Source organism: Meles meles, chromosome 2 (genome assembly GCF_922984935.1).
Source record: "Meles meles chromosome 2, mMelMel3.1 paternal haplotype, whole genome shotgun sequence".
NCBI lineage: Eukaryota > Metazoa > Chordata > Mammalia > Carnivora > Mustelidae > Meles > Meles meles.
In genome coordinates, this window is record NC_060067.1 from 193,013,962 (window position 1) to 193,158,140 (window position 144,179).

Here is a 144,179-nt window from a genome sequence, read left to right on the forward strand (position 1 = left end):
GCCTCTCTCTCCCTCTCCCTCTGCCCCTCCCCATACTTGCACATGTGCACCCTCTCTTAAATAAATAAATCTTAAAAAAATTGGAAGAGAACTTCTTACACATCATAGGAGACATGTATAGATATATTAAGCAAAAACATAAGAACAATCCCAAATTCCATCAAAAGGACAACAGGTGAATAACTGTTATAGTCACATAAACAGATATTAGATAGCAGACAAAACAATGAACAAAGTAATATGCAGTTAATTGGGAAGTTAAGTCTTAAAAGACTATATACAGGTGGGGCACCTGGGTGGCTCAGTGGGTTAAGCACCTGCCTTTGGCCAAGGTCACGATCCCAGGGTCCTGGGATTGAGCCCTACCTGGATCAGGCTCCCTGATCAGCAAAGAGCCTGCTTCTCCCTCTCCCTCTGCCTGCCGCTCTGCCTATGGTGCTCTTTCTCTATCTCTCTGTCAGATAAATAAGATCTTTTTTTAAAATATGAAAATCTCTGTAGTATTTTCTCCCTTTTCCATGCAGTACACATCTCCTCCCCTTCCTTCTAAGAATTGCCCTTCCTCCAACTCCCTAAAAAAAGTCTGACTCCCCTCCTAGGAGCTGCCATTTTCTCAGGCCACAGTTAATTGTTTCCCATTCAGAGTTTTTTTCCTAGAATTTTGGACTCAGGCTCCAAGTATCTTATTGACCTCTCTCTATGGCTGGAGATGGAAGATGTGAAATTTGTTAAATTTGGTGGCCACACATTTTGCTTTGATGAGTAGGGAAACGAATATAGCCAGTAAGAAGAGAAAGAAGCAAGAGTGGAGGGACACACACAAAGATAAGCAGAATAGAGAGAAAGCATTCTGTGTTGTTGTTTCCTTACACAAATGAAGCATACCATACATTTTTTTATTCTTCTTCTTTTTTTTTTTTTTTTTTTTTTTTTTGCTTAACAATACATCTTGGTGATCTTTCCATTTTATTTCTTATGAAGGTACTGGGTTCTTTCAATAGCTGCCCGATATGTAATAGAATGTTCCACAGGTCAGGTACCTATTTCTAGCCAATAAGTAGGCTGTTCTGAATCTCTTGTTGATACATAGAATGCCGTAACAAGTATCCTTGTATAAATATGTATTTTGTGTAGAAGAGAGTCTTAAAAAGGGACTCATCACTCTCATTTGCTCAAACTCTCTAGTACATCCAGGATAAAATTCATGCTTCTTAAAAGGGCAGATGCTGCTAACTCCATTTCTCGCTCCTGACCTATTCTTGAGCAAGACAAATTGCTGGAAGCTTCTAGCACATATGTCATGCTTTTTTGTTCCTCTGTGCCTTTCTTTGCTCTTTTTTTTAAAAAAAAGATTTTATTTATTTATTTGTGAAAGAGATAGAGAGAGAACATAAGCAAGGGGAGCATCAGGCAGACGGAGAGGCAGGCTCCCCGCTGAGCAAGGATCCGGATGCGGGACTGGATCCTAGGACCTTGGGATCATGACCTGAGCCAGAGGCACACATTTAACCAACTGACTGAGCCACCCAGCTGTCCCGTCTTTCTTTGCTCTTGCGACACCTGGAATGCACGCACGCTCTGACTCTCTCTGCTTAGTTCATTCCTATTCATTCTCTAGCCCTCTCTTCAGGTGTCCGTCCCTCCAGGGAGGTGCTCTGCACCACCTTCATCACTGCATGTGCCTCTTTGCATCTGATTTATTTATGAATAAGCCTGTGTTGGCTGCTGGATGATGAATTCCTCCAGGTCAGGAGCCTTATTGTTTTTAGATCTGAGGTGCTGAGCCCCGTGTCTGGAACACAGTGTGTTTTCCATTACAATGGAATGAACGAAGGTCTACACTCACACATTTATCAAGCTCCTACACCCTCACCCATGTGCATGTTCACTCCTCTTGAACAGTAATGGATCCGGGTTTCTTTTTCTCTAATCAATTGTAACAATACCACAAACACAGAGACATGCACACATGCACACACCACAGTCTACAGATTAATGCATTGCTTTGTTTTTATATTTTCTTCTGGTTGTCTAGTTAATTGCCTTAGCTAAAGTTTTCATTCCTGAAGACAATAATAATGGTACTAAAAGCTGTCATTTATGGTGTCTCCTACCTGTTCCAAGACCTGGAATAAATGATCCATCAGATCATCTCCAGGCCTTGTGGTTCTGAAGAGTAGGCACTATTATTTCCATTTCACAAATACCAAATCCAAGAGGTTAATACCACACCTAGAATCACACACTCAAATAACAACAACAACTACAACAACAACGAAAAACCCAATCCCACAACTGCATCTATGAGAACGGAAAGCCCATTCTCTTTTCCTAAGTAGGCTCCCTCCCAGTGTTTTAAATCCATAATAGGGGTTATTGACTCAGGCTCCCTGGAGTAGGAGTAAGACTCACAAATTTAAGCCTACTTGGGAATTGCAAATACACTTTCGTTTATTGCCACTACAACCAAAGAAGGAGATTTTACTTAAATATTAAGGTTTGGGGGTAGAAGCATAAATAAAAATGGTTAATGAATATTCTAATTGTTCTTCTGACCCCTCTTTCATTAACCTGCACTAAATTTTTAGCTGGATCATGTTCCCCAAGTGCTCTCATTACACTTTACATATGTTTCTTTGAATTTCAATGCTAAGCTAATTTCCAACAACAATTACCTATGGTTATATGTTACCCCGAGGGAATGTCTAATATTCAATATCAGCAAGACACACACAAAGTCACCCCTGGGATTGTTTGGACTTTTCTTTTCACAATTGAGATCTACAAAATTGCAGTGATACATTAAACTGCACCCATCTCAAAAGGGATTTTGAAAATATGTACTTCCAAGAAGTATACTTTGAGGGGTATAGCATAATTTCTTTTTTTAATTTAATTTTTTCAGTGTTCCAAGAATCATTGTTTATGCACCATTTCAATGGTTAAGCACACTGCCTTGAGAGGCAAGCAAATGTTTCATCTGGTAAGTTCTGTGATCTTGAGCAAAATGCTTAGCTTCTCTGAGTCTCAATTTTCTCTTCTAGGTCAATATGAGGGGTTTTCTTTGATTGTTAATATAAGGGCAACTTCTCAGATTCAGAAATGGCTGCTTTTTGCTATTTGAAATTTTAATTAATAGTTAATTTATGATACATATTTGAAAACCCAACTTTCCTTAGTCCTTGAATTTAACTTATCATAATCTTATCATAATTTTATATCTAAATACAGAAAATTTCAACAATCACTTTTAAGATGGCTTTTGATTAATGTTTAGTCAACTCAAGTTGAACAGACAAAACTTTTTCAAATAATCAGTACCATTTAAAATGTAATAAAACAACTTAAACTCTATTTATAAATTTAATATATTTTTTAAGATTTTATTTACTTATTTATTTGACAGACAGAGATCACAAGTAGGCAGAGAGGCTACTCTCTCTGCCACCCAGGTGCCCCTATAAATTTAATATATTTTGAGTCTTCTTTTTAATTCTTTCCAATGTCTGCCTTTCTAGCCAAAATCTTTCTAAGAACTCAATTCTTGTAAATTTGATAAATGAAATATAGTGAATTTCAAGTTATCATAAACATTGTAAACAATAAATACACAAAGATTTCAGTTTTCTTAAACCTAACGTGAATGTAATAGTACTATGGATTTTATTTATTTCCTCCCCTTCAAATTCAACTTTCAACCTTCCTGGAGTTAAAAGATTCCTGAGCAAGAATCCTAGACAAATTGTAGTAACCATCCTAAGAGAACTGAGGTTACTATCCTGAGCAAGTAAAAGATTGATGACTAGAAATCCAAGACCAGGTAAAGAAATCTGATGGTTTTGTATATCCAGGAAAGCTCTCCCCAACAAACACATGAATTCATTTCTATGGTTGCAATACTGAAGGATTCAACTCTATTCTCCAAGTATAGTTGGTTTTAGTCTACTCTTCAAGCAGGTTGGTCTTCTGAGGGCAAGGTACACCATCATCTAATTATTTCATCTACACTCACTTATCTGGTTTGAGTCTAACTTCTTTCAACATTTCAACAGTCTTTACAATAATCTCTTTACCATCTCCTCGAATTCTGCTCTCATATTTGTTTTTTTTTTTTTTTTTATCCTAGCCATCCTGTTTGACAGGGCATGAGTCCTTTAGCTAGATGCTACATATCCCCTATACTTCTATCTGGTTCTTTAGCCACAAAACCAAAGTCATGCTAATATCAATCTGATCATTTCAGCACCTCTTCCATAAAGCTATTGTGAAGACTAAATCAGCTCAATGAATGCTAAAAGACTTAGCACATTGCCCAGAGCATAGTGGGCACTTAACAAGCTATTATTATTTTGGGGTGTTTCACTACAAAGACTTTTATCCAGTTGTTGAATTTTAGTTAAAATAACATATAATGGGTATAATGCTAAGTGAAATAAGTCAGTCAGAGAAAGATAAACACCATATGATTTCACTCGTATGTGGAATTTAAGAAACAAAACACACAAGCAAAGGGAAAAACATAAGAGACTGAGAGACAAATCAAGAAATAGACTCTTAACTATGGAGAACAAACTGATGGTTACCAGAGGGGAGGGCGACTGGGGGATGGGTGAGATAGGTGATGGGGATTAAGGAGAGCACTTGTGATAAACACTGGGTGTTGAATCACTAAATTGTACACCTGGAACTAACATAACACTGTATGTTAACTAACTGGAATTAAAATAAAAAACTTAATTAAAAAACATAATAAAATGACATATAATTGTAGTTGAAAAAGTCATATATGATATCATATCATCCATTTCCTGCCAAAGTCTCACTAAAGCAGTAGTAAAAAGATGTTTAAAACAGCATAAGCCTATGTGCACAGAATTTTTTAAAGGTAGAAGAGATAATAGTTCATGAATCAAGAAAACCAACTGATTAATCTATCAAGAGGTAAGACACAAGACTGTTGATTTGGAGTGTCAGCTACAATGCAAGGAATGGGTACCTTCTTGAAATAGATTAATAAAACTTTAGACACAAATATTGAGAGCCTTCCTTAGATTTCTTACTCTCTCCTACGTTCTCTGGGGAAAGCAACCGACTCAAAAATAGGCCTAAAGATTCTGACATCTGAGCTTGATAACACTGACTCACAAGCACCGAACTTCCAATCAGCTTCCAGTGCTGAATGGGGAGCCAAGGAGTCCCACACATTCAAAGAAGGCCTCTAATATGAAATTCAAACACTAACATGGCAGGAAAAAAAAATTGGGGACATAAAAGTGAAAAAAACAAAGCAAAACAAAACCACAAACCTAGGAACCTGTACTCCATCAAAATAAAGGAATAAATCAGTGACCTAGAAGCAATGGGATCAGGGTAAAAGAGAAGCCAACAGAAAACACATGAAGGAAATCCCTAAGATGATGGCGAAAGTAGTCCAACACAACAGCTAGGCAGCAGGCTTGGAGGGCAGCCAGTTGAGATTCAAGCAGATCAAATTTCTCCAGAGAGGTTTTTTCCCAAAAACAAAAAACAAAAATTGATGAAACATCAAATGTTCTGAACATATGGTGAGGAGATTTACACAACTGGGATACAGAGTTGGGGCAAGTATTTAGAAGATAAAATACTTGTCATTTCAGGGAAGGTGGGAGGCTCTACAGAAGAAAAAGTTCTGATAGAGATACTGTAAAACACAGCTATGAAAGCCAGGTGATATTCTCATTAGAACCCAAGACACCTTAAGAACTAGAGGCATGGGTGGATTCTTAAAGGCAGTGTGAGATATGGGTAGATATGAGAATGACTGGTTTAAAGTTAGGCCTCCAGATCCATTCACCTACCTTGTGTATTCAGGTAACATTTCCTTCCCTAGCCCAGCATGTGATGAAGATGCATCCTTCTGAGTAACTGGTCCAGAGAGACTCTGAACTTGGGGTCATCAAGACAGCTGATAGGAAGAATAAGGAAAAGGGCAAGATATAGGGTCAGCCCAAAGTCCCTATACTGAATTGTGAGACACTCAACCCCAAGTCCCTCCACCACCCACCTCCCTGCATCAGTTCCCAGATGCTGGAAACCAGGTCTGTATCCACACCAGGTAGGAGATTAGGTATCTTCTTCTCTGAACCAACACATCTGAGAGGAAATACACAGAGATATTGACAAGTCTACAGTCCCTTAAGAAATGGGCAGAGATGCATGAGAGTAGAGCCACTAGTCGACAAGCCACACCAACACAGTGTTTCTATGCTTCATTCTAACTGTGAATCAACAGCTAAGACCAAGCAGACATTGATAAAATCTCTTACCTGAAAGAGACCAAAATAGTTAAACTAGAAAAATAAAACTTGGAATAAAAGAGGCAATTTTATTTTATTTTTATTTTTTTAAAAGATTTTATTTATTTATTTGATAGACACACAGCAAGAGAGGGAACACAAGCAAGGAGAGTAAGAGAGGGAGAAGCAGACCTCCTGCTGAGAAGGGTGCCCGAAGCAGGGCTTGATCCCAGGACCTTGGGATCATGATTTGAGCCTAAGCCAGATGCTTAACAACTGAGCCACCCAGTTACCCCTAAAAGAGGCAATTTTAAAAGAAAAAAAAAAAAAGCAGAATAAAATTTCAAAGGAATTTTTAAAAAGTCCTAAGCTGTCCTTAAAAAAATAAGATATTTCATCCATTGAAAAGGAAAAAAATAGAGGTGTCTGGGTGGCATTTGACTGGTTCAGGTCATGATCTCAGGGTCCTGGGATTGAGCCCCACAGTGGGCTCTCTGCTAAGTAAGGAGTCTGCTTCTCCCTCTAGTTCTCCCCTCCTCCCACTTGTGCTCTCTCTCTTTCTCTCAAATAAATAAATAAAATCTTTTTTTAAAAAGAAAAAAAACTGTAAAATTATTTTTTAATATTAAAAATAACACAGCAAAATTTAGAAAAAGAAAGAAAGAGAAGGTTTGGAAGATAAAGTTGATGAAAACTCTCTGCAAGTAGATCAAAAGACCAAGAGATATAAAAGCAGGGAAAGGAAAAGAGAAAAACTGGTCCAGCAACCAAATACAGAATGTGTTACAGAAAGAACAGAAAAAAGAGAGAGAGAAAGAAAAGTATAAAGAAAATAATAAAAGAAGAAGTCGAGACCTGAAAGATACAGGTTTCCAGATAAAACTGCCCATGGAAACAGTTCAATGAGGCATTTCATGATGAAAATTCAGAAATTTGCAGATAATGATCCTAAAACCTTCAAAACAGGAAAAATAAAAAATAGGTCTTGGCATAGAATGGGGCTTTTCCATAGTAATATTTCTAGCAACGCTAGGGAGCAAAGAAGACATTTCTTCAAAATTCAGAGATACTGATTTCTAAATTAGAATTCTATAGTCAGCCAAGCTATCAGCCAACATTTTCAAATATGCAAGGACTTAAAAATTTTACCTCCCATGCTCTGTTTCTCAGGCAGCTACTGAGGCTGTGTCACACCAAAACAAGAGAATGCACTGAAAGAAAGGAAGACAAAAAAACGGAGGCAGAAGATTCGGTGTGGGAAGAGATGAACTGAAGTCCTTGGCTGTCAGCTGTGCACTGGACAAGCAACATTCTAGAGCAGAACAATAGAGAGGGCTCCAGAAGGAAAGGAACCAATAGGATTCTTGATACATTTCATGTGTAGAAAATACTAAGACTGAGCAGGTTTTTGCAATTCTGATAATGAGGTCATAAGATCCTATGAAAATCTGGGCTCTTGCTTTTCATTTACTGATCTTTCTATATTTCTATCACTAACCAATAAAAAGGTGTCAAAGGAAGTAATTGGGGTTCGGTAATAAACAAAGGTTATATAGTTAAAATGATGTGAGTGAGCATACATATTTGTTCAACCAACAAAAACTGATGGATAGACCTGTGTCATGAAGACATAAGGAGGGATGAATGTAAGAGCAGGGAGAACTGCCAGGACAGAGGGAAATAAGAGAACTTGGTTTCCTCCTTCCATAAAAACAACCAGGATTTGACTTCTGGTTAGGGTGTAGAAGTTGTAAGAGATCTAACAATAAAATAAATTGGATAAGTTCCAAAGCCACAGTTTTATTGAACACATTTGAAGACAGACTATATGGAAACCCAAATGAACTAAAATCCAGAAAGTAATGAGACCTTTACAGGAATGAAGAGACTTATGCTTGCTTTCATTCCTGGTAGAGCATCGGGAGACATAATCCACCATAAACAAAAGGAGGAAAGAGCCAGCTGAACTGGTAACAATGAGTGGTCATAAGTGGACTGCCATAATAGATTAGAAACTTGAAGATTCCCCAGTGGAAGGTCAGGCGGGAGCTCTGAGAGAAACCACCTCCAAGGCTTGTGAGTATTTCCTAAGGGTAAGGCAGCAGCTGCCAAAAGCTGGGGATAGGGAAACCAACTTTTTTTTTTTTTTAAGATTTTATTTATTTATTTCACAGAGAGAGAGGGATCACAAGTAGGCAGAGAGGCAGACAGAGAGAGAGGGAGAAGCAGGCTCCCTGTTGAGCAGAGAGCCCGATGAGGGTCCTGATCCCAGGACCCCTAGATCATGACCTGAGCCAAAGGCAGAGGCTCAACCCATTGAGCCACCCAGGCACCCCGAGAAACCAACTTTAAGTATAAAGACTCACAAAAGCCAATAGTAAAAGGCTGAAAAGAGATATGCTCCTCATCCCAGTTGAAAGAATCTGAAGTGGATATATTAATATCCGATGCAACAGAATTCAAAGCAAATAATTATTACCCAGGGATTAAAAAAATCATATTATATTGAGTCAGGAGTGAATCTGTCAAGATAATATACCACTCCTAAATGTTTATATGCGTCATAACAGAGCTTCAGTGCACATGAACCAAAACTAACACAACTTTGACTTAAAGGGGGAGCAGACCAACCCATAACTACAATCAGAGATTTTAACAGCTGCCTCTCATAAAGTGATAGAATATGTCAACAGAAAATCAGGAAGGATAGAAAAAAGCTGAACAGAAACATCAACCAACTTGACCTAATTGACATTTACAAAACAATCTACTCAATAGTAGAATATGCATTATGTTCAAATATACCTGGAACTTTGCCCAATATACACCTTACTTAGGGCCATTAAACATATCTCAATAAATGTAGGAGATTCAAACTATCCGAATCTGTTCTCTAACCACAAAATAATTAAATTAGAAATCAATAATGAAAAATGCCTGGAAAAATCCCCAAATGTTTGGAAACAAAATAACACACTTCAAAATAAACTGTATGCCAAAAACAAATAAGAAAAGGATATTAGGAAGTATTTTGTAATATGATGGAAACCCAATATAAAGAAATTTGTAGGGTGCACCTAAAGCAGTGTTTTTTTTAAATGTATAACTTTAGATGCTTATATTAGAGAAATGCAAACTCAGTGTTTTGAGCTTCCACCATAAGAAAAAAGAATAAAAAGAACAAATTAAGCCCAAAGAAAGGAGAAGAGGGGAAATAATATGCAGAAATCAACGAGATAGAAAATAGACAATAGAGAAAAATCAGCAAAGTAAATAGTTTTGTTTTAAGTTAATACAGTTGATAAACTCATAGCTAGACTAATCAAGAAAAAAAGAGTGAAAAATTAGCAATATCAGGAATGAAAAAGAGGGTATTTAAAGGCTCATAAGTAGATATTAGGAATAATTTTGCACAACTAATTTCAGTAATTAGATTAAAATAACAAATTTCTTGAAAACCACAGCCTTCCAAAGGAATGCTAGAAGAAATAAAAACTATGAAGAATTCTTTGCCTATTAAAACAGACAACCTCTGGACTCAAATGACTTCACTGGTAAATTCTATTAAACATTTACAGAAGAAATAATACCAATCTGATACAAATTATTTCAGAAAGTAGAGGAGACAGGAGAATATTTCCCAATAGTTTACAAGTTCAGTATAATCCTAACACCAGAACCTGGCAAAGTTATTACGTGGGAAGAAAACCAAAGACCAACACTTTATGAATATAGACATAGAAAATTATTTCAGAATATTAATAGCTTGAATCCAGAATATTTTAAAAGAATCATACATCACGGCCCAATGTTAGTTAACACTCTAAAATTAATCAATGTAATTCACCATATCAACAGACTAAAATAGAAAAACCATCTGATCGTCTCAATAGATAGAGGGGAAAAATTGACAAAATTCAATACCCATTTGTGATTAAAACAAACAAACGAACAAACACATCCAGCAAACTAGAAACAGAGGGTAAATTCCCAGCTTGATAAAGGGAATCTACAAAGCCCTACCATTAACATTATATTTCATGATGAAGGAAAGAATATAATTTTGCCCCTTAGAGCAAGAACAAAGAAAAGTCCTTTCAACATCATAGAAAGAGTCCTAACCAGTGAAACAAGCCAGGAATAAGAGGAGAAAACTATAAATACCGGAAAGGAAGAAGTAAATCTGTCTTTATCGTGAATTCAATAGATAGTTCTGAAAATTTAAAGACATCAAAAATACAATATTACTGAAATATACGGATATAAATTCAGGAAAAATTAAGACATGAAGTGATTCAGGAGTGGGGAGTGTTGGGAATAATGCACTGCTTTTAGCTTTATAAGCTTTGTAGCATTTTTTGATTTGTAAAAAACTCTTTCTATTTTGCTTTTATAAAAACACAAATTAAATTAAAAAGAAAAAGAGAAAAAAGCCTCAGTAAGCATTAAGTACATTTACTCAACTCCAACTATTTCTTCAAAGATAATTTCCTTATTTAATAAAGACTTTTCCCCCAACTATTCCCTTCGTAAATTAAAGTGTTGGCTGAGCTTCGCCCTCTTTGAAAACAAAGCTTGTGAAATCCAGAAGTACTTAAAAATGCAAGCACATTTTCATTTATTAATAGACTGCAATCAAGGCTTGAAATGAAAATAAAAATGTAAATTTTAGGCATAATTAATGAGCTTTAAAATTGTTTTTCCCATGACAAGAATTATTTTTGGCTCTTAGCCCAAGGACAAGCCTCTGTGCAGACACAAATAGTTTACGGATAGTACCTATGTACACATACGGTCATATATTTTCCTGGTTATTCAGCCCATCGGCTAAACATTTACCAAAAAGGCAATTTGTGGATATTTATAATTTTGAGATTTGTTTTAAAGGACTTCACCCAACCAGAAAAATTCAACACAGGCTTTACACTTACGCTACCCATCTCGACTTAGACAATCTAGTCTCTCTTTTCTTTTACACACATTAAACGGACAGAGATAGTTCAAGTAAATCTTTCCAAGCATAGGCATTGAGTTCACTCGATCCCAGGCCAGAGGCAGAATCGAGGAAAAGGAAGAAATAAAGCATTTGAATTGAAAGACCCAATAACCGTTGGGCCTACTTGCTCAGTTCCTTTGACTCGTCGACTGCTTACATTATGAACCATGTTGCTGCACTCAGTGTACAAAACCCATGGTCTGTGTGTTTTGCTTTGTATCTATGTAGATGGAAAAATCGTCCCCCAATTATTTCATAATTAACATTTTACACAAGCAGCCAATAGGTGGCAGTTACTCAGTATCTACCCATGTTTCAAGGGAAGCTTCCCATTAACAAGGAGCAGAATTCCCCCCCTCCCCCCAGGGAAGTGTATGTAAAACTCAGGGGCTGTTTCTCAAGAGAAAAAGGCAGAAATGCAAAAAAAAAAAAAAAAGCAGGGTGGACACATTTTGGGAGGCCAGCACCCTCGACAGATTGTTGACTGGTGTCCAGTGGGACCACTGGAAGTGAAAGATGTGTAATGTGAAGTCTAACAAGTGCCCCTGGAGTGGAACTTTGAAAGGTTACATATGATGCCCGTGGGACCCATTTGAAAGCAGAGATTTTCAGCTTAAAGTTCTCCTCCTCGGAGACCACGCAGTCTAAAGCCAGTCCTGTTATTCCGGATCCCTGCACCCTTTCCGGCTCTTTCCTGGCATTCATCACAAACCACAACTATTTGCTCTTTTTGGTTTGTCTCCTTCCCTAGAATATAAGTTCCACGAGGTCAGAGCCATTGTTTATTTCATTCATCACTCCACCTCCAGAGTCTGGTGAAAGGCCCGGCATGTACCAGGCTAAATGCCGCATTCAGAATATGGGATTTATAAAGTCTGGGCTGGAAACTGATTGTTCAGAATGTGTTGTTGTTGCTGTTTGCATTTTATCCAGAGTATAGTCTTACTCTTCAAAGGACACTTTCAGCGAGAGGTCATAAGGAAGCCAATTGTCGTAAAAATGCCATCTCCCATGCCTGGCAGGGAACAGATGCCTACGTTAGTCATTGCTTGTTTGGTAATCTTGTCTGGTATAGTCCAGAAAGCACCCTCTGGACCTGAAATGGTTTGTCTTTCAACACGGAAACTGGAAGTTACAATAGGCAGATGCATATGGCGTGTGATTCATTCACTTGGGCTATTACTTCGCTCAGACATTCATTCATTCATTCAGGCCCATTTACTCATTCATATATTCATGCCGTGTACTTGTTGGCCATACATTAAGCAAGTATTCATAAGTGCCTGGTGCTGCGCTACAATTAAGACATAAATTGTTCAAGAAGAGGAATAGCTGATGGAAACCAGTGGTGAATTAGAATAACTCAGTAGTCCCCCCCTCAGAGAGGCTTAATGGTCCCTCCATTTCTTTTCCAAGACTTAAGGTTTCAGAGTGTTGAGTTTTCCTAAACTGAAACCATATCCCAAAGGAATACTTCATTATCTATCAGGAATTTTTAGGCTTAACACATATTATTGATGCCCCCTGGGCTGCCATTTTCATCAGCCAATGAAGACTGAGGAGGGTCCCAGTTTGAGGCAGCCCTGCCCAAATGGGGCTTTGGGAGCCTTACATGCACACCGACGAGATAAGACTCAGGATAAGTAACATACACTGTCTAAATATTATTTTGAAAGCAATGTTCATCTATATGATAGGGATCTAACTGAAAGGAAACTATCAGTAACTCATTATGAAATTTGCTGAAGCCAGGGACAACCTCAAATGACAGAATATTATCATGGTGAGGATTCCGGGCCAGATAGTAATGTAACTGCCTAATCAGAGGGAAAAATGCATTATCTTTCTAAATGGGAAAACTCAAAGTAGCATGAAGCATCAAAATCATCACCATACACTGCCTCCTTTGGCCACATAGTTAGAAGATCTACAAACACAAGAAGAGAAAGAAGACGGACAGTCTGGGCTAAGGCTCTCCCTCTGGAGTCCAGTTCTCACTTGGGCTGTTAAAGTTACAAGAACTTGAGTTGGTGGTGGTAGTTCATGGCCATGAAGGAAGTTAGGGGAGTTAAATTCTGAGCAAAGCCAAAGACGATTGTGTACAAGCCTATAGTAAGTGAGAAAAGAGTTGAAGATTTTTACTCTGAGACTGAGGAGAGAATGTAGAAAAGATTAAGAATCTTTATATGAATGACAACTATTCAAGATTGGTACCTTCAAATACTTAATGTAAATGCATGTGCCACAAGATCACAAATTCTTCTGTTCAATTTCAGTTCAACAGAAGTAGATGAATGGACACAGGGAGAACCTACAATAGGTCAGTTATGGTGGTTAACCTGGTAGGCATTGTTCCTGCCCTCATGGCACTTACTTCATATCAGAATGGCTTAAACAATAAGGACAAAACTGAATGATGTCAAGGATCATACGTACAATACTGGTGGGAATGGAAAATGGTGCAGCCACTCTTGAAAATGGGTTAGCAGCTTCTCTAAACACTAAGCATGCAATTACCATACATCCCCCCAGTTGCCCTCCTGGACATTCATCCTAGAGCAGTGAAAACTTATGTTTATATGAAAACGTTTGTCCTAATGTTTATAGCATCACTGTACTAGTACAAAACTGGAAATAACCTTGATGTCCTTCCACAGGTTAACAGTTGAACTGTGGTGCAGCCATACCATGGAATACTACTCAGCAATGAAAATGAACCAGCTACTGAAACACATGACAATCAATGAATCTGAATGAATCTTCAGAGAGTGATGCTGTTAGAAAAAGGCGATCCAGAAGGGTTGTATACTGTATAATTCCACTTACATGACATTCCCTTTTTTTTGCATTTTAATTGAAATATATTTGACATATGACATTGTATAAATTTAAGTTGTACAAGATGTGTCACATGTTGATGTGACCCATTTAAATATTGTGGTAGGCTCACCATTGAAGTAGTAGTACCTCTAACACATCATGTAATTATCATTTTTCCTCTTGGTAGAGGGAATGAATCAGGTCTAGTCTCTTAGCAGGTTTGAAAAATGCCATTCAATATTGTTTCTATATTCAGTATGCTATGCGTTAGCTCTCTAGGACTTAGTTTATCTACTAGTTGCAAATTAGGTAACATTTTTGAAATGAAACATTAGAGAGGTGGAGACAGTGGTTGCAGGGATTCAGGAAGGGGCAGGGGCAGGACAGAAGAGCATGTGCCTAGAAAGGGAACCATGAGGGGCCCATAAATGGTAAATAGAAATCTCCTATATCTTGATGGTATATCAAGGTCAATGCTCTGGAATGAAATACTGTGATTGTTTAGCAAGGTGTTACCACTGGGGGAACTGGGAGGAGGTACAAAGATCTCTCTGTATTTCTTCAATCGCATGGCAATTACAATGTTCTCAAAATAAAATTTAACAAAAACAAGACAAAGGAAAGCAAAACTGAACAAAATTAACACTCCCAGACAATGAGGAAATTTTATACGGGCACACGTCAGAGATATTGTGGGTTTGGTTCCAAACCACTGCAATAAAGCAAGCCCAACGAAGTTCTGTGGTTTCACAGTGCATATAAAAGTCACGCTTACACGATACTGTAGCCTCTTAGGTGTGCAATAGCATTATGTGTAAAATGATGATGTATGTATCTTTATTTAAAAATATTCGATGGCTAAAAAATGCCAATCATCATCTGAGCTTTCAGCACCTCGTAATCCTTTTGCTGGTGGAGGGTCCTACCTTGATGTTGACGGCGGCTGACTCATCACCGTGCAGCTGAAGGTGAGGTGGCCGTGGTAATTTCCTAAAATAAGACAACAGTGAAGTCCGCCTCCTTGATTAACTCTTCCTTTCACAAATGATTTCTCTGCAGCATGTGATGCTGTTTAATAGCATTTTCCCCACAGTAGAGCTTCTTCCAAAATTGGAGTCAATCCACTCAAGCCGACTGCCACTTTGTCAACTGAGTTGATGTCATATCCTAAATCCTTTGCTGTCATTTTAACAATCTTCACAGCCTCTTCACCAGGAGCAGATTCCATCTCAAGGAACCACTTTCTTGGCTCAGACACAAAAGCCTCATCCATTTAAGTTTGATCATGAGTTTGTAGCAATTCAGTCCCAACTTCGGGCTCCACTTCTCATTCTGGTTCTCTTGCTGTTTCTACCACATCTGCAGTTACTTCCTCCCCTGAAGTCATGAACCGCCCAAGGTCACCGATGAGGGATGGAATCAACATCTTCCAAGCTCCTGTTCTTGTTGCTGTCTTGACCTCTTCCCATGAATCACAAATATTCTCAATAGCACGTAGAATGATGAATCTTTCCCAGAAGATTCTCAATCTACTTTGCCCAGACCCATGAGAGGAATCACGATGGCAGCTCCGACCTTATAAATTGTGCTCTTTTTTTTCCTGATATCCAAATAGTTTTATTTTAAACATTTACTAAGTTTAAGCTGTCTTAACTTCTGGTACATAGAAATGTGCGTCCATATAATTACATGTACATATGTATATAATACGTATGAACACAATTCACATCTGTAGTAACATTTTGAGCTTTACCTATGAAATTAATTTCAATTTGGGTCAAATATTTCATCTTTTACAGTAAATCTAATCTGTTCATGAGACTCTTGAATCCCTCTGAGAGAGGACCGGGATATGGTAGTGGAAAGGTAAGAACAGCCTCCAGGTGTCTTGAGACAAGAAAAAGGAACCGCATCGTCAGAGTCAGAGTCACAGCCAAACACCAATAAACTCGGCTTGGTGAGTGGAGCCTGGCAGGATTTCAGCTCTCACTCACCGTCTCGTGCCCTTGTGCAGGGCACGACCTGCCTGTGGGCGGCCGTCCTAGAGGGGGGCTGCTCAGTGGTGGCGCAAGCAGAAGGGGTGATCAGGCCACCCTTACACAGCTTTACCCCTTGCTCAAAAAGACTGATTGAATTTGTCCGGCTGAGTCTGGTCAGACGGGGGTGAAGGTCGGCGGGGCGGGGGGGTGGGGGCTGGATGTGTCTGTGAGACAGGTCCACACTCAGTCCCGCACTCTTGACGCTGGCTACGAGGGCTCTCCACTGTATTTCTTAAATAATAAGACCTAAAATTCGAATTAACTGCTTGGTCTACAGGCCATAAAATGGATGCCGTGTTCGCAGGCATGAGAACAACATTACAATAATAACCTCAAAGATCACTGATCACAGGTCACCATGAAAAATACAATCATCATGAAAAAGCTTAATACATTGCAAGAACTAACCAAAATGTGACACAGAGACAGGAAATGAGCCAACACTGTTGGGAAAATAATGCCGATACGCTTGCTTGATGCAGCTTTGCTATAAACCTTTGATTTGGAAAAAATGCTGTGTGGGCAAAGTGTCATGAAACAAGGTATGCCTGTGCTTCCTATAAATATATTTAAAAGAAATCAGCTCTCAATTCAATTTATCTCTTCCTTCAAACTCTAGTGTGCTCAAGCAGATGTGAGAGCTTCAGTTCTACACTGAAGTGAATTGTGACTTAGCATCTGACAGGTTCCTACATCCGCCGGAGAGTGATGGGCTCTGTACCCGGTCCAGGCACTGCCCCTGTGCTCAGGTAGGCTACTGTCCAGATGGACAGGCAGGCTCAGCATCTGCAATTAGAGAAACAGAAGGAGTCCCCTTGTCCTCAGATCCAAGCCCCTTCTCTGCTCCAGCTTCCCCAGACAGCCCTCCCTAGACATCAGAAGTTCATTGACATACCTCCCCCCATTAATAATGCTGACAGCTTGATTTCCACTTGGCCATCAACTTTTTGTGTGTGTGCACTATCCTTAAGGGTGAAGTTCGGCCCTTCCTGCTGCACACTACATCTCCATTAAGAGATACCAAAATTGGAATGGTGGTGTTTCCCAGGATGGGGTTTGGGCTACTGAATTTCCACTAGGAGGCCAGAGCAGTAGCCCATAAGAGTACTTAACACTGTCCGCAGGAGGGGGGCTGTGGGAACCCTCAGAAATGACTGGAAAGTGATCTGGGGCTTCTTAGCCAGCAGAAATGATAAATTTGAGCAGATGTATCCATACTTGTGTTCCTGGAGTTCTCCTAGGAATAAAGGCATGAACTTGTTATCAGAGTGTCCCGAGTTTGTGTTCCTTATGTGAAACAAACATAAATGAGGCTCGGAATCATGCCATGGGATGCTTCCGAGTACCTAGGTCAGCAGGGCCAAGACTCCTTAAGAGCATTCCAAATTTTAGCTTCTGACTCTCCCTTCTCCACCATACACATCTCTATCTGACAAATGGGTTTGCTTCCAGGCCCCAGGTGACACCTGCTTTCACTCTGACGAGCCTGCTAATGACTCTAGGTCACTTGCCTGTGCTTGGGTCTCAGCTAGATTGCTTGGATATTTTCATTTCCACACCCCTTAGCTGGTTTTGGCTTCCCAACCATTGACTCCCAACTGGCACCATCTCAATGAAACCCTTCACTTGGCGCGCCACGGTGAGGTGATTCCTGGAATCTAGGGCCTGTGGTGTTTGTACATGACCTAAGAAACCACAAATGGACTTTTCTGGCAAAATGGCCTCTAAGATTTTTGGACCCTCTTCCAGTCAGCCGAACATTCTAGTTATTTCAGCATCGGTGCATTCTCTGCCCTCCACCAGGAGCTCTCCCTGACCACAGCCTGTCTTGCTTCCTCACTTGACTCTAAAGACCCTACTTCCCAAACTGCAAAGGATCAGACACATTATCACCCTTCTCTACTCCAAATGTCCGCGAACTTTCTGAAAACAATATCCTACCAGCAAAACGATTTTGGTCATACTTCCCCAATAAACTGCTATACTAACCTTCACATTAGAAGAGTATTAAAACTGCACATTTTAAAAAAGGACAAGACGAGCAGAAATCTGAATACATTTTCTCTCACCCAAGTGGATCATTCTTTGTTACACACTTGGGGGGCCATGGTTCTGACCTGCTAAGCCCAGTGGTCCAGTATGTAAGTCTTTTAACAAGGGCAGCTAGCAGGTGCCTCGTGGGTATTTTCCAAAGAAAGACATCTACAGTGCAAAGAGCTCAAGTCCCCCCCTTCAGGATGTTGTGAACCCCACTCTTGCACTGTAAAGTCACCATCCGGATTGGATACTTTTAAGGACACTCTAGGTCTAATTCTCATTATGGTTCAGCATGTTTATTAATGAGGACTTCAGAGTTTAAGGCAACGAAAAACAATATTATGAGAATTATAGAATTTAAGACTTTGGATACAACTTTTTGCCAAAGGGGAGCTTTAACGAGAATGGTGGGTTTGCACAAGCTTCACAGCAAAAGCTAGGACTGGGCCTCTGGATCCTGGGGTCCACTTCACAGATGGGGGTCAGGGGGAAGCAGAGTATGATAGAAGGAAGGGCACTCAAAGGAAGGTTCTGTTCTCAGAGAGCTCAACAATATTAGCTCTCAGCTCATAGCTGCCGCTTAAAGCATGTGAAGCTATTGTTAGGGGTTTTTTAAAAAATATATATTTGGATTTCATACATATTTTCCAGAAGCCCATTACCCAAAAGCAAGGACAGGCTTTGCTATAGTTTTTTAAAATACTAATTTGCTGAGCAGCCACATTGTCATTGCAGTTGAGACTTTCTTTTATTATTTGCATGTTGAATATTTTTTCCTGTGATTCTTTTCGGTCATTTGCATTTCCTGCTTTCTGAATCATCTGTTTATATCTTTTGGAGATATAAGTTGTTGTTGGAGTCTCAGAGTTTTTTCCTTGTCAATTTCTGGTGATTGAGATTTTAGATAATGAGGATATTAAGGAGTGTGTGTGTGTGTGTGTGTGTGTGTGTGTTTTCTTAACCAGTTAACACAGGCTCCTATGAATTTTCAAGCTAAATAGCTATTCTATTTTGGTTGAGGGGGAAAGAAAGTCAAACCAAGATAAGCTTTTAAAGTCAGCTTCATTTCCAGCAGAAAAGGAAAGCGGGATTTGTGCAGTTGCTGAACAAGAGCAATTTTCATTCTCTCTTGGTTTGAATGAGCTTCTTTTTTTTTTTTTCTTTCCCCTCTCATGAAATAAGAACTTCTTCTCTGTGTATTCATCCAGTTGTGGCAGTAATAACAAATTTCTATTGAGAGGCAGCTACGGACCAGAAGCTGACGCACTTGCGACCGCAACGTCAAGGTCAATGTAACAATGTGATCTAGACGGGGCCCCTCAATTCTGTCTAGAAATATTTTCAATCATTTTGATGAAAAGGGGTGACAGTAGCCACGGGATCTTCAGAGCCTCAATGCGACACCACCCGTAAGCTCCATTGTCTCTACTTGATTAAACTGGGCTGGTTCCAAATTCTGCCCCTGTCCACCTGTCTCTGTGGTGGTGAACATGGGCCGGGAGCTGGACTAACTGAATTCCTGAGTGGACTGCGCGAGATTCGATTCCTCTCCTCTGTCTTGCCGGCCGCCGGGTAGGAACCAGAGCCCCGCGCCATGGAGCAGCAGGACAGAGCCTCCCCAGTAAGGAAACTGAGGGGCAGGAGGAAGGAAGAAAATCTGTAACTCCAGACTAGAGAGACTGGGAGAGAACTGGAGGTCCTGAGGCAGCATGCAGAGCCAGGAGAAGGAATTCAGATTTCAGGCCAGATCGCCACGGAACAAAACACCAGAGGACCTAAGGCTGGAGTTCCTCTCAGGCCTTCATGTTTCACTTCAGGAACCAGCCCTGAGAAGTGAAGTGACCTGCTTAAAGTCACGCACAGTGCGTGGGAGAGAGGGGACGTGAACTCAGGTCCCCTAAGAACACTGCGTCGCCACTCAAGTTTCAGGCCATTTTCCCTGAACCATTTCCTTTTCACATTCTTTGTGGGGTTGGAAATAAGCATGTCATGGTTTAGAGCCAGCAAGACCTGTTGAGCACACGGAAGTTTCTGAGTGCGTATTTATTGAGTAAAGCTGGGTTTAACTAAAGGCTTCCAAGCCAAGGTGATCCAGGCCCAATGTCTGGGTTCTTGGGCAAATTACGTGGCCTGTCTGAGTTTCAGTTACCTTTTCTGTAAAGCAGAGATGATAATTGTACCTGAGAAGGCTATTTTGAGGAGTAGGATAATTCACATCAAGTTTCTGGCTCACTAACCGTTGCTCTGCCATTAGCTAGATCTTACAGAAAAAGAAACAAAGGCCAGAAAATTAAGCAATTTGTCACAACATAACTCATTCTCGAAGGTGTAGCCAGGACTAAAACCTGACTCTTTGGATGCTGGGACGGTCCCTCTCATTCATCTCTATTATCTCCTATTCACTAGGACTTATTTTTCCAGGGCCCAAGAAAGCTATCAATTAGAATTTAGGATCTTGGTTATTAAAGAAAAATTCACAATAACCTCAGGTAACTGTAAATGACTGTAACCCAATGTCTGGAGTAAAATAGCACAAGCCTTCAGTTATAGTGAGCCCAGTCAGGTCCGAAAAAGACAAAATCCTGTTGACCAAAGCTGGAAGAGGGCACTTGCAAGGAAGACTGAGGATAAGGATGGAAGAAACCCGAGACCCTGTCTCAGAAGATGTTCCTGTTGCTCCCACTGAGAGCTTTATGGATAAGACAAAGTGCTCCATCTCCCTGCACCGGGGTCCCTGCCCTGTCGGGTCAGGAGAAGGTATTGGCTAAGATCCCACCTGCTGAAAACAAAAGGAAACAAACCTAGGATTCATCGTATAAAGGTCGTAAGTCCAGGCAGTACTCTGCGATACTATTGAGAAAGAGCCCTTGGCTCTGATTTAAATTTAGGGAAAGAAATTTTCTAGCTGATCACTGGAATAGAAAAAGATCTTGAGAAAGTCACCACAATAAGAATGACATAGTTCCCCCTCGGCTTCGCTGTTAACATTATGTCTACGATGGCGTGAATCTGCTGCTAAAACCAAGTGTTTTCTTTGCAAGCGGCTTCATATCCTTCTTGTTCTCTTCTCCAAATTTGTGTTGAGTAGCACTGATTTCCAAAAAGAAAACCACGTTTCTATTGTTAACTGCTGCAATAGAATTTTTGACACATAAAGGGAAGAGTGCCCCCTAGTGGAAGTATGATCCAATCAAACAGCCAGGCCCACCATTAAAAGCTATTGGACAGTGTTCATGTTTAGGAAATGTTTCACAAAGCCCCCTTCCAAAAGTTGTTTGTGCTGCCAACAAAAATGCATATCAGGCTTAAACTTCTAACAAGGAAATGTGCCTTTTTTTTTTTTTTAATGAAAACCGGATTCATAATTTGGGGTTGGAAAAAAGAGAAGACAGAACAAAAAAAGGATCAAGAGTTAGGAACATAGGGGCACCTGGGTGGCTCAGTTGGTTAAGCCTCTGCCTTCGTCTAGGTCATGCTCCCAGGGTCCTGGGATGGAGCTCTGCCCTGGGTTCCCTGCCCAGTGGGGAGCCTGCTTCTCCCTTTCCTTCCTCCCCTCCTCCCACTCATGCTTTCTCTCTCTCATTCTGTCTCTCAAATAAATAGATAAAACCTTCCAAAAAGGAAAGAGTTAGGAACATACGAGAGATCTAGCACGAAAAAAGAGGCAAAGGCCAGAACACAGAGAAAGTAAGAAAGATGACATGAAAACACATATTACCTCTCAGTATTTTTCTTCCTTAATTTTATTGAACTTTATTCTGGACCCAAAATGCTTTAGATGGAGGGATATGTCTTACTTTACAATAATCTCCATGAAAGACTGTTTTACAAGGAGCACCTTGTATTACATTAGATGGACAATGACTCCATTACTAATAATGAAGCAAATGGCTCCAAACCAATGCCTGATCTAACACAGGACAGACATTCTAATTCCCATTCACGTTGCACTTGAAGGCTCTCAAGAGGGAAAAAAAAAAAAAATGCACCTGGTGTCAAATGAGAGCTTTGACAAGTGAGTCAAGGGAAGGCAGTGATGAATGACAGAAATCCAAAGCCTGGATGGCTTCATTCTGAGTGATGTCTGCGTCCAGGAAGACCAGCTTCCCTTCAAGGTGTGGTAGAGTGGCTGGTCTGGTGACTTTTAGGGGCTGATGAATGAAGAGTGTATCCTAATAGTCATGTGTTTATAGTGATGTGTATTAGGAAAAAAAAAAGAAGTGGCATATCAAATCCATGATTTTAAAAATACTAGTTTTAAAATGAAACAGGTGGAAAGGAGATTTGGCAAAAATCCTTGAGTGCTTGAATCATGAAGGTTCAGAAAACACAGCGCCAGTAAGTGGATAGATACCATTCAAGTATTTCTTCTCCCCTCCCTGGAGAGACAACAGACTGTTCCCTTCTCCTGTCTAATCTGTCTGTCTTGCTTCTTTAGTCTGCCCACTCCTGTCCTTACGGGACACATCCCTGCTGCCCTGAGTCAATTACAGTGTAATTGACAGTAGGATCATCCTCCTTCTCCAGGCCTATTCAAGCAGTCGTTCCTCAGTGGAGGTCCAGCTAAGGAGGCATCTCTAGATGGTCCCCACCAGCTATAATGAAGGCATGGACTCCAAACTAGGCATTCTCCCTGGAGCTTCCTGCCTCTCTCCACCAGCATGCCTCCCCCAAGTCCTCGCCCCAAGAGAAGGCCTGGGTGCCAGTGACATGGCCCATGGCCCCCAGCAGTGGAAAAGTTGGGTTCCTGCCCTGTGGACGTGCAGAAAGCAGCTGCTACAATCTCGAAGCCTCTTTTTTTCAGGCAGGATCCCTGAGAAGACTCTGCTGACAGCACCATGGTAGGCAGAGGGGGACTGGGCTGCACTGAGAAATTCCTCAGAACCGCCATGAGAAGGGCCTTTCATCTGAGCCACCTCGGGGCATGCCCCCCCCCACCCCACTCTTCTGCCAACACCCTGACCGTGGGGGCTTGGGCCTGTCCTCCAGGGCTCATTCTAGTTCAGTTAAAAAGCATTCCACATTCTATGAGACAACCTCAGAGTGGATTCTTGTGTCATTTTCCCTTCGAAATGTCATTACGGGAATGCAACTGGATACCGAATCTACAGTATCTCGTAACCAATAAGAGCCCCTTTGTGCCTGGCTGAACTTTTCCACAGTTTATGTTTTGACTGGCCACCATTCTTCCACTCTGGTGCCAGGGCGAGCCTCTGATGAGTCAGCCAATCAAACCCCCCAACACTGAAAAGGTCAGCAACCCACTGGGCAGGAGGAGGAACTAGAGCTTCCTAGTCCTGCATCCTGATCAGAATGGACAAGACCCACGACCAAGGGCAGATTCGCCACTTGAGACCATATAGACACTGGTACTTAACGCCTTCCTTCACTCCTCTTGCACCAGAGCTGGAGGGTGTACACTCAGTGGGATGCTGGTAAATGCTTGAGAATTGGTTCTGGGGGGAAGAGTCCTGGTTTGCAGCCTTTGCCAGTTTCTGCGGTAGAAATATTCCTAATTTCAAGCTACCAACATGATGTCAATGGACTTGCAAAATCCCTGAAAATCTAACGATCAGCTCTTACAAGTCTGTTCAAGCTTGCTGCGGTCCGCCAATGCATGGACCCCTTCTGTGTGTATGTGTGTGTGTGCACGTGCATGCTTGTGCTGGAGAGTTCCTTACTAGCGCCTGACACTGAGTGTTGAGAACAGGGCTACTGCTTCTGGCTGGTGCTAACATCCCTGTCCTATTCCCTCACCTTCTCCTGAATCCTTCCTTTTCTTATTCTCTTCCTTTTTTGAAACTCCTTACACTATCTCTACTTCCTCGGCAGGTTCTCATCTCGAATACACCTTCGGGCCACAGGGAACTGAAATGAGGCACTTCTGTGACGTTATGTCCCTTGTTCTGTGATGGCCGAAATGTGGACAGAGCTGGAAACAAGTGAGTCAGGGACTCCACCATCGCTCCAGGCACAGTTCAACTCTAAAAATTTATCGGAGGCTAACGACCGGAGATCCAGAGCTGGATAAGACACAGTCACTGCCTTCTGAAAACTAATGGACAAATGAGAAAATGGCAAATAACAAATCGGTAACTAATGTTACTCATGGTCCATGGTGAGGTGCTGCCTTTTCTAGATTCTGACTGAAAGGGAACATTGGGGAGGGTCTGTGGTGTGGTGAGCGCTGGGTGTTGTGTAAGACTGATGAATCATAGATCTGTACCCCTGAGAGAAATAATACATTATATGTTAATTTAAAAAAAAGAAAAGAGAAAAAAAACCAAAGTACATCCCAAATTTATTACAGAAAAAAACAACAACACAGGAACAAACTGCCTGCCTCAATATTTTGCTGGTAAAGCCATCACTCAAGGACAGCATCCTCCAAGGAACAGGAGAGGAACAGGGATCTAACCCTTGCTATTTTTATTTTTGGAGACACGAAGAGGCAGACGGCTCTGGAGGAAGTCACGAAAGCACCTCTGAATCAGACGGATTTCACCCACCCTCACAGGCCCGGTGACTTATGCTATCAACTACCCAATCAAAGAGTGCTCCAGGCTTGCTAAATGGGACACGAAATGGCTCCCGCAGCTGAAGCACAGAAAAGGCGAGGACTATTGGTACAAGCCAAGTTGTTCACCCTCTCTAGAGCCCCAGCTTTCTCAGAGCGGGTGGGAGAGGGCCGGAGGGGTCAAAGTCCCCTATCATCTGCTGCCCCAAAGGGCCAAGGCCTTGGCACCAGCAAGAGAGAGAATGAATGGGATGTGCTTTCCTCTCAAGGTCAGAATTGGGCCCAGTGGACTCAATCTGTCCATGAACCAGGGAAACTGATGTCGGCCCTCACCCCTGGCCCACCTCTCTATTCTCTGTTTCCTGTGCCCTCATATCTAATCCCAGATTCTCTTCCCATGTCTTCCTCTAACGCTCTGCCCTAATAACCATATTAGAAACAAGGGGAGTGAGGCTTGACTTCTCAATTCCCAATACCTCCACTAGCCATAGGATCCTTTGGGGGGTACAGGCTGGGCTTCATATGACTTTATTTCCCTTACCATCTAACCCTGTACTTGGAACATTCTATATACTGCATGAAGATCCTTTGAACTGATCCCCTCACAGATGATTAACTCCAGCCCTAAAACCAACCTCCCCCACCCCCACCTCAGCCCCCTTTAAGGATTCCCAGTGTTTACTGCCATGAACTAGGTGTTTGGGCAACTTGAAAATTTTATGATAGGTTTGGTTTTTTTTTCAGTTTTATCGAGGTATAATTGAGAAACTGTAAGATATTTGACAATTTGCAAGAAAACTTGGCAATCATAAGATATTGAAAGCGTACATTGTGGTATTTAATGTACGTAGACATTGTGAAAAGAGGCCCCCCCCACCAAGTTCATTAACACCTACAGCACCTCACATACTTACTTTTTTTCCCCTTCATTTTGGTGAGAATATCTGAGTTCTACTCTTTTAGCAGATTTCAATTATACAGTAGGGATTATCAACTATAGTCTCCAAGTTATACATTAGATCCTCAGACTTCGCTCATCCTACCGTTGAAAGTCTATAATGTTTACCAGTCTCTCCCTATTTCTCCCAATTCCCAGCTCACTCAACCACTTCTGAGTTGGATTTTTTTTTTTAGAGTCTACATATAAGTGATGCCATGCAGTGTTTGTCTTTCACTGTCGGGCTTGTTTCACTTCATGTTATGCCTTCAACATCCTTCCATGTTGTTGCAAATGGCAGGATTTCCTTCCTTCTCAGAGCTGAACAATATTCCTGTGTGAGTGTGTGTGTGTGTGTGTGTGTGTGTGTGTGTGTGTGTGTGTGACTTCTTTTCATCCACTGACAGACTCTTAGGTTGTTTCCATGTCTTGGCTATTGTGTATAATGCTGCAATGAATGTGGGAATGCAGGTATCTCTTCAATATCCTATTTTATCTCCTTTGGATGTAGACCCAGAAGTGGGATCACTGGATCCTGGGGTAGTTCAACTTTTAATATTTTGAGGAGCCTCCATACTGTTTTCCATGGTGGCTGCACTAGTTTGCATTCCCACCAGCAGCGCACAATAGCTCCCTTTTTCCACAACCTCGTACCGCAGACACTTTGGTTGAAGACACCACAGAGAGAATGTCACTATTTTGAGAGGCATCTATTTCATTATTAATTTTTCGATGACCATTAAACTCAACCCCCTCTGCATGAAGTGAAACCTCTTCTGGCACTGTGATCTTCATCTGCTTAGGTGAAACCTAAATCAAGAGTCAGATACTTAACTGACTGAGCCACCCAGTTGCCCCCAAAATAATTTAATTCAAGTGAAGAAAAAAAATAGTTCAGTTTCTAACAACCTTCCTGCCCCTAGTTTGCAACGGCAGCTGCAATTTTGCAGGGGCCTACCTTGGCTGGGGAGAGGAAGGAACATGGTCTTTTCTTGCCCCAGGCCTCCCAAGAATCAGAAACTGGCCCAGCTGACTTTGAACTTCCCCTTTGAACTGAGGGGAAGGGACCACTGGGACCCAGGAGACTGTTATGAGGACTTCAAGTAGAAGGTGACTTTTTGGGAGAGCAGATTGGAGTCTCCCAATGTGACCCTTTAGCTGCAAAGACCAGCTGTGTTTCGAGGGGTAGAATAGGACCCTCTGGCCATGAGGAGAAACTCCCCCTTCAGTCTGCAGCCAACGTGATTTGACAAAAAGGCACGCTAGGTCGATGAAGCTTCTGGATTCTACCACCATCCGCATTACAGAGGTACAAGGGAACTTGGAACAAACTGATACTTAATTTTTCATTCCAAGTTTTTCATTAATAAAAAGAGATAATAACCAGTTGCCCGGTGGTCTCTGAAACGTCTAAGGAAATTGATGTCAGGCTCTCAGGTTACTCAAAGGAAGGCTGAATTACAATCAGAATTATGGACCCTCCAAGAGCCAATGTGGAGACATCGTGTGGGATTGAGCTAATTGCCTATAAATAATAACTGATTAACAGTTCATATTTTAAGTTTTTACTGTGTGCCAGGCACTGCTCTAAGTACTTTACATGAATTATAACATTTTGTCCTCAAAATAACCCTGTGAAGCAGGTACTATGATTCTCTCCATTCTACAGCTAGGAAACCAAGGCACGAAGAGGCCCAGCCATCCCCGAGGTGTGTACCTAGAGAGTGTTAGAGCCAGAATGGAAGCCCTACCACCTGGTTCTACAGCCCATGCTCCGAGCTCTCCACTCCCCTGGCAAAGCAGTCTACAGAATATGCCAATGGATTCACAGCCAATCAAGTTCATAAACTTGCATACCAATGGGCACATGTATATTGACACTGATCATTTTATCTTTCGAATCTGATTTATCCTCCCCTACAGAGCATTCGCAACTATAAGGATTAAAATAACAAGGACAGATTGGGAAACTGACTGAACAATGACCTGCTGTCCTGTACGGGAGATGTAGTCTAAAATTATGTTAAAGAATGTTCCAAACAGTTAGCATGCTGGGCTGAAGGTAGGGCTGGCTTTAAAATAATTCCCCCAGTAAACAATCTGGTGGGAATCCTAATATTTTCTCCTATGCCTCCCTCCTCTGCGTGATCTCAGAAATCATTTCTGCAGTCAACTCTCTAATGACACGTGCTGGAGAAAACAGGTGTATCCTCTTTTGCCCAAGATCTCTGCATCTAGAGGCTCAAACATGCTAGACCTATTCAGAGCCCAGCCAAAGGCTCCAGTGTTCTCATATAATGGAGTAGGAGTATGAAGAGACCTAGGCATGCAATCTGAACACGTGTGAAATATAAGAACCTAGTGAATCACAGAGCGGAATTGCCCTCTTTTTAAAGAGGATAAAACTGAAGCCAGATTGGTGAAGTCATTTACTTTAGATCACACAGCTAGTTAATGCCTTAGTCATTTTTGTTTCCCTGGGAAGTTGAGCATAAGAGGTGATCCGTAAATGTTTAATTAATCGTGTGAGTTTAGAGAGGGCACGAAACTTCTCCGGCCTCAGTTTTATCTGCTACAAGATACGGAAGAGAAGACCTGCAGCATTAGAGTGAGACGAGGTTCGAATAAAAATCATCCTCCCTCCCCCCACAAACCACAACAGCCCTTCCTCCAGATGAAATCAGTAGGAGGAGAGGAAAGAGGCACATTGTCATTCCTCTCCCTTCTCCCTCCTCTGGCTTAAAAGATTTTGAAACAGAGGAGCACAGCGACTTTGCCAAAACCAGAGGTTGACTTAAGCTGGGGTAGGACACCAGAGAGGAAAATCTGTTAAGAGAAGCAGTGGGGTTTTGTTTTTGATGTCTTTCTTTTTTAATCAATTGGATTTTGTTCCTATGACAGGGAGGAAATTAAGTGAGAAATAGTCTTGTTCAATTACAGCACGTTAGAGATCACCTGGGTTGGCCATATCATTTTAGACCCAAGAACCTGAACATAAAGATGAAAACTGCCCCAGTCACACAGCATGTTAGGACCATGTCTCCTGACCCCTGCTCCTATCATTACTTGGCCCCTGTATGCATGGCTTCCAGAAGGGAGGACATTGGCATTGGCCTGCTCTGAGCTGCTGGTACCTAGAGCCACTGTATGTTTAGTCACCTCTGGACAACTGAGAAAGGTCTAGAACAAGGCCCCCTTCCCACCCCTTGCCCATCCTTGCTTTTTTTTTTTTTCAAGAGTTTACCTCGGTGTTCCTGGGGGCCTCCTCATTACAAATCCAACAGCCTTGGCTCTCTCCTCCCTGACTCATAGCAAATGACTTCTTGACCTGTTCATCCTTGTCTAAATGCTCCACCTTGATGTCTGTGATGCTCTACTCTTCCCTTTCTTAGGTCTCTCTGACCAATCTTTCCCTGGAATGCCTTCTCCCGCCCATTTCAGATATGGACAGAGAGTCCAATGGCTTTGGTGATAACCCTGAAGCAGAGGCTCCCTTTACCTGACGTCAAGCTCTGCCCTCTCTTCTGACCTCTGTGAGTTCCATATTAATATACCTCTACAAATCTCACCCCACAATCAACAGTCCAACTGAACATGTGGCCTTCCCATTCCCATCACTCCCTCCCTGACTCCCCATTTCCACATCAGCATCATCTTTCCACAGTGCCTGACCTAGAGACCCCGGGCTCATCTTCACTCCTTCCTCCCCTCTGGCCCCAGCTCCAGTCAGTTCAAAGTCCTTCCTGTGGGTCTCACCTTTGTCATGTGTTTCAATGGATCCCATTCTCTATTCTTGTTGCCACCATTCGATTTCCGGCATTATAGCCATAACCTTCCTGTCGCCAGATATTCTTCCACTCAATCTATTCTGCAGACTATTCTAGAATTGTCTTCCTAAAGCCCAGATATAGTTAGGAACTCCACTGCTCAGTAATCATTAATGGCTCCAGAGTACTGAACAAAGTCAATCCAAATTCCTGAGCCTTGTTATAGTAGTCCGTGTTCTCCAGAGAAACAGAAACAATGGGATGTAGAGAGAGAGACAGAAAGATAAGATTTATATATATTTATATCATATGTATAATAGGATATATATTTACATGTGTGTATATTTATATAAAATACATACATATATATATAGAGAGAGAGAGAGAGATTTATTATAAAAAATTGTTTCACAGGTTTATAGATGTGGGCAAGTCTCAAGGTCTGTAGCATGAGTTGGCAAGTCAGTGACTGAGCAGAGCAGATGATTTCGTTCCAGTCTGAATCTGAAGGCCTGAGAACCAGGAGCACTGGTGATGTAATTCCCACGTAAAGGCCATGAGGCTCAAGAAATGCCAATGTTTATTTCAGTTCAAGTCCAAAGGTAGGAAAAAAGCCAGTGTTCCAGTTCAAGGGCAGTCAGGCTGGACAAGATTCCCTCTAATTTGTGGGAAGGTCAGCTTTTGTGTACCACTCACGAGGCCTTCAACTGTTTGGATAAGGCTCACCCATATTAAGGAGGGCAATCTGCTTTACATAGTCTTCCTATTTAAATGTGAACCCCATCCAAAAATACCCCCACAGAAATAATCCACAATAATGTTTGACCAAATATCTGGGCACCTCATGGCCCAGTCAAGTTGACATATAAAATTAACCATCACACTGATATTATAGACATTTTACAGCATGTCTTCATCAAACTGTGACAAGTTCTAGAACACTCACTGTGTGCTAGGCACTGTGCTAGATGCCTAACACTTTAGAGTTCACCCTCAAACAGCATGGTTTGAACTACACAGTTCCACTTAAACATGCATTTTCTATGTTACAGTACTATAAATGTATTTCTCTTCCTTATGATTTTCCTAATAACATTTTTTCTCTGGCTTACTTTATTATATATATTATACATAATTTATATACATTATATGGATACATATATAATAGAGTATATAATGCATCTATATAATATATACATTATGTATGCATATGTATATAATTATGTCTATGCATACAATTATGTCTATGCATATAATTAAATAATTATAATAATATTTGTAACATGTAATAATGTATAACATATATGTTTTATTATAATTATATATTATTAACCACACTCTGCTCTCTCACTGTGACCCTGAAAGATATTACTATCTTTTCTGTTAAAAATAAGTAAACTGAGGTTCATTAAGTTAGAGACTTGCTCAAGCTCACAGTCCTGGTAAGTGATCAATTTCTTGACGACTTCATGCTGGCTCTTAATAACACCACTTATTCTTGGATGCAAATGAGTCATCCTTTGACAAATCTCACTGTGCAGAGCTCTGTATGGTATCGGGAATGGTTACTGGACTAGAACCACAGAAAATGGTCATTGCCCAGGATTGTTAATTGCAGAGGATTTGCTGGACCCAGAGGTCTTCCCGGAGTATAGAATAGCCTTGCAGAGGCATTATCTGTGTGGAAGGACATGCTGTACTGGGATTTCACCTGAACGTTTAGCCATTACTATAAACTTTGCTTCAGGGAGAGAGTGTACCTTAAGCCATGTTTCTCTGCAGCAGGCATTCCAGAGCAAACCAGAGATTAGGAGAGTTTCTCTTTGGATTCAGAGACAGAGAAGACAGGCTAGGAGCCCACACGTCAATCTGCCCATGCTCCTTCAGTGGGGAGTGCCCGGCTGAGACAGGCAGCCTCTGCTAGTCTTGATCAAATGTGCCCAAAACCCAGGGCCACTGACTGGGAGGACAGACCAGACTCTCCAAGAGTCAAAACCACCCTGAGGCTGCGGCAGCCTCATTTGAGTTCCCATCAGAAGGGCTGGGGAGGGGACTCCCAAAGGCTTCTGGAGCCTCTAATCACATTCTAGATGCCCTTGGGCAAACTGACAGATACCCCATCCATCAAAATTGCTCACCCAGAGAAAATGATCAAGGACAAGCTGCCCACGGTCAGACTATGTGACAGCAAAATGATTCCAGGTGCAAACAGGCTCGGGCCGCACAGGCAGGGTCAGCTCTCAGCACTCACGTGATGAGGCACGGGATGGAGGTGCGAAAGGATTCCCCACCAACACGCACACACACGCACACGCTCTCTCCTTCTGTCATGGTTACCAAGGCAACACAACATGAGTCATCAAATCTCAAGGTGAATTAGCAGAGCAGAAAAAAAGGATTTTTTGTTTGTTTGTTTGTTTAAAGCTTTTTCCTTTCTTTCCTCTTAATAGCTTGGTCTGATGTTAATATCCAAGTACTTCTCTCACCCTCAGAAATCCTAAAATCAGTGTTAGCTTCTTTAATCTAAAAAGCAATGAACATGTCTTGTCGTATTGGGTCGGGGAAAGGGGAGGGGGACCAGGGCTTAGCCATCATGCTACAGTTGGCAGATTTGAAATGATTACTGGAACTCGGAGAGTGGTATCTTAGAATCATATGCCCTCTGCACTGAGGGTCAGCACTACTCTCCCGGAAGCCCACCCTGACAGGTGTCCGGCCTTGGAGAAGCCCACCCCCGCCACTGCATCTGAGCAAGCAGCCTCTTCCCAAGCCCAAAATGGCCCCTCGGGGTGCAGCATGCCTGCAGATTTTCTATTTTGGGCCTGAAAGTGCTGCATAGCTCATTGGCTGTGCATGTAGAACAGCAAGGTCTTTTCAGGACCACATACCGGAGGACTCTAGTAGCAAGAATAGAGAAAATGAGATGGCAAGACATGTGGGCAACGCTCAACACTGGGGGGTAAGTCCACTTCCCTGTTCTGAGCTTAGAACACTGTCCTCTCAGGACATTCTGCCTGGATCTCATAATACTCTGGAGAGGCATCCAGTGATTTGGTTTGCCAAATGAGGAGACCAGCCCCGGCTGCTGGACTTGCCTTCCATAATAAGTAGTAGAAGGTAAGACTATAGTTCAAATTGTGATGAATTCCCAGGCCAACGCAAGGACCAAAGATGCTGTGCTAGGTGCCGGGAAACTCAACCTGTGCCCTCCCTTCCTCCTTAGCTCAAAGATCCCTTGGGCCTTCCCCATGGGTCTTCATTCAGGGCCTGAGTGAGTTTTGGTTGAAGGGGAGGTCCTTGAGCTGGTAAAGTTCAGCCCAAGGTAGCTGTCTGATGGCAAGGCAGAAGAAACACAAACAATTCCACTTCGGTTCACCGGTCCCCACCTACAATGTAAACAGCAGCTTTCAAGACTTTTCATCACAGGCTATTGCGAAAATCCCAATAGGAACCCGGAGAAGTACTCCGTGAACAGGATGATTCCTGGTGTGAAATCTGTAGTCACTAGAGCAGCAAAGTATTATTCCCAGAGTGTTGGGATGAGGAACGGGCTTCATCTTAGGGAATATTTTTGAAATACTATTCATTTTCATAATCTTTTATCTCTAGCTTCCAAATGTATCATAGACCAGCAGCTGGGCCCATGTTGAGCAGAGCTACTTCTCAGGGTACAAGATGAGGGAAGACAAAAACTTTGCTTACATTCATGTCTAAGATATCTACAACCCTTGCTTCCCATCGCATTCCCGGGCAGTCCAGACCAGAGTGGGGGGCTCGGTAATGTTTCTCACCGGCTTCCCCTGCACCATTTACTAGCCCTGCCTTAGATCTCTTTTAGACCCATGGGCACAATAGGAACAGCTCACCCCTTGGGCTGTTCTGTGAAGCTGGACCCAAGCCAGGCTAACATACTTGGCATTACCCACGGGTAATTCACAGGTAGCATCTGGAAGTCATCGAAAGGGATTTTTAGAGATCGTCCCATTGCCCTATTTTAGATGAAGAAAACAAGACTTTGAGAGGTACATTGACTTGCCCAAGGTCACATAATATCCATCCTGGTGGCAAGAGCCTAGAAGTCGAGCTTCCTGCTTTCAAATCCATAGTTACTTAGTTACATAGTTACTCTCTAACTTAGAGAGGTCTGAAGGGGGACAGAAGGGTCCCTCAAATCCCCTTCTGATAGAAACATTGTCTTCTCTACCTGGTTATCATTAACAACAAAAACAAAGATACATTGGGGATGGAAAGGCAATTATTTTAAACCAACAAAACTTTAGTATAAATTAATAGATCTTATCTATTGATTCAATCAACTCCATGAATAGAGGCCTTTGTGAATGGGAGGGCCCAGTGTCCAGCATAGGGACGAAAAAAGAAAGGGCAAAGAACCCTGAAAATAAATGTCACTTATAGCTAACCCCCCAATTTTGAGTGAAGGGAGGGGTCGGAAACATCCAGAACTCATGGCTTGATTGCGTGCTTGGATGCAGCTACTCAGCAGTGAGGACATTTCATGACCAGTTTCCATCTTGCCTGTAGTTGGCCAGTGTGACCTTGGCTGAGCCTCTGGAAGTGTGAGCTGCAGAGCCTCTGGTCTGCTGAAAAGCTCTGTCCCATGCCCACAGAGGGAAATTAGCTGACCTTCGCCTTTTGAAATTACCTTCTGCTGCTCTTGGCTCAGTGCTGTTTCCCCTGCCCTGCCTCCCAGCATCCTGACATTTCCATTCACAGTTGCTCTTACCAGCCTCATTTCCTGCCTCTCTGAAAAGGTCTCTCTGACCACCTCTGAATCAAAAATGAAAACACTAAATTATACTTATCCTAACGTGACAATCTCGACTAATCTGAGCCCCATCATCTGAAGGCTTGAATAGGTGGGGTTTCGTGAGCTGTTATCACATTCAATTTTCCAAAGGGGAATCATTCCATCTTCTGGAACCATTTGCAACTATTTTGCTCTGCAAAAATGCCACAAACTCACCAAGTAATGTCAACAGTACTTTCCTATCCCTGGCCACCCATGTAGAATCATAGCTGAGGTGCTACCACTACATTTTTGAACTTATTGGCAATGCCCTTGACATTGGTGCAACTGGAATAATTCCAGCAAGGAGGCTCCCTGGTTGGGAAACTTGCTTCTCAGTGCGGTAGGTGTGACTTCCTTTCCCTGCCTTTCTCTCCAAACTTCCCAATTCAGATCTCCAAACATGATGTCAGAATGTATACCTGGGACAGATATTCTTAACTTTGAAGCAGACCCTCACCCAAAAGGTTCATTTCGCCTTCCATGACTCATCTCACTTTGGTGGATTCTTATAACTTCCAATCAGTTTTCTCCTCTACATGGAACTTGAAAGAGCCTTTTCTCCTCCTGAAGCTGCCTTTGGGCCGTTTCTGGAACAATCTCTTTCTTTTTCAACTCTGCCCATCAGCATGCTGTTAAGTGTTTCCTCCCCAAACTGCAGTTTGGTTAGAGGCTCCTCTTTGAACACCTCCCTCTCAAAGGCAAAGTGGAAGGAAAGGGACATTTAAACACTCCTGGGGATTTGGAGAGCGGCGAGGAGCCTCCAGTGCTTGGCAGAGCCTATGAGGAAGGGTTGATGAGAGCTCAGTTGGCTCCTGGAGGAAGGCAGGCTGTGGCACTGGGTGCCAGGTTGAGAAGTAATTGTAGTTTACATGCTGGCTAATGACCTGGCATTATAGGTTGCACTCTGCTCCTCAGCATCCGCTTCTAGAAAATTCTCTGGCAGCCAGGGTTTGTAGATACCTGCAAGCTACATCCCAGAAAGAATGACCTGTACTGATAGCAGACCATGCAAATGTAGTTTTATGAATTATCTTTGATTTTTAAAAGCTATCATAAATTCAACTTTTGAGCAAATAGACGGCAACGGAGCATAGAGTACAATGGGCAGGCCTCAGAGTCAGGCTAAACAGGATTCAAATTCTGGCTCAGACACTTAACAAATATTTGTGTGGCCTTGGACAAGTTATTTTAATTCTGTAAAATCTCAATTTCCTCATCAGGAAAATGTGAATAAAAATAAAAAGTATTTTACACAGTTGCATAGATTACTTAAAAGTGAAAAGCAACAACAAAGCTTTATTAACATCAGAAGAGAATTTATTTTGTGCCAGGCTCTCTCAGGCACTTTACATCTAGTCAATCATTTTGTCCTTCTCCTTACCCTATGAGGTTACTATTAATTATTATTAATATTAGCACTCTTATTACTCTCATCTTACAGATGAGGAAACCGAGATGCCAAGAGATGAAGTAACTTAACTTACCCAGTGTTCAGCAATAGCCTTAGACGTGGGTGGTGGAACTGCAGAGACCTGCTGGGCTCCAGGCCTTAGACCCTCCCAGACTTGAGGGGCACTGGGACCAGCAAGGGACATTAGTCTTCATTTCTTTCCACCTCTTAATTTAAAACCCTTGCTGGGGTAGACCAGATGTGCGAGTTGCTCAAAGACTTGTGCCTACAGAGTCATCCCAGAGCCCAGGGCCAGACCCAGATTCAAGAGGGTGTCCCACCACGCAAGTCCAGCCTGCTGACCAGCTAGAAACTCTTTCACACAGCAACATGATTCTAGATGACTCAAATTTGTGTATAGAGATGAGGCCCTGCAGAAATGTTTGGCCAGGACCACACAGCCTTGCACAACCTTGCCAGGTCCCACTCCTAAGAAGCAGTGGGTCTGGGCCAGGAACTGGGGGACATCTGCCTCCAACCCCTGGCTCTGCAGGTACAGGACCGACTCACAGCAAACACACAACACAGTGGAGTTTTTCTTAGATTTGAAATGCCTTGAGGAATTTGAGTTCAAAGGAATCCCCCAGTAAAGCAAATTTGTAGAATAAATGTGGTTTTTGCCTCTGTTCTTAAGTCTTAATTCAAGCTTTATAAAAGGAAGCCCACTTGTAAATAATTAGGGATGAGAGCTGATGACTGAGCCAGAGGTTTTCCTTCCCAGGCTTTCAGGCTTTCAGAGACAGAGGAAAGGCAGGGTGATGAAGAATATGTTTGGTCTTTGCCTGGGTTCCTAATAGAGAACTTCCCTATGAGACAAGTGTCTGTTGTCCACGGCGGGCCTCTGGGACCACCCTGGGCTTACGCTAACGAGATAACTTCTGGTGAGCTCCTAGCTAGTTTCAGGACCACGTCCGGCCATGCCAGAAAGATCCCCTCCCTCCCCGCCCCATGTGATCTGAGCACTGGGACAGGGGGTGGAGGAGAACCCGGAGCCTGACTTCAGTCACAAGACCAGTGACTGGATCAATTGTACCTACATAATAAAAGCCCTGTAAAAATTCTGGACACGATTAACACCATTGCTATTCAACATAGTACTAGAAGTCCTAGCCTCAGCAATCAGACAACAAAAAGAAATTAAAGGCATCCAGATTGGCAAAGAAGAAGTCAAACTATCACTCTTTGCAGACGATATGATACTATATGTGGAAAACCCAAAAGACTCCACTCCAAAACTGCTAGAACTTGTACAGGAATTCAGTAAAGTGTCAGGATATAAAATCAATGCACAGAAATCTGTTGCATTTCTTTACACCAACAATAAGACAGAAGAAAGAGAAATTAAGGAGTCAATCCCATTTACAATTGCACCCAAAACTATAAGATACCTAGGAATAAACCTAACCAAAGAGGCAAAGAATCTATACTCAGAAAACTATAAAGCAGTCATGAAAGAAATTGAGGAAGACACAAAGAAATGGAAAAATGTTCCATGCTCCTGGACTGGAAGAACAAATATTGTGAAAATGTCTATGTTGCCTAAAGCAATCTACACATTTAATGTAATCCCTATCAAAATCCTATCCATTTTTTTCAAAGAAATGGAACAAATAATCCTAAAATTTATATGGAACCAGAAAAGACCTCGAATAGCCAAAGGAATATTGAAAAAAAAAGCCAAAGTTGGTGGCATCCCAATTCCGGACTTCAAGCTCTATTACAAAGCTGTCATCATCAAGACAGTATGGTACTGGCACAAAAACAGACACACAGATCAATGGAACAGAATAGAGAGCCCAGAAATAGACCCTCAACTCTATGGTCAACTAATCTTTGACAAAGCAGGAAAGAATGTCCAATGGAAAAAAGACATCCTCTTCAACAAATGGTGTTGGGAAAATTGGACAGCCACATGCAGAAAAATGAATTTGGACCATTTCCTTACACCACACATGAAAATAGACTCAAAATGGATGAAGGACCTCAGTGCGAGAAAGAAATCCATCAAAATCCTTGAGGAGAACACAGGCAGCAACCTCTTCGACCTCAGCCACAGCAACTTCTTCCTAGGAATATCGCCAAAGGCAAAGGAAGCAAGCGCAAAAATGAACTATTGGGATTTCATCAAGATCAAAAGCTTTTGCACAGCAAAGGAAACAGTTAACAAAACCAAAAGACAACTGACAGAATGGGAGAAGATATTTGCAAAAGACATATCAGATAAAGGGCTAATATCCAAAATCTATAAAGAGCTTAGTAAACTCAATACCCAGAGAACAAATAATCCAATCAAGAAATGGGCAGAGGACATGAGCAGACATTTCTGCAAAGACGACATCCAGATGGCCAACAGACACATGAAAAAAATGCTCCAATCACTCAGCATCAGGGAAATACAAATCAAAACCACAGTGAGATACCACCTCACACCAGTCAGAATGGCTAAAATTAACAAGTCAGGAAATGACAGATGCTGGCGAAGATGCGGAGAAAGGGGAACCCTCGTACACTGTTGGTGGGAATGCAAGCTGGTGCAACCACTCTGGAAAACAGCAGGGAGGTTCCTCAAAAAGTTGAAAATAGAGCTACCCTATGACCCAGCAGTTGCACTACTGGGTATTTACCCTAAAGATACAAACGTAGTGATCCAAAGGGGCACGTGTACCCAAATGTTTATAGCAGCAATGTCCACAATAGCCAAACTCTGGAAAGAACCTAGAGGTCCATCATCAGATGAATGGATAAAAAAGAGGCGGTGTATATATACAATGGAATACTATGCAGCCATCAAAAGAAATGAAATCTTGCCATTTGTGATGATGTGGATGGAGGGTATTATGCTGAACTTCGAAATAAGTCAATCGGAGAAAGACAACTATCATATGATCTTCCTGATATGAGGAAGTGGAGATACAATGTGGGGAGTTTGGGAGGTAGGAAAAGAGTAAATGAAACAAGATGGGATCAGGAGGGAGACAAACCATAAGAGACTCTTAATATCACAAAACAAACTGAGTGTTGCTGGGGGGAGGGGGGTTGGGAGAGGAGGAGTGGGGTTATGGACATTGGGGAGGGTATGTGCTATGGTGAGTGCTGTGAAGTGTGTAAACCTGGCGATTCACAGACCTGTACCTCCAGGGATAAAAATACATTATATGTTTATTAAAAAAAAAAAAAAAGAAAGTACACTTACTAACTGGAATTAAAAAAAAAAATTCTGGACACAAAGGCTCTGCTTTCCCTGATGCTGATCATATGTGGATGTGTCCAGCAGAGGCTGCATCCTGATAGACCTCTGATGCCTCATGTCTGGAAGCCCTCCAGACTTTATCACAGGCATCTCTTCATTTGGCTGGTCTTACTTTGTAGAATCAAACTGTAATTAGACTGGCACTTTCCTGCCAGTGTCATAAGGGACTGAAACTGTAATGGTAATGGAAAGCCCCCAGATTTGTAGCCAGCTGGTCAGACGTGTGGGTGGCAGGAGAACTCTGGAGCTTATGACTGGGGTCTGATGTGAGAGGCGTCCTGTGGGGGACTGTGCCCCAGACTTGGACTTCTGTACTAACTCAGGGAAGCTACACCATGGCAGGGCAGAGAAGAAAAGGGCAATGGGACAGCATGACCTTGTGTTTTGTTTTCAAGGATCCTCTCCCCCATCTTGGCCTTTCCAAGCATTGTTTTTTATCCTCCATTCACCACCACACCCCTGCCCCAGCTCATAGGCCATGTCTGAAACCCAATCAAACAGGTTGGAGGAGGACTCACATCCGATGGGCACAGCATTGCCAAAGCTCACGGGCCCAGGCCAGTAAATGATGTCAGGTCCTACTGCTCTATACTTCTCGAATACATCCCAGGTGAACGCTCCGAGACCGGGAAGGGAGGAGATGCCAAGGGCTTCCGCAAGTCCAACTGGCTGTGGCAGACAAGGTCTGACAGGAGGATCTTTCCGCTGAAAGGTACCTCAAACAAGTCGTATCTGCCTGTCACCACACTTTGAAAAGTGGTAACATCCTGACACTCCAAACTTACTGTTGACTCTTGGATCAACTGAGGGCATTTGAATGAACCTACAATGTAGGAGAGGACACAGGGGGTATCTCAGAAGCCAAGCCATAATGATGCCTCCTAATTCGGGGCTGAGGAGGGAAGAAATATTAAAGAGGGAAAACCTAGTATCTCTATCACCTTCCCTTCTTCCCTCAACACCACCCTCTCTTATCTACTTGCTATTGTAGAGCTCTTCTTAAAAAAAAAAACAAAAAAACAACTATTCTTTTTTCCACATTGTTTTCCAATAAACCAAATACTTCAGAGATCTTTGAATGTTCCTTCAAAGCTCCCTCTGTATCCATGAGTTTCCCAAAATTCATGATGCCAGCAAATGTTACCTGGACCAAAGCAGGTTTTGGTGAGGCCTATAAATTAAGATTTACAATGAACAAAACTTGTTAAAATGTTGCACAGCACCCAATTCAAGCCAAATGGACATGAGCCCAGTGCTCTTGTCGTACAAATATAAGTCTTCTGTGGAAGCAAACATCTATTTTGTCAGAAATTAGGAGGAAAAAGAGAATAATGGGAACAGCTGGAATACACATCAGAGGCATTTCCAAGTATCCATGATGGCCACGGGCAACATCAATTGAATAATGACAAGATCTGGTCTGAGTCCAAATGAGAAGCCACTCAGAGGAGGCAGAAGGTAAAAGGACTATTTAATTTTTATGAACCTGTTGGCTGGTGCTTGAGGTTAATATTTCTTGTCTTCTTTTTTATTTTAATCTTAAATTCAAAATGAAGTCCTATAACTGGTTCTGGACTATAATCCCGGTAAGAGCATGCAGCGTCTCCACATTCTGTCCCCTCCTCCACGCTAGCCTTGTTATGGACAGCATAGCATTTGTTGAACTGTCTTCTGATCCTGTCAAGCTGTTACAAGTTGAATTTTGGAAATGTGCAATAATTTCAGGGATTAAAACAAATCACCCCACTGCTAAATATTAGCTCCCTCTTCCTTGGTGACAGCATGGGGGTGGGTCTCACCAAGGACCAAGAATCCATGTAGACAATAGATCTACAAGAAGCAGTCTTGTTCTTTTCCCCTCTGTCCTCACCATCCTTGGTTTCTCAGTTGAGCTTCTGATCTGGTTGCTAGGTCAGCAGAAGGTGAATGGTTTCCTGCGTGGGTAAGACAGAGTAGTTGCAAAATGTGTCTCTTGCCTCAACACACCAACTGGTGCCCCAGCTGTCAGGGGAACGGAGCATATTGGAGGCTATGATTCAGGAAGGAGCACCAGGTGAATTGCGTTGTCAAGCACAGTTATTAAATGGCTGAGGCTTCTCAGCAGCTCCTTCCCCACCCAGTTTTTTTGCTTGTTTGTTTTCTTTTTCTTCAAAGTGAATCTATTCCATTGGCAGGCACTCAACAGGGGGTTAGCTAGTAGAATCTGAGTCTTAAGCTGAAAGGGGACATTTGGACCAGCCCCTACTCTTTAGAGATGAGGAATCTAATATCCAGAGTATGTAGGGCAGTGTGGAATTTTTCTTTTCTTTTCTTTTTTGAGAAGAGCATGAAGAGGACCCTGATCTCACCAATGAATTAGTACTGACATTTTCCAAGAAAATGGCGGATTGAATCATGACCACGAAGAGTACTTACAGTGTGTGAGAGGGAGAGTTAATCCTGACAATACGCATATGCAGAGAAAATCACAGTGCTGAAATAATTTGGATGAGTTCTCTAATAATGCCAATGAGCTGCTCTTGTCATACAGCAATGCGCCGGGATGGGGACAATATTTGATGACTCCCCCTCTACCTACCCAGAAGCTTATAGTTTTAATTCATCTTGAACCAGGATGATCATTGATTCATTTGACGAAAACACATTAACTGTCTACCGTGTGACAGTCCAAGGAAAAGAGCTTGAGTAAAGCATCATATCTACCTTGAGAAAGTTCCAAACATGCAAACGTTGTTTCTCAATGTGAGGAGCCCAGACAGATGTATTACAGGGAGGTGGTTTCAATTCCAAGGCAATGTGTGGCTGCCACATGTAGTCCAGTTTCTCCTTTCCTGTTTGGTAGGAGCCATTAGTCATCAAAGTCACATAAAATTATTATAAATGGTAGGCATTTATTTTCAGACCCTAAATGATGGGAAGTAGTAGTGAGTCTCAGTCGTGGAACATTTTATGTGTGTAAAGTGCTTTCCTGTCATATTTTATGGCCAGTTGGACGTATTAGCCATGTGTGAGATGGGCTGGGCCAGCTTCTATTTCAGACTCAGGACATGGCAGCGATCACCACACACACCAATATCTTCTTTGCATGCTATTTGTCTTGGGGTGTGGCCAAAAGGTTATCACATTTTTTGATTTCTTGGAATTTGCATCTGCATGTTTCACTCTGGTTCGCCCGGCCTTTTTATAATGGTTCAGACTCAAAACGCAAATTCTGAACTGCCTGGGACACATTTGCAAGAGGCTGCCAAGATGAGCCATGGCAGGCCTGACCCAACCCTCTTAGCCTGCATCATGATCAATAGCCATTAGCATACTTCCACGGGAACTCCATTTCATTTACCCTCATCACTTATCCACCGAGGTCATGGAAATGGTCCCTCTTGTCTCCATCCCCCTCCGTCACTTTCTTCCAGGTAAATGACCTTTGGGGTCCTTGTTTGCCTATCACCACCCACCCTTTTTGCCCAGCTTCCTTGGGCACCATAGTCACAATGGAGCCGCCAGGGACCAGCTCCAGCAAAAAGTGATCAATTCTACCCCCAACCCCCACTTCTGACAATCTACAAATGGAATCTTTGACAGGCAGGTGTAAAGCTCTTGTAAACCAATCTCATTAACTCTTTTGTTTCCTCTTTCCATTCCTTCAGCAAGTATTCCTGAGCACTGCGATCACTCTGGGGGTGACCCAGTGTCAAGGGGGACTGGTCCCTGCCCATGAGAAGCACACATCCTATCAGGGAACCTAGAAAGGTCAATTACCAGTCAAGGTTGATGGTTCCATGAGAGTGTGGGACCTGTGGAGCAGAGGAGATGGATACCTGTCTCAGGTCTAGTGTTTACAGGAGACCTGTGCTTTGGAATTAGATTGGAAATTCTAGTGTATCTTTTGCTGAGACAGAGTTCACGTCTCTCCAAGGAAGGCCAAGGACGTGACCTAGGGAAAAAGACTGGGGAGTGTCTTTACCCTTTAGGCATTAAGGAGGAGAGGGGGAGTCAGGCTTCCTTTTGATTTGCTATGACTCAGACATTAGTCATGGTAATTGATATGAGGCACCTTTGGTTGACCCCTATAGGAGGTCTCTTGATATATGATGGGCAGTTGGGGAAGGTTCAAACCAGAAAAAGTTACCACCCCCCCAAAAGCTTAAAAGGACAGGATGATCTCCTTTAAAAATCACTGCTGACAAACTCCACAGCTAGTCTCAGTGCTACAAAGGGGGTGAGCTCAGGAAAGGGAATCAGGAAACAGCTTTCTGTTCAATTAGGTGTGTTGCCTTAGCCAGTCATTTGACCACTCTGGGCCTCACTGCCTAATTTAACTTACAGGATAAATAGTACCTGCCCTATTCACATAACAAGTCTGTTGGGAGGACAAAATCATATAATAAATATGAAAAATTGAAGATATATAAAAATAAAGCCCATACTTGTGTCCAATGTTGTTTCACTGTTGTTGTTTCTTCTTCTAGGTTAGTGTTCTACTCATCCACTGCTGAGTGTCTGGGGTGTCCCCTCATTTAGCCCACCATCGGTCAGACATTGCCCCCTCACTCACCATCCCACATCCCTTAATCAACAGTTCAAATCATATGGCCATGACTGAGTCATTGCCAGGACTGAACCATGTCATTGCTAATATTATCCAAAGATTTTAATTGCCCCTTCACTTTAAGGTCCATAAACCATATTTCCCAAGTCTATTCTGAGCCCGATGCCAGTTGGAGCATGCCCAAAGAGGAAAGCCTTTGTCTCTGGACACCCAGACCTGGGCTAGCTCCCTGCGCCCAGTAGCATTCTGCCAGCTGAAGCATACCTGTCTTTCTTCCTGAAGATGACTTTCCGATGCTCCCACTGTAGGAGCTTGGGCCTGTTTCGACAATAGTGATGGAAGCCCTCCCCCATTGCTTCCACACTATTGTCTGTCCTTGGGCATGGATATGCATGGAATCTAAACCAACTGCCCCTTTAACATGACAGTATGACTTTGACCGGTGCCCTGACCAGCTGAGCTAACTACCTAGCACTTTGCTAGCTAAGTGCTCAGTAAATTCTTGTCCAAGGAATGATTAGGACTTGTTATGGGCTGAATGGTGTCTCCCTCTCAAATTTATATGTTCAAGTCCTAACCTCCAACACCTCAGAATGTAATTGTATCTGGAGTACAGTCTTTAGACTTAATCAAGCATTTGATATGACTAGTATCCTTACAAGAAGAGAAGATTTGGATACAGGACACAAGTGCATGCACAGAGATAAAATGATGTGAAGACACAGGGAGAAGAGAACTGTCCACAAGCCAAGGAAAGAGGTCTCAGAAGAAACCAACCCTGCTAATACCTTGATCTTGGACTTCCAGCCTTCGGAACTGTGAGAAAATAAATTTCTATTGTGGAAGTCACTCTGGCTGTGGCATTTTGTGATGGTGGCCCCAGCAAACAAATACAAACCTGACTAAGACCATGTAAAAAGAGTAGTCACAGAGAGGCAGTCAGTTGTGGTGTGGAACTCACATGATTTGCCTGCAATGGGGAACGTGTTTTGCGGTGTCCATCCTTCTTTCTTGGACAACCCTATGGGCCCACCGGCAGGCCTCAAAATGAATAACCAACAGTGTGGAACAGAATTTCCTAACAGTAAGGCAGGGAGGGGCTGCTATCTGGGTATTTATGAGACCTTTCTGTGTTACATTATGAGCAGATATTATTTTTCCATTTTACAGAAAGGGGACCTGGGTTCTACAATGGGTCTGCAGTCAATTTAGAATAGAATCACAGCTGCACATTTTCCAACCACAGCACACCCTCGCTGATCTTTGCTCCCTCTCCTTTCTCATTTCTGCTTGCTTTTCAGCAAACCTTAGAGTGTACACCTAACTATACAGCTATTTGGAAAGCAGGGAAGAACTGGAGGGGAAAGCCAATATTTAGCAATAGAAAAAAATTGCAAAACATCTTTGCCGACATAGTGGATGTAAGGCAAAAGCTGAGAGCTCAACTCATTATTCCATACCTCTCCTCGAGGTTCTGAAGCTGGATTAAACAGAAGTAAACTGCAATGAGTACTGAAGAGACTGTCCCCAGGGGTACAGATGACAGAAGGAAGCCTGCATATTGGGCAGATGATCTGAAGAGATGCTCAGACCTCAGAGGAGACAAAGGCTCTGCCCTTTACCAACACACAGGCTTTGTGGGCTTCCAGCCCTCACTCCCCCACAGGAAGCCTGGCACATGTGTCTGCTATCTGCCCTGCTCCTGGTTTCTCTCCTAGTGTGAGGACACCAAACTTCTCCTTCCAGCACCTGCCTGACATGACCCTGACCAGGCTTCTGTCACCAGAGGATCCTGCTTGTTTTCCACTTTGTCCCCCATTCACCAACAAGACATACAGTGCCTGCTTTGTGCATGGCTGTAAACAGCTTAAGCCCCGTTCTACAAGGCTGGAGGTGAGGGAGAATTTCCACAAGGGCTGGCAAGACAGGACCCAGTGGCTTTGCCTTCATCCCTGGAGATCCAGCTTCCTCAGTGACTCCTCTCTGTGATCACTCCTGCCACTCCCAGCCCTCACTTCCCTGATGTGCCCCCTGCTCCTTTCATGTACCCCAGTTCTCACACAACTCCCAGGGCCACCCTGGGTCAGATCCTGGATGCCACTATCCAAAATTTTTCTGAGCTTTCCCAAATGACTCATGTAGCTAATGATATGCTGCCCAGTCTGTCTTCCCTGTTTTCTCTCTGATTTTATCCCCTGCACCTCTCTTCCTTTATTTCTGGTTCCAGCATGCTTTTCTGCCCTTTGAATGCTCCAGGCACGCTCCTGCCTCAGGATGTTTGCACCTGCCCTTCCCTCTGCCTACAATACCTCTCACCAGGTGGTCTCACGACTCACTCCTTCCCCTTCCTCAGGGTTTTCCTCAAATTCACATTCTCGGTGAGGCCCTTCTTGACACCCAGTATTTAAAACTTTACCCCTCACTATCAGCACCCTTAATCCCCTTCTCTACTTTTTCCCATTAGCTCTTGACTATCTGACATGCCAAGTATGTATTTATTCTTTGCCTGCCTTACAAGAAGGTAAACCCAAGGAGGGATGGACAATTTTCCACTCTGTTACAGTGGTACTAGCACCTATAAGAGCATCTGCCATTTGTTGAACAGATGAAGGCACTCCAAGTACAGGTCATTAATTGGAAAACTAATCCATGATGGTAGAGTAAATGTAAGAATGAATTCGATGCTCTTTCCTAAGTGACTCATTTGTACTTTAAGTATTTTAAAGCAATCACAGGTTTGTTGCCCTCCCCCTACTGTGGATAGCTAGTCCTCCAGGACCTGCACTGGGCCCACTCTGATCACCTCCTCCTCTTCCTCAAGTCTCAAGAGGACTGGTTTCCAGAAGGTGGCTGTGGACACAAGAGACTCCCGCGTGGCTTCCCACAGCCTCTACAAGCCGGTGAGCAGGAAATGGGAAACCATTCTCTGTACAACGTGAGAATTTCCACTCGCCTCTCTTGCCCCCAGTAACATATACTCTAGCATACAGTCCTGATCATCTTTGCCGAAAAGGGTTTTGTTTTTTTTGAAAAGTACATTTTGTTTTTTATTAGTTTTGTCAAGGAGAGATCATACTCTTAGCATCCTTGAATCTATACCGTTTCAGGTTACCAAAGAGAAAGTATACTGGAATCCTGTAGTTTTTTCATGTTTAAAAAATATTTATTTATTTATTTATATGTAGAGAGAGAATGAAGGAGGGAGGGAGGAGGAGGGGCAGAGGGAAAGGGAAAGAGCCTTAAGCAGACACTCCGCTCAGCATGAAGCCCCAGAGCTTGATGTGGGGCTCGATCCTGCAACCCTAAGATCAGGACATGAGCCAAAACCAAGAGTCAGTCGCTCAACAGACTGCGCCACCCAAGCACCCCCGGAATCCTATTTGTATAGTTTTCATCTGTCTCTGTAGATATACTTATGTTTTCATATATTTTTATATTTTGTTTAATATATTTATTTATATATACATGTATATATACACACACGTTTATAAAGAAATACACCAATATGCTAATATTTGAGGGTTGTGAAAATAATTTGATTTTTGACTGTATTTTCCACAGTGAGCATATATTACGCATGTGAGAAGAAAAACACCAGTACGTTTTCTTATTTTTTAAAGAAAAAGTACTTGTATTACTAAGGCACATGCTTACTGCTAAAGGTCATGCTTCAGATACAGGAAAACACCAAAATTATCCCCTTGAGGTGTGACTGTTCCTTTTACTTTGTGATTTTAGCTCTGACGTCTGACTAAATAAACCAAATAAAGGCAAACTGAAAGAGCAGTGCTGGGTTCTCATGTTTCTATTTACCGTGAACATAAGCCAAGCCTCAGGCTAATGTGGGTCTGGTGGATCAGTGATGCCCCTTTGCTCCATCGCTCCCTTGAGAAATCCTTTGTGGCGTCAAAGCCACCCCTGGAGTCTTAGAACTCTTATCATACTGGATGCCCTCCCTCGGAGCAGCCACGGTTCCCTTCATTGCTTCCTCTCCTCTCTCCTCTCGAGGGGTATCCGTATTACCGCCCACCTCTCCCTCCACCTCTGAACCCCTGGCCAACATGCTCCCGGCTGCTCTGTAAGCCATATCCCCTTCGTCCCTAAACCAATGGTGGAAATTTTGAGATCAAGACATAACACTTCCTTTTATCCACCACATGCTCCTTCGATGTTTTGCCTTTTGTCTAAAAGGTCTCTGTTTCTCTGTCTTGCGCTCTGTGTTTGTGCACTGGCTTTAAATGTCATTTCAGGGAGCTGATTACAGATGTCACCACGTTCCGGGGCCCACTCTCCAGCAGGTGCCCTGACCTGCCCCTCCCTAATAGCGGTAAGACAGCTTCTTCCTTTTGGGGGCTGTTCCCAGCCTTTTTGGAACACATCTTTCAACCAGTGAAATCTCTGCTCCGTGTGGTTTATAGAACATGCAACAATCTCCCTTCCTTGGCGTTCAGGACCCATGATTATTTGGTTCCTACCCGTCTTTCCAACCTAATCTACATGAAAGCCCTCTATGAGCCCTCTCAGAGCAAAATCTTTCTCTTTGTTGTGTTCTGCGTTTCTATGTTTTTGCCCCACTCAGGAGTCTCCTCCATGATCTGCTCTACTCATTTGAATCCCATCCATCCTTCAAGTCCTCCCTGAGACGTTATTTAGCTTGTGATGCCCTGTGTCCATCCCGGCTCACGGTGACTGTCCCTATTCACCTGGAAGTGCTCACATAATTTAAGGAGATGCATACATAAAAAATAATGACCTCACAATTCTAGATAAGATGAGCACAGATGTCTGACAGTCTGCTTCCTATGCTCCAATAAAATGAAAAAAGGACTATAAAAATAGGAAGAAATTTCTATTGGGACTGGAACCCAGGAATAGATGCTATTTACATGCCAGAAACTATATATGCTTATGATGTCGTTGGTGTATCCATCAGACATAGCGCAGGTACAGAGCCAAACCAAAAAAAGACGGCCTCGCGTCTTTCCCTCACACATCAGAGAGGAGCCTTGGGGGAAGTCAGTGGGGGAGATGTCAGCAGAAACCCTTCCTAGAAAGAGTAAGAGCTGGTAATACTATGAATTTTCATCAGCCGTCTTTTACACGTAAGAAATGAAAGGCGTGTCCGACAGTAAACAGATGGAGAACGTTTACTCACCTTCTTTCTGGGGAAAAAAGAAAAACCAATTTTAGTCAAGGAGAGGATTCTACAACAAAAAAGTAGCCTAGAAGCCGCAGAAGAGACACGAAGATGATCACACTTGGATGAGAGTCATTTTGAGAAACGGAACTGCACTGCCGAAAGGACCTGCTAGCCCTCACACAGCCACCCAGGTTCCGCAGACAATCTGTAAGGAAAGAAGCTCCGAGAGGCTGGCCTTGGGCTCTTCCCCCTGGGGAGTTTTGGTAAGGACACAGGAGCTACCTCTTCCACATACAAACTTCAGCTAATCCCCTGTGTTCAGCCCCCCTTCTCACTCCACCTTCCTATGTATCTGCCCTGTCCTGGCCCCATTCTTGGCACACGGTGCAGGCTGTAGCCTCCCTCGCCTTCCCATACTCCGGGAATTTAGTCCAATTTTATATCCTTGGAATCCCCTTTCCATGATATGAATTGCTGCAGGCTCTAACATTTCTAGGGCTCTACCATCATTTACTGAGGCATCGAAAGTCAAAGTAGATGTGTGTTCTATCTGTTGATCTCACCTGAGAGGCTCTCAAAGTTTTAGTCAACCCTTCCCAAGTCACTTTTTAGATTTCATGAAATTTTAATCAAAGTACAAATGGAGTACTTCAACAAAATAATTTAAAGTTTATTTGGGAGACAATATGGTAGACCAAGCAAGACAATTCTGAAACATAAGAATTATGGGAAAATGGGCTCATAGGCTGGATAGTAGAATCTTGGTTATAAGAAATAAAGCACAATGATTTTTAGTAGACTGGCAGATCAGTGAAACAGCAAAGAACAAACAAAACACAGTCCTAACTATATGCACGAATTTAATTTGTGATTAAAATACTGTTTCAAATCCAGCCGGGGGAAAAAATTAAGGCTGATGATGACAAACTGGGTGAATCATTTGGAATGAAGATAAAACCAGGCTTTACTCTTTGTATGATGCCGTAGAATACATTTCAAATAAACTAAAGAGTTAGCTGTTTAGGAGAGAATGAAAAACAATAACAGAACAAGAGAAATTAAAATTCAGCCAGTCTTGGGTGGGGAAGATATTAATAACACAAAAGAGGAAAAGGAATCCCAAAGGAAAAGAACCAATAACACTGATTACATAAAAGTGGAAATTTTCTAAAACCTTAAAACAAAAGCCTTTAAAAGACATAGATAAATCAGATAAAATATCTGCAATTCACATGACACACAAAGGGATAATAGGATTATTATATATAGACCTTTTAAAATCAATAAGAAAACTATAAGCACCCCCCCCCATGAGAACAAGGGGGTAAAGACACAAATCCACAATTTACAAAAGAAGAAACAGAAATGACTGATTAATAAGAAACTACGTTCAAGTCCTCTACTAAGCAAAGAAACAAAAATTAAAACAAGATATTTATCCACAAAGTCGGCAATTTTAAAACAATAACACCCAGGACTGGTTAGAGATGCAGTAAATAGGGTACCTATGGGTGTGTGTGTGTAAATTCCTACAGCTTTTTTTGAGGAGAAGCAGAAAAGGGGCTCCAACATTGCATGTGCATTTTATAGTCCTTTAATATATTTATATTTTGGGATCCATTAAGCCTACATCTAGGAAATTCCCCTAGGGTAATTTTTAGAGATGTGACCAAATATGTGTGCACAGAGATATAGATACTGAATATTATTTGTAATAGCCAATGGTTTCCATCCACATTAGGTGCAAAAAGGATCTGTTCAATTACTTATTGTGCATTCAAATGATGGAATACCCCATATTAATCAGATAATTTTAAATAATATTTCATGACTTTGGGTCATGTTATCAGTAGAGCAGATGAAAAAGCACATTCAAATGTGTATAATATGATCCTGGCTTTGTAAAAAGAAATTTGAACACATACACGTTAAAAAAAAAAACAACCAACTGTACCAAATGTTAATGGTGATCATCTCTGGGTGGTAGCATATGGGTGATTTAAATTTTCTTCCTTATATTTTTATATATTTTCCAAGTTTCCCATAATAAACATATGTCATCTTTATAAACAGAAAACTTTTTTTTTTAATACAATGATCTTCTGAACCAGATTTCAAATTCCTCAAAGGCATTTTTTTTTTTAAACAAATGCATCATCCACAGAACTGTAATTCCAGTGGTGTTCAGGCCCATGGTGTGATTTCAAATACCATGGATAATGAAGAAATACTTATCTGGCTAACGAGCCTCCTTCTTAGGTTTTTGTTTACCTTTTCAAAAAACATGTGGCATATCTTTATAATATTGGACCATCATCTCTTTTTCATGTGGGCTTGTGATAAATACGGCTGTGGTTCTATGGGCAGCAAAGAGCAAACCTGTCTTCTGGAAGGGTTAATTTCAGGCCCCCTGGCTCCCTGTTCAGCTTTCATCTCAAAGGCCTCCAAGGCTCACCAGCTCAGGAAAAGGATTTTTGTTTTACAGTTGGATATATACACAAAGGCAGAGCCAATGCAAATAAGAAATTCCCGGTCCACAAATAAACATTTCTTAAGCAACCCAGACAATGAAATGGATAAGAGCCTTCTCTCCCAGAACCTTTTTGTAATTACATTTTTATTGACTTTTCAGAGGAAATGAAAGAGGCTACCATATAGCTGATGAAAAGAAAAAGTAATAAACCAAGCCAGAAAAAAGTCTCGAGGAAATGTATATGCAAGGTAAAATAAGGCTAATATGGAAATCCATTATATAATGTTGAAGTTACGTAACTACCTAAACACGCTGGTTTGGCTGCGGAAAGAGCAAGGTGCAGTGCTGGAATAGAGAGCTCATGAGGGCTTGGGTCCCTTTCCAAATTCGTCCATCTTCTGGGTGTTCTAAACGCTCAATTTCAAAAGCAGTTATTAGTACTGAATTCTGAATTACGCATGAAGAAATTGTGAATGGTGGAGAGCGTGTGCATGTGTGTGTTAACAAAATACTTAAGTTGTGTCATGATACACCTTGCAGCCAAGACAATGAATTAATTACTTGGTGAACATACATAAACACATACGTAAGTATTCTCCAAAGGATCAGTACCTCAAGGCCCCTCTGGCACCAAGTGGTCACATACACTGTGTTTTCCATATAACCATTAATGTACTTTGAATTAGTGACTCCAAATGGCTAACCAGAATTATGAGTAGAGGTCAGAGAGCAAGGTGATGGGCCTTCACTTTACATATGTCCTGCACCCTAGTATTTAAGTAGACATACTCCTCACCCCCCCTACACACCTATGCTTTGAGTAATCCCACAGTGTTCTAGATCGGAGAGTATCATACCCCCCAGATACTGGGGTAGAAAAAAGGTTAAGACTTGCTGACACTGAATGGCTAAAATTAACAAGTCAGGAAACAACAGATGTTGGTGAGGACATGGAGAAAGGGGACCCCTCCTACACTGTTGATGGGAATACAAGCTGGTGTAACCACTCTGGAAAACAGCAGGGAAGTTCTTAAAAAGTTGAAAATAGAGCTACCCTATGACCCAGCAATCTCACTACTGGGTATTTACCCTAAAGATACAAACATAGTGATCCAAAGGGGCATGTGCACCCGAATGTTTATAGCAGCAATGTCCACAACAGCCAAACTATGGAAAGAACCTAGATGTCCATCAGCAGATGAATGGATAAAGAAGATGTGGTATATATATACAATGGAATACTATGCAGGCATCAAAAGAAATGAAATCTTGCCATTTGCAATGACGTGGATAAAACTAGAGGGTATTACGCTGAGTGAAATAAGTCAATTAGAGAAAGACAATTATCATATAATCTCCCTGATACGAGGAGTTTGAGAGGCAGAGTAGGGAGTTGGGGGGTTAGGAAGGAAAACATGAAACAAGATGGGATCAGGAGGGAGACAAACCATTAGAGACTCTTAATCTCCCAAAACAAACAGAGTTGCTGGGGTGGGTAGGGAGAGGGTGGTGGGGTTATGGACATTGGGGAGGACATGTGCTATGCTGAGTGCTGTGAAGAGTGTAAGCCTGATGATTCACAGACCTGTACCCCTCGGGCAAATGATATATTATATGTTAATAAAAAATAATTTTGAAAAAAAAGACCTACTGACATTGATAAAAATAGAAAAGGCAAGCTTATCTAATCTTTGCCTAAATTACAACTAATATTTTGATGACAGAACCATGCCACAGCTGATCTTGACAGGAAGAAATAACAAGAGGAGTATTACAAGAAAATATCTAATAGGGATAAAAGTTTAGTCCTGACCCTGGGCCCAAAGGTCAATGGCAGAAACACAGGGGGAGGTATACATCGTTCAGTAGTGGTTCCTGCCGAGGGGGTTCAGGTACTGGGGTGCTAACCAGAAATTCAGTCCTAAGCTCCATACATGGTTTTAACAGAATTTAGAATGAACCTATTGGCACACTCTCTTTTGCCCTGGTCAGAGTGGGAAAGGCAGGCTGTGGGGATCTGGAGGGTTTGAGGATTTCTGAATAATATATACTGAACCATTTTCTGTGATTCCCATGCTGCTGGAGCCAGGTCACCTCCAACCTGCCACGCTCAGCCGGCCTCACCACCCAGAACCCATCTTTTCATTGAGAGGCAGGGAATAGCTGGGGCGCTAACAGACACTCTGCTGCTCTTTGTGACCAAAGGAAGGAGACTGAGTCTTCCTCATTGACTTATGGAGATGTTGTGACTCGAAAAAACGCCATGTGATGGGAGCCATCCTCCACCCCCAGCACACACATGCAGGCCCACAGGTGTCCTAGAGGCACCACAGTGGCTGGAAGAAAACTTGGGCTTTGGATTTTAAGAGCTCCAGCTCTGTGACTTTTGTGAAGCTGACATCATAATACCTCCCTTCCAAGAACTGTTATAGAAATGAGATAACATTTATCCTGCCTACCACATAGTGAGCACTCCACAGTATTTCCCTCCCCCACCCCCAACCCCACACTCCCCCAGGATGGAGGCAGCAGGTATCTAAGACCCTAGCGACTAACACTTTTCCTCTCTATTCATTTTTGGAATAATTTCTCATTTGGGACCCTTGACCTTGAACCTGGGAAAATCTGATTGTCCTTTTTTTTCCAGCTCCTCCCAAATTTAAATAAAGTACCCTCTTTCAATGTCTGAGAACCAATATCATCTCTATAATATAATTCTCTGCCTTAGATTGTAATGACAAGAAGCAAGTAGAACTGATACTTGCTGTGTGCGTTGTGGTTGCTGACATTATTTTAGGCACTTCCCTATGCAGACTCTTATTCAGACTCATGGTACCAGAAATCCATATGAATTTGCCTCAACTACGAAGTTCTCCTTCTTACTTGCAAATCAGACTTCATCCTATGTTAATCTCCAGGAAAGAATTCTTCATTCATTCATGTGTCTACCTGCTCACTTGCTAACTAATTCAACACACGTCCACTGAGTGCCTATCCTTTGCCAGACCTGGGTCAGAGCTGACAATGCAGAGACCGAATCAGGGGTGATCACTGGTCCTCAGTCAGCCAGAGAAGACGTGCCCCTTTACCAGTGCTTGACAGTGGGGTAAGTGCTCTGGTGGGGGGATGGGAGAGGTCACCAGAAAAGGAAGGAGCCTTGAGTTTTTCCCAGAGGTATCAGGGAAAACTGCAATAAAGAGATATGAAGACTAAACCATGAAGGTCAAAGTTGGAGTTAGTCAAGCACATAGGTTTGTTAAAGGGAATTTCAGACTGTCAGGACCTCCTGAGGAAAATCAGGGAGGCATGGACGTGCACAGTAGACACAGGGAACATTCTGTGCCTTTGCAGGAAATGAACAACAGTGGGCTTCCAAATTCATTTCCAAGAATCTGGAATGGCCAACTTCCTCAAGAAATAGTGTGGAAAGTCTATTTATCCTCATAGACTTTCCTGGGTCTTTGAGCAGATTCTGTATATTTGTAGACAAGATATACGTGGGGCAAACACCACATTCTAGCCACTTACATGTGTCATGCACATATACTAGACCATTTGGCCCCACAACAAACCCACTCGCAAGATATCAACCTCTCACTTACAGCTGAATTCCCTCTAGCCACCGAGATCCTAAGGAGTAAATCCAGACCCTTCAATCCTCTTAAGTCCAAGCTCCAGATCCATACTAGAAGCCAGGTGCCTGCCATTTGCCTTTGTACTGTGTTTGAAATGCAGGTTTTTCTGCTTATGTAAGCTGATGCCAAAACAGACAAGCTTCAAGCAAAATACCATTGTGGTTCTGCTCAACAATGCCAAGGTGAAATCAACAACATTCAGTCTGCTCAGATAGAAGAAAAAAAAAAGACTAAAGCAGGATTTTTGTGGGTAGAGGGAAATGTGTAACTTCAATAATTTTCCCCAAAGAGCTAACTTTGGATGACAATTAAATCCTCATTCAAAATAACCCATTTCTTATGCAAATAGAAAATCACCTCCTTTTAGGTTTCTACAAAGCAAACTAGCAATGGAACAGGAACATGAGAGTTCTTTAAAAACAAACAGCAACGGGGCACCTGAGTGGCTCAGTGGGTTAAAGCCTCTGCCTTCCGCTCAGGTCATGGTCCCGGAGTCCTGGGATCGAGCCCCACATCGGGCTCCCTGCTCGGAAGCGAGCCTGCTTCCCTTCCTCTCTCTCTGCCTGCCTCTCTGCCTACTTGTGATCTCTATCTGTCAAATAAATAATAAATAAAATCTTAAAAAAAAAAAAAAAACCAGCAACGAGGGGCGCCTGGGTGGCTCAGTGGGTTAAGCCTCTGCCTTTGGCTCAGGTCATGATCCCAGGGTGTTGGGATCGAGTCCCGCATCAGGCCCTCTGCTCAATGGGGAGCCTGCTTCCCCTCTCTCTTTGCTCTGCCTCTCTGTCTGCTTGTGATCTCTCTCTCTGTCAAATAAATAAATCTTTAAAAAAAAAAAAAAAGGCAATGAAATCGACCTTAAAATCCCCACTTGCGTGGGAAAGCCTGAATTCCTCAGTAGGTTACTGCCAGATGGATGTTTTACCTGTACTTCTCATAGGTATGGATAGAACAGGTACGGCATGTTTATTTAGTATAGAAATACAGGCCACAGGCCATACAGACATCTAGATGGATGATACAGAAGCAGGTAAGACTTACGAAAGTCTATGAGGGACCCAGAAGGTCATATCTTAGGACCTGTCAGGACCATCTCCCTATTCAGCCATAACAAGGTTCAGAGGCTAAGGGCCAGGCTAAGACACTAGGTGTACCAACTTTTAAGGGTAAGTATTGGAGGTGGACCTGACTGATAATGAAGGCCCAATGCGGTATGGAGACCAAGGGGTAGAGAAAAATCCAGCCACACCTCTCAAGAAAACTCTCAGAGGCAGGGTTTTCGAGAAGAAACGGGGTGTTTTATGGAGACAATAGATGGGAAATTGGAGTTTTAACACTTTCATAATCCAAGCTCATCTGGGGTTTTTCCATCCCCATCAGAGCTAAGTAACTTTGGTTTGAACACTACCCTGTGGAACAGGAAAGCCATCCCAAATATTGTGGGGAATTCCTAAGAGGCTCTCGGGTTTCCAGGGCCCCTGTCCCCTGACATCCCGGATAGTCTAGATCAATGCCCCCAGCTTCTCCATCTCTCCCTCTTCCTGGCTATTGAACGTGCACTGGCTACATCAATGGTTTCCTTGTCTTTTAGCTCTCAGTGTAGATGAGTGGGTATATAGCATTTAACAGGTCAACTCACAGGTGACCTTGACCAGCCCATAGACAGGACTTCAGGCTCCGAGGAAAGGTACTGAGAGGAGCTCCTAACTTAGGGTCTCAGACCAAAGCAGAAGCCTAAGTGCAGGTTCAGATTTGAAAACCAAGGCATAGGTGAGGCCCAATTCCTAGGAAGTACTCCCGAGGGGGAATGGAAGGTGCAACTGTCAAACCACAGGAGAGGTCAGAGGTCAGCAACAAAGCCTTGTCCTGTCCAGCCGAACTGTAGGTGACATGGCACTGAGGTCAGTCCCTACTCAAGTAGTTGTGTCCAGGTTGGTCTGAGAACTTGACCTTCTCTCCTCACGGTAACTGGAGAAATGAGTATGGAAAAAGTGAGTGTGGGGCTGACCCATGCCCCTCTTCCATGAAGGCACGAAAATGTTTATGTTTGTGTTATTAAAGAAACTAAATTATGTCATCCAAGACTGTAGAAAGAATGAACCATGACCAAAATATATTTAACATAAATAAGCAGGAAGTGTGTGTATGTGTGTGTGGAGGGGGAAGCTTTGGTATTAATAAACTACCACAAATTTCCTCTGAGTCCCATTTTAATATTACTACCAAATAGAAAAGAAAGAACATAAGGCAAGTGCATCCATTCTCTAGAAAACAGTAATTTGAAGAAAAACTTCCTGTGGCTGTTATTCTCAAGAATAACAGAAATGGATACCTGTAGAGCACCTTACTTTTTCCAAAATACTTTCAGATATATTATCGAGGCAAAATCGAGGACTGGCTAGGTTATGGTGGCTCAGTCAGGACGAAGAGGTAAGAATCCACACCATGAGGAAAACATCCCAGTCTCTAACACCAGAATTGCGGTTTTACCACCGTGGCACAGGCCATCGGCCTCATGGAGAAGGAAAAGCCCCCACGACTGAGCACTCAATTAATCTTGACTTGTCAGTTAGGAAAGAAACAAAGTAGGGCTGCCCCCCACCCCACCTCATGCCATCAAATCCTTTTTGGCCTTTCTCAGTAGTATTACCCACAGTTATGGGAGAAATTCATCCCACATGATAAAGGACTAGAACTGGTAATGTATCACATATGATTAACTTACTGGCTAATGACATTACAATTTACTTATCAAATTACCACACACAAAAAAAAACAGACCTGTATAAATGATCTAATTATTTACCAGCAAATATCAGTCTTCAGAATTAACTAAGCCAAATGAATTGTAGTCATGCACCTAAGTAATGTCCTCGTCTGCTCCATCTTTCCAAATTTAAATTAAATCAGTGATATACTCTTGGTGACTACAGGGAATAAATATGTACTCATTAATCTCTAGCTCAATCACAGAAAATTAAACATAATAATGTTACACAGTTTAAAAATCATCTTTCGCATTGGTCAACTCTCCAAACATCATGGCTGGTGAATAGTCAGATAATGAATGTGGTTAAGTTGCCATAATTTTTATTCCTCTATAATTAATTCAACTCTGTATTAATTAACTGGCAAACAAATAAAAATACTTTCGGTGGGTGAGCAGCAAAGTGATAAAATAATTGTAGATATTTTGAGACACTGCTCAGATAAAGAAGAGCTTGGACCCATCAAGACAATATCTCTTTTGATTTATACTCCTTTATCATGCATGACCTTTGCTGACCCAAGCCTGAACTTCAGGGTAGGTAGACAGTTGGTGAGTCATAGCTTATAACCAACAGGGGTGCTGGAATTAAGGGCTTAGAATTTGCTGAAGCGTGAGTTAGCACAACAGTCTTCTAGGCTGTTCCCAGAAGAAGAATAGTCTCCTGGGAAAAGAGCCTGAGATCCCTCTTTCTTTTTTGATTCAAAATTACCAAGACTGGGGGCTCCTGGGTGGCTCAGCGGGTTAAAGCCTCTGCCTTCGACTCAGGTCACGATCCCAGGGTCCTGGGATCGAGCCCCACATCGGACTCTCTGCTCAGCAGGGAGCCTGCTTCCTTCTCTCTCTCTGCCTGCCTCTCTGCCTGCTTGTGGTCTGTCAAATAAATAAATAAAATCTTAAAAAAAAAAAAAATTACCAAGACTGCCAGACACTGTGGGGTAACCATCACAAAGGCAGAAATTAGGAAAAGGCTGTGTGAAGTGACTTGGTGAGCTGATTTGAACTCTGTTCAGGCAAGATTCACTCCCTACCCTTCACATGGCAAGAGTAACATACTTCCTTTTGGCGTTGCTGTGGGCATGGCCACATGACATGCTTTGGTCAATGGAATGTTAGCTAGCTAGAAATGTGTTTGCCCATTTGGGCTTGCATCTTGCGCTTGTGGGTGAGAAGGCCATGCCCTCGGTAGTTTACTGACTCCAAAAGAATGACAGCCATGTGGAGCAGGCTTGAAACCAACCTAGAGCCTGAGCCCAAGCCCAGAGGAGCCAGCTCACATCAGTCAAAGCACAGTTGGTTTGTAGACTTAAGAGGAATAAGTAAATGCTGGTATTGGATGTCACCAACATTTTGTGGTTGTTAGTTATGCATCGAGAATTGTGTGAAAAATTAACAATTCACCCTGTGGGGGAAAAGGACGCAGTGCATATGAATATGGAGGGCCCAACACTGAAGGAGAATGGGGCTTCTGGTGTCGAAGACCCCCCAGTCCCCCAATCTGTCCCCAGTGGTGAGTCATCATGGAGAGAGGCTTACCACCCCCAGGACTGGCTGAGTGAGTGAAAGGCAATAGCTGCAATCCTAAAGAGGCATAACCCTGGGAGCTCACATGTTTGTGAGGTTCGCCCTTGGCCAGCCATCATACATGACGTTATAGATCTAGAAGCCGCACGGAGACCAGTCAGGGTAGCTGCCAGTGGGGAGAGGGAACAAGCCACATCTCTTCTAAGACTAGGGCAGCAGTACCTTCTAAAGGTGAAACTGAGTTCTGGGCACCAGCAACAAAGTGAGAATAATTAGTACTCATCTTTGGACATGTGCGCAATCTAAGAATTCTAGAATATGCCACGGGAGGGGGTTCTCAGAATGGGGTGGTGCATGATGGGTCTCTTGCTCATCTGGGAGGTTTAGATCTCTTGTTGTTTTGTTTTGAGATGCTACTTGAGAAGGGTATCATTTAGGCTCCACACTGGTGATGTGTGGCTTATCAGTAATCCTAATCAAAAGGGATATGATGGCCTGGGCTCCAAAGGAATCCAGGTAGACCACACATACACACACACACACACACACACACACACACACACACACACACCACAGTCACTAACTGTGGGCTCTTACTCTTCCCCTCATGGAGTCACCTTTTCCAGAACCCACTATTTACCTATTTCTTTCCATTGGGGAAAACCCATTTATGAATTCATATACTCATTAGATTTACTTCCGAGGCACTCTGTGTGTGTGTGTGTGTGTGTGTGTGTGTGTGTGTGTGTGTGTGTGTACACATACACAACCATCAAATACTGGGAGATAGGGTTTCCTTTTGAAAATTAACTATACTGTAATTTAGGGCTTTGAGTTTTAGCTAATCATTAGAATTCTTGTCTTGATGAGGTGGTTCTAATCCAAATATTGTCAGCATGGAGAAAAGAGCTTCTTTGCAAACTTTCCGTTTGAATATGACTTCTAATTCCTGAGAGAACACATTTTTTGAGAAATGGAAATACCTTCTTCACAAAGAATCTACTACCTAAAATTTGCTACAATGAGTTAAAAAAAAAGTGGTGTTTTGTTTTTTTTTTTCATTTCCCTTGGCAAATTTTTTCATTTCCCTTGGCATGGAAATAACTTTTAGTGTCATCAATAATCTATGGGCAGTTGAACCCAAAATATTACTGCTTAGACAAAAAGAAACGAGCTTTGTGGTTTTGTTTCTTTAACACATTCTTTTCTTGACTGGGGGCTACACTGATGCTCTCCAGAGGACAAGAGGCAGTAGAATTGGATATACAGAGAGAGGTGTCTTTAAGGAATTGACTCATGATTATGAGTCTGGCAAGTCTGAAATCTGCAAGGCTGGCCAGCAGGCTGGAGACCTAAGGAAGAATTGATGCTGTAGCTCTAGATCAACAGTAGTCTGGATCTAAATTCCTTCTTTCTCGGGGGACCTCGGTCTTTTTCTCCTTAAATTCTTAACTGCTTGGAAGCTTTCTCAAAGTCTATGGATTTGTCAATCACATCCCCCCCCAACACAAAAAACAGTACCTTCACAATAACATCTAGACTTGTGTTTGACCAAAGACTTGGTACCATGGTTTAGCCAAGTTGACACATAAAATTAACCATCATAGAAGCAAAAGGTAATTTTTTTTTAGATTTTATTTATTTATTTGACAGAGAGATCACAAGTAGGCATAGAGAGAGGCAGAGAGAGAGGAGGAAGCAAGCTCCCCACCGAGCAGAGAGCCCTATGTGGGGCTCGATCCCAGGACCCTGGGAACATGACCCGAGCCGAAGGCAGAGGCTTTAACCCACTGAGCCACCCAAGCGCCCCTCCGAAAGGTAATTTTTGAGAAATAATTGGCAAAAGCTGGGTATAAAATATATCGTAACAAGCAAACTTCCCATATCATGCACATTCTTTTACAGCTGACAATGTATTTTTTAAGCAAAAGTATCTAGCTTTTTGTTGAAATAATCTGATAATCCTATTATCATTATCCCCACACTGGAAATTGTACATATTCTCACATATACAAGTTTGCTTATATTAGCCAATCCATAAATCTCCCATGTTACGAAACCTTGGCTTATAGAAGTCTCACGGCAGTGCAAAAATGAGACCTGTACTTTGATGGCATCAAGAAAAACATTTTTCACAGGATCAGTAAACCACTGGGAAGACAACCAAACCGTTTGACATCTTAGATGTTCCTGAGACAGAAACAGCTCCAACTTGATTCGATCACCTTTTAAATGTGGGAGGGAACGTAATCACCTTAGCATATGGTTAAAAAAAAAAAAAAAGGTACAGTGTTGATTAAGAAGTAGCTATTAGAAACTCTGGCCAACCAAGACAGACTTGATTTAAGTACAACCTAAAAATTCTCCCTCCTTGTAGAAGCAACTCTGCCCAGTTCTGGAGTCTGGCTCCATGCGGATCAGAATCCGAGCCCCACCCTTTGTCTGCTTTCTGACCTTAAGCCAAGACTTCACAGTTTCTGAGTCTCACTTTCTTTGGCAACACTGAGATGATATTGCTTACGGTACAGTGGTCTCGAACAGTTCAATGAGATACTACGTGAAAGTGACTAACGCACTCTGGATGCGTAATAGGGCTTCAATAGACGCTAGCTATCTTTGGGTTCATTGTGTTCTCATAAGATATTAATTGCTTGGAGATAAAACCAAGCGGGAGAGAAAAGTCATTTTCATCTCACCGACCACACTGATAATGCAAAACCAAATAACACGGATGCTATTAATTGGAGATGAGTCACCTAGTCTGCGTCTGTTAGCAACTGGCAATTTCCTCTCGGGAACTCTGCCTGCAGTTGGGACCCACCAGGACCACGTAAGCAGGGCCTTGCTAGTGACCACGTGGCTTACGTGGCAGTTCTGGTGTAGTGAAGGGAAGAAAAGAATCATTTGCTTTTCTATATCCACGTAGACTTTTACAAACAAAATTAAGATATTGAAACCTAAGGTCTTAAAAACAGTGGAATTAATTGCGCCGCTGAAGAGTATATTGAAACAACATAAGCAGAATGAGATTTTTTTTAAGCAAGCACGTAAGAAGGATTTACATATCTCATCAACCCTTACGCTCAGTCTCTTTGTTTTTCCATCTGAGCTGATTCAAATGTGCCTTTCTTGCTCACCTGAACCCTTACGGCATCAAAGGCTTTAAGGATGACTCTGGGATTTCCAGCCAGGTGCCCTCTACCTTTTGGGATCACTGTGTGATCCATCAGCTAATAGAGCGAACCAAAGAGGAGCCATATTCTACTTGTTTTGCTTCTCCGGCTGGCTACCTACCTGTGTTCACATAACAGAAGCAGAGAGAGGAGAAACAGTTGCACAACAACCCTACATTTGGAAATGACACTTTCCAAAGGAGTCAAGAAACTTCCTCCACCAGGATTCTGCTGAGAGCAGTTTTTTTCTGCAGGGACGGAGAACTTGGTGTGGGGGATAGGTTAGCCATAGTTTTATTTCCACAGGATCTGAAGAGCTCCTGGTGGCTGGAAAGCTATAGATGTCCCCAGCATCTGGGACAAGGGACCAAACAGGAAGACACTTCCCCTGCAGGGACTGAAGAGTCAATGAGTCTCAGCCTGGCCCTGAGACACTGGCCCTGGGTCTTAGGGAGGGCCACTGAAGCAAGAGCAAAGCCCAGTGTCCATCAAGGCCTCCTTGAGCCATCTCCTCAGAGGCTTGTGTCAGAAACCTCAGCAGAAAGAAGGGAGGAGGAGAGGAAAAGTGGGAAAAGGCCGGAGGGAGCCCTAACGAGAGAGTGCTTCCCCCACAGGCATTTGGTTTTGTGGTCTAGGGCTCGAGTGTGCCTAGGGGAAGGAGAAGCATTGCCCCCACCTAGCACAGTGTCTGCTGGAGAAACTCTAAAATCAGCTGCAGCCTCAGAAATATCAGGCAAGAGGGGCACCCCCCCTTCCTTCCACCCCCCACCAGCCAGGAGGCCCCAGACTGTGGCACCTCACCCACAGCTCTGAGGCCAGAGAGGGATGCTGGGAGGAACAGAAGGCTGGGGATGGAGAGGGGCCTCCAGGGAAACTGCCATCGCGATCCACGAGGCCCCAAAGCAAACACCAAGACCCTAGCCAGCTAGAATGGGATTCCAGAGATTTTGCTGTTGGGAGCTAAGCTGCACCAATGCCGTGTTCCTGTTCCTTCCACTCAGGTTCCTGGATGGCTGCCCCAGGCGAAGGGCCCTGTGGACAATGAACGGTAACCGTGAGCGTCCAGGACTGGCCTGACCTTGGGAACACGTTAGGAGAGAAAGGGCTGGGCCAGGCAAATGTTTTATTTCAAGAGCCCCTCACTAGGTTATCCCTTGATGGCTGAAGTTGTTGAACCCTGGGCCCCTGACTGCCGTATCCCCACATACAAATAACCCGGAATGTTCCTGATAGGACTGCGGCAAGAAAAACAAATGACCAAACCACTAAGGAGTTGGGACAGTAGACTTTCTGTTTGTCTAAGATTGTCCCTGACCTCACGCCTCGTCCTGTGGTCCTGCACCCCTACTTCCTGGCTCAGCAGACAAGGAAGCCAGTCTGTACAACTGAACAGAAAGGAGGCAGTTGGCAAGACATTCAGTCTGGCCACTGTTACTACAGGGTCTTCCTGCCGCCTGTTCTCCCTCTTCTCCTCCCCGCCCTCCAGCCCCCCCAAAAGCTCAGAGAGTCAATGTCAGGTGCTGGGACATGCACAAGACAAGGCAGCTGGGACAGCTGTCCCTGGCCTCTGGGTAGGCCCCATCCATCTGTTCCCCTGTTTGTCTTGTGAAACAGAAGAGGGGCATCTCCATGGCGGGCAGGCACAGAGCAGGTGGTCAGATATGGGGGGTCAGTGATGTGGGCCCAGGAAGACAGGATCCAGGAAGGGAAAGGGAATGAGAACTAGAGTCTCAGCTCCAGAGGAAAGAGGCTCCCAGCAGGAGCTGGTCCCATCGATGTCACAGTGGGCAGAGATGGCACCCTGGGTTAGCTGATCATGTCCTATCAAAGACGCCGCTGCTCCTCAAGGCTTCAAAGGGAGAAGCTGAGCGAGTCTTACTTTTTTTTTTTTTTAATATTTATTTATTTATTTATTTGACAGACAGAGATCACAAGTAAGCAGAGAGGCAGGCAGAGAGAGAGGGGGAAGCAGGCTCCCTGCTGAGCAGAGAGCCCGATGTGGGGCTCAATCCCAGGACCATGGGATCATGACCTGAGCCGAAGGCAGAGGCTTTAGCTCACTGCACCACCCAGGCGCCCCGCGAGTCTTACTTTTGCGAGAAGGATGGTTGACAAATCCGGCAAGCAAACCGGAGGAATCCGTACAATATCGCTCTCATAAATGTGTTTTCCAGGATCTGCGCTCACTTTTTAAACCACCATCTGCTGATGTATTCCCAGTCCCTAACGTGCCTCCCCTACCCAGCCCACACTACCTAGGGACAAAATGTCTTCTTGCTCAACCATGTCCCCATTAAACCTCCCTCGGTGTCAGCATTGGGAAAGCATCAGATGGCGGTTAGGTCAGGCACATTCCTTTGTTTCGGGCTATAGTCAAACTAGTTTCCCTCCCCCAGGCCGCCCTCACCCTGGTGCTCAGCCCTTGTATTTGCCTTCTCTAGTTGTTTATTTTGTCAGCAGGAAGTATCACCTGTCCATTTGCCTGCTAATGGACTGTATAATCATAACAGCCAACCCACTCTGGCCCCAAGAGAGGAAAGGAAAAGGACTGTTTGTGGCCCAGGCCACACATCCAGGTTGGGGGGCGGGGAGGAGAGGGTGGGGCAGTGGTTGGGCAGGAGGAGGGGCTGTGGTTGCAGTGGAAACAGAGAGAAAATAAGAACATTTCCGATCCACCAGCAATGCACAAAGCACCGTGATGGGTGAGTGGCCCGGATTATGCCATTGAATGGAGGAAGAAACTGGAGCCCAGAGAGGGTAACGGGCTTTCCAGGTTACACAGCCAGTGAGGACAGTGAGCGGCAGAACAGGGATTCGAACCACAGTCTATCAGCTGCCAAAGCCACCAACGCCGGCAGCTGCCTTGTGGTTTAGAGGCTGCCCTTGGAGTGGGCGAGGTACTCCCAGGTGTCCCAGGCACCTGAGCAGACACACATGCTCTCCTACCAACAGGACCGAGTCAAGATCAGTACTCAGGGGTCTGGGGATCAGCATGGCTTGAGGGAACTTGCAGAAGCCGTTCCTGTGATCAGAACAGAGGGTTGGGGCCCAGACAGCAGGCAGGAAGCCAATAGGAAGGAGAGGCCACAGGTGAGCTCTTCCTTTCAAACCCATTGTGGAGAAGGAGCGACTGTTCTGTCTTCCCCACTCAGTGTCCTTCCAACCACTGGAACCTACAGAAACCCCAAGAGCATGGCTGGCTGTGAAAGGGAAGCTTATTAGCATTGTATTTGAGCCCTTGCAATAAAACACAAAACACACAAAAAACAATTCTGAAAATTCATGAGTTCCTATTATTAGGAATATATGTAGGTCTCGATGGTAAGCTCTGCTCCAGTTTGTGGGTCAGCAACTTAACATTTAGAAATTAGGAGCACAGAGTTGGAATGGGGTGGACAGGGGAGTAGGGTCCAGATAAGCAAGGAGGACACCAAGCCCTGAGTGGGCTCGACGGCCTCGGCAGAAACACTCCAGACGGGAAACTCACAGGGAAAGGAAGATGAGAGGGTAGAGGATGAGGCTTGCATAAAGGTTCAAGGAGTGAGGGAAAGAGGGAATGTACGAGAGAGAGGAAGATCTCTTGTCACACTACAGGGGAAGAAATGGGTCTCTTTAGCGATGGGGGGACGGAGGTTCTTGGGCCCACCGATGTGAGTCCTCAGGTAAGGCTGTCTAGTGGGCAGTTAGAGGTTGATTAACATTGAGAATACATTCCGGAACTGAAAGAACTCAAAGGCTCTATTGTTTCTGGTATGTTCCGGGCCATGTGCCACCAGCTGGAGCACAGGTCTGTGAGGAAGCCAAGAGCCCTGGGCCTGTGGGTATGGCTCCATCAGGCCCATTCCCGGGCAGCCCATGTGTGTGTGTGTCCCTGTGGGGGCCGCCAGCGTCATGGTCTCACCCGTTCCCTACTCTGTTCGAAGGTCAGCACCTGTCCTCTAGTCCCAGGGCACGTGAGGCCATCTCCTCTACAAACCTCTGGAGCCGGAGCTCAGTGTCTTCCTGGATGAGCAAGGGAGCGGACTGGTCTACCACTCCTGCATCAGAATTAATTTACTAAGTAGAAGTCAGTCATACAGGGCAAAGAGGGGGGACCCCTTAGACAGCACTTCATAAAAGCCAGCTGCGAAAGACAAGACTATGGGTCTCCCTGACTCCATCCCTGTGCTGGGGGTTCGTGGGGCTGAAGTTTGAGAGGAAGGAAGGTTTAGTTATATTTGTTTTTAAATGGGATTTTTGCCCATTTTGGGTGAGCTTCCCCTTTAAGAAAGTGGCACTAAAAGTCTAAGCTTATGGGGTGCCCGGTTGGCTCAATTAAGTATCTGCCTTCTGCTCAGGTCATGATCTCAGGGTCCTGGGATGGGACCCCTCAGTGGGGAGTCTGCCTCTCCCTCTCCCTCTGCCCTCCCACCCCCATGGCTCATGTACTCTCTCTCTCAAATAAATGAATCTTTAAAGAAAAAATCTAAGCTTAGCAAAACGGACACATTGGACATGACTTACTCCCCTAGGAAAAGATCTTTTATTTTACACCAGCGTTCATGGCAGGGTATCTTTGACTCCGAACGCCACTGGAGAGAGGACTTCTGCACCCCTGCTTTTAAGCTCACTTTGGAATGCAGAATGGGGCATCCTGCTGTCCAAATGCAAAAGAGCAGAACTAGACATCAGCCAAGGTCACCCTGTCCCTGGAGACTTACACAAATTAGCTTCAGTGCCCTAGGCCATGTTCACTGGACAGCCCTACACCCACATCAGTTTCTATTTCCAAGGCTCTTCATCTTAAAGGATCCTTCAGGCTTGTATGGAAACCTTAGCTCCACATGTAATGTATTCCCCACCCAAATGTGGAAGTGTTATGGTTAGAGTATGCTCCTGCTGTGAAAGAAAAAAAAGTCCATTGCTGAGGATTTCTTTTACTCTCCAGTAATAGTCTAACGTGCTTGTTTCCGGCTGGTGGGAGGCTTTCCTCCATGTGATGCTCACAGACTGCTCCCTTTTTCTGGGTTCAGGGAAGTTTTCATCACTTTCCCATCTCACTCTTGGACTTGGAGTGGTAGAAGCTTTCACAGAAGGTTGGTGGATGGTGAAGGGGTTTGGCCACCAATGGTTTTTGAATCTGTCCTACTAAAAATGGCAAAAACCTTCCAATTAAATTTCAGATGGACCTCTTCTCAACAATCCCTTGTCTGTCGAGCCAGCAAGAATTTCTTGCCGGGCAACTTCCATTGCAGGTTTTTCTAATCTCTTCAGCCCCCAAATTCTCGTTAACTTCTTGTGTTCACCTGTCAGGGGTCAGACCCGTGCACGTGCAGCTCGGGGCTGAGCCAGGAGTTCATAGGTCACCTAATGGGATCGCTGCCTGATCTTATGAACTTTGCAGCTCACAGGCACCCCCTTTCTTGATCCACTGGCTAGAGATCCAGGGCTTTAATTACCCCATTCTGTTGTGTTCTTCCTGTGACAGCATCTGCTAACAGTTCTGTGGTACTTGAAGTTCTGTTTTCTTTTCCCCAATCTGCTCGCTGTCACTTTACTTTGCTGTGTCCTCCAGGAACCACTCCAAGCATTTTCTGTAGGGATTTCAGCCTCAGTCAGTGGGAGACACAGAGTGGAGTGTGCTTAATCCCTCTTTACGAGAATCAGAACCCACCGAGGGTTCGTAAGCTGTCAAGAGGCACATAGCTTTCTGGTCCAGAAAGCTCTGTTTGGCTGGAGCAAGGATGGATTGAATGCAGCAATGCTGGGAGCTGGGAGCGCAGGGGGTGATGGGGGAGGGCTGCCCCAGCCAGCTAAGGAGCAGCTGCCATAGACCAGGTGTGAGGCCACCGCAGGTGAGGCGGAAAGGAGAGAGGAAAATTCCAGAGCTACCGGAGGTGGGTTCTACAGAACCTGATGGCCATTTAGATGCAGAGACTCAGGCATATGGTGGTATCTGGAAATGACTCCCCAGGAAGAGAACAGGAAGAGGAACAATTTGCTCTCTGAATGTCAGTCTTTGATCAAATTCATGGGCAGATGCTTCTCTCACAGACCAGAACAGACGGACTTGAAATCTCTCTCCATGTTCCTTCCCAATCCTCCGGGATCATTGGCCTCTGTGTTATCAGCCCTGCCAAGATAGTCTCCATTCTGACAAAATGTATTTGAGCCAGCTTGAAGATCTGGGAAGTTTACTATTGACCTATCTGCCATTTTTAATAAACAAACTCAACACAGATTTTATTTGTATAACAAGCCACCACCTTAAGGTGCAAAGTAGTCACAGAGCTTTCATTCTGTGTATGTTACATCTGTGTATATTACTGACTTTTTAGGATTCGTATTTAAGCATTTTTGCCATTTGGTTCTATGCTTTGTTTGCAAATACTGTTGGGTGACATTTCAAATATATAAATAGAAGAAACTAAGAAAACCTGAGTTTGCCTGGATTGTTTGTTAAAGAAGCTAATAACTGGGATGCTAATGCAACCGCATTTAGTATAATGTTTTCCTGCTTTGTTTTTGCAGATGTAGCTGTGTCTTCATGCATCACATAGACACCACACACAGACACACCACAGAGACAGATTCAGGCCTCCCAAGCTTCCACCTCACCTGCTAATAAATAATTCAAGTCTTTGAGCTCTCGAAAAATTCCGCATCTTATTCCCATTATTTTTCACAGCTAAGAGGTGATTAATCACCCCGACTGTGGAAAATTTGCCTCTTAAACTACAATCACTCTATTTTCCCCTGCTGAGTATGCTTACAAAAAGCTAGGCTCAGAACCCCTTTGGCTTGGTCACAGCACCAAGACAGCTATCTACTCCATGCCACTCATGCAATCTTCCTCTCATTGCAAGCCACGTGCTTAACTTTGGGCAGGAAAAAAAAAAAACTATACACACACACACACACACACACACACGTGTGTGTGTGTATATATATATATGACTAAAACTGGAAAGAAATTACCAAGATAAACAGTACAAAGGACTGAAAATGAAAGCCCTTACATTTGAGACAAAATTGGATTATTTCTTGGAAAGGCTCTCGAGACAGGAATCTGTGGGCAGAAGGAGAAAGAAGTTCCTTTTGTGTAGCTTGTTGCATGTAGGCAGAAGAAATAAAAGAAGGAAAGGCTTTGGCAGTCTCTTGCTAACAAAGTCCTTAACTTGGGCTCCATCTTCTAGGGCTGAGGAGCATCAGAGAGTTTTCTCGTACTCTAGTGACATCACTGTAAGACACTGCCCACCCTCCCTGTTCCCTAGGTGGGCAGTTATGTCTCCTTTCTTGAACCTGGGAGAACGCTGAGTCAGATGGCTTTGTTTGATCAGTTACAAAAGAAGGGTGAGGGGGGGTTTGAAGTGCTTTTTTCGTTCATGCTCAGACACCAGAAAGTCAGACCCACTGCCACTGTGTTGCTTGGCAAAAGATAGCCTTTCATCAGCACAGAAGGACAAGGCTTTGGGTTAAAAAAAAAAAAAAAATCCTATATTGCTCACAGTCTGGGCGATGCTTTTAATCATGTACATTTCTGCCATGTCCCTCCAATTAGAATCTTTTCTGAGAGCTCACTTTCTGGCAGCCACATTTTATTGTTGTGGCTCGCCCACTGATAGAGGCCTGCCGCTGTCTTTGGAATCTGGTGATCCTGAACTGGATTTGTTCTTTGGTCAAAGTTTTGCAAAAGGTGTGGTCAGCACAGCCCTGACTGGAGATTATGGAAATGAGGACCAAGCTGGGGAGTCAGCGGGATTTAAGTGCTTTGGGAAGCACACACAAGGATTTGTTGATTCACCACAGTTGGTCAATCGCAAACATTTTCAAACCCTCCTGGGTGCTGGTGTAAGAGCTAAATATAGGAATAAACTCCACATGTGAGAGAATTCAAAATAGTATCAAACAACAGACTCGGAAATATTTGGAGGAGGCCCTGTCTGCAAATCTCACCAAAAGACAAGGAAAAATCCCCGGGGGACCTTGGATCCGGTTCAAGATTCAGACACCTCGGTGGATGGGTTGCTACAATGAACGTATTCCTCGAGATATGTTAGATGGACCCATTCATCCCTGAGTCCTCGGTAGCTAGTTCGTCTCTGGATTTCTCTTTCATAGCAGTGCTAAAACAATTTTCTAGGAAAAGACATTAAGTAGATATATGGCGGACGGGGGGGGGGGGGTCGGTGATGAGTTTCATGAGAAAGAAATCCGATTTCTCAGGCGAACCTGAGCTCCCGGTGCAATTGCAGCGGGAGGGGGAACCACCGTCACAAAGGGGGGTCAGCCCCCGATGAAGACAGGATTACTAGAGCTGTAAGAACTAACATTTATTGAACACTCGCTGTTTTTCACTCGTCCAAGGCCCCATAGCTGAGAAGCGGCAAAGCCTTCATGCGGACCCAGAGTCTGTGATGGAGAGCCCTGGCTTTTCACTGTCATCCCACCAGCCAGGCCAGTGGGACCCTGGGTTTCCCCGGCTGTGGTGAGAACTAGCCAAGGAGGGCAAAATTTTGTGTTTCGAACCAGGTGCCCACGGCAGCCAAGGCCAACAGCTCTGAGAATTGTCAGAGCAGAGGCTACTGTCCCTTCCAGAAACCAGGGGTGCAGGAGGGAAACATGAACCCAGGCTCCCGGGGCATGAAGTCCGTACTCCCGCACTCCGTTCTGCCAGGGATGAGGCAGGGGGCTGGCCCAGGCAGAGTGCGCCTGCCCTGTGCTCCCCGACCCACCCGCGCTCTCAGGGCGGCTCCGCGGGTATTTACAGCTCCAGGGGCCTGTTGGAAACCAAGGCGGAGGGTTTTTCTTACCCATCCCTCTCCCAGCCCCTTGGAGCAGGTACAAGGTTAGAGATGCTGCGGTTTCCTTCGGAGTCTACGCGGCACGGGGAACCTCAGACAATCTGTGTCCCCTTCTAATGCAGGTGGCCTTTCATGAGGACCGCGGCCAGCCCCAAAGGAATGCTGGCTGGGAAAAACAGAAGAAAATGCAGCTGTAAGGAATTCGGTTAGACAAAAGAAGAAAAGGAAAAAAAAAAAACAAAAAACCCCACTCTTCCCTAGAGTGGTAGTAGGATAGTGTTGTATATTAAAAGGGACAATGTGTGAAGGAAATCTCAAGATATTTTTAGAAAGAGCGGACAGCTTCCTCCTGGGGATGGCTGTCTGGTTGCAAATGCGGTCCGGCTGAGAGGCTTTGGAATAGATTTGAGGAGATCTGTGTCCCTACCAAGCCTAGGTGGCCACCAAATCCATCGGAGGGTCTCTCTGTCCCCCCTCATCGCACCAAATTCCCAGCAATCCCATCACGTTATTATCTACTCTCTTCTAACTGCCTGGAGAAGCCTGGTCTTTTGAGCCGACTATGACTTTACTCCTTCCAACCCGCATCACCACCAATCCCTGCCCTTGCGGCAGAGGTGAGGCTGACCAGCTGGAGCCTAGATGCGATGAGCAAACCGTGCATCTCTTCCAGGGACTGAACTGACAGCTGACTAACTGAGGACACGGGACCCCGCGTTCCTCCTTCGAGGTGTCTACATGTATTACCGACCCTGAGGACACTTGGCCTGTCTGCTCAGTGCCCACATTGGGTCCCGCTTCCGTCATAAAGCAGCAGCTCACTGCGTTGGTCTCTGGCGGATGCCTGCATTTCAAGGAGATTTTGGTGCAAGGCAATGACATGGGGCCAAGTTATTTGGTAAAGCTGCCTCTCACCAGGTGGGGTGGGGGGGGGAGGGGGGAGGGGGGGAGAGGGGAGGGGCTACCAGTAAGACACTTAGCATGCCCAGAAGAGACTACATTATTTATTCAGTATTTGTTCATCAAGTATTCATAGCTTCCAAATGCCTCTTTCTACACTCACCTTCTCCACTTTCTCTAGATTCTCTAGATTCCCGTCACCCAGGGACGAGGAAGCAAATGACACCGACATTTCTTAGCGCCGGGCACTATGTGCTTTATGGACATCACCTTGCACAAGTCTTCCCTAGATTCCGGAAGCGACTTTCTAGATGGTCTTCATCCATACCCCACACGGTTGCCAGAGTGTCCTTCTAACGCATGCTTCCCAACTTGAAAATCTTGATAGCTCCTCATTGCTTTCTGGAAGAACTGAGGTGACTCAGCCCTCCACAGTGTGCTCCGGCCTCCTCAGCATCTTCTTAACCACCTCCTACAGAGATCCCATAGACACTCCTGGCCAACCACTCTGAACTCAGGACGTATTTCCATCCTGAGCCCCTTGGAAATACACTTATTTAAACTGCCTCCCCGTCCTTCCCACTTGACAAATTCCTTTTCGTTTACCAAGATTCTGCTTCAATATCATTTCCTAAACTTCCCAGGTAGAATTAGTTGGGCCTTTTTTCTTCTTATGACACTTTATGTAAATTTCACCAGTAGCACAGCTCACATTGTATTAAAGATTCGCTGTTTGGGGGGAGGGGGAGGTGCTGGGTGGCTCAGTCCGTTAAGCAGCTGCCTTAGGCTCAGGCCATGATCCTGGGGTCCTGGGATTGACCACTGCATTGGGCTTCCTGCCCAGCAGGGTGTCTGCTTCTCCCTATTCCTCTGCTCCTGGTCGGTCTCTCTCCCTCTCTCAAATGAATGAATACAAGATTTTTTTTTTAATTAAAAAAAAAAAAAAGATTCACTGTATGTCACTCAGGGTAGGTGAAATGCTATGACAAACAAGAATTTCCATGGCTCATCACAACAAAAATCTATTTCTTGCGCATGCAATAGTCCAATGAGAATGAGAATGCTCCTCCTGGAGGCTCCCTGCTGAGTAATGACTTAGAGATCCAGGCTGAACCCCTAAGACCTTGGAGTTAGTTCTTCACTCACAACCACATATACAGTTTAAAAAAAAAGAGAGAGAGTGAGAATGGAGGATAGAGTAGGAGAGTTTTAGGGACCCAGCCTAGTCCAATCTCCATCACCACTCCAATACAACAGGATTTCAATCAATCATAGCCATTAGCTGAACTTCTCATAGGACTCTCCATCTACCGTACTGCTGATTTGGGACCTAAAAATATCTTTGAGAAGATTAAGTATCCATTATCTGGTCTATAGTAACACTACAGCCTTCGCAATTTTTAGTGGATCCATTCCTCTGAGAGAGGCCATTATAAGATTTTGGGTATTAGCAAGAATTTTTATATTACGGGCCTGCTAATATGAGACAATGAGCACATGTTCATAGCTTCCATTTTTGTCTCTTAATATGCAGTTACTCACCGCAATCTATGAAATTAAGTAAACAGAGAAATTAAAAGGTAAATCTAGGCTTATCATATTTATCATTAAACATACAGAATGAATCACATTGCCAGCACTTCTAAAACTCTTAAGGGATTTTTTTGACACCTTCTTCAGTTCTGTGTCATACTTGTTGAAAGATAACCTTCTCTAGTGCATACAATGATTGTTTAAAAACAGGGGCACCTTGGTGGCTCAGAGGGTTAAAGCCTCTGCCTTCGGTTCAGGTCATGGTCCCAGGGTCCTGGGATCGAGCCCCGCATCGGGCTCTCTCCTTGGTGGGGAGCCTGCTTCCTCCTCTCTCTCTCTGCCTGCCTCTCTGCCTACTTGTGATCTCTCTGTGTCGAATAAATAGATAAAATCTTTAAAAAAAAATTAAAAAATATATTGTTGAACACTACGTCAAAAACTAATGATTTACTATATGTTGGCTAACTGCACATAATTTAAATTTTTAATTAATTAATTAATTAATTAATTATCGACCAGCATTCTCTCCTCTTCCACGTAAGCCTCAGGATTATTCAAAGAATACAGTTCTTCAGCGTAAATAGGTAAGTTCTCAGCTGATACATAGGACATTTGACATGGTCCCCTAAACCAAGTTCAAAGAGAAGATAGGAACTTTCTATTTTTTTAACTAAATTTGAGAAGTGGACAAATTTTTCCCTAATACAAAACAAAACAAAAACAAAACAAAAATGAGCTGGGGGGCATTGGAGTGAATATATTTTATTTGGCATTTAGAGGTCAATGAATCAAAAGAATAACTCAAGCTTTGATTTCCAAAGCTCTTCTGTCTTTCATTAGCTCTGATGATGGTCCATGGCACTGATGAAGGAAACTAAGGCAGGAAAGGGTTGAATGGTTGGCAGTGATCACACTGTAAATCATAGGTTTCTCCAGGACCTGTTCCTGCCTCCAAGCCCAGGGCACAGTCCAGGAACTGAAGCACAAATCAAGTCCACTGGAGCTACTCTCACACATTTCCATCACTTCTGGCTCGTTCCTCACCTCACTTCCAGTTGAGTTCCCTCCCAACTCCCCACTGATGCACCCTTAGCCAAGCCTGTTCAGTGATCTTTATGTCATTAAATCCAATGGATCTTTTCTGTCCTCACCTTGTGCCATACCTAAGCAGGGTCAGACTCAGAAGCCCACTGCTTTCCTTTTGAAACATTAGCCACCCTCATGGTTCCTCCTCCTCTGGCTACACCTCCTCTATCTCCTTCCCCTGTTACCTTCTCTTTCCAAGCCACCACCAAAGATTTCTATTACTAAAGACACCATCCTAGATCCTCCTCTTTTTTCTTTCTGTATTTTCCTCTTGCCCATGCTCATGGCTTCAATAACCACTTTTTCATAAATAAACTCTGAATTGCGTATTTCCAGCTAATATTATCCTTTGAGTTCTAGGTCTGTACCATATGTCCACTTCTACTTATAAATTTACTTTGAAATTTTAAATACTTCAAATTTACTTTGAGACCTAAGTCCAAATCTTCTTCCCCACATTGGACTTAGTCCTCTTCCAATGTCTACACCAGCAAATAATGCTTCTGTCACTCCAGCTGTGTAATTCAAAAGACCTAGAGTCATTCTTGATGCTTCTCCTTCCCTCACTCTTCACATTTCATCCACTACAAAATCTAGTTCCTTTTACCTCCTAAACATCTCTCAAATACATATACTTCGCTTCTTCTAGAGCCACACATCCCACCATCATGTCCCGACTGGACCACTTCAACACGTATTTAAGTGTTCTCCTTGCACCCACGCTTACCATCTCCCAGCCTGTCCTCCACACTGCAGCCAAAGAGATAGTTTCAAAACGTTAACCTACTGATGACTCCCATCATGTCTTCTCCTTGCCCCATCTGAGTCCTTCAATAGCTTCTAAATGCTCTTAGGAAAAAGATCAAATCCTTATCATCAATAAAAAATCTTTGTGCACCCTATCTCCTACCCATCCCAGAGCCTCATTTCACACCACAGTCCCCCTTGCTCTCTGAATTCCTATTATCCTGGTCTTTCAACTCCTTGACCTTCCCCAGGTCCATCCTACCACAGCATAGACTGACTCCACAAATTCAGGGGGCTCTCTTCTGCTAAATCCCCTCATAGCACCAAATGCTTCTCCCTCATAGGGCCTATCAAAGCAGGAATTTTACATTTTATTATGTGTTCACCTGGCTGATGTCTGTGATTCTCATTAAACTATAAGGTTAATGACAATGAAACCATGTTTATTTTTGTTCATTGTTACATCTTGCAGCACCAATCACTATGCCTGGAACATAATAACACTCAATAAAAATTTGTCCACTGGACAATAAAATTAAATGCATCAATTAAGTTATTAATCAATCTTAGTTTTTCTTGGGTTCCCTCTGGTTTTGATGTCATATTTATATATTAATTATATTAGATGGCCTATTATATGATAGGCAGTTTTTCCTTGTATTTGCACTAAACTCATCCTGCCCAAGATTCAAATTATTTCCTTTTGTGAAAAAAGTTTCAGAACAATTGGGTGAACAAGTCTATGTTCATATTTTTTTTCTTCAAGATGACTGGGGATTCATCCTGGTGTTTAAAAGTAATGACAACACATTTGCCAGAAGGAAGATACCCGAGAAGGTGGCTATGAAGCGGAAATATACCTGAGCGAGGATTCTGGGTTAGGATCAGCAGGTCAGGGCATTAGTGCCAGCTCTGCCTCAATCCAGCAGCTTCACCAGGAGGAAATAATCTCCTTCCCTAGACCGTGGATTGTTCGTCTTGGAAATGAAAGTGTTGTTCTAAACGGAGAACCTTCTGCCTTAGGCATGTGATGTGATTCATGAGAATGACTGTCCATCCAACTGCCAGCCATCTCCCTGTAAAACCAGAATTCTCCCTGTGGGGAGAAGGTCTTTGAGAACCCAAGGTCTTTCCTTCTCCGTGGCTAAGGTTTTCCCGGTAGCTCTTGACCTGTCATGTATAACAAGAATGTCCTGAGAAACTGCACTCAGCCATTATACGGTACATCTTTATCATCCTGCTGGACATTCATCTTCCTATGATCAAGAAGGAGAAGACTGTTGTCTAATCCACCAATATACCATTTCTATAAACAATTTAAGTCAGAAGAGCAGGTGCCATACTCTGGCTCTTCATCGTAAAATGATCCTCGGGATCGTGATTCAAGATTCGTGTCCCAAACCCTCCACTGACTGGCTGTGAGCTTTGCACATGATCACTCAGCTTCCCTGTATTTCAGGATTTAATTTTAAAAATATGCATTTAACTGACTTGCTTCATTGGATGGTCATGAAAACCACATGAGACAGCACATTTGAAAAAATCTGAAAACTTTAAAGTGCAATAAAGGTGGGTTTTTGGATGACCAAAAGATGCCCCAAAGGAACAAAGGCACGTGGTGTCACTATGACATTTATGTAATAGAAATTACACTTCCAGCAGCCAATTGGTGCCAACCTCCTTTAGAACAAGATGTTAACGGCTCAATGCCTGCATTTCCTCCACAGTCCAACTCCACAATGTTCCAAAAGTTCTAGACACTCCAAGTGCTCATTTGAGAATTTCAGGATTATTTAGTGAAGTCACGGTTTACCTTGCAGGGTGATAAAGGATTTAAACTCACATGTCAAGGAAAATGACAGCAACATCAACAGGTAAATATCAATAACCCATGGATAACAATTTGTTAGAGATAATCTCACTCAGAATATTAAGTAGACTGGAAAAAAAAAAAAACAGTATTACCCAAGAAAATCTACTCACTGTTCCAGCTAAGTAGTAACATTTTCAGGACCACCAGAGACTAATTCCTCCAAACCAACTGGCGGGGGGGTGGGAGGTTGAGGAACCAGGTGATGTTCAAAAATAGAATGGAAGCTTTTGCTTCTATGGTCATTCGATTTCCCACAAGGGTGCTAAGATCATTCTATAGGGAAAGGAGAGTCTTTTCCACAAATCATGCTATAGGAAAACTGGATATGCACATGTAAAAGGATGAATTTGGGCCCTTACCTTATACCACATACAAAAATTAACTCAAACTGGAACAAAGAACCCCAACAATGAAACTCTTAGAAGAAAAGCAGAGGGTAAAACCTCAAGATATTGCATTTGGCAGTGATTTCTTGGATAGGGCACCAAAAGCATAGGCAGCAAAAGAGAAAAGAAATTGGATCTGATCAAAACGAAAATCTGTTGTATATCAAAAAACAATATAAAGAGAGTGAAAAGGTAATATATGGAATGGGAGAAAATATTTGCAAATCATATATATAAGGGATTATATCCAGAAATATATTAAGAATACCTGGAGCCCAAAACAACAACAAAAAACCCACAAACAACCCAATTCAAAAATGAGCAAGGGACTAGGATTGACATTTCTCCAAAGAAGATACACAAATGGCCAATAAGCACATGAAAAGATGCTGGCTATAGAGATCACAAGTAGGTAGAGAGGCAGGCAAAGAGAGAGGGGGAAGAAGACACCCCGGTGAGCAGAGAACCCGAGGTGGGGCTCAATCCCACCTCATCATGAGTCATCAGGAAGAAGAAAGTCAAAACCATAGTGAGATAGCACTTGTTACTCATTAGGATGACCATTATTTGTTAAGACAACAACAACAGCAAAAGAAAATTACAAGTGTCGGGGAAGATGCGGAGGAGCTGGGACATTTACACGTTGCTGGTGGGACGGTAAAATGGTGCAGCCACTATGTAAAATACTTTGGCAGCTCCTCGAAAAACTAAAACAGAGAATTACTGTATGGCCCAGCAATTTCACTCATAGGTATCGACCCAAAAAACTGAAAGGAGGGACTCAGACACCTGTGCTCATGGCAGCATCGTCCACAATAGCCAAAAGATGGAAACGATCCAAATGTCCATCAGTGGATGAAAAGATAAACAACATGTAGCATATACCTATAATGGAATGTTATTCAGCCTTAAAAAGGAATGAAATTGGGACTCCTGCTACCAAACAGATGAGCCTCGAAGTCATTAAGCTAAATTAAGTGTCAGATATAAAAGGAGAAATATTATATAAGCCCCTTTGTATGAGGTACATAGAATGCACCACCTCAGAGACAGAAAATAGACTAGACATTACCAGGAGCTGGCAGGAGGAGGGAATGAGAAGTGAAAAGGGTAGTTTCTCTTTGGGATGATAAACGGTTTTGGAGATGGGTACAGGTGATGGCCGACAACGTTGTGAATGTACTTGAGGCTACGGGATCGTATGCTTAAAATGCTTCAAATGGCAAATTTTATGTTATATGTATTTTACCATAACTATAACAGTAGAATGGAGGTCCTGACACAAGGGAAAATTGTTCTCCCTTTGTTACAGAGAGGAGGTATGTTCTATTTATTTAAGGAGCTTAAAACCCAGGAAGGGAAGGTGAAATTGATGGAAAGAAGCCCCTGGCTGAATTGCCCAGTGCCTCCTGAAGCCCCCATTCACACTTGCCAATCTAAGATTTTTGGCAATCAGTCAACTTTCTTTCTCCCCCTTTCAAATACTTTTCATGATGGCAAATAAAGATGTCAAGCCTCAGCACCCTCCTATCCCTGGACAAATGAGATGTCACGCAGTCATTGTTTTGGTCTGCCCAGCAAAGAGCATAGCAGGAAGGCTTTGGATAAGGCTGGAATTCCCCAGCCTGCTCAGACCAAGTACGCTCTTCACGAGTGGGGGATGGGAGACAGCGGGGGACGAGGAGCAAGAATATGAACACGGAGGACTCCAGTAATAGTCATTTCCCTCTGCCTTCCCACAGGAGACACCTTTGAAATACACAGGCTCCAATGTGACAGATGTGAAATCCCTAGAGAAGATAGGACTGGGGAGGTTATGCGTGAGGGAACCGGGGTTCAAGCACCGGGTACGGCTCCTCACTGGGCCATTAGCAAGTTGGTTCACCTCCCTGTGCTTTGCTTTGCTTTTCTTTTTAAAGATTATTTATTTATTTGACAAAGAGAGCGCACAAGCAGGGGGAGCAGCAGGCAGAGGGAGAAGGAGAAGCAGGCTCCGTACTGAGCAAGAAGTCTGAAGCAGGACTCGATCCTAGGATCCCAGGATCATGATCTGAGCCCAAAACAGATTCTCGGCTGACTGAGTCATCCAGGTGCCCCTGTGCATTTCTTTCTTTATGGAAACAGCTTATCCTATGATAGAGCCTAACCTACTAGGTTCTTGTGATGATTTTGAAGTATTAATTGACATCAGCTATTACTGTCAATCAATGTCAGCTATTATGATCAGAGAACATGGTAAAGATCCCAAGCTATAATGAAGAGTCCCAGTATTGAGCAAATAGGAGAAAAGATTGTTGTGGGGATATACTGTGTCTGTGTGAGCGTATATTGTGACTGTGTATGTGATTTGTTTATGACTTTCAGGCACGGTTAGATTAAGAGTTGCCCGAGATCCTTTACCAAGCTGCTTCCTAACTTCTACCTGAAATGCTCCTTCAGAAACACAGCTACTTCACAGGCAGAAGGGCTCGATGATTTTGAAATAGGAGTTGGTGGAGTGTTTTTCTTCTTACCAGCTTTCCTGAGTGACAAAATCACAACTGCACCCAAGCTAGCTGGGCTCAAGTCATAGAAGCTGGAACCTAGCTCTTCCAAGCTCTTCTCTGCCCTCTCGCTCCTCTATGGAAGCTACCCCATGCCACCCTGATTCCAGCTACGCTGGACTCTTCCTTCATAATTCTACATCTCATCCCTGAAGGCGAGAGAGCTTATGCCCTCTTCTTTGGGTTTATGTCCCTTTTTAGGAAGTACGTTCCTGGCAACCATGCCACCTCCCTCTGCTCGGGAGGGCACGTTCCTCTGTGGGTTTCCTTGATCTGAGCAACTGAAACTTCATCCAATAGCTACTATTTCATACTAAGCAAAGAGGTCAGAGGTCTCCTAGCAATACTGGGAAATCTATGGTTCCTAAAGAGTCAGGAAGTCCATAATCAAAGGAAAATGTGACATAAGAGACATCAGTATTCTCTGGAATTGTACAGAAAGTTGATCAGGAAGAAACCAGTGAGAGAGAACAGATAAAAAGAAGGCACAGGTTTATGTAGTAACCCACAAAGCTACACTGTCTCATAGGTTCTTCCATTTATCACCATCCGTCTCAAAGGAAAGAAGAAATCTAAGCCTGAATGCTAACAGTTGTACCAGCAAGGATTCTCACCTTCCAGATCAGGGGCCAGCTCCCATTCTCCGGGGTGGAACAACAGCCACAACGGAGATGTGGCAAGGTTACATTCCAGACTCCTGGAAGAGGAATTATCCAACAATAGGACGATTCCCGACATCTGTGATCATTACCAGGACAGATCCAAGGGACCCACCAGTTTCATGACAAACTTCTGTTTTCAGAGAAAGCCATCATTCTAGGGGACAGAATACTGCAGACCCCAAAGAATGGAGTGCTACACCCTTCACTTACCTAAGTGCACAGTGATCTGTTGTAATTAACAAGAGCTATCTTTCTTTAGGCTTCCTTTCATTCCCCCAGCATGTGTGCTGGGGACCTGGTAGGAAGGAGACAAAGGATGGCTGTGGGGAAAATATTAAGAGGAGGAGGGCAAGCTATCTGAGGAGTTAGTGCTGTAGAAGAGAAACACAGCAGAGAGGAAAAATTGCTGTGGAATGTTTCAATTTGCGTTTCCATTTGCTTGCCCTTCCTTGTCACATAGACTCCCAAGAGTTAGAACCTTAGTCTCCAAACCCTACCAAGAGACTGCTCATCTTCAACCAACGAATGTTATACAGTGGTTTGTAAAAAGGAAAACTGAACATTTTAAAAGATGCCAATGCTTCCCCAGTTAGAATTAAAATACGAAAGGGTATTCTTTGGGAACAAATCAGATCTGAAGTTCATCTGCAAAAATAAGTAAGGATATCATAGAAGAAAATTTTGATAAAATAAAAGCAGTGAAGGAATGCTAGCCCCGTCAGACACTGAAACACATTTTAAAGTTATAATATGTAAACATCCATGGTATCGGCCCTAGAAACTGAGAGGTCAACTAAAGTAAATAAACATACAAGAAGTAAATCTTGCATAAAATACAATCAGTTTAAAAGGTGGTATCGAGGGGCGCCTGGGTGGCTCAGTGGGTTAAAGCCTCTGCCTTCAGCTCAGGTCATGATCCCAGGGTCCTGGGATCGAGCCCCACATCGGGCTCTCTGTTCAGCAGGGAGCCTGCTTCCTCCTCTCTCTCTGCCTGCCTCTCTGCCTACTTGTGATCTCTGTCTGTCAAATAAATAAATTTAGAAAACAAAAAGGTGGTATCGATACTCAGTAGGGAAAGATAAGATGGCTCAAAAACTGGATTTGGCATAATTGCTAAGTTTTCATAAAGAAACTAGGCCAGCTCTTACTAGATATTGCTCTTAAGTCCCCAGCCCTCGACTGTCCCAGCTCTGCCAGAGTTTGTCAACTCCATGTCACCCAGGCTCAGGAACCGTTCATTGCCTTGCTCGCTCCCACTCTGGCCCTCTCATCTGGTCTCTGCCCATGGTATCTATTGCCCGCTACCTTCCTGAGATCACAGTTCTGATGGCATCCTCACATCCCTCCCCCGTGGTTGGCATGACTCACAGTGTGAGCAACACACACCACCCCTCCACACCCATTCACTTCCGGGGCAAAGTACAATCACACGCCCCACAACTCCCACCTCAAGTCCGAATCAGGACGTCTTTGAAGATCTGGAGTTCATAAAAAGGAAGTATTCAGTGGCTGCCAGGGGAGGGAGGGATGACAAGGCAGAGCACAGAGGATTTTTATGGCAGTGAAACTCTTCTGCGTGATGTTATTAAGGTGGATACATATCATCACACCTTTGTCAAAAATCATAAAATGCACGGTTAAAGAACAAATTATTCTAATACTTATTAAAGTGGTAAGGAAAACTTCATCCAGGATTACTGCAACAGCATCAAGACCAGCACAATAGGGGCAAGAGATCAGGCTCAACTCCAAATACAATAAAGGCAGCTGGAGATTTATAACCATTGAGCAGAATGAGGGGTCAGTGGATGGACAATCACTAAGAGGGGGCATCGAGCGTAGGGGGATTCTTGTTAAACTGGATTAACAGGATTTTGTTATTAAGGCAGGACATGGTGATCAGTTATCAGCAGTGGGAGAAGAGGAATTTGCTTGGATATCAAGTGTGGGGTGTTCTTATTAAACTGACTTAACAAGATTCTTCTAAGACTGGGGGGTACAGGCCGGGCGAGGTCAGGGCAAGGGTCAACAGCAAGGCCTGGTCAAGAAATGGGTCCAGAGGAACCTAACTGAAGTATGGTTGAGGACAGTCTTGGTCAGTACAATGCCAGGAATGAACCCTGATGTAAACTATGGACTGGGTGATACTGATGTGAATGTAGGTTCATCAGTGGTAACAAATGTACAGCTGTGGTGTGGGATGTTGAGAGTGGGGAGCGGTGAGGGTAGAGGGGCCAGGAGGAGGAGGGGACGAGAACTTTCTAGACCTTCTTCTGTGAACCTAAAACTGCTCTAACAAATAGTCTATTAAAATTTGTTTTTCGGGGTGCCTGGGTGGCTCAGTGGGTTAAAGCCTCTGACTTCAGCTCAGGTCATGATCCCAGGGTCCTGGGATCGAGCCCCACATTGGGCTCTCTGCTCAGCGGGGAGCCTGCTTCCCTTCCTTTCTCTCTGCCTGCTTCTCTGTCTACTTGTGATCTGTCAAAATAAATAAATTTTTAAAAAAATTTTGTTTTTCTAAGGAAATGGGAAATTGAGTAAGTCCTGACTATGTCACAGATGGCAGGACTAGATCTGGATTCTTCAGGAGGCAAGAAGTTTTCAGCCAGATTACTAGCCATGGTACCCACCCGCCCTGGGAGGTTCAGTCATGTCTCTGTTTAGAGAGAGTGCCCAGTGTTCATGCTGGTCCCCTCTCTCCTATCTCTCTCCACTTCTCTGTTCTTTGTTGTGGACACTGTGGACAGGCTACCCAAGAGCCACTCACAACACCCCCTCACTGCTCTAATAAGAAACTATTAGGGGATTTGGGGAATGCTTTTAAGGCCATAGACTGAGCTGGTATGTCTCCTTTAGTCTTCTGTCTATTTTTCCATTACTCCTGCCTGGGATGTGGATAGTATGTCCAGGGCAGCCATCTTGTAATTATGAGGATGAAAGCCCAAGGCCATAGTAAAGTGAAAAGAGGTTGGGATATTGATGTCATTGTGAACACTAGATTGCTTGTACCCACAAGTTTTTGCCTGAGACAAATCCCTTACTTACTTCAGTCCCTGATAGCTAGGTTTTTGTTACTTCTAGCCAAGCATAATGTCAACTGACAAACTTCCCCACTTCCCAAATAAGCAGAAGGGGCAGATCAGCCATCCTCCTGCATAAACAAATATCCAACTGGGATGCAGGGGACCCTATTTTATAAAAATGATTTTAAGGGGTACCTGAATAGCTCAGTCAGTTGAGCGTCCAATTCTAGATGGCCTCAGGTCATGATCTCAGGGTGATGGGATTGAGCCCCGTGTCCAGCTCCATACTGGGTGTGGGGCTTGCTTAAGATTCTCTCTCTCCCTCTTCTTCTACCCCTCTGCCCTCCTCACACACACTATCTCTCTCAAAAAATAAAATAAAATAAAATAAATAAAAATAATAAAATTTTTTTTAATTAAAAGTAAAAAAAAAAAAGATTTTAAGTGGAAAAGCATTATCTCTCTCCACAGAATTTATCACTCATGATTGCAATGAATTCTGTCCTTTTCTTCTTCCCTAGGATTCTACTTTTATGAATAGAGTGGGAAAAGGTATTAATTGTGATAGGATTCATTATGTGATTTTTAGCCCACCAAAAATCTGTTTTTAAAATATTTAAGACCAGAGAATGTAATCCATTGCATCTGAAGCCACACTGTCAAGTAACCATAGTCTAAACTAGCGGTGATCTGTATGGGCTCTAGAAGTGACTAGCGGTGATCTGTGTGGGCTCTAGAAGTAAGCAGTGGTGATCTGTATGGGCTCTAGAAGTGATTTTTTTAGCATATAAACTGGCTCACGCCTATAGTCAAAAATCTCTTACAGTAAGTGTATTACTTCCTTGCCCGTTGATATCATGCTGGGTCAAATGATTTGCTTTGGCCTGTGGAATGTAGCAGGTATGATGTGAGCAGAGTTCTGAAGCATGCTTGCTGCCCTGGCTCTCCCACTTGTCTTTCTGCTATCTGCCCAAGAAGACGAAACTTGGCAGCTACTGTCTCAGGTTGAAGAGGCAGTCAAAGCAGTCAAGAATCCAATCTGTAGCCTGAAGCAGAGCCTTCGCAACAGATCCACAGGCTCATGAGCCAAAAAATAAAGTGTGTTGTTATATACCACTGAAAATATGTGTGAAATTGTGTGTTATGCAGCATTAGGCAGGAATAGTTGACTAATGCACTTCCAAAAGTTTTCCAGCTCCCTCTGAGTAAAGGGGCAAAGTCATCAGGATCATTTAAAAGAATCCTCATGAGGATTCCTTTACCTCTCTGACTTCATCTTCAACTACTTTCCTCCTTTCTTACTCTGTTCTAGATACACTGGCCTCTCTGTTTCTCCTCTAACATGTTAGGCATGTTTCTGCCTTGGGACTTTGCACTTGTACCTCCTGCCTATAACTCCTTCTCTAAATTCCTAGCTGGCTGATTTGTTAATTCCCCTCAGATCTGTAAGAAATCATTTCAGTGCACTTATCTGTCCATCTGATTTTCAACTGTATTCCCCAGTACTCCCTTACTCCTTCCTTGCTTTTCTTTTCTATATCTGTATGTCCTCTTCCCACTACCTCTCCATTTTGTTCCCTACAGTACTCCCACAGTCCAGGCAGAGCAGGGAATGGTACACAGTAGGCACTTGATAATTACTCATAAATGAACACATGCGATAAACGAATGAAAGAAAATCTCAAAATAAAAATAAGTAGGGAAAATAAAAATGTGTTATTTAAGAAAATAAATACTAGATTTTCATTTTATAAATAAATGAAAATATATAAACATAAACAAAAGAAGAAATCTAGATGGCCAAAGAAAAAAAACATACATTGCCCTCATTTGTAATTAAAGGACTAGGAATTAATATTCTAGAAAGCTATCCTTTCTCCTTTCAAATTAGCAAATGTTTTAAAGAATCATAGTATTTCTGTTGGTGAGAATTACCTTTTACTGGTACAGGTATTCTCATACACTGTAAGTAGAAATATGCAGAGACTAATTTTGGGGAGAAAGCAATCAAATATCTTTAAAGTCCCCATTTGTGGTTCGGTAACTTCCCTTCTAGGAATGTTCCCCAAAGAAGAAATTAGTGCTTGAGGCAAGGAATTACATACCAAAAAGTTCTTTATAGCATTATTAAGAGTGACACAATTTAGAAACAACCTAAGCAATCAACAATGGGAGAAGAGTTCAATGAATCATAGTACGTAGTTTAGTATATGACGTTTGAAAATATTATTTTAATGATATGGGAAATTGCTCACAACATTATGTTAAGTGGAAAAGGCAGAACACAAAATTGCATGCAGAGTATAATCCTCATTATGTAAAAACAAGAATATACACAAGAATATACACAAGAGCCTAGATGGAAAAGAATATATAAAAATGTTACCAGTGGTTATCTCCATGACACAGAATTATGAATTTTTTTCACTTTTTTTGCTTTCCTGAATTTTGAGGACTTTCTGTGATAATCATATATTGCTATTACAAATACATTTCTTTTAACTCAAAAGAAAATGGGATGCAAATTTGGGCCCAACCTCTCTGGTATCAGAAAGTCCACCCACGATATCAGGAAATGACGCTGCAGAATGTCAAAGACTTTCTTGCCCATATTTGAGTTGGAAAACATCTTTGAATCCTAGGTGGCACAAGGGAAGAAGACAGAGAGAGAAGAAGAAATAAAGTCTCTATTGGCTTCCATTTTCACACATTTCATATAGCACTATTTTTTTCCTCTACTAGTTTGTAGTTCCTTCAAGACAGAGACCATACTTTCTCTTTTAGTGTCCCACACGTCCAACCTAGGCTTGATACGCAGCATGGGGAGCACAGGAAACACAGAGCTGAAATGCAGGTGAGCAAATGGAAATGGAAATGGAAATGGAAATGGAAAGAAAGGTTTGAGGGGAGGTAGAATGGAAGCGTGGAACATATGGGAAGATGGGAGATGATGCCAAAGAGAAATGGAAATAGAAGACACAAAGGAAGAAGGGCATAGAATGGAAGGAGAGAACAGTTGAGAGGATGGTGAAGACAAGTGCTGAAGTCACAGTCTGTGAGGACTGAATTCTGGCCCCATCCTCTAGGAAGGTGCTGGGCTACATCCATTTCAGAGCTGATCTAAAAAGGGAAGTTCTCACCCGTTCTACATCAGCCCCAGATGATTCCTGAGTGGGTTCTACATCACCCACTGCAGAAGTCCTTGACCTTGCAGCCAGGTCTGCTCAGCAGCAGGATCACAATCAGCACCGAGTGACTCACCAGCCACTTGATAATTTGGAAAAACACAGAGATGCCAAAGGCTTGCTTTGGGTCACTTGCGGCATCTGAGGTCCATCGTGATCCAGCTCTGGTTAACAGAAATGGGGGGAGTGGATAAGAGACTATAAATAATAAAGCTGGGCATAAGAGGGGAAAAGTAGGTCACCCCAAAGGCGATATCAATTTCTCTATGTGTCTGGTGCAAAGAAGGCACATTTTTACCCAGGAAGGGGGAATGATGTGGAATAAGAAAATATGGCTGTCGGTCAAACAGGCTTGACACATCATTCCCTCCTTCAACACCTCTACACACCAACACTGTCCCCACCCCTCTTCTGTTCACTGGGTGACAGAGCCTGGCCTGTGTGTTTCACAGTTCTCTTTCCTACCTCTCTCCATTAATGTAGACATTTCCTGAGCAAGTAGTCCTGAGCTGAGCTCAATACTCTTCCTCTTCCTTTCTATGGCTTTTCAGGGGATTATGATGACCATGGCATGCTGGATTAGGATTGTAAGCATCTTCTCTCTTTCCTAGGGTATGGGGTAAAGAAGTCATCCCAGAGACTTAAGGGAGCTCCAGGGCAGGGCCCCAATTTCTAAAACTGCTCAAACATTTCAGAAGCTGCCAAAGAACTGGGACAAGGTGAACAATAATGAACAGAGCTCAAATATTCTGGGACACTCCATTAGGTGGGCATGTCCTGACTCCAGGCTGTTGGGAGACTGCTTGGTAAGACATCACCAATGAGGGAGACCTGAAGAAAACATCCAGGTCATGGTTACTACTGAGGATCAGTCCTTATCCTTGATCAGAGGTCCAGAGACACATGTGCCATCATCCTCCATTGGAAATGCTGCCCCACATTCTTAAAAGTATGGTCAATAGTAACAAGAGATACTGTTTCTGCCAAGTGTGGTGTAGGTGTGCCCAGCCTCTCACATAACACAATCCCATATGAGCTCCCTGACTGTGGATGTGGGGGAGTCATTTAACCTGTTTGATACTGGTTTCCTATCTTTCATGGTGAATATGAGAATTTGAGTTGAGTTTATTTAAGGCATCTAGCATGAAATAGAAACTCAGACATGGTGGTCGTTGTTATTAACACACTATTCTAAGTGCCAAAGTTTACAAAGATGGGTAAGATATTTCCTGCCTTTAAAATCTCTAATGCAAACATAGAGACTAAGCTAAATGCACAATAACCATCATATAAGATATGATGATGAGTAAGGTATAAATTTCTGTGCCAATTTGGAAGGAGAATGATCACAACCCCTGGTCATTGGGGTGGGGAGGGAGCCAGCAGGAAAGGCTTTCTGGAAGAGGGAGATTTCTGCAGAGGCAGGTACATGATGTGAGTGGCCAATTGTTCAGGCAGAAGGAGCAGCAGCAGAGACACCAAGGCAAGAAGACAAGGGCCTGTTGAGAAACATCAAGTCATAAAGTTCAAGTATGGGAGGAGAAGAGATGAGATTAGAAGGATGTTCCGGGGCCAGGCTATAGAATGCCCAAATGCCAGGCTAAGGAGTTCATACTTAATTCAGTGGTCAGCAGGGAGTCATTGGAGGCTGTTGAGCAGGAGAGTCACTTTCTTTACAGCTGTGCCAGGCTAAATTAAGCATAAACAGTACTTTATAATTGGAAAGGGGAGTCTCAGAAATAGCTCTTGACTCAGAAACAGGCACAGGGAAAGGTAATGAGAAAACACAGCTCTGATCAAAGCTGGGAGGTTAATTAAATTTCTAATTATTGTGAAAGGCCATTTAAAAACCCTAGTTCACTGGGGATAACTGCTGTGGAAGGGCCTAAAAGAACAATGCTCCTCTTAACCCTTGGACTGGTGCAACAAAGGTGGGCGTTTGCTTTTCTGTGGAAGAGAAATGTTTAAAGTGCTTAGTAAATGGTAGGTAGACATGCACACAAAGTTGTTCTCTATAAGTCCACACCCCCCAAATACCCATGTATCTATGTACAGTGCTTTACAATATCAGGTCAGTAACTTGTTAAAAGGAATCTACACGGTAAATGATGGGTCTTTAATTTGACTTCTCATCCGCAGGGCAGATGCTGAGATAAGTCAACTTGTTCCATATTGCTAAGATTTCCCATTGTTAAAAACCCATTCCTATTACAAAGTGTTCCATAGTTATTCAAATAAGTAGTGATCTACTAACATATCAGCTTGCCATAGACCACTGGAGTTACTAGACAACTCTCCATGGACACCATTGGCAGAACTGGTCCTGAATCTCAATATCACCCAAGTCACCACCGTCTACACAGCATAGTAATCAATACTGAAGTAGAACAGTTCACCATCTCAGGTTTGTACATGATTTTGTGATTTAGAGAATATTTTCACATCTCCTCTCATGGAAGATACATGTATCCCCATAAGCAGTTAAGAACACTAAGGCTCAGAAAGATTAAGAGCACCTGGGGGGTGTCTGGGGGGCTGAGTCAGCTGAGTAATCAACTCCAGATTTCAGTGCAGGTCATGACCTCAGGGTCCTGGGATCAAGCTGAGAGTTGGGCTCAGCACTCAGTATGGAGTCAGTGGGAGATTATCTCCCACACCCTCTCCCTCTGTTCCTCCCTTGCTCATGTTCTCTCTCTTTCACTCTCTCTCTCTCTCTAACATAAAAAATAAATAAAATCTTAAAGAAAAAAAAAGTGCTCCTGGATTTATTCCTGGGCTACAAGGGTGGTTCAATATTTGCAAATCAATCAATGTGATACACCACATTGATTAAAAAAAAAATACAATCTTTTCAATAGATGCAGGAAAAGCATTTAACAAAGTATATCAGCCATTCATGTAAAAACACTCAATGAAGTAGAGTTAAAGGGAACATATCTCAACATAATAAAGGCCATATATGGAAAAGCCACAGCTAATATCATCCTTAATGGGGAAAACTGGAGAGCGGGAGGTCAGGAACAAGACAGGGATGTCCACCATCACCACTTTTATTTAACATAGTATTGGAAGGCCTAGCCACAAGAATTAGACAACACAAAGAAATAATCCAAATGGGCAAGGAGGAAGTCAAATTTTCACTATTTGCAGGTGACATGAAACTCTATATAGAAAACCTGAAACACTCCACCAAAAAATTGCTAGAACTGATTCGTGAATTCAGTAAAATAGCAGGATACAAAATCGACAGAAGTCTGTTGCATTTCTATATACCAATAATGAAGCAGCAGAAAGAGAAATTAAGGAATCAGTGCTATTTACGATTGCACCAAAAATCATAGGATACCTAGGAAAAACCTAACCAAAGACGTAAAAGAGCTGTACTCTGATAACTATAAAACACTGATGAAAGAGACTGAAGATGACACAATGAAGAAAAATATTCCATGCTCGTGGACTGGAAGAAGAAATATTGTTAAAATGTCTATATGACCCAAAACAATCTACACATTTAATGCAATCCCTATCAAAATGCCACCAGAGTAAAATAAACAATCCTAAAATTCGTTTGGAACCACAAAAGACCCTGAATAGCCAAAGCAATCCCGAAAAAGAAAACAAAAACTGGAGACGTCACAACTCCAGACTTCAAGCCATATTACAAAGCTGTAATCATCAAGACACTATGGTACTGGCATAAGACAGACACAGAGATCAGTGGAATAGAGTAGAAAACCCAGAAATAGACCCACAACTCAATGGTCAATTGATCTTTGCCAAAGCAGGAAAGACTGTCCAATGGAAACCACAGTCTTATTGGGAAAACTGGACAGGAACATGCAAAAGAATGAAATTGGACCACTCTATTATACCATACCCAAATAAATTCAAAATGGATGAAAGACATAAATGTGAGACAGGAAATCATTAAAATCCTAGAGGGGAACATAGGCAGCGTTCTGACATTGGCCATAGCAACTTCTTACTAGATATGTCTCCCGAGGCAAGGGAAACAGAAACAAAATTAAACTATTTGGGACTTCATCAAATGAAAGTTTCTGCACGGTGCATGTGGGTGGCTCAGTCAGTTAAGCGGCTGCCTTCAGCTCATGTCATGATCCCAGGATCCTGGGATGGAGCCCCACCTTGGGCTCCCTACTCAGCGAGGAGACTGCTTCTTCCTCTGACTCTTCCCCATCTCACGCTCTCTCTCTCACTCTCTCTCTCTTAAATAAATAATATCTTTACAAAAAAAAAAAGTTTCTGAACAGTGAAGGAAACGATCAACAAAATGACAGAATGGGAGAAGATATTTGCAAATGACATATCTGATAAAGGATTAGTAACCAAAATATGTAAAGAATTTATAAAACTAAACACCCAAAAACCAAATAATCCAGTTAAAAAATGGGCAGAAGACAGGAAAAGACATTTTTCCAAGGAAGACATATAAATGGCCAAAAGACACATGAAAAGATGCTCAACATCACTCATCATCAGGGAAACACAAACCAAACTACAGTGAGATACCACCTCACACTAGTCAGAACAGCTAAAATTAACAAGACAGGAAACAACAGGTATTGGCAAGGATGCAGGGAAAGGGGAACCCTCTTACACTGTTGGTGGGAATGTAAAATGGTACAGCCACTCTGGAAAACAGTATGGAGTTTCCTCAAAAAGTTAAAAATAGAACTACACTGTGACCCATCAATTGCACTAATAGGTACTGACCAAAAGATAAAAAAGTACTGATTCAAAGGGGCATGTGAACCCCAATGTTTATAGCAGTATTATCAACAATAGCAAACTTATGGAAAGAGCCCAGATGTCCACTGATGAATGAATGGATACATAAGATGTGAGAGATATATATAGATAGATACATATATCTATATCTGTATCTATATATAAATTTACAGTGGAATATTACTCAACTATCAAAATGAATGAAATCTTGCCATTTGTGTTGATGTGCATGGAGTTAGAGTATATTATGCTAAGCAAAATAAATCAGTCAGAGAAAGACAAATACTGTAAGATCTCACTCACATGTGGAATTTAAGAAAGCAAAACAAACGAACATAGGGGGAAATAAAGAGAAGCAAACCAAGAAACGGAGTCTTAACTACAGAGAACAAACTGATGGTTCCTGGAAGGGGGGCCTTGGGGGGATGGGTTAAATAAGTGATGGGGATTAAGGAGGGCACTTATATCTAAGTTATATCTAAGTGATGAATCACTAAATTCCACACCTGCAATTAATATTGCACTGTATATAAACTAACTGAAATTTAAATAAAAACAGTTCTCATTACAAAGAAAAACACTCTTTAAAAATCTAAAAAAAGTGAAGAAGAAAGAAAAAATGCACCCAAACATACACTATTAATCAGGAAAGGCTAGAACCTAGGTTTTCTAACCTCCAGTTCAGTGTTCTTGTGGCATGTCAAACCGTGTTCAAGTCTAATTTGTGGTGCTTGTCCTCAGGCAACCTGCTGGCAAGAGAAAATGAGTAAGAGAATAAAGTGAAAATGAATATGAACTGGTCTTGGTGGTCATGGTGAGAGTTTAAAGAAGGGAAGAGCCAGGAAGACTTCTTGGAGTACGTGTATAGTTCTGCTGCTATAACAGACACTCAAATTTCAAAAAGCTTAAACAAGACAGAAGTTATATCTCTCTCCTGTATCTCACTACAAGTATCCCGGGTTGATATGACACAGAGCTCAAATGACAGCTTCATGCTATTGGGAACCAGGACTCCTCTCCTGTGGTTCTGCCTTCTCAGTATACAACCAGCCATTCAGATAGCTCACACCCTGTCCACACCCCCAGCCCGCAGAAAGGAACAGGGAAAGAACATGCCCTTTTCTATAAGAATATGACCCACAAGTTGTGCAAACCTGCTCATGAATGAATTGCTCATTTGCCGAGCCCTGCTACAAGAGAGACTGGGACATGTGGTCTTTGTTCTGGGGAGCCATATTCTCAATTAAATTTCTTTTACTGTAGGGGAGGAGAGAACGAATGTTCGAGAATAATTAGCAGTCTCAGCCGAATGTGGGAGGCTTGCCTGGAACTTCAGGGAAGGGTAGGAGCCAACATGGTGGCACAAGGCCAGCAGTGCAGGTGGAAAAGCCTGAAAAGGCTTCCACGATCAAGATCTGGGAGGTCCCATTCTGGACACAGTGAGGAAATTAGCCTCTCAGGATGGCAAGAGAAGTCAGGGGAAGAAAGTCAGATGTGTTGCCTGGAGCAAGACATAGGACAGAATTTGAAAGTCAAGCTAAGTGGTTTGGATTCAAGCTACTATCATTTCTCAGGGAAATCGTGTTTAAGGACAATTTGCTGGTGAAGACGGCACAGGATGAATTAAGTTGGATAAAGCTGGGAGTTAGAAAGACCCATTAGGAGATTCTTTCAACAACCTGTCCAAACATCGATAAAAACCCTGCCCAAGGTAGAAGTCCTGGCTCAAGAGAAGGAGTAATGTGACGGGTGCATCATGGGAGAGTAATAGGGTTTCTGTTGGGCTGCATGGTGAAGGCTTATGATGCCCCAGAAGCTTCTCTCTTGGGAGCCTGCCTTCCAAACCTGTGTTCTTTAGTGCCCTCCAGATACGCATTCATCCTTTCTGCCTGTGCTGGCAGTGCGTGATGCCGGAACAGCCCTCCACAGCAAGTACCTGTTCAATGGAAGCTTCATGAGATCACAGAGCCTGGCATGTGGGAGATTTTCAATAAATACGTGTTGAGTGAGTGACTGAGTGTGTGAGTGAAAAGGTAACATGTAGGCACAGAACGCACTGGGTACTGCACCCAACAGAGGCCATTAAATTCTTCTGGGAAGAGACAGTGATCACACGTGCAGGATTTTACACAGAAAAGAGACTTAGATGGAATGTTTTCTGCAAACGGTCATAGAAGCAGTGGCAATTTGTGACACTGTAGAGTGAAGTGGGACATTAAAAAATTCTCTTTACCAAATTTTTTCTTCAGGTCAAACCCATAGAAGAAATAGCAGATCCTAACCACGCCCCTTTATATATAATCTCATCTTGGTTTCCTTTCATTTATATGCCCGGATTTTCTGAACTAACTAGATGTGGGTAGTTACAGTTCAGCCATTATTTCTGGCTCTTTCTTCTATATCCCAACTTCCCATTCCATGAATGAATCAAAAGGAGGTTACCTTGACAACATTCACCTCTCTCTAATTAAGCCTTGAGTGCTTCATTGAGATAAAAGCCCACAGAGTCCCCAGATTCAGGACCTCAGACAACACCCAGTCACTGAGAGGCTAAGCGGAGAGGTGTCACTCTAGATAAAAGCCTGAAAAACACCTCCTCCTCATCACCTTCCATCCAGCTCCCGCTGCCAGTCACACGAACAGGTGAGCCCTAAATGCAATCCTGCAAACAGAAACCACATTAAGAGGCTTGTTTGAAATGGGCCCATGAGCTGCTGTTTTCCAGGTAGTGAAGACATTGCGTGATTAGATGACAAACCCATCAAATCCTTTCTGAGTCACTTCACGTGGACTGTATCTTGTTAGAGGAGGCAGAGGGCCATTATTTCAGAAGCCTTTGATGTTCTCTTTGGCCCAAGACAAAAGGCTAGGATTCCCATCTGAGCCACAATACCCACCCCCCCCAGGCTTTGAATCAAGATGATAACTAAAACACCAAAATGAAAAGCCCAAACCAAACCCTGATCTTACATTTCTAATAAATCCAGAAGATAAGCCCAAATAAAATCTGCATATTTACTAAAACAATTAAACCAGAATAAAGCTGGACGAAAATATTCTCTGAATCAAACTCACATTTTATGCCATTCAAATATTCCCAAGATCTGAAAGATGGAGCCAAAGCACAAGCAATGCCAAAATTTCCTAGAGTGGAGGTACCTCTTCCAAGCAGCCCCAAATTTGGGAGTTGATATTTTTAAGATATTATCATCATTATTATGAAGACATTTATTCTGCAGTTAAAATATCGCAAACCCTGACCCATAAGCACTCCTCATGCGTAATTTTGTCTAATCCTCATAACTGCTAGGTTGTCTTATTACCACATATTATAGATGAAGAAATGGTTAGGAGGCCTGTGTAGACGTCTCAAAGTCTATAGCCAGCCAGGGGGAGATTGGAACCAAGATTACAATTTTACTTTCATGTCCAACCTCTTAGGTGAAAGGAAGAGAGAGGCAGATCAAGGAGGAAGAGGAAGAGGAGGAGGGGCCAGGGCAGGGGTGGAGCAGAGAGGAGAAGGAGAAGGAGAAGAAAGGAAGAAAGGGAGGGAGGGAAGGAAAGGAAAAAAAAAGAAAAGAAAAGAAAAAAGGAGAGGAAGGGAGGGAGAGAGGGGGAAATGGGAGTAGGATGGAAATGCAGCCAGACGCCAGTCTTGAAATTAAGTTGCTCATCTTATGAGAAAATGATCTGGCCAATTTAGAAGGAAGAAGGAGGCATCTGGCTCCTTACTGGCACAGGGAGTTTGGAAATGAAGAGAAACCTGGATATCAAAGACAGGCCTTACTGATGCAGGCCTCCTACATTCGCTTGCTTTTTCTCTCTATTCTAGCCCTGATGATCCTACTGGGTTAAGACTCACTAGGAATGCCCTTTGCCTCCCCAAATTCTAAAACAAAATGCATTGAATCCTTACTTTGGAGAGGATTGTGGGAAAGGTATGGAATACCAGGGTTCCTGGGGTAATCTTTGCATTTTGGATAGAAAGTGGCACTTGAGGTAGAGTGGCATATGCCATTTTACTTTCTAGAATCAAACCTCGTGCCAGAATGGCAGTCCTTGACAGTGGTAACAAGCACTTCAAATGTGATATGTCTATTAGAGGATTTTAATTCTCAGTTTAGCTCTGACTTACTTAGAAGGAAAAGACGAGGTGTCTGTGGGCCAATAGGAGGGTGAAGCAGGCAGGGTGGACAGGAGGGTGAATTACGGTAGACCCGTGTGCATCTGCTTCTATGCTTATAATTTGTAAGACTTGTTTTTCCACAAGTGTTTTGCAGAGAGGTCTTACCCTGGGAAGTCCTAGCAGCTGTTAGAGGGTGGTAAACAACAAAAACAGTATCTCAACAGGGAAAGAATAATATCTGAACTCAGAGCAACTCTCATCTGGAAATATGGGAAATGTTCCCTTATAAAACTTAGGGGAAAACCCCTAAAATTTATCTTCTTATGTTCCACCTTTGTACAAAGACAAAGGAAAGAGATTTAATTTTTTTCAAACAGTGTCATTAATGGAATACCCACTGTGTTTGAAAGGACTGAGAGATCTGCGGCTGGAAGAGAGTCTGAGCTTGACTTACAGTAAGTTACAGATTATTCAGGGCACACATGCACACACACACACACACACACACACACACACACAAACCCAAGCTAACTATGAACTCCAGGAAAACCGAAAAATCATGCAGCAAGGGAAAGTAATCACAGTTTACTACACGGCTCGGTTGTGTAGAGCCACTTAATATTCATAAATTAAAAGTGATGACTATCATAGCAATCAAAATTACAATGTAACCATATTGTAAGAATGTGAAGTCCAAGGAGGGATGTAGGTGTGTGTGTGTGTGTGTGTGTGTGTGTGTGTGTGTGTGTGTGTGTCTTGATAACAAATCAGTCTGCAGAGGTAAGAAGCCCAGATGAATTAAGTAGCAATACAAACACATTACGTAAAGACATGGAAATTAAGGGGCACCTTGGTGGCTCAGTCAAGTAAGAGTCTGTCTTTGGCTCAGGTCCTGGGATTGAGCCCCACATGCTTTGCATGCATAGGACTCCCTGCTCAGCAGGGAGCCTGCTTCTCCCTCTCCCTCCGTCCTTTCCATACACACATCCCTTTGTGCTTGCTCTTTCTCCCTCAAATATATAGATAAAATCTTCTTTTTAAAAAATACGAATGTTAATACTCAAAAATTCATTTAAAGTGTCGAAAATGGCTGCCTCTATGCAGAAAAAGGGGAACCTTCCTACACTGTCGGTGGGAATGCAAGCTGATGCAGCCACTCTGGAAAACAGTACGGCAGTTTCTCAAGAAGTTGAAAATAGAGCTACCCTACAACCTAGGAATCACACTACTGGGTATTCAGCCCCAAGATAAACAAGACAAAACCACAGAGGGAGATACTCTTAATCTCAGGAAACAAACTGGGGGTTGCTGGGGGGAGGGGTGGTGGGAGGGATGTGGTGGCTTCAGGATGGACACTGGGGAAGGTATGTGCTATGGTGAGTGCTATGAATTGCGTAAGACTTGATGAATCACAGACCTATACTCCTGAAACAAATAATACATTTTATGTTAATTTAAAAAAAAAAGAAAAGAAAATGGCTGCCTCCGAGGAATGGAATATTTTAGGGACTGATGTATTTCCTACCAAACTGTGGAAGATAATTTGAATTTTTAAACTGTGTGCATGTATAACTTGATGGAGGAAAAAAATGAACTTAAAGAAATAATTCACATACAATGATACTATATGCAACGAAGAGGTCAAAGAATGTGAGCTATCTTATTAACCATGAATGCTGACATCTTTAAAATGGGACCAATAATAAGAGACTCCATTACTCAAAGTACAACAATCTCATGATAAAGCTCTCTAAAAATCTCACATCCTGTGAAGGAACCTTCTCTTAGCCATGCCCCATACGAGGCCCTGAGAACACAGCATAAACAAGCCAGACCCAGCTCTTTGGGTCATGGGGTTCAGCCATGTGGAGAAGATGGAAGAATCCAGAGTTGCCTACTCAGTGCTCTGCTGGGACAAGGACAAGGTGTAATGGGGAAGGGTCCTTGCTCATACTTGGGGTTGGTCAAAGAGAGCTTCCTGGAGAAGTGGTCACTTTGGAGACTAAGCCCAGCAATTATATCCATCCTTTCATCATGGCTTCATGTCAACCTCTCTAGCCAAGCACTGTGATGAAACATAAAAGGAGATCTTTTCGTCTCTCAAAGAATGCGCCCCTCAGTTAAGGAGTTTGCCAAGTCCCAAGGCTAACTGCCCTTACTAGGGATAAACTGGAGATAAGAAGGCCCAGTAAAATCATAGCCAGAGGAAACGCTCGAACAAAAAGACTTTGGATGTGAATGATTCCCTGACATTCAGAAGCACCACCCAAACAAACCAGCCCACTCACCACTGAGCCAAATTATTGGGATCCAGGGACTGGCCACTTCCAGCAGCGTGCTTCCCATGTCCTTCCTTATAAAGAGGTCTATTCATCAAATCCAGTTCATTGGTAAGATACCCCAGACCGCATGGGGTATGAGCTCCAGACCACATACACTAGAGCTAGTTTTCCTATAACCCTGCAAGTCACAGGGACCAGCTTCCAGAGCAAAGGCCATCTGAACTTTGAACAAACAAGTTCCTCAGAAAATCCCAGAAAATCCCCATCAGTGCATGTGCCTGCCGTGTAGTTGGTAGTCACCTACATCCTCCAAAAATAATGATGTGAACCAAAAAGGAAGAGCGACACAAATGACTAGAGATTGTGACCTAATAACTGAGACGTGACATGGTAGATCCGTGATAATATGAACAGCAAAGGGGATCGATATTTTCCCACTTGGTTATAGAAGGTTTGCATGACTAACGTATACCAAAATCTCCTTTTTCTGATTTTTTTCCCCAACAAAATCTCATCCTAAATGTCAGAGAGCTTTTTTTAATCTGTATGCTTGCTTGCTCGCTTGTCTGTTTTTAACCAGAGACCAAAACTGATGGAAATATCTGTTTGATTCAGTCCAGAGGATATTTTGGTATGCAAATTAAATACTTTTCAAAAATATAAAGAACTGGTTCTGGTTCTAACTAGTTCAAAAAGTGGCTTGTTTTATTTTTAAAAATACACATTTGGTTCTTGGTTTTCTAAGTTCAGTTTTTGAAAATGTAATTTGGGAGCTGAGCCCTGGGTTCAGTTTTTTTCTGGTTTTTGGCACCAGGTTTGGTTGGCGTCCTGGCTGTTGACTCCCGTTCACTGGCACTGACAAGGCGGCTTGCTTAGCTTGGTTCCGCAAGTTCTTGGCAACGGGAAGTGGGACAGGTGCTGTGCTCTTAAATGGGCCACGATTAGCCAAGGAGAAGCCCAATCAGGACACATGAAATGCTGGAGCTGGAAGGCGCTCTGAGGCCAGATAGTCCAGTGCCCACATTAGAGGAAACGGGTGCCAGGGAGACTCACCCCAGGTGGCACCATTAAATAGTGCAAAGCGGACACTATGCGTCTGGCTCCCTGATTCCCTTCTCCTTCACTAAGCCATGTAGAAGACCCTTCAGATGGTCATGCTTTAGGGTAATAAAGAAGATTCCAACAGTAACATTTCCAAGTATTGCTTTTCCATCTCAGCCCTTGAACTGATGTTCCAGGGACCAAAGCAAAACATTGGAAAGCTGCCCTCCGGCCCTAAATCCTACCATGCATTCCCTGACTGTAGAAGCATTTCCCAGAGTCCTGTGCGGTGATTCTGGGAAGGGGCGGGTGGGTAGAGGAGCCAGCAAGTATTTAAAAAGACCTAAGCTACTAACATAGGAAAGAGCCTCTAAGTTCTACCCCATCGTCGTTGCCAAGGCAATGCAGGTGGGCCCGGAGCTGGCTCTCAGGCAAGAAATCCCCACCTCCTCTCTCCACACACATTTCTCTGGCTACATGTGGCTTTTTATGACAGCATGACTTTTCCTGTATAAGGCAGCTCATTTTATGCAGATTCCAACTATGTGCAAGCAATTCTGGGGACTGTGGGAGAGCCCGTTGTATGACTTGCCCTGAGTCCCAGCCTCCTCTTAGTGGTGAGATGGCCTCAAGCCATCTGAGGCTTGGGGACCCTGGACACTACAAGGCATGGACTGCAGCCTCTGTAGTCACTGTCATATCCCCGCCTTCCATTGCTCTTTGCCAGATACAGGCCTGACCACTAAGCGTCCACACGGGCTCCCCACCAAAGTCAATGTGAAAGCACAGGGGCGAGAGTCCAAGCCTCTGTTTGAAAAAGCAGAGTGACCACAGTCATAAAGAAAGGGGAAAGTCAGCTATGAGACTCCTGTTCTGCTCTCGGAGGGCCAGGTGGGAGAAAGAAGGGGTTAACCCACATTTTGACTCCGTTTCTGTTTCTTTTTTTCTCCCCAAAGAGTTCCATGATGTATGTCAAATGCCCCTCCCCCACATCCCTGCACAGAAAGACACCTTTTTATTCCTAACACAGCTGCTGGGATTAATGATGACAGCCGGGCCATATGGCCCCACTCACTTGGCTCCATCAGGCAGCATCAAGCTCATATGAAGTGTGTTTACCCCACACTTCTCTGACAGTCTAACTCAGTCACACCAAGAGCCATCCTTCTGTGGACCTGTGCCTCCAACGGGGCTCCCCTGAGAGTAAACACAAGGAGGATAAATCTAGATGTGCTACAGCTCCGAATCTGGGGCTGGTCCCTCTAAAGACCACTGAGGACTAAAATAGTACAGGAGAAAGTTCTGTTCTCAACGTCAGCCTAATGTTATCATCGACCAGACTGCTGATGCCTAATTTGTTACCGATTGTGTCAGCTGATGGCGCCTGAGTCCATGATGTCATTTAATCAGATATAATCTCTAGTGTGAGCCAGAGTGAATGGGTACATGTGCCAGAAAGAGTGAGAGGCAAGCCCAGCCCAAGGGCCGGATAGAGGAACCCAAGCTGGGGAGGGAGAAGCAGGTGAGTGTCAATGCACACCTATCCCAACTTCGTAGCTCTTAGCTCTTTCCCAGCCCCACTCCCAACCTCCCTTCCTGAACCCTCAATACCACCATCAGGTAAATCTGGGAAGCATTTGTTCTTAAGCCAATGCCTCTGAAGAAGCAGGTGCAGGCCTGCGTGTCCTGAAATTAACAGGGTCGTGGCGCTCCGATTTCTGCCACCTGTAGAGTCTCCCAGCCACGTTAAGAAATAGGATGAGCCAAGAGTCCCAGAAAGATCTCAGGAGCTAAAGACTATGAATAAACTTCTGAAGTTTGAGTGTTGAAGTTCTGCTTCAGTATTTGTAGGATGCCCTTTATAAACTGTCCCAATAAAATATGATCCAAGACACAGCAATTTATGTAATAGACATTAGTAAATACAAATGAACTAAATCACTAAATTAAAGGCTTTATTTTTTAGGCAACATGGGGTTAAGTACCGTGTGTGGAGTTTGTGTTCAAGCACACCCAGCTCTGTCTCCACCGGGAAACATCATCGCTCTACCTGAGCTGTGGTGTCTTCTGTCCTAAAGTGGGGATGATATCAGCACATCTCAAGAAACAAGAGGACACCTGAAGCCTGGCACGTCAGAGGGGCTCGATAAGGGTTCGTTCTCTCCGCCTTACCTCCTTTTCCCCCCAAACTGTATATATGTTACACTGGTACACAGACACTTACAGCCCCAGGAGTAGAGCAGAGACCCAAAGCATGGTACAAACCTATTGAGTGCTCTTCACCTTGACTGCTGTGGGTAGGGACGGCCAAGGGAGACTGACATGTTATTATCTTAGAGAAACAAGATGAACGCATACTGAATGGCATCCATTGGACTCCGAGTCATCCACTTACAAATTTTCCAACAAAGGACTAAGTATATTGGATGCATGGAGCTCCCATCTACCTCCTCTTTCAAAAACAACAACAAAAGCGTAACAGTTCTGGATGGAGGGGTAAAACCCATTCTAAATGATTTCATGCATAGTCCTCAACATCCAGTGGGTATTATTTTATACAGACATGAAGATCCGGCTCCAACTGTGAAAATAAGACTCTGCCACTTAGGGGTTAAAACCTGAAGGCTCTGGGCTCATTGCATAAGGACATTTTTAAAAATTTTAAGATGGTTCCATCAGGGAGGGCCAACCACAAAGCTTTGTCTTTGTCTGGGTGGTCTGTGAGAAGAGGGGAGCAAAGGGAAAGGGTTTCTAGCAGGCCCCCACCCGGGACCCCCTTGGACTGACTGCAAATGCAGAAACACACATAAGGAGACCACCGGATGCGGAGCTATTTCCAGTTTGCCCTGTCGGCAGCGCCTGATGCATCAGGCAAATGAATCCCATTCATGAAACTGTAAGTGTTTTCCTCAATCCACTGAGAGACACGGGACTGTTCCTGCTACAGTTCCACTATGGGTTCATCCCAGCTAGCCAAATCATTGTTCCCCCAAAGAACCTTGGAATTCTGTGCTGGGGCAGCGTCAGAATGGCTTCGTTGTTAGGAAAGAATATATCCAGTGTAAGGCAATAGAGGATATATATGAATGCATGAGGCTGTGTGTTTCTGTCCTCCTGCCCTGCCTCTCCCCTCCTCTCCTGCCATCTCCATCAATAGTCAGGAATACAGGAGGCTGCCATGACAGCCCCCCCAAGAGCGTCCAAACTCTGCTCTGTAAACAACCCAAGCTCCCAAGATTTTCCTCACAAGATTTTCCTCACAAGATTTCCTCCCAAGATTTTCCTCCCAAGATTTTCCTCACAAGATTTCCTCCCAAGATTTTCCTCACAAGATTTCCTCACAAGATTACCTCATAAGATTTTCCTCACAAGATTTTCCTCCCCCTTCGAAACCCACCACTGCACCATGTTTGCTGACACTTCTAGCCTGGACACAGTCAGCAGTGGTGGGGCAGCTGCCGTAACTGGGCCATCAATTTAGAAAGCCTATCAGGTTAAAATGTTCTTTAATGAGGCACCACTCTGCAGGGACCATTTCCAGATCACAGTGAGATTAATATGCATATTAGAATGTGTGAGTAATCTTTGCCTACTGTAATAACATTCCATAAGGCTCCAGGCATAAGGAAACATGTATTTTAGTACCGATCAATGGGGAAAAAATCGGGAGTTAAGATTTAGCTCACAAATGAAGAAAATATTTAATTCATCAAGAAATAGGCAAAACACCAAGGCTGTAAATGGTCCATTGCAATGTTCGAAAAGGCATCTGCCATGTTGGAGCGCCGAGAACAGACCTCCTCATAACTCTACCATGAGAGAAGCTACTCTTCCAGACCAAGGAGGAGAGTAGGGGGAGGAATTATACCAGCACCGCATTTTGCACCCCGATTACAAAATTCTAGGCTCATAGAGAAGAATTCAGCCGCAGTCACGGTGGGTAAAAAGGATCAATTTTATACCACAAAAACTGGAAAAGACAAAGGGGGGGGGGAAGCAACAGGGGAAAGAAAAGGTTCACAAATCAGCTTGTCCAGAAGCAAGAATCCAGAGTTTCTTGACCTTTACCAGCATCAGTTCAGCTGAGATAAAGTAAATTTATGGGTGAAACCAGGTCAGTTGTTGCTTGACCAAACCATGACTTCTGTTAGAGTCATTCAGGAGAGAGCAAAACCCACTGCAAACAATCACCTGCCATTGACCAAGGCTGGGACAATATGGAGCCTGGGACGGTCACTGCATATGTGACCTGTGGTTCACCGAGAGCCTGCAGATGTGGCGGCGTAGCTGGGACCGTGCTTCGGGGCTCAAGCTTCAGATGCGTGATAATAAATGGATGAAGACAATAAAGTTTTATAAGTACTACACCTAAGAACATATTTTTAATGGCTCCTGTGAAATGTGCTGGAAGAGGGCCAGAATAATAACATAAATTCCGGCCAACACATCAGACATTTGGTTCATCAAGAAAAGTCACAGAGGCAGGGAATGCGCTGGCGCAACCATCCCAGCTTGTTTCCCATCCACAGCCATGAAGGAAGAATCATGTGAACCCAGCATGTTGCCAAGTACTTGACGTACAAAGATGAGAAGTTTCTTCACTTGCCCACAGTTAACTACTCAAAAAATCCCCCCCAAAAAACCAATGCAAGAAATATAACCTCCCCCCACCCAAAAAAAAAACCAATGCAGGGAATAGGAAGAGGCTGCAAGGGAGAGAGGGGTTGGGAATGGCTGCTATAAAAGATAAAAAACTTCCCAGCAACTAGGAGAGTCAAGGAATCAAACTATGCGCCTGAACACAAAAAACGAAGGTCTAGTTTTCTTTTCCTTCAGCGAGGGAGTTAGGCTTGGGGGCTTATTGGAAATTTTTTTTCTGGTAAAAAGGGGAAGACCCAGCTGCTACCACCCTCACTACCTTCACTCTTTTTGGCCTCGTGTGGAGACACAGGCAGGAGCTGCAGCAGCTGTCTTGCAACCATGAGGGAAAAGCCGAAAGAATCACAGAAATAACCCTGACATCACCTGCTAAACCAAGAGCAGCACCTGCCAGCTCTTGATGTCTTGTTAACTAGAAAAATCAACACCATGTGCTTAAACCATGGTGGTTGGTACAGCCAAATGCATTCCTAACGGATACCTCTTCTAGGGAATCTGTCTCGTGTTGTAACTCCCCAAATCAAACATTTACATTGGACCCTCAGTGAAGTCCAAACTCCCTTGAGTTTATTCGGGATCCTTTCTACTCTGACTTCTCCCTTCCTTTCAGCCTCCTGCTCCCAACCTGAGACCCTCTGCTCTCATCAGCATGTCCCCCTCACCCTTGTTCCAGCTCAAATATCAACTTTTCTTCTCTGGAAACTCCTGTCTCCCTTGGAGTATGGCACAATCCTCTATTCCTCTGTGTCCATCTGTTCTCCCCAACTCTAGAGCTTTCTGAAGGCCAAGACGAGAACTCATGCTTACTTTTCCAGGTCTCCCATGATAGCCAGCATAGTGCTGAGCACATCGGGGGAGAAAATACCAGAATATCCAACAAGAGCAGAGCTTACTTAGCTAGGTCTGCTCGAACCCACTCATTTGATCGGACTGCTGAGACCCAAAGTGGTAAAGGGACTTGCTCAGGGTTACTCGCTGAAGTATTAATAGACCCGGAACGAGAACACCAGGCCCCAGCTCCTCGACGAGCATATTTTCCACTATACCTCATTGTCTAAAAGAAAAGTGCCAATTAGAGGCACAAAAAGGAACAAAGCTGGTGATGACTATAATGAATGATTATGTCTTTTCAGAGGGCATGAAAAAGAGAGCTGAGTAGAGGCTGGTGTGAAGGAGCTGCTTCAGCGTATAATTAACTGCTGGCTTCTTTGTATTGTTCCAAGAATGAACTCAGCAACGTTCTGCGGAACAACCTTGCCTGCAGGACAAGAAAAGCGGGGCCAGTCTCTTCAGAAGGCTGCTCGGGGGCGGGGGTCCCCGCAGGCTCTGAGTCCCCGGCTGCATTTCTCCCTCACATGCACGCACGCTGATGTGACCCAACAGATGATTTCCTGTGGCAGGCAGCTGTCACCGCGGGCCACCACGCTGCACCGGCAGCCCCCCGGGGTTTCCCACATGCCTGGCCCGTCCCGCTGAGAAAGGACCCACGGAGCCTGAGGCGTGCCTCAGCACCGCTCCTCGTTCCAACCAGCTGAGAAATGTGCTCTGAGCTGCTCTGAGGGATGAGGTTCCAGAGACTCTGGAGGCCTGTGATCCCCCTGAATGATCTAACTGGAGGCCAGTGGGGAGACGGAAGCTGTAGGTCTGCAGGCACAGAAGCTTAAGTTGTTGAGAAAGAAGGAGCCCTGGAGATGACCTTGTCCAGTCTCTTTATTCCAAAGATGACGAGCGGGGCCCAGAAGGGGAAAGGGACTGGCCTGTGGTCACACAGCCGGGGAGTGGGGGGCAGCATGCCGGTCGGACGCTCTGTTCCCCAGCTGTTCCCTTCATTCACACACTCTTGGCCACCCCTCCTGGCGCAGGTTCCTAATGCCCACAGTGCTGAAATAGCTTCCAGAGCCCCCCAAAGTTTCTGGTGTTTGCTGGAAAGAAAGGTCAATTCCTGACGAGACGAGGGTTGAGGCCATTTTTTTTCCCTCTCCTATGACTGAATAACTGAGCGTAGGGGTCTCCCTTTCCTGAAACATCATCCAAAAAGCAGTTTCACAGGTGAGTGATGGTTTTGGCAACACTGGCAATGCCTTTGCTCAGAGAGAAGGGGGACAGACACACTGACAGGCAGGTAGAACTACCCCCAAGTTATGCCATTAGTCTCACTATCCGATATGAGGTTTTAAAATCTTCTGAGTTAGAAGAACTACCCAGAACATGGAAGTTGAAAGGGAGGAGGGAACTAAGAACCAGACATATTAGTATCTGTCCAAAGTCAGATAACTACGTAGTGACACACCAGCGACAATATGGAAAGAAAACCTGGACAAGGATGACACACCAGATTAGCAAAAGGCCATGGAACGCTTGTAACAGGCACACATAAATAGAAATGTTTAATTAAAACTTCAAACTGCCACAACCCATCTGGTGTTTCTGTCCTATCATTTCCAGTACCTGGGCTCCTGAGGCCCCACCTCGGGCCAGGGCTGGCTTTGTGTGTGTGTGTGTGTGTGTGTGTGTGTGTGTGTGTGTGGCCAGTGCAGCTGTCTGGGGCCCCGGGCTCGGGGCTTCAGGCTCTAAGGCCACTGGCTTGAAATTCTTCATTTGATCTTTAATTTCTGTTTTGTAACTAAAGTCCCATAAGAGAGCAGAATATGCATGGGGAACTTGGAGCCTCGACTCACACACTGGTCTCACTTTCCACTACCTCCCTGTCTCCCTGGGATGGGTTCTTAGCTGCCTGGGAGCCCTGGTGCCCTGACCCAACCCACCCACTACCCCTCCCTCTCCCCATCCTGCTGCCTTCTGCCTAGGGAGGCAACCAAGTCACTTGGGCTGGGAGACAGGGATGGAAGGCCCTCATTCTGCCACCACTCCCTGCGCCCAGACAGGGTCTAGTCACAAGCGGAGGTGCTAGGAGGTTCAGGGTTGTGTCTCAAGACAAAGCATGGTGGCAGCTGTCCACATCCTGGCAGGTGTGAGCCTCTCATCCACCACCAACCCAGGACCAAACACTTCACAGTGATAGAAGTTGCAATCCCTTTGGGGACATCAGTCCTCAGTGAGTTGGGGCTTGGGGCTGGGGGGAAGAGGAGATCAGTTTCCATGACACTGTGATGTGGTGGCTGGCAGGAAGGGAGCCTGGAAACTGGTGGGTCACACCGCTAAGTAACAGGGTTCCTGGCACTTAGGAGAATTAATTTATACTGACCTTGCAAAGCAGCCCATGTCCAAGGGAGTACGATATTAAATATCAAATAAAAAGCAACATAATAGAGAGACTGGAAAGAGAGGAAAGAGTTTATATTTTAGTTCCTTTAACAGAACTCTTTTACAGTTTTTTTTTTTAACAAGGACCCTGCATTTTCATTTTGCACAGTAAAATTATATAGCTGGCCTTGACTCAGATTTAGCCCAAGAGATGGGACCTATCATGTCCATAAAGGAATTTTTTTAAAAGATTTTATTTATTTATTTGACAGAGAGAAATCACAAGTAGGCAGAGAGGCAGGCAGAGAGAGAGAGGGGGAAGCAGGCTCCCCAAGGAGCAGAGAGCCCAATGTGGGGCTCGATCCCAGGACCCTGGGATCATGACTCGAGCCGAAGGCAGAGGCTTTAACCCACTGAGCCACCCAGGTGCCCCTGTCCATAAAGGAATTTAAGGGTCCAAAGGCTCAGTAGTATAAGATATCAATCCTTGCTTGAATGTACACTCTGGCTCTTGCTCTTTCTGACCTATGCCGGATCCCACTGTGATCGCTAAGTTCCTATCTGGACCATCTTGCCTCACTCTGTGCCTGCGGTCTTCCTCCAGTAACCCCACCCCTAAGGTCTGCTACCAGATCTTCCCAAGGCCACCTGCTTGTCAGAATCTCCAGCACTGCATGCTACTGGAACCTCTCAGGGCTCCTGCCTAGGAGAGGTAAGAGCCAGCACCTGTCACGGTCCCACTCAATGCCAAATCTTCACCTCAGCCAAGTCCTCAATTCCAATTCTGTCTGTCTGAGACAAAACTAGCCCAGCTATGACATGAAAGGTGACAGGTTCTGTTTTATGAAGCAGTTTCTTTGCATGGTTTCTCTGTGTTAATTCTGGGCAGTACAAGGAACGGGTAACAGCTCCACAGAGAGAAAACACCTTGAGTTGGAATCCCTTCATGGGTTGAAGGACAGTTGGAAGATTTGATACTTTGGGAATGGGGTTACCCGAAGGACGGGGGTGAGATTTTTCTCTTGATCACAGAAAGCAAAGCCAAAGCAGATGAACTTCACTTTTAGCCAAGAGGGATTTTAACACAAAGAGAATGTCTAGAACCAGTAATTGGTGGAGTGAGTTACTCGGAATGTATAGAAATGGTCCAGGATGCCTGCAAACAGGCTTGGCTTTGAATTTGCACCCTAGCTGTGTGATCTCGGGCAACCTGGCTTCTTCGAGTAACCACCTGCAAAGTGGGCAGAATAACACATCCCTCACCATTCTGCCTGTGAAACTGTCCAGGATAGGCATTCGGTTATTTTCTCTGGTGTTTCAGGTGCAAACATCCTGGTGTAGGGCAATCTGGCAGCTCTGAGTCAGAATTCCAGATCCGCCACTCACAGAACTACTTTTAGAGAGAGAACACAGAGTCTAGGTCTTGGCACGTAAATATGGGATGACGCTATCTAAAACACGGGGCTGTTTTGAGTATTAAGTGAGAGAGTCTGTATGAAGCATGTGCAATGCTGTCAGCGCCCAACAAATGTTTTCTTCCTTCCAAAGTAACACACACACACACACGCGCGCGCGCGCACAGCACAGCTTTCATCAGTAATAGAAAGGGAAACACTGACTGATCCTTATTCTTTCGTTCTTCTTGTTATTATTGCTTTATTGCTAGATAGATGAAAGCCAAACAGATTTGGGGAAACTCAAGATTATTTTTATTTACTCATAAGCAAGAGGGACTCGAAGGAAACAAGATATCAAGCATAAAAGTCAAAGAGTCGCTTTAACAATGGAAATGTAAACATCGCCCTAGTTGATGTCCTTGGTCATTGTAGTGTCCTTGCCTTCAGAGCATGGCTAAGCTGGGTCTTCAGTGAGGACCATAGCCTCCAAAATGCTGCTGCCCTCGCAAGTGGCAAGTGCCAACGGGCTCCATCTGAACCCCAAAGTAAACATCGCCTCCAGCTTCCTGTTACCAGAGCCTTCCCTTCAGCCTCACTACATCTCTCTCTCTCCTTTCTCTCAGGAGATCAAATGTTGATGCACTATATATATATATATATATATATATATATATATATATTTTTAATAAAGGCTAATTTAAGCTTTAATTTGTACTTTAAAATAAATTCTCCTAGGACATGGACCCACTAGGGAATTATTACAAATAGCTCTTCGTGGCACACATATAATGAACATTTAACTAAAGAAAGAAAATGCACGATTCTTTTTTTTTTCAACTGCTGAGTACCATCAATCCAATCAGTCATTTCTTTTTAACTACATTTGCCATAAAAGCACTTATTTTATGGCACCCATGACATAAGTACGGCTGTTACACCTTATGATTAATAAAGTAATTACCACCAGTTCTAATATTCTCAGCAGAAAAAGGCCGGGCCAGGCTCTAGATATTTCTGTTCCGGTAATAGGTTTTCTAAAGCAACACGGCGCTCACGGAGGGCTGCACGCAGGGACCTGCAGAACACACTCTCTGGTGTACCTCGTGGCGATCGACTGACAAATGACGTCAGTCTGGGTTCGTCATCATACAGAGAATACCGCTGGAGAGGAAAAAAGAATGGAAGGACGCAGGCAGGGGCAATTTACTTTTCATTGTTGATTTAGGTTATAGAACCATTCTTGTCAGTCAATTACCAAAACACAAAATGCTAGGGAAAATACAAAAATTCTAGAAAAGCAGAGCCTTCTACAAAGAGAGATTCTGCAAACAGATAAGAACAAGAACTCTCTTGAAACAAGCATCCCATGGTGGGGTGCCTGGGTGGCTCAGTGGGTTAAAGTCCCTGCCTTTGGCTCAGGTCATGGTCCCAGGGTCCTGGAATCGAGCCCCACATCGGGCTCTCTGCTCTGCAGGGAGCCTGCTTCCTCCTCTCTCTCTGCCTGCGTCTCTGCCTAGCTGTGATTTCTCTCTGTCAAATAAATAAAATATTAAAAAAAAAAAAACAAAAACCAAGCATCCCATGGAGACAACTGGAAAGCACATTCCTTCTTTTTTTTTTTTTTTTAAGATTTATTTATTGGGGCGCCTGGGTTCAGTGGGTTAAGCCTCTGCCTTCAGCTCAGGTCATGATCTCAGGGTCCTGGGATCAAGCCCCGCATTGGGCTCTCTGCTCAGCAGGGAGCCTGCTTCTCCTCCCCCCTCTCTGTCTGCCTCTCTGCCTACTTGTGATCTCTGTCTATCAAATAAATAAATAAAATCTTAAGAAAAAAGATTTGTTTATTCATTTGAGAGAGAGAGAGAGCATGAGAGAGACCAAGATCACAAGCAGAGGGTAGGAATGGAGGGAGAACCAGACTCCCCCCTGAGCAGAGAGCCTGATGTCGACTCAATCCCAGGACCCCGAGATCATGACCTAAGCCGAAGGCAGATGTTTAACCAACTAAGCCACCCAAGTGCCCTAGAAATCACATTCCTAACTTGTGTAGAGTGTCTTTGGAGCCATGCCCAGTGCAGAATGGGGCCCTGGGCTCTGTTATGTCCTTACTTCAAAACTGTGTTTCCTTTAAGCATATTTGAGGACACCTCGGGGGTGCAGGTCCCAGTAAGAGTGGGCTGAGAAGAGGACTACAGTGATCCCAAGAGTCTCAATGTTGGTTCCTCTAGGAAACTTCAGGATGCTGAGCTCAGTCACAAGGGAGCTGCGTGTCAGTCAAGGCCCCTTGTGACTCCAACAAGAACGATTAGAAACTGCAGTGTTGAATGGGCACTACTGAAAAAAACACCCTCTCTGTTTTTAGAGCTTGCCTTGGAAACCTATTCCGGAGATTTGATTCTTGAGACAGGATACAGATTTTCTTACCAGCCTCACTATCATTGACTTCACTGCCCTTTATCATTCATTCATTCATTCATTCAGTGAGCACTTGGGCTTGGTCCTGGGGAGACAATGGTTCTTGTTTAGGGAGCCCATAGTTTATCATGGATACTAGTGTGGGCTCGGGGGTCAGACAAATCTGGATCCAGCTGTCCTTACTTATTAGCAAAGTGGCTTTAGATAAGTTACTTGCCCAAGCTAGGTCTAAATCGGGGAGAATAATTGTACCTAGTTTATAGGGTTTCCATCAGGTCTGAATGAAGGAATCCTGTTAAAGAGCTGAAGACAGGTCTGGCCCATTATGACTGCTCACTAACTAGAAGCTACCACTCCTAGTAAGACAGTGCCACTCACTCAGGACTGTGCAGGCATACACATGGAGCTGTTTCTCTGGTGTTGGGAACAAATCCGTACAGAGCCATCTGAGCTCTCTCCTTGGGGTCTTCCTGGGGCCCAGAGTCATATGTGCAAATAGTGTTCTCAAATCAGAGAAAACCAGCAATTGATGGAGACTGAATAAGGTATCTCATACTGATCATCCCGGGGCTCCATCAACCAAACTGCCCAACCCAGACCCAACGAACCCCATTCATTAAGAACACTGCACTTTTTTTTTCCCAGAACACTGAATGTTTTTTCTTCCTCTCCCTTTCCTGGTCCCTCTCCTGTCCCCTCTCCCTTCCCTTCTTCTCTCCCTCCCCTCTCCTCCCTCTCTCTCTCTCTTCTTCTCTCTCTCTCTCTCTCTCTCCCTCTCTCTCTGTCTCTCTCATTTGGCACACCCTTAGACAGCCTGAATAATCCGTATCTCCCTCAGGGACCAAATCAAAGTGAACCAAGATTTCATTGCTCAAAAGAAATGTGAGTATAGTCCACAGACCCAGGTCCTCAGGGCTGGGAGGAGCCTCAGAAACACTCTCCAGCCCTTTGTTTTCCTGTCTGGAAAGCCTCATTCCCAGAGCGAGCTACCCCAATGCGCAGCTGATGGGCGGAGAGGTGGATGCGAGCCCTGGCCTCTCCTCTCTGGGGCATGGTGACTAGAATGAGAAGCCCCCCGTGTCGCTGCCACATTGGCAACCCCTCCCCTGCTGCTCTTCCTGGCGCTCAGGACCCTCTGTCAGAGTGTTCTAGATGGATTCATTCAACCAACAGCGGAACTGTCAAGGACCAGCACCACTGAAACACTTTTGAATGCAGGGCATCTTGTCTTGGCTTTCTCTGTGACTCTGCCAAACAAACCCCACCTCAACCATGTCTTTAGCCATCTCCAACTCACTAGTTTCCACAATGGTGTCTGCTCACAAGAGGTGTCTGGTTGGTGGCAGTGCCAGAAGACGGGGAACCCAGGGTGGAGGAGGACAGTTGGATTCCAAAGGCCTGTGCTCACTTGTTCTCTTGGCCTGAGCTGGACCTCTGAGGTTGAGAGGCTAAAGCCTAGTCTCAGACCAGCTCCAGCCCGGTGTCCACACAGCCCCGGTGCCCACACAACCACTTAAAGTCCTTAAAGAGGTTCTCAGATGCTGAGTAGATGAGGCTGGCTGTCCCAGCTTAGCCCATAAACTCCTAGACAGACACGTTTGTTCATCACTCAGTTCTCAGTTCTGAAAGGAATCCCCACAGTCACTGAGGGACAGAGGAAAGTTTCCTGAATGAGGGACATGGCGAAATGTTTTTGAATTTTCTCCTGCCAGTTTCCCTGTTTGCACCACCATCACTATTCAAGACACAGAGGACATACTCGTGTCATCCAGAGGAAGACAGAATTTTAACATTCAGCTGGAAATAAGCACACATTTCTCATCTTCAAGTCATTCCCACCCAGCTGGAGCATCTACAGTCCAGCCTGACCTCAGCACTGCTGCACAGAGCCGTCTGGAGTGCGATTCCTAAGAAATTTAAAGGTTTATCCCCACAGTCACTCACTGCCCCCAAACACACACACACATACGCACATACCACACCACACCACACATACGGAACATATTCATTCACACACACCACACACTACATACACCACATACATCACACGCTCATACTATACCACATGTACCACAAACACACACACACACATACCACACACACACACACACACACACACACAACACACTTAGGACAGCCTTTCCCATTCTCCTTTAAGATTCAAGTGAAATGATCACCACCTCTTGGAAGACCTCCCTGCTCCCCCTGCTGCAATGAGTCTCCCCCTCATCGTTGCTCACACGGGACGTCCTCTGTATCTACACTCGCTGCATCTCACTAGAGTTATGCTTTCTGGTTTATAAGATCCCTGAGGCCTGAGACCACCGTCCTCGTGTCTGTATTCCTTGTAGGCCTTGTCCAGAGGCCTGCAGAGTTCTATGCTCAGCAAACATTTGTCAAATTAAAAGCTAAAGACACGGTATCCCAATGAATCCTGAGTACAACCCCACCTCACCAAACGATGCCAATTTTAGATATAAGGGTGTTTAAGTAACAAAGTACCATAGACTTGGTGGCTTAAACAACAGAAACTTATTTGCCCATAATTCGGAGCCTGGACATCTGAGATCAAGGTGCCCACCAGCTGGTTTCTTCCCATGGCCCTCTCTATGGCTTGTAGACGGCCATCTTCTCCCTGTGCCATCATGTGGTCTGCTTTCTGTATTTGTCTGCATCATAATTTCCTCTTCCAGGACACCAGCTATCCCACCCTGATGACCTCATCTCAACTGAATTACCTCTTTAAAGACAGTATCTCCAACATATGTATGGATAGGGTGGAGCTGACTGGCACAATCCCATCCATAACAGGACGTAAACTAGCAGCACCTACGACCTTCGTGATGTATTTCTAAGCACAGCTAATACTACTCACAAGCCACCCCATGTCTACGACATCTTCTTGAGTTCCTCAGGGGAAGACTTCCTGTCCCTTGAGAGAGGTACTCACCTGATCTTAAGAACATGGTTCAACCTCCCAAGCAATTTCCATCTCGCAGAGACTGTAAACTCTATGGTAAATGTGTAGATGACTATGGCTCTCATGCTGAGCCTTCTTTCTGGTTCCATTTTTACTCCTTCCTCCCACCTTTATGTCTTCATTTGCTCCAATATGAATTTATGTCCATTGGCCAAACTTTCTACATCTTGACAAACTACCTATAATCCTTTCTGCAACAAAGAAGAATGTAAATTGTGCTGGTCGACCTATTGTCGGCTGGCACCATCACTTCTCCCTTCTAAGAGCGGCAACCATGCTCCCCAAGATCTTCTCTTCATGATTTTGGGTTAGTTTTCCAATGAGAGGAACTCTCATGAGATTGGGGAGCCATCAATCCTCAGAGAGAGTTACGGCCACATGTGTGGACAGATGAGGGATTCCCCACAGGCTCTGGTAAGTTCACCACTGCAGACTGAGACATTTGGTGGAAATTTCTTAGAGAGTCTCAAGAATGCCAGGCAAGCTTTTGAGAGCTGGCTGCTTTAGAGTTTTTGGCTGAGATCCTCAGGGTCAACCTCTCTGACTTTTGAAGACAGCTATCCCAAACCTTTGGTGCAGCTTCTCTGATCTCCACTCCCCTAAATCTCCCAACTAATGAGTAAGATCCCAATTCAATTTTAAGCCCTTTATCTCCAGCACAAATAGAGTGGTTTCTGTTTTTCTAACCAACTCCTTTCAGCTACCTATAAAAGTAATAGGAATAAGCTATCCTACACTTGTACGTTGCTGGTAGGAATGCAAAATGGTGAAACCACTGTGGAAAGCAGTCTGTCAGTTCCTCAAAAAGTTAAAACACAGAACTGCCATATGATCCTGCAATTCTACTTCCGGATATATACCCAGAAGACATGGAAACAGAGAATCAAACAAACACCATACACCAATGATCACTGTAGCATTATCCACAATAGCCAAAAGATCCATCAACAGACAAACAGATAAACAAAATACTGTCTAAATATACAGCGGAAATTTATGTGGCCATAAAAAGGAATACATTTCTGATACATGTTACAACACCTGTGAGCCTTTAAACCGTTATGATAAGTGAAATAAGCCAGACAAAAAAGGACAAATATTGTCCGATTCCACTTAGATGAAATATCTAGAATAGCCAAATTCATAAAGATAGGAAGTAGCTTAAAGGTTACCGAGAGCTGGGGAGAGGACAAAATGGGGTGTTTTTGTTTAATGGGTACAAAGTTTCTATTTGAGATGATTAAAAAGTTTTGGAAAGAAATTGTGGTAATGATTGCACAACGCTGGGAATGGACTTAACGCCACTGAAGTGTACACATAAAAATGGTTAAAGTGGCAAATTTTATGTTACGTATATTTCACCATGATAATATGTATGTATATATTTTTAAAGTGATCATGGCAGCAGCAGACTTCCAGACCCGGCCTGTGTATAACCAGCCCATTTTATCACTGACAAAGAGACTGAGGACATATACTGTGTGTGGATTACCAAGTCCGTGTTTCTAGAAAAGAAGAGAGAATCCAATTTCAACCAGCTTTGTGGAAAAGGCCAACTGAGACTACACTAATTTAGATTCTTCCATCCTAGGCAAAAAACCCAAGCAAGGCCCAGTCCAAGCCTTCCCTGCCTGACTGACCCAAAAATTCTTTCTTCTCCAACTCACCGAGACCTTGTTCTCTTCAGCACATTCTCTCCTCCCATCCACAGCATCCCCCTCTTTCTAACCAGCATCAAACCCTAGTGCAGCGTGACTGGCTTCCTGAGATATCAGAGAACTATAACCCTTCAAGTCCCTGAGTTTATAGAACTAAAACCCCTTTCATTACTAAAACTCAGCCTCCCTTATAGCCTTTCACCTTTTTCTTCACTGACTATGCTCGCATTTCTAAATCCTGAACCTGGAGGGATCTCCATGGTTTACTAAAGAACACCGTGTGTGTGTGTGTGTGTGTGCACGCACACCCACGTGCGCACGCACGCACACCTGAGCCCACACTGTTCATCATTCTAATTAAAGCAAAGTTACTCTCTCCTGCAAGATATACTCAAGAGAGTAGATTTACTCCATCCCATTGTTCAAGCTCCTGGCCCAACACAACTTGGCTTCAACTCTACAGAGCTTACCCACAGCCAGTCAGGGCATGGAATCACAGCCCTCTACGGGGTAGCTCCCCCAGGTGTATAAGTGACTGCTACCCTTCTGTTTCAGTTTCAGTACAGATTACCATATGTGTTTGCTCCTTTTAAGTTTGCTCCTTTTTTTTTTTAGATTTTTTTTTAAGATTTTATTTATTTATTTGACAGAGAGATATCACAAGTAGGCAGAGAGGCAGGCAGAAAGAGAGGAGGAAGCAGGCTCCCTGCGGAGCAGAGAGCCTGATGCGGGGCTCGATCCCAGGACTCTAGGATCATGACCTGAGCCGAAGGCAGCCACTTAACGACTGAGCCACTCAGGCGCCCCTAAGTTTGCTCCTTTTAATAAATAAACTCTAAACTGAGTTTTAGGTGATTTTATAAAGCTGATGGCCAAGATCCTATTTGCATTTGCGGTAGTATGAAAATCACACTGGGCAGCAGGGGTCTTGGCTTGCTTGAGTTTCTAATGACCTGCTTTATTTCTCTAAGCCTGAGTTTTTCTATGTTAAAAGGGTGGGGGGATGAGGAGGAATAATTGGTGAATTATTACTTTCTTTCCAGTTGTAGGAGCTTTTTTCTTTGATCCAAGCAAATACCAGATTGCCTTGCTGTGTAAGGCCCTCGGTTTGAGCTTCTCCACTGTCTCAAAAAGCACTCTCAAGGCAATAGCTACAGAGAAGGCCCCAGCCTGGAGAGCCCGTGGACAGGTGTCCCGGGCTCAAAGAAGTCAGATGACCTCACCTGAGTCCCTGGCTTGAGGATAGGGTTGCCACAGTTCCTCTCAGAGACCACACTACCTGTTTGGCCAGCTGGCTGACCCACCTTGGATATTTTTAGTTTTAAAAGCACGTAGCCTGTCTTTGTTACGTAATGCCATCATGGGACATCTCCCTATTCTGGATACAGAATTCATGGTTTATAAGAGCCTAATCACAGAATCTTCCACTGAGACATACGCTGGTGAAAACACCACCTCGAGGCATGCTTGCATAACAAGTAGCTAGGCACAGCCCTGCATCAGAGGGGAGACCGTGGGGCCCAGACCTCAGCACAGAGCTCCCGCCTCCTCTTGTCCTCCCACTAACAGTGAGAACTCTGGCCTGGCCAGCTTCTCTGCTCAGTCGCCCTCCATAATTCAGTGTTGTTCAAAATCTTACTTTTCTCCTAGAAGAAGATATATGATCTATTTTCACTTCTCTCTAAGGCCCTTCCCTGGCCTGTATATAGGTTAAGTCATCCATGTTCCTACACTCCCAGCTGCCGGGTGCCTCATTCTGACCCTATTAAAATAGACGGCACTGAGGCTGAGCCCTCCATGGCTGGAGCGGATTTCCATCCACTCTCAGAAAGAGGATATTGTCCAGGGAAGCCGTCCCTGCTTCCACATCTTCAGGATGGTAATTTGCAAGATCGTAGAGACCCATCCTCCCGCCCTCACTGGAGGAGCACTCAGGATGCTCACACTTGAGCCAAGTGCTGCTCAGTCAGGACTGGACACTGGACTGGAGCTCTAGAGTCAGCTCTAGAGTCACCGCACTGCATAACCAGACTGGCCACTCTGGATCCCAACGCCCTCATCTGTAGCACAAGAGATAAGACCAAACTGTCCCCATGGCCCCTGCTTCAGTGAGTGTAGCTCTGGCTGCTGAGACAGATCCAAGGTATCATTGCTTAAACATTGTCTCCCACCCAAAAGCTGAAGTCGGGTATAAGAGCTCTGCTCCATGATGACGCAGGGGCTCAGGTCCCTGCCACCTGTTTTCCTGCTCTGCCATTCCTAGGGGTTTGTCCTTCTCCGCTGGAATGGGGGACAGAGAGAGGAGGTCGCATTCTTTCTCTTTAACGAGGTCACACTTGTGACTGAGAACCTGGACACACAGCCACAGCTCACTGCCAGGTTGGCTGGGAGAACATGGGACCAGCTAGAAATTCTATTACCTAGGAAGAAAGGGAGAATGAAAATGGGGCCACTTAGGAGTGGGGTCCACAGACCCTCCCAGCTGGCTCATTCTGCATCTTAAGAGATCACACAGGAGGGGTGGGGGGCAGGAGATACAAGAATCTCAGCAGAGGCAGACTGTCCAAGGGTCTCCAGGAATAGCAAGTCCAACCACCATGTTCATGTGAGCAAAGTCATTAGGAGTTCAAAGAGAAGGCGTATGATCCTATGTAATGTGGCATACACACAGACAGCTTCCGCTCCCTACCCCACATGCTGCTAAGACGAGAACAAAATGAAGTTTACTAGTTCATTTCAACAAATGTTCATTGACAATTACTATGTACCAGGCACCAGAGATATAAAAATGAATATGACCCATCCATCCTGCCCTCAAGCACCTGCAGGCTAGGGGGGAAATAAAACCCAAACATAGAAGTTCAACATAATGGGATAAGGGCTTCGGTGGGGTGAACGTGTGGAGCCACACACTAATTGAGGAGAGAAAACTAAAAACCTAAGACAACTGCTGAATAACACCAGCAGGAAACAACCAGGCACCGCAGCACGTGGTAAGGACCACTGTGTTCTGTGAGCATTAATCAGGGAGGAAGGAGAAGACCGTAGCATGAATATAAAAGAAAGACTTTATTTGAGGAGGTGAGCCTTAAAAGGGGAGTAAAAATGGAGAGTGGTAAATCCTCATGAAGATGTTTCGTCTGATTTTGAAATGAAAGCACCAAACAGGTTTTTGTGTCGAATAGTGTTGAAAAAAAGACAGACCTTCTTGAGTTTTAATCTCGTGTTGAAAGGCAGGTGAACCTCTTTAAATGTCCATTTACAAGAGTTCATTTCCATTTCATGGTCCATTTATAAGAGTTCTCAGCACTCCTCATAACACATTTTTATAGCCTTGGAACAACTCTGGAAGGACGGGAAGGCAGAAGGGAGAGACAGACAGACAGAAGCTGGAGTTCAGAGTTGGTAGGTCATGAGCGCACCTTCCAAAAGAGGCAGAAGCCCAGACGTAGGCTTCCTGGCCCATACCTGGTGCTTCTTCTGTTGGGTCGGATTACTCTTGAAAAGAAAAAAACAAGATTCAAATTACCCGAGCAGAAGGAAGAGGATTCAGACCGACCACAGGAGACTGGAAGGAGACAGAAGCCAAGAGGAACCAAGGAACAGGGTCATCCAACACGCTGACCTGCCTCAGACGGGTCATCCCCCTAGCCGAGAAGGCTCACTGAAAGCTGGGTCTCAATTATACATGCCTCTTAGAGCCAAATTCAAGACTGGGAATAACCAAAGTCAACACACAAAGAAATTCTCAAGGTGACGGTTATGTGGTCCCTAGAAAGGATTTCTTGGGGAAGTTGTTACATTCCAATGGCGATTTTACAACTTCCCAGTTTTGTTGGGGGACAGAGGGAGGATGAAGTCTGCTGGGCATGAGATGAGACAGGATACAGTTTTAAAGTCTCTTGCAACCTGTGATAATATAACCCCATGGTCGTATTGTTGTGAGGAGGGGTGATCCAACCACTTCTAGGCCGGAGGCTAGCACTTTCTGCCCACAGAAAGAAGCAGTCCAAGGGCCACTTTTTCTTTAATCCACAAGAAAAAGCAGGATGATGGGTGTGTGGGCAGAAATCCAATTTTATAAGGATTTCAACGGATGTAAATTGTTTCCTGGATAAGGGCTAATGACATCTAATAGGCCGGCTCTGGGTACCAGGCAGATGACCTAGCAGCAGTTTCCTATTTCTGTTGGCCCTAATCACAACTTCCATCTGCTATTTTCATCCTCCTCCCATATTATTGGCAATGCAGCCACATTTTCACACTCCTACTTCTCCCAAAGGACGTCAGCCTGCCTATTTTACTTAGGTACACAAAAGCCCAAGCATTCCCTCACTGGACTAATGGGAAATGAACCTGTGCACAGATACACTTCATACCCCGATCGATGGTTCTCGTATACGCACCATCCAGTTCTGTTTGTTCAAAAGCAGAGGAAATGGAGTTGCTTCGAATTGATGAGCTGACAAGTTTCTGAGTAATGGTGAATCACTGCTCGATATTTCACTTAAAGCTGAAATGGTGAGCTGGTTCTTGCTACAGCTCTTTTTGGGTCATAAGAATTCAGCGGGATCACTCACAGCCCTGAGCCCTGAGTCAAATATGGAAAGGTGGACAATGCCAAGGTCAGCGTGCCCATGGAGAGAGGCTGTCACACATCAGAAAGACACTTCAGAGGGCAAAGACAATATCCCGAGTGTTGGTAAAGCAATAGAAGAGTAGGAGTGGGGTCCATGGGTATGGAAAAGAGAAAAATATGCTCGCTTGATCGGGGCAGATCTTAGATGCTACAGAAGAACCCCACCACAAAGACCCAGGGCAGAAACTGTTTTGATTCACCTGGGAGTCTTACTCCTCTTTATCACCATGCTGTCATCACCCCCCAGCCTCGGGACACTATCTCCACCGCCGGCCCTGTGTCTGCCTAGAAACCTCCAACTCATCTCTTAAGAATCTGCAGAATATGACCTTCCTTGAAATTCCTGCCTCAATTCCCCCAGAACTGGTCATCCTGGGTCAGTTTTCACCACAGCCCATTACAAAGGTTTGTTTTTATTCCTGTCACCCTCACCAGAAGGTGATCATCTCAAAATCAAGGACTGGTCCTCATTCATCTTTATACCCCATTGATTGGCATAGTGCTTAATAAATAACTTTCAGATTGGGAGATGTGAAGAAATAGAGGAGGGAACAAGAAAAGGAAGAGAGGGAGGAAAGGAAGAGGAATGGAGGGTTTCACTTTCAACTCAACTAGATGCTTCCTTAAAACAGATGAGACGATGATACAGCCTACATTGTACTAGGAAAGAGAAGAGCAATCACATTTTATATCTGCTTTGCATACTACTGGTAAGACTCTACGTTTTACATTCTTGACTGACAAGGAGAATAAAAAAAAAAAAACTGGTAAGAGACGTAAAAGAACGATTTTTTAAATACGGTGATCTTGTGGTAGATAATATGCTAATCCAACACAGCTGTCAGCCTGCTTTGAGATGCTCCATCTTTGCCCCATCACCTCCAGTGAGTCAGAGTACTTTGATCCCCCAGGAGCAATGGAGACCCCCCCACCCCAAGTCAAAGGCTCCTGAGAGATCCTGTCAGTCTTCCAAACTGCCTACTTCATTGCCATCACGATTGGCTCAGACCTTCCCAGAGAGATGAAGGGAGGCCATCTGGCTCAAAAGCAAGTAACCATGACAGAAACATGTCTAATATCACCACCCCTTCTGTCTAGAAAACTTGTCCTTTCCTGTACAATGAATTTGTGCCTTCTCCCCATATCCAGTAGGAATGAAAGTCCTAAGGAAGGCATGTCCATTCACAAGTCCTGCCGCAAACACAGAGGTGACTCAGCAGGAGCATCTAGAGAAGCCAAGAAGATCCTCAAGAACTTGTATCACTTTGTTGGATAAACATGAAACAGAGCCACAGCTTGAGAGAGATGAAGAGTCACTGACAGACCTTGGGATTCACACAGTTCTAGGAGATCAGATAGGGGAGTTGTCGTGGTTAATTTTGCATCAACTTGGATGGGCCACAAGGTGCCCACATATTTGGTCAAACATTATTCTCGATGTTTCTGTGAGGGTGTTTTGGCTGAAATTAACATCTAAATCATGGACTTTGAGTAAAGCAGATTGCACCCCAAACCTTGGTGGGCCTCAGTCAATCAGTTGAAGGCCTGAAGGGAGAAAAAACAAAACAAAACTGGCTATTTCCCAAGCAGAAGAGAATTTGTTAACAGACTACCTTTGAATTTCATCTTTAACACTAGCTGTCCCTGGTTCCACAGCAGATGGCCTTCAGACTCAAATTGGAACATCAGCTCCCCTGGATCTCCAGCCTGTTGGCTCACCCTAAAATTTTGGACTCACCAGCTCCATAATTGTGTAAGCCAATTCCTTACAATAAATCTCTTTCTATATGTATATAGATTCTATTGGTTCTGTTTCTCTGGAGAGGTCAGACTAACACAAAGGGGAAGTGAGTAGAAGACTCATTACATGTTAATTTACTGAAAGACCAAATTTCCAAATAAATACTGACCAGACAATATACAAAAATAGAACTCTGACCCACAATCTGCAGCAACCAGCCCAGGAAACCAGCCTATTTCCTACAGTAGCCAGCCTAGGAAGCCAGCCCACTCACTATCTGTAAGCCACACTTACCCAAAACGGATGAGGAAGATATCCTGGCACAGGGCATGGGAGCCCAAGTCAGGCAAAGGAGTGGCCCAGGGCAGGGAATCAGAGCCTGGGCAGAGTGAAGACATCCACATGGTAACATGGTAAAACAGGCTTTGTTGGAGCCCAGGCAAAAGGAAGAAGCAACCAAGGCTAAGACATTAGCGCTTAATTGGGGCAAGAGGGCACCCCACAGGGACAGGTGGCAATAGCAGTATAGAAGACCCCCATTACAATGGGAGTTTAGTAAAATCAGAAAATATATTAAGGAAAATGAGAGCCAGATTTCTCATGGCTGGAAAAGGGACTTACAAATATGGAAGAGCAGAAAACTAGAATGAATTCTGTGGTGTTGGGTTGAATTAGAGATAGTAGTATGAATTGGTGATTTTTAAAAATTTGTATGTACATAAATGTAGATACAGAAAAACAATATAAATATCTGCATGTTCATATATATTCACATATATTGTCTGTGCATACTTTTATTCCCTTGCTGTGCCCACTGAGAGGGCCTGGAAGCAGTGACTCACTAAGAGCATCTAGCACTCAGCACCCAGATTTTGATGTTTAAATGCTATTCTTCACTAAAATGGAACATAGCCTCTTGGGGAAAATGGCTGACTCCAAGGATGGGCATAAAGTCATATAGGAGCATCTTCCTCTACAAGAAAGGAAGGAAGGGCTCAAAGAAGGATGGAGACACATCAAAAAGGATCCAGAAATCAGCTTGCAGGAGCTCCTGAGGGAACATGAGACAATCCCATTGAGGAACATCCTATAAAATAAGTCTCAAAGTCATGAAAGTCAAGGAAAGAGTGAGGAACTGTCACAAACTAAAGGAACTAAAGAGATTCGACAACTGATTAACAGCAATTTGGGACTAGATTCTTTGCTACACATAATTGGGACAACTAGAGAAATGTGAGTGGGATCTGGGTATTTGATGGTAGTATTAGATCACTGGTAATCTCCAGGTGTTGTTGACGACACTGTGGGTCTGTAGAGAATATTCTTGTCAGAGATACACACTAAAATATTCAGGGATGATGGAGTATCATGTTGACAGCTTATCCTCAAATGGTTCAGAAGAAAGATCTTTATATTATACACACACACACACACACACACACACACACACACACATTCACACCTACATACACAGTATTGCAATTATGTAGGAGAATGTGGCCTTGTCCTTGGGAGACACATGCTGAAGTATTTAGGGGCAAAATGTCATAATGTCTAAAACTTACTTTCAAATGATTTGGCAGAGAAAGAGAAAATGCATCAAAATGTCAACTTTCTGGTGAATCCGGGTGAAGAGTACTCTGAATTCATTCTTTCAACTATTCTGAAGGCTTGAAAAGTTTCAAAATAAAAAGTCAAGGAGAGAAAAAGTGATAAAAAGTGGCATAAACAATGAAGTTTCTGGAAGTTCTAAATGGGAGGGGAAAAAAAATGAATGAAACCCAGAACTAAAGTTCACGCTTTTAATGATGTTCTTGACATGCTTTATGACATGGAGAACCATGCTGGATTTTTTTCTCTTTCCAAACAAAAGACAGTAATGCCAAAAAAAAGTTTTTCCTTGTGTTATAAAGAGCTTAGCTATATCTAGTTTCCATTAAACCGTCTTCCACTCCCACCAGATGCACCAGGCTGCAGCCTGGACTGCTCCTTTCCCAGCACACAGAAAACTCACTCTTCCCATCCCCTTCTGGGTAAGCATACAGCAGGGAGTCCCTTGGGGTCACCTGTTCTCCCTACAGTGTTCCAAATCCTCCTTATTTGTGGAAAGGGTCACAGAAGCTGTGTGTAAGAGAAGCCCATTCAAGAAACCCATATGAGAACCTTGATGTTCTCCTGTTGAACATAAACAATTTCACAGAATACCAGCATAAGAGAAGGCCATTGTGTAAGCAAGATGAATCAAGACAAAACAGGACCATGCCATAATAATGTCAAAACACAGATAACACATGAACATTGTCTGAGTCAAAACATATCCAACAACCCCTGTCCTGACTACAATGGGACCCTGTCTCCTCAACCTCTTACATTAGCCCTCCATTAATACACCCTCCTTCTAGATAAGGTTTACAAACATACCCAATCGGAATGACCCCACTTCCTGAAAACATCCAATCCAGAGCAAAGCCCCACTTGCTGAACTCTCTTCCAAATCTCCTCACATTAGCCTAAATCCTATGAAAGCTCCTTTCTATCAGCTTCTATTAAGATGGCCTGTGGTTCCCCATTGTGTATATTCTCCTTCACTACAACAAGTAATAAACCTAACCTGTTCGGATACAGGTGAATTCCTGGCGAACTTCGGATGAAGGCATTGACAAGCTAAAGAAAATTTAGTTCCGGAACATTTTTAAAAAACAAATTGATAACTTCCTCCCTTGTTAAATTGATTATTCACATAATTTTATGACCTCTGAAAACAATCTGTGTTACATTAGATTTTTCTCACTGCAGAAGAATTCCCAAGTCTGCCAGCTGATGACTGAGAACTCACAGCCAGATGTAAATTAAATGGGTGGCCAATTTCATAAGCAAGTGATGAATTATTATGTTTGAAAGAAGCCAAAAGTTTGAGTGCCTGGGGCCTATGAAGATTTTAAATACCCCGACAGAATAGGAAATGTGCAAGTTTTGTTTGGACACAGAGGTTCCTGAGTGACAGAGAGTGGCAAATACCACCAGCTCACTGATCAATGAAACAGGCAGCGTCAGACCCATTCCATGACTTCCACACTTTGGTGGAAATCAGTGGGGCCAGGAGAATGATCTGTACCCCCTGCTCCTCCACAGGGAGCTGTTTTCAAAATAGTGACCTGCCAGCCCACAGGGCAGACTGCCTGCTGTTGGCAGTTGAGGGCACCACATAGAAAGGGGGTGACAAAAGCAAAAGGACACATTGCCTCCCCAATCAACGTCATTCCCAAGCTGTTGGCCCCTTGGCCTTGCTGGTGGGATTTCCTAGCCACCCCTCTTCCTTGTGGTGCTTTCCCACTGTTTGACCTCACGGATCCGTGCCCTGGCCTCCGCTCCTCAGCCACACAGACGCGTGGGCTCTTCTCTGACTCTCTACCATCTTGCCTCCCACCTGCCAGGGGGATCCTCTACTTAGCGCAAACCTTCCTTAAATGGCACTGTTTCTTCCGATCCTCATCTCCATCTCTTCTGCCAGATCACACAGAGGAAGCCTGTGGGCCCGAATGCCATGGCAGCCATCTGCAGCAGAGGAATTCTCATGTAAAGAGAAGTCTCTAGAAGAACTTTCTATTTTCATTCAGCAGTCACATTCCCAGGAAAAAAATAAACCTAGAATCAGAGGTTCTGAGACTCTGGAAGTGGAAATTAAACTTGGAAGTGATGGAGTTCAATCTTGCCATTTTTTATATGAGAAAACTCTGATCTGCGTGATTCACCAATTTTCCCGCAAGGCTAAGAAGCCTGATTCTGCCTCCCCACCGCCCCAAGTCTATTGGTTTTATAACCAATAGTGGGAAGGGAAGGAGAAATGTATTTTTCCTTTCCTTGGTCAAACTTTAAAAAATAAATAAATAACTCTGAAATGGTACACAGTCTGTTTTTTTAAAGCCCCCACAAAAGGCAACACAGTATGAATTATATCTTTGTCAGTGCAGGTTATGAAATTACTCTAGAGAGTCATTTCTATAGAGACTGGCTATACAAAGGCTGTAACTCAATGGAACGCAATTCTACTCTGAGCTCACAGAATGTAATTGATGGAAGGAAGCAACATAAATTACCTTAGCATTCTTCATGGAAAATGTCTGTTTCCCACACAATTTCATTTTGCACACAAAACAAACAAAACCAAATTCAATCTCCCAAATGGTGTCTCCACTTGTTTGCTTTCTTTTAAAAAATCATTCTGCCCACGTCACCTACAGCTACGGCTCTTCTGCTGGGCAGATTAAGTCTAGCATGGACCACATGTGACCTCCTTCCCGTGCACCACCCCCTCCCAATTTGCCTCCCTTGTCCTGAAATTCCAGCCCGTCTTTGTTTCAGATGGGGCCATCATGAAAGCCTAAGAATTAAACTCCACCAAGAAAAAAAAACAGCCAATGTGGCTTCGATTTCATTTTCCAGGCCGAACAGCAGATTCCTTTGTCTTTGTAACAACTAACAAGATGGTTAACCAAAATTAAACAAACAAACAAACAGAAAGAAAAATTAAGTTCTTCATGGTGATGAGAAAAATGATAGTGGGTGACAGAGCTCACTGAAAAGGGTACATCATCAAAACATCTCATTTAATCATTGGTTTCTCCAACTCAAACAGAGAGCTGTTATCACGATGTGCACAGACATGAATGCAAGACTTCCTGAGATGACACAGAGCAGAGACAGGATTGTACGGGTTTGTGTAAGAGCTGACCCAACTTTGTGACTGACTCCAGAAAAGAGCAACTCCCAGGCCAGTTACAGTATTCACAGTGACAACGCGACTCTCAGTCAAGCAAGCGTCAACTCTCCCCACGGTTGCAGATTCTGAGCAGGGCCTCTGCTCAGCAACCAAATGGACAGCAAGTTCTGGGAACAAAGAGAGTTCACCTTCTTGGATGCAGGATTCCATGCAGTGGAGAGAGGGTCAGGTCTAGACATCTAGGAAAAGAAGAACGTCAAGGTCTTAGCAAGTGCATTACGGTTGGCTCCACCATCAAGGCAACACTGGGACAGATGAACGGATAAAGAAGGTGTGGTATCTATCTATCTATCTATCTATCTATCTATCTATCATCTATCTATCTATCTATCTATTCATCCATAATGAAATATTATTCAACCATAAGAAAGAAGGGTATTTTCAACAATATGGATGGACCTTGAGGCCAGTACTGTAAGAGACATGAAACAGACAGACAAAGACAAATACCGCATGATATCACTTACACGTAGAATCCAAAAAATCTAACTCATAAGCACACAGAGTATAATGGTGGTTACCAAGGGTGGAAGGTAGAGGGGGAATTGGGAAAATACTGTTAGAGGGTCCAAACTTCCCAGAAGAGGATGAATAAGTCCTGGAGACCTAATGCACAGTAGAGGATTATAGCCAACAACAACACTGTCTTAGAAACTTCAAAGTGGCTAAGAGACTGGATCTTAAGTGTTCTCACCACACAAAAAAAGAAATAATAGCTACATGATGCAGTAGAGGTGTAGAGGTGTTAGCTAACATGACAGTGGTAATCATATGGCAGTATAAAAATGCAACAAAATGACACATTGTACACCTGAAACTTATAAATCAATTACTTCTCAATAAAAAAGAAAAGAAAAAATGAAGATACCAGAATCCAGAGCAGAAATCCACGAGGAGGTTAGGGGCAGCTTACCTCAGACATCAAGCATAGGGGCTGCCCACTGAACATGCCACTTCCAGTCTCCATGACCTCTCATAGGATTTGGGCAGTCGGGGTCCAACAGCAACAAACATAAACTCTATAGGTACAACAATGTCCACTGCCCCTCCTCTGTGAACCTAAAAAACAACGTGTGATGGGGCACCTGGGTGGCTCAGTGGGTTAAAGCCTCTCTCTTTGGCTCAGGTCATGGTCCCAGGGTCCTGGGATCGAGCCCCCACATCGTGCTCTCTGCTCAGCAGGGAGCCTGCTTCCCTCTCTCTCTCTCTGCCTGCCTCTCTGCCTACTTGTGATCTCTGTCTATCAAATAAATAAATAAAATCTTAAAAAAAACAACAACGTGTGATGCAAGAATTATTTCTGAACTGTTCATCTGGACCCCTGACAGCTTTGGTTTGGAAAATGAGATTATTTGTAATCACTGCCAATAGGAAGTGCCCTGTCACAGGAAACTCCCAAGTATTGAGCTTTGCCCGTCTTGACTTTTGTCTTCCACCAACTACAGTTTAAGTGAAGTTTAAGATCAAAAGTATGGTCTCCAGAAGTGTTTCTGAACAATTTCAGGTGATTTGTTAAACTGAAGTTTATAAAATGGATCTAAAATCAAAATATATTTCCGTGGAGGCTGATAAAGGACAGAAAAAGGAGCAGCTCAACCTTGGGAAGGTTGATTCAAGTCTCTTAAGACAATGCTAAAAGCAGCTTGAATCTGCACTGAAATTTTCATCTGAAGGACCCTAAGGGTAGCTGTAAATCTAACTTTATTTCAATTAGTTGGCTTATACTGCATGGATTCATTCTCTTCTGCCGATTCCCAATCCACCTGAAATAAATTCAGTTGTTTTTGTCTCATAGGAAGGTCACATCCACTCAAGTGGACAGAGCCTAAGGCTAATTCTGGAAATGATGTTCTAACGGAACATATCTGCTGAATGATTTTGGTATCTTTAGACTGATAGAGTGTAGCAGTCCCAGGGTAAAATAAATATATCCCCTTAAAAAGCCAATTAGAGTTGTATAATTCTGACAGAGATAGAAATAGAAAGTTCACTCATTATTTCCCATTATTTGTCCAACAAATAACATTCCAGGTAAAGTGCTATGTGTAGAAAGTTCACTATTTTCCACTATTTGTTCAACAAATGTTTACTGAGGGGCTCATATTCCATGTAAAGCACTAGGTGCTGGAATACAAAGGTAAAATTCAGTCCTGCCTTTGAGGAGCTCTTGAGGAGTCTAGTAGGGATAGGGAAGTGGGGAGATCCAAAGCTGAACAATTAATGCACACCATAAAGGCACACTCAGTGGCAGCATTTGGGAGCACGTGACACATTGCCAGAAGGGTCAGGAAGGCTTCACCTTGAAGGGAGGGAAGAAGCTAACTGTGGAAGGCTCAATTCTTCTAAATTAAGAGTAGATGTATTGGGGCACCTGGGTGGCAAACTCGATTAAGCATCTGCCTTCAGCTCAGGTCATGATTCCAGGGTCCTGGATTCGAGTCCTGAATCTCCCTCTCCCTCTGCTCAGCAGGGAGCCTGCTTCTGCCTCTCCCTCTGCTGCTCCACCTGCTTGTGCTCTCTCTCTCTGGCAAATAAATAAATAAAAATCTTTAAAAAAAAAAAAAAAGAGTAGGTGTGTTAAGAAAAAAGAAACTGTCTGCTACCCAAGCCCAGGACAAGCTGAGAACATGCAGCCAGTCAGAACTAAGGATACACCAACAGAACTGATAGGAGATGCACATTCACATGCTGGTCCATTTCATCAGGCTACTCAGATGTATGATGTCCTGTTATTCTGAATTTTCTGATACAGTAAGTCTTCTGTTGATATAATAGCTCTTGGGTGGATTTCGTTCTTTGTGTGAGTGAGTTGTTTTTTGATAACAAACTTGGGCAGATTTCTGCTGGGCTCTCCGGATCTGCGTAGACTCAGTCCTCATTAGAGCAGGTGCTGCCACTGCCCTGTGAGGTAAAAATGAACCAAACTCGACATCCTTGGGACCACAGATTTCTTAAAGACTTCCCATGTGTCATGTAGGACCCTGTAGGCATTTGAAGATACCAAAATTTCAACCCTCCCGCTACTGTGGCTTTTGAGAGACCACCTAGAGCCTGAGGCCACTAAAGAACTCAGTGGGACCCATGATGGCCGGTGAACTCTCATCAGCCTGAGGGTACCAAACACTGCGATTACACTCTCAGATATCATTCATTACCAATATGCTTTCCAAGAACTGAATGAAGACGTGTGTGTGTGCACACGCATAATCAATATGAGTAATTTCCATTTGAGTCTGTTCTTTCATATTTCATTTTTCCAGTCCCTGAGAATCCTAAAAAACCTAGTGTTACATAAACCACCAGGATGCCAAGATGCTAATGCACTCATTGCTTACGCTCACATAACACTTCTCTCTGGGTTTCCTCCCTGGGGCTCCTGCAGTGAGGATTCAGGTGATAAACATTAATATTTTTTTAACAAACAACCTGTTCTGGAGTCATTTTTATCTTCCCAGGTGGTAGGTAGATAGCTTTCATTTTCCACTCCCTTCTGGGAAAATGAAAAAAAATGATGACGTGAGATAGTTCAGCCTCAGGTCTTTGGAATTGCCAGTAGATAAGGGAGTCTTGGCCTTCAGGTGGAGATGATGTGGTTGACCTGGAATGCTCCTCACTCTTCCTTACTCTAAGGAACTGGGCAGTGGTCTTGAACTTCTGAATCTCTCCTCCTCACCAGCCCCTTGGAGGTATGCCTTGTTTTTGAGAAGGACTTCATGCAGATTGCTTTAACTAGGGAATGAGCCAGAGGCCAGGGTAGAGTGGAAAAGGAGTTACTGGGATCCAAGACGATGATGTGAGGGCCTTGTGGACCCCTGGGATAAGAAGAGGTGAGAGACTAATTGAAGGGAAAAAATGAGCCCAAAATAGCGAATCTTGTAAACTTGTGTCGTGCTTCCGACTTTGTCACATCCTGTGCTTCCAAGGTGTGGATCAGACTATAATTTTATCTTAATGTGACACAAATACAGTCGCTGACTCAGTCCTGTATTTTAGCAGGCTCTGTTTTTCTTCCTTTGTAGCCTTTCTAACGGCGCTGCTGCTATCACCTGACTCCCCAGCTCCCAAGGCTGGTGTATGATTCCTAACACCCTCTGCTGACTCCCCAGATGCACAGCCAATGCTTGTACTCTCCCTCTGTGATCCGGCACTGGCAAACACACAAGCCCCTGCAGCTCCGTCCAGTCCAGCATTCAGCAGCTATAGGCCTGAGTCCCAGCTCTGTGACCCTGAGCCAGGTACCTAAATCTCCTTCACCTCATTTTTTTTCAACAATAATGTAGTCTTAACTAAATAGGGTCTTCATAAAGACAAATAAGATCTGCTTTTAAAATCCCTTAGCACAATGCCCTGCATAAAGCAGAAGTTCAAAATACATGAGCTCTCATGAGCTCTCTTTAAAATCATTATTTTACATTAGGTGTTTATGCACCATCTCTAAAAACCATCCTCTCCTGCTCTGACATGGTAATTGTGGCAGAGGCAGTGGTTGGAAGTGAGTTAACTAATCGGCATGTAAGTTAGACCTACAAGAGGTTTCTCAACACACTAAAACAGACCAGAACAGACCCTGAGGCAGAGTCCATGGCAATCAAACTCAAAGCAGTCTCAAAAACTTGAAAAGAATGAAGTTGCCCCGATAGTCTTAGGTAACCAAGCCTGGCCATCAGAAACCATGGGATATTCATTGTCGGTTGAGAAGTCCCAGACTATCAGCCTGTGAAGTCATGTACCTGTAAATGTCACAAAGTTCACTGGCTCCCAACATCCACCTCATCACTGATGAGGTGTCATCAGTGTCTCACCCAGTTTCCCTTCCCAAGCATTCCTGAGACATACCCACTCACCATCAAGAACTCTCTTACGTTCTTCCAAGACTTGCCCCTAAGACTGACTGCTGAGCCCCATGCAGTGACCTCCTCGCTGCAACTCCAGCCTTCAGCTGTGAGTCACTTCTGCTGCTCTCTCTTTAACTCATGGTCCCATGAATAGACAGCACCTTTCCCTTGACTCCCCACAGCAACTTCTGACACCAGATGGGAAATGTGGCCCAGTCTTGACCAAAGGTTTTGGGGCTAAGAGAAGAGGAATAGAATCCTGGCACTTGGGATACAACTGCAACCAGAGGGTGTCAGAACAGCCTTCTTTGGGGTCCCTTCCTGCTGAGTTTCCAGTCTGCTATGGCTTCTAAGAGAGAAATGTGTCCTACCTTTCTGCTCCCTTTGTCACCTACCAAAAAAGTCACATACTCACAGAGGCCTGGACTGACCATGTCCCAAGATAAACAGTACCAAGCAGATGACTGCCTCTTGGTGCAAGAAATCCACATCTGACTGAAACCCAGCTCTCCCTTCAGACAGTGGCTATGACTTGATTCCACATGGGTTAACTTATGGGCCCACGCAGAGGCTGCCAGGAAACAACCATGTCTGTCAAAAGCAAATGAATGCTTTCACCAAAATGGCTAGAAACTTTCAAACCATTTCCCTAGTTTTTACTCATCAAGATTTCAAAATCTTAGAGCCTGGTTTCCCCTGAGACACTGTTAAAATAGGAATGGCTCTATAAATTGAAATTGCTTTTGAAAAAGAAACCGCAAAGGTCCCAGGTCACCAGGGGCCCAGCTTTCATGATTACCCTCCTACGCAGGGTCGTTCGGCCATGCAGACACAACCCTCTACACAGAAGTGCCCTGTTCATTGTTTCTAGCCTTTCCCTCCCTCCCTTCAAGACAGAGCTGTGCTGGCTGGCTCTTTGTGCCCTGCATAATTGCTACTGCCATTCACCCACCACCATTCCCCCCGCCATCAACCTACCATCCACCCCCCCCATTTCTTTTGTTGCTGTTGTTCTCTCCTTGCATCAGCTGTTAGTCAATATAATGTGCCACTAGAATGTTCAGAACACTCAAAAGAAAAGCTTGGATTCTTTGTAAAACTTGGGCTTGTAAAACACTGGGCTTTAAAAAACAATAATAATTGGGATTATCAGTATTTTCCATGAGTTCAAGCCCTTTGTAGGTGTTTCCATTTATGTTTCAATTCTTGGGCAGTCAGCATAGTTTCACACAGAACATACAAAAAACACATATGTTTAGAGGTCTAGCCTATAACCTGATCATGCAACACATGAAGCACCTCTCTCAGGTGGCTCTACAGGGCAGTGCATCCCAAGTTCCGGGTCCAGATATGCTGGCACATCTCCCAGGCCCTCCCTCACACCAGGATCCTGCTGTTCCCTATCAATGGAAGCTAGACTCTCCTAGAAAAGCCCAGAGCTCTGGGAACTAGAGTGGGGCTCAGGGTCCTGGCCAAGAAAGAAGAGAAGAGAGTCGTGGAAGAAAACCAGGATCTGTACAGGAGCAAGAAAATATCAGGAAGCACATGCACATTTGAATGAATTTGTCCAGATCAATTAGAGAATTACTGTTCACAACTTGAGTCAGCCAACTGAATAACCTAGTCGTCTCCCCCTCTTCACCAACATTCAGCAAAGCCTCAGTTATTGCTTCCCAGGGGATCTGGAGATGACAAGCTCCAGCCTCTGCTCCTCCCAGGTCACAGATGATGGGCTCTAGGTAGGCAGAGCTTGCTAAGAGAACACCAGCCTAATCTGCAGAGATCAGGAGGTATCCTCAGTGCCTGAGCACTGAGGAAGTACCAGGCCATGTCTGCTACCAAGAAAAAATGGGTGTATTTCTACCCACACACCAGCTTCCCCAAGCCCAGCTTCCATATAACAACTCCTTCAGCAACAATAAAATTTTGTGAATTAGTTTTGTCACCAAACTAAGGCCACTCTGATCCCCAGGGTCACGGCAGCTGACAACGGCCCCAGGTATGGAATCCAGCATTGACGGGAGAGGTAAGGCATGAATAATCACACACACACACATACACACACACACACACACACAGGATCTGGAGGGGTAGGCCCTTAATGCCTTTTGCTCCACAGCAGGTAAACAGCCCAAGCCAGTTCCTAACTCATAGATCAGAGTGGGAAGCAGTCTCCAGGGAAAGCATGCCCTTCTCTCTCCACAGATGCTGGCATTCTGCTGGGAGCCCTGGGCATGAGATAGCAAGACTAATAAAAGTCTGATTAGCTGGCTAATGGGCAGGGGGGAGCTCAGCCCACAACTAGAAAAACTGAGCAATAGATCAATGTTTTGCCAAAGAGAAGAAGTCTCCTTTGTTCTAAAATAGCACTTGGGTGTTGAGTAAAAAGACAGGCCCTGCGGACCCCTGAAGATGTTTGGCGGGTCGCTTTATGCTTCTAATAGGAGCTGCTGATCTCTGCCTCATTTTAAATTACTACCAAGTGCTGTGTAGGTTCGGGCTTCTTCTTTGAGTAAAAAAAAAAAAAATCAATCTGAAAGGAAAAGCTATTTCTTAGCAACAAAGGAAAAAGAAAGAAGGCAGTTCCTTTAATGTAATCTGAGATAGAATCTGGCTTAGCAGAGCCAGAGCGAAAATAGCTTTTATCTGATCAAGGTGCCTTAGTCACACTTAGAGGAAGTTAAGGAGGCCAGGCCCTGGGATGCTTAAGACCACAGACGGAATCACGGGTGAGAAAGTCCCCTCCTGGCAGAGGGGCGTGAACCAGGGCAACGTGCTTCAGCTGCCCAACATCAGGAAGTACTGGTTATCACAGCCATTTGGACACTGTGTTTTTATTTTTGTTTTGTTTTTTCTTCTTTTTTAAGATTTTTTATTTTTTTTATTCGACAGAGAGCGAGATCACAAGTAGGCAGAGAAACAGGAGGAAGCAGGCTCCTTGCTGAGCAGAGAGCCTGATGCGGGGCTTGATCCCAGGACCCCGAGATCATGACCTGAGCCGAAGGCAGAGGCTTAAGCCACTGAGCCACCCAGGTGCCCCGACACGGTGTATTTTTAATCATACTCTTTTCCCAACTGCAATACAGCTAAAAGGAAAGTGATTGGAGTGGTCTGGGTCACATCAGACACCGGGTAATAACCTGTCCGCTCTGACATTGGCTATTGCACCTGTAAAATGCGGTCCGAACTGGCTGATACTCATAGTTACACCAGCTCCAAGCAGAGAGATTAGGAACCAATTCTAAAGTAGCAAATGTCCAAATAAAATAGAAAGTGAGGAACCAAGGAGGAAGGTAAAAACTATAGGACAGAGCCAGGAGATAAATTGAGCACACCAAACACATGGCTGTAGCGACCTGTGTAGTTGTGTGGGTACATTAGATGGATGGGGTTAGTGTACCACACACACACACACACACACACACAGAGCACAGGCTATGAGGGTCCATGCAACTGTGTGTGTGTGTGCATGTGTGTGTGTGCGTGTATTAAACAAGATCTTCTGGCTGGAGCATCAGTCGTGACCCACAGTAACGTACCTGTAACTCTCACGTCAGTTTTGTCTGCTCGTCCTGGTGCAGAGCTCAACCAAACTTTCTAGTCTCCAGAAAGAATCTACTCACATCCCAACAACAATGTGAGTTAGAGTTTACTGAATATTTTCTAGGGAAGGGAGAAGGGGGTTTATATCACATCTACCAAACACTTCGAACCTCCATTTAGTATTTGCTTTCTCGCCAGCCTTTAGTCAACGGGTCTCTTTTTTTTTTCTTGTAGCTCTCATCCCCAGGGCTCCAGCCTCTTAGCTCCAAAATCTTTCTCTCGGTCTCCCTCTCTCATCCCTTTCTTTCAGCTGCTGCCTGCAAACCCACATAACTCTTTGTCCAGGGATCGGCCAACCAAATCTCCCAGTTCCAGAACCCACTCATGAAAGAAAGGGCTATATGCAGCCAGAACAACAACAAAATTTTATCCTGTCAGATTTCTTAAGAAGGATTTTGGCAGAAAGTTGGAAGAAGCATCTAATAAAGCAACCGGCCCATAGTAAACCCTGTGTTGAGATGGTCATGCATTTCAAAGAGACAGAACAAGACCCAAACGGCATGTCTAGAGCCTTCCTTCCCGATATTGCGTGAAGCCCATGACAACACCATATCTGCCCCTGGATTACTGCTACACAAACATTCAAGACTTTTCCATCTATTCTGGTCCTTTGTACAAAATCAATCCAAAATCCTAAGCATTCTCAATAAGGCCATGCTCGTTTTTAGCCTATTTGGATTCATACCCAGCTATAAAATGCTATAGCATTTTGTCCCCCAAATTCTCAAGAATGGTCACAAAGGTAAATTAATTTGTGCTTAAAATGACCTGACTACCCACCACTCCCCAAGTTATTCATGAATCCGTTGGACTGGAGTCTACACAGTCCATCCATACTTCCGGCCTGTTCAATTTGTCACACTTTTGAAAGCGAAGGCTACAGTCAGTGGCTGTTCCGGGCACCACTGAAAACAGCATCCTCCCCTCTACCTTAGGACTGTGCTTCCCCCAGACACCCCGCCAGCCCCAGGCCCCACCTGTGTTTGGCCAGTAAGGCTGGAACCTCAGACAAGTTCCTCACTGAGCTTGGCAGAGGCCCAGTAGAAAGCAAAGTGTTTTTCTGGGAATCCTGCAAGGTCTGAAAGTTAATCCAAATATCAGTCGGTCTTCAAATTAAGGCAAATTAGAGCAACCTGGGAGATCATCGATGATTTAGTTGGACACTGTAATGTTACTGAAAAGACTCTGGGACAATCGATGAATGAGTCAAGAGCATATGGGTTCCGGGAGCCAGAACAAGGATCGGGTGTGCAGCTCAAGCTCCACTCCACAACCACTACTAGGATCAGGTGTGGCAGGGCAGCCTGAGGACCTGGAAGAGAAGAACTCAGCATCAGGTTGGAGCCAGTAACTAAAAGAAACGTCCTTCTCTGCCAAGACCATTGAATAACAAACCAAATCATTCTCCCAGAAACTTTCTTCTCTGGTCAGATCCTCCAAACTAAGAATTGCCTGTAGCAGGTGAAACCCACAGGGTACTGGGTGGAGAGACAGAGCCTCGTGGAACAACCCTGCCCACTCCGCACCTGGGGAAAGGAATTCACGCACTGCCAGCATCAGAGCGGGAAGGGCCGCTGTGTGTACCAGCATCTCTCGATGGGCTGGCTACACTCCATTCTGGAGACCCTGACCCAAAAGAAAAGGAGAGCAGTCCAGTGCAAAGAGAAAAGGCCTAGGTGGATGGGCCTATGGGATACAACTGAGTTAATCCTTCTGACCCTTAACGTCTTCATTTGTATGTAGAAAAATAAGCACCAACACTTGCATGAGACCTAAAATGTGCCAGACACCATACTTGATTTCACCTATCGACTTATCAAATCCTCAAAACCCTTGGTGCCATGACTATGCCCCTTCTTCTGAGCTTGAGTTGGAGCCCAACAGTCTGTATCCATCTCCACTCTTAACCCGTCTGATCCCATACCGCCTGGATGTCGTGTTGGAAGAAAAGGCTGGGGGACTCAGACAAGGGTGTCAGCTCACAGTCTGGTACATAGCCGACAGGGAAGATAGTCGCTAATGCTGCCGTGCTTACCATCATCCTTTTTCTTGTCCGGTTCGGATCTACCCTCAGAGACTTCCTTGGTTCTCGTGTCAAACCCTGGGAACCACGCCCACAACAGCCAGTCCCATGGGGTCAACCTTGAGACCCACTTCTTTCCCCCTGAGAGTGGGGCCCCTCCCTTCCGTCTGGTCCCAGCTTAGAGAGTAAAGTCTGCAGTGAGTTCTCACCCACGCTGGGGCTCTGAAAGGAACGGAAACATTTCCTCCTAAATCTCTGAAATCCAATAAGAAGATTAAAACGTGACACTGCTTAAGGACCAGCAACGTTGACAGACGGTCGGGGTGACTCAGCCGGCTCATTTTCCTGGACCTGGAGGAAGAACATTTTTTTTTCTTTTTTTCTTTTCTTTTCTTTTTTTTAAATTTTTTGTCCTCCACGCAGGTAGATAATTCACTTCCTTGAAACACGTCATTGGGGTGGAAGAGTTGTTTTGGAATAGAATCATTCTGGACGTCTCGATTTGGCAGCAGTGTTTCTCTGATGCTACTATCATCCCTAATGCAGAATTGTAGGTCATGTTCTTGGCCCAGCCCTCAATGATAAGATAATGAAGAGACAGAAGACTACGCCAGAGAGACCAAGGCTCTGACATTTGCGAGTACGTTACAGGGTTGAATCTGCAAGATGCAATTTTCCACTGAGCTGGGTGCCCCCAAAGGCGCTGTGTCTGGGGTGCCGCTTGGAATTATCTCATGCACTTGAAATAAGATGGGCATGAGCAGACTTGTTCTGCCAATTGTCCTCTGCCATGAAACAAAAAATCATAGCTAAATAACAGAATTGTATGAGGCACGGATGATTGAAACTTACATTTCAAATATGATAGAAAACAAAAGTTCAGGCAAGAGGTAACAATATATAAGCACGAGTGGGTGACAACTCCTATCTCATCCTCAAGAGCAGCCGGTGGGAGTAGATAGAGCATGAACCTCAATGGCGGACCGAATGGAGTGGGAACCCTGGAGTAGACGGATTTTGTCTGGTGACCTGGGGCAAGTCCCTGAATTTCTTCATCTGAGCCTGAGTTTCATCATCGATTAGAAAAAACTCCTTTTCTGAGATTGCCATGAGGCAAGATGACATGTGAAAAGCCCTCCCACAGAGTCAACAATCAATAAGCGTCACTTTCCCTTTCTTTCTTGGTATTCAGAGAGACTCTGGTTTGTTTCTTCGAAATAGGGCACCTCTTGGGCTTTGTTGCTGGTAAAGTCCTGCGCGTACACTTTCTTTCAACTTCAGAGAGTGTTACTGAAGAAAACCTCACTTCTGCCTGCTTCTTGCTCCCAGGGACATCTGAGTGTCCCAGGACACGTTCCTCTCCAAGAGATCATCACAGCCCTTGAGTTGAGGGCTCTCTTTTCTCCTTTTGTGGAAAAAAAGAAAAATTCCAGGGGCGCCTGGGTGGCTCAGTAAGTTAAAGCCTCTACCTTTGGCTCAGGTCATGATCTCAGGGTCCTGGGATCGAGCCCCACATCGGGCTCTGCTCAGCGGGGAGTATGCTTCCCCCTCTCTCTCTCTGTCTGCCTACTTGTGATTTCTGTCTGTCAAATAAATTAACAAAATCTTAAAAAAAAATTCCAAAGAAGAACAGAAATGTCATTTTTAGAGGCATTTTTAGCCTCACAGGTAACCAGAGAAAGAACTGTACTTTCTTCCTTATTTTCCCTTTTCCATCCTCCTTCTTGCCGTCCCTGCCCAGCTCTTCAGTTTCTCTTGACTCTCCTCCTTCAGAGCGAGCCGTGACGGTGCTCCCAGCCAAGGAGTCAGGAGAGAACAGATGTGTATGCATGTGTCCCAGTGTGACTCGCATCACCCTGCCCCCAGCCCCCTGCTGCTGCTGCCTCTTTGGAAGCATTCCTTTCCTCAGAAGATGAGCTACACCACATTTTCCTTGTCTTCTAATCCCTCCTGCTCCCTCCACCCCATGGCTACCCAAAGAACAGTGACTGTTCCCTCATCCCACCCCATCCTGTCTTTCCATCCCCTCATCATTCACTCAGGTGAAGGGGTGGATCTCACAAGCCTGTGAGACAAGAAAGTCAGCAACTATACACCCATTTCACAGGGGAGAGTGTTGAGACTCAAGGAATTTAAATAGCATCACTTGGTAGTTTCAAAGGGGGCCTGCAGTGAGTGGAAGTGTAGCCCCCCAAAAAAGATCTGTCCAAATCCTGCAACCTGTAATGTGAACATTTTTAGGAAAGGATCTCTGCAGATATAATTAAGTTAAGGTTCTCGAGGTAAAATCACCCTGGATTATCTGGGTGGGCCCCAAATCCAGTGACATTGTCTTTGGAAGAGTGAGGCAGACAGAAGTTATGCAGATAGAAGAGAAGTCCATGTGGATAGGGAGCAGAGATGGGATAGGTTTGTTCATAAGTCAAGGGACACCCACAGCCACCAGCGACTGGAAGAGGCAAGGAAAATAATCCCCCCCTCCCCCAGAGACCCTCCAGGAAGTGTGGCTCTGCCACACTTCCTTAATTTCACCTTAATTTCAGAATACTAGCCTCCAGACCTTGAGAGAATACACTTGTGTTGTTGTTGTTATTTTCAAAGATTTTATTTATTTATTTGACAGAGAGAGACACAGAAAGAGAGAGAACACAAGTGGGAGAGTGGGAGAGGGAGAAGCAGGCTTCCTGCTAAGCAAGGATCCTGATGCAGGGCTCAATCCCAGGACCCTGGGATCATGACCTGAGCCAAAGGCAGATGCTGAACAACTGAGCCACCTAGGTACCCCAACATTTCTGTTATTTTAAGCCACCAAGTTTGGAAAAGTTTGTTATAGTAGTCCCTGGACAACCAGTACAAGGTATAACCCAACTCTGATGGTTAATGATCAACTTTACCATCCCAGACCCCAACATAAGGCTCATGGTAACCTTAGAAAGGAGTCCTACAGGATCCAAAGCCTTAGGTCTCAGTCCCATTTGCCCTGCCTTCTCCCCAACCAAACCCAACCAAACCAAACAAACAAGCAAAAAACCCTTGTCCTTTCTGAAAGAGAGCTCCCAACCCCTCCCCACTGGAGGCTGAGCAACAGTTCAAAGGCACCTGAAGGAAATGAAGGATCTGTGTACATATTTGACATCATCAAAACTTTGTGCAAACACTGAGAGAGCTGGAGAGTGTATCTTTGTACAAATAGAGGACTTATTCCTTCCAGGCAATTACTTGCATGAATACACAACCAGTAGGGAGTAATCTCAAGAGCACCCATTCTCCATTTGCTTTTTGAAACTTTTCTATGCATCTAAAAGGACAAAGTATGCTTGCTCTTCCCAAAGCATATGAACCAGGCCTCTCATGCTTCCAGTTCCATCACGTCGCTTCCTTTCTCAGGGTTCCCAGGTGACCCTCAGATCAACTATGACTCCTAAGCAGGAGGCTCAACAGCCATCCTGGATGTCACCTCCCCCTGCTCCGATGGCTCTTAAGTGTGAAAATGTTCTTGCCTCAAGGATCTGTGCTCTGAAAACTACAGAACATTCATGGAAGAAATTGAGGAAGATACAAAGAAATGGAAAAACATTCCATGCTCATGGATTGAGAGGATAAATATTGTTAAAATGTCTATGCTACCTAGAGCCATCTGTATATTTGGTGCAATCCCTATCAAAATACCATCAACTTTTTCACAGAACTGGAACAAATAATCCTAAAATTTGTATGGAACCAGAAAAGACCCTAAGAATAGCCAAAGGAATGTTGAGAAAGAAAACCAAAGCTGGTGGTATCACAGTTCCAGATATCGAGCTCTATTATGAAGCTATAATCATCAAGACAGCATGGTACTGCCACAAAAACAGACACATAGATCAATGGAACAGAATAGAGAACCCAGAAATGGACCTTCAACTCTATGGTCAACTAACAAAGAAGGAAAGAATATTCAAAGGAAAAAAGACAGTCTCTTCAACAAATGGTGTTGGGAAAATTGGACAGCCACATGTAGAAGAATGAAACCGAACCATTTTCTTACACCATACACAAAAATAGACTCAAATGTAAGACAGGAATCCATCAAAATCCTAGAGGAGAACACAGGCAGGAACTTTGATGACCTCGGCTGTGAGCAACTTCCTGCCAGACATATTTCTGAAGGCAAGGGAAACATAGGCAAAAAAGAACTATTAGGACATCATCAAGATAAAAAGCTTTTACACAGCAAAGGAAACAGTCAACAAAACCAAAAGACAACCAACAGAATGGGAGGAGATATTTGCAAATGTCTTATCAGGTAAAGGGCTAGTATCTAAAATCTATAAAGAACTTCTCAAACTTAACACCCAAAGAACAAATAATCAAGTCAAAAAATGGGCAGAAGACATGAACAGACACTTCTCCAAAGAAGACATACAAATGGCCAACAGATACATGAAAAAATGTTCAACATCACTACTTATCAGGGAAATATAAATCAAAATCGCAGTAAGATCCCACCTCACACCAGTCAGAATGGGTATAATTAACAAGCGAGTAACAACAACATGACAGATGTTGGCAAGGTCGTGAAGAAAGAGGAACCCTCTTACACTGCTGGTAGGAATGCAAGCTGGTTACAGCCACTCTGAAAAACAGTATGCATGTTCCTCAAAAAGTTGAAAATAGAGCTACCCTACATAACAACTCAGGAACTGCACTTTTAGGTATTTACCCCAAATATACAAAAGTACTGATTCGAAGAGGCACTTGCACCCCAATGTTTATAGCAGCAATGTCCACAATAGCCAAACTATGGAAAGAGCCCATAGATAGATGAATGGATAAAGAAGATGTTGTGTGTGTGTGTGTGTGTGTGTGTGTGTGTGTGTGTGTGTGTACACACAATGGAATACTACTTACTCAGCCATCAAAAAAGTGAAATCTTGCCATTTGCAATGACATGGATGGAACTAGAGGGTATTATGTCAAATGAAATAAGTCATTTAGAGAAAGATAATTACCATATGATCTCACTCACATGTGGAATTTAAGAAACAAAACAGAGCATTATAGGCAAAGGGAGAGAAAAATAAAACAAGACAAAATCAGGAAGATAAACCATAAGAGACTCTTAATCATAGGAAACAAACTGAGGGTTGCTAGAGGGGAGGGGAAGGAGGGATGGGGTAACTGGGTGATGGACGTTAAGGAGGGCACGCGATGTAATGAGCGCTGGGTGTTACATAAGACTGATGAATCACTGAACTCTCCCTCTGAAACTAATAATATACTACATGTTAATTAATTGATTTTAAATTTTAAAAACTTAAGAAAAAAAAAGAAAAAAGAAAATCCTCTTGTCTCTGAGCAATTACAAGTACCAATCAGCCCCCACATTGCCCCCTGTCTCCTCCCACTCAAAAACTCTCTTTAAATTGTGCTCATCTTTGAAGCTGGTTCTGAACAATTCTGTGTAAACCATGTGCAGCAGCCGGGTTGTGTAGTTGGGAGAACACTGGAAGGAGAAGAGCTAAATTTTCATGGCAGCAGTCAGAATAACTTGCATGGCGAACATCAGAAAATCCAGGTTCCAAGTGGCTTAGCCACCAAGCAATTTATTATCTTACATGACCAGGGACCCAGAGGTGAGTGGCTCCAGGCCAGACAAAGACCAGCAACTCAAGATGTCATCGTGGGCCCAGGTTCTTTCCGTCTCCCTGCTCTGCTCTACTCTGTCTCTGCCTCATTCCCAGCTAGTTTCCCAAATGATTGCTAGATGACTGCCAGTAGCAATGAGTTCTATATATGGCCTCATTTATGTCTGGATGGAGAGCACAAGAGGGAAATCATTCCCACTGACCATGACATATAAGTCCTTCCCTTCCATGTGGTTGAGCCAGTTTAGGTCACAAGTCTACCCTGACCAGTAACCACCACCAGGGCAATGCCCTGTGGGACAGACTCAGACTAATCATATTCTCCTCTAGAGCGGACATGAGCAGAATGTAAATGACCCCAAAGTTCTGATAGGAAAGGGATAGCATGCCGTAATTTGGGTGGGCACACAACAGTCTCCAGCATACTCATCCTGGCTCTGCTCCCTACTTGGGTGGTCTCGAGCAAGTCCTTTGACCTCTTTGGGCCTCACCTTTATGTAAAAAAGGGGGAAATGTCAGCCCCACAGAAGCATCAAAAGGGATCATGGAAATAAAAGCACTTTAAAAACTGTAAATTTGGGGGCACCTGGGTAGCTCAGTTGGTTAAGCATCTGCCTTCGGCTCAGGTCATGATCCCAGAGTCTTGGGACTGAGTCCCGCATGGGCTCTCTGATCAGCAGGGAGCTGTTTCTCCCTCTGCTGCTCCCCCTGTTTGTGTTCTCTATCAAATAAGTAAATAAAATCTTTTAAAATTCTGTAAATTCTATATACAAGAGATATACAGGGTGGTTTCTGCCATAGTCCTCAGCCCATGGGGCATCGATGTGATGCAATACAAAGGGGGCTTGCCCTGGCTTCACTCCCGTCTCCAAAACACTGAGCCAAACAGGTCTGGGAGAAGGGCACAGGCTTCACCAACAAAAATACAGGATGCTGAGTTACATTTGAATTTTAAATAAAATTTGTATTAAATATGCCCCCAGTATTGCATGGGACATATACTAAGAAATTACTCTATCTGACATTCACATTGAACTATACATCTTGTCTTTTATCTGAGAACCTTACCTGGGAGAGGCCTGGCCAGGAATGAGGAGGTAGGCCTAGACTTCTACCCTATTTTTCCCTTAAACCCTGATAGTGCCCTTTGCATCAATTCTCTCCCTAAACACTCATACTTCTGATGTTCCCCCTAAACATACCTCCCCATCTCAGTTAATGACTTCATGCCCCCATTTGCTTGGTTCCTAACACTGGAGTCATCCCCAAATTTGCCCTTTACCTCCTAGCCCACTTATAGTCCTGGGGGCCCTACAGTCACAGGACTGCCTGGAGACTCACTGTTTGCCCTCCACTACCTTCTCCTTGCTACTGAAGCTTCCCCGGGCACCCCACCATTAGCCAGACCCCTGATGGGTCCCTCAGATTCAGTTCATGCTCCCCTGCACCCCACTCCCCACATGGCACCAGAGTGATCTTTTAAAGGCGTCCCTCAAATCAGGACTGCTTGCTTAAAATCTTCCCTGGACTGCCAAGCTCCACA